We start from the raw sequence: 144,179 nt of genomic DNA, 5'->3' as shown, positions 1-144,179 counted from the left end.
TTTGCATTCTCACTGATGGTAAGAGCAGACATCACAGTAAGCAAGCCCCAGAAGTACCAGGGGGAAAAGCCAGAAGATGGATGTCAAAAATTTTCACTGATTTCATGTGCTAAACGAAGTTATACACATCACAAATCACAATCACTTTCTACACGTGACTCTGAGATATAAGAGAACTGGATTCCAATCAGTATTCATCAGTTCCCAGCTCTAATCTGTGTATTATTATTCAGTGACCTTTGGCAAATAGCTTAAATTTTCTGAGATGATTTCCAGATCTAAAAAAAGGACTGTCTCATGCTTAAAAATCACTCAACAAAATCAAGCTCAAACTCAAGAGTGATAGTTAAGTGCTCGAAATTCCCAGTCCTGCCAACTGACTGGTAGAATGTTCAAATATAACGTTACAGTTGCCAAAAAGTGGAATAACGTTAGCTTATATTTCTAGGAAATGTCAGATGAGGCAATTTGGAAGATCCACCTGCTGTGCCTAAGCCTGAATCTAAAACAATAAATGGTCCGTTTTTCTCTGGAAGTTGAGTTCTACTGAGTTAATCGTGTTACAAGACGAACGCCTGAAAGTAAATACGATGAATCACTCCTCCTACCATGTTTTCCTCTCCATGGTGCTAGCAGCGGCTCCCTGCTCTCTCTCCAACAGTGCTCTAGCGAGGAGCCAAACGTCTGAAGCAAAGTGTGATCAACAGATGCTCGTTTCCATAATTGGCACTTTTCCAATAGCCAACCCCAAATTTAATTAGCCACTTATCTGAAGCAGAAAAGGATTTCTAGAGCATTCTAGTAATCTGCGCTTGTTCTCCCCACCTGTACATGCCCTAGCCCCATGTGCCTCACCACCCAGGAGTCTTTGAAGCATGCATATCCAGCACAGGATGTGTGCTGATGCCTACTGTAAGTAAACAATTCTCTAAAAGTGTTCATGAGATTTTTCTACGAGGGAGGAAGAATAATATTCTATTGAATGGAAGACCACATATGGCATATGGGAAGGACACTGGAAATGAAGCCATACAAGTAACTCAATACTAGCAGGTCAGCATGTTACCTGGGTTCAGTCACAACTCTTCCATGGCGACCTGCCTGGCACTAGACTCCATCCAACCTACAGGCAGATCCCAAATGTCCCGGTGGCTGCATTCATTTAATACTGCCTGAAAAATACCCTTACTCCGTCCTTCACTCTGCTGACCTTGTGTTCTGTGAATTCTGTCATAGCTTCAAATCTCTTGGAACAAAAGGAACTGTCTACACTTAGTTCTCTTGGCAACTATCTGCTCTAAGATTGGGTTTCCAGGAACTCATATGATCACATGACTCCATGATCCCCTCAGGGGGTCCTGTTGGCTCAGGGGTCCCATGTCAAGCTAAACAGAAGATAGGTGTGCCCATGAGGCAACGGCAGATGGTGTGGGAGGTTAGGCAGAGCACTGCCTGCTGGGGCTGGCTGTAGTCCTCTTGGCTGCCCAGCATCCTTTGCCCTGTCTGCTGAGAGCAAAACTCCTCCCGGTGGTGGTGAACCCATCCATGTGGTTCAGTCAGCTGACCCTCTCCCCCCACCCCACCCAGTGCACCCCTGTTCCTCCAGGATCACAGTGATTGGGAGAAAGTTGGACCTGTGAGCCACACCAAGCCAGACACCTCTCTGAAATGTGGGTTCTCAGAAAAGGCTTTCTCTTGAGTCAGCTTAAAGAATGTGAGTCTTGCTCACCGCTTGGAGAGAATCTGTCTACCAGGTGGAGGCCCTCCCATTCCACACCCTTCGAGCCCTGGATCCAGCCCTGCCTGGAGCCAAGCAAGATTAGCAAGATTTCACTTCCGTGAGCTAATCTAATCAAGTCCCTCTTGCTTAAGCTTCACAGGATGTGGTTCTTTCCCTGGAAGCTAATGAACACCTAAGCTCATCCCCTTCTCAGCTGCTACTTAACTTATTTAGATGATTATCTTCCTTTCTTTCTTGGCCTTTGCCTAAAATTCTCCGTATTCTCCCCTCCAGCCCTTTAAACTCAGGTCAAAATCTAACTCTTAAAGGGACCTTGCCTGTATCGCCCATAGCTTCCAAAGACTTAGAGTCTTCATTGTATGCGTGTGTGGATAGCTTCCATCCCATAATCATATCCTAAGTGCTATTCCACAAGACCTATTCTTGCTGTAACACTGCTTTTTTACCAAGAAGTTTTAATTATTGGGGAAAATAAGAAGGATTCTTATTTTAAATGTCCTACCTATTAAAAAATGGGCTCCCATGGGGCGCCTGGGTGGCTCAGTTGGTTAAGTGTCTGACTTTGGCTCAGGTCATGATCTCATGGCTCATGAGTTCAAGCCCAGCGTCGGGCTCTATGCTGACAGCTCAGAGCCTGGAGCCTGCTTTAGATTCTGTGTCTCTCTCTCCTTCTCTCTCTCTGCCCCTCCCCCACTAGTGCTCTCTCTCTCACTCTCTCTCTCTCAAAACTAAATGAACTTAAAAACAAAATAAAAATGGGCTCCCATGGGAAAATACAGTGTGTATGTATGTGTCTTTTAATAAATGCTAATATTTGAAAGCTTATTATATGCCAGGAAATGTGCTGAGTACCTTACACACAGTTTTTCATTAATTCTTACAACCTTACGTGCCAGGTACTTTTATCACCCATTTGAAAGAAGTGGTATTAAGGCTTCAAGAGGTTAAATAATCTGCTCAAGGTCACACAGCTGGTATGCTGAAGCAGCTGTACAGACTGAATTCAAAGGCCCTTCTTACCATCCCTTACCCCCACCCACACACTAGGGACCAGGCATTTGCCCTCTTGGAAATGCCCCAGTGAGGCTTCCTTTGCAGTTGCTCTGCACACGTGACTCAGAACCAGCAGGTCAGTGTTTCCTCTGGGTTAATGCACACCTCTTCCACTCCGACTTACCCAGCACTGGACTCCCTCCAGCCTCCAGCCCAGATCCCAGTGGCTGCCTTCATCTAATACTGACTGAGCAGCATTAAATGTTTCATTTTATTAATAGTAGTAATATCCATTTTTAGACTTCAATGAAATACCATTGGTTATTTTGCTTCCTGGCCCACAGCAATTCTAAAGGAATAAAAACTTAGAAGAGACTGTGAGGGGGAAGCTGACCCCAGGAGATGGTGACAGATGACTGGTAGAGTTAGAAGGAGCCTGGAAAACAAAGGAAGACACAGGCACTCTAGATGTGCCCAGAGTCTGCCCTTGCCATGGCTCTTCATTGGCTGAGGCACAGACAGCCCTCAGCGTAAGGAGCTCTCCTTCTGTGGACCCATCACCATGAGGTGGGGGCACCGTAGGCAGCACAAAGCCCTGTGGAGTCGGCAGATATAAATCTACTAAAAAGCTTACATAGATTAAGCACGTGTACTTTTAACAAATATGCAATCATCCAGCTGTCTTTACAAATATGTAAATTCATCTTGGCTCTTCCGTAGGCCGTGGCGGTGAGGCCAGGAATCACCTCTAATAAAGCTAACTTCATCATGTGTCACATTAGTTCTTGACAGCCAAATGTCTTTATTACATAGATGATGAATTCTATTTCTTTCTGTGATGAATGAGTCGCACATCCTTATTTTAAGCACAAGTCCAATTTGTAACTGTTTTGTTTTGAATATCATTCCAGAGAAATCATTCTCTGAAATGTAAATATTTTTACTCAAAGAAGGGCATCTCAGGCCCTTCCTCAGCACCCCATACTTTTATTTACCTGCAAATCCAAGTAGACTAGAATAGGAATGAGAAGAGCAGGGAGACCATCTTAGAAATAGGTACACGGAGTGGAGCAGGCGATGAAAAATGAAAGTGCAAGAGAGAGAAAATCTATATCAAAAGTAAGCATATCAAAAGAATCAGCTAAAAATTAAAAATTTCTATCTTGGGAAAAAAAGAAATCTACCCCGACACACCCGCTCCACCAACCCCACCTCTACTCCACAGGTGTGACAGAGAGATTTGGATGCGTGTATATCAAACTTTGCAGAACTCTAGTAGCCAGCCTCCAAGGTGACCCTGAGAAGTCTGGTCTGGTGTCGTCCCCTTCCACAGTGAATAGGCCTGCCTTGTGTAACCAATAGGACCTTGTATGAAATGTGACTTCCGAGGTTAGATCATAAAAGACATTGAGGCTTCCACACGGATCTGAGGGAGGCCAGCTGTCATGTGTAAAGACACACAAGCAGCCCTATGGAGAAGTCCACATGGTGAAGAACTGAGGCTTCCTGCCAACATCCAGCACCAACTTACCAATCATGACAATGAGCCACTTTGGAAGTGTATCGTCCGGCCCCAGACAAGCCTACAGATGTCTTCGGCCATGGCCAACACCTTGACTACAACCTCACGAAAGGCCCTGAAAGACCCCAGAACGACCAGAACTAAGCTTGTCCCAAATTCTTGGCCCACAGATAATGAGATAATAAATGTTTATCATTGTTTTAAGCCCTTGGATTTTAGGGTAATTTGTTATGTAGCAATAGATAACCAGGGCAAGAACTACTTAACTCTGTACTATATACTCACATAACTTTGATTTAAAAAAATTTTTTTTAACATTTATTCATTTTTTTTGAGACAGAGAGAGACAGAGCATGAATGGGGGAGGGTCAGAGAGAGAGGGAGACACAGAATCTGAAACAGGCTCCAGGCTCTGAGCTGTCAGCAAAGAGCCCGACGCGGGGCTCGAACTCACGGACCGCAAGATCATGACCTGAGCCGAAGTCGGACGCCCAACCGACTGAGCCACCCAGGCGCCCCGCATAACTTTGATTTTAAAAATCCAAATCTGTTGTATGATAATATTTTCTGGAATCCTCAACCAATATCAGAATTGAAGTTCATGGACAAAATGATGGGTTGTAAATTCAGCTGGTGTATACAAGAACCAAAGCTATTTAGGCCTGGAACATCAGTACTTATATCTCAAGAAAACAATAAAGTAAGGACACTTTCATTCAATCCTTAGTTCTATATTTAATGTTTGGTTTAGCTTCGGCCTAGCCAAGAATGCATCTGTAAGAGGGAGTATGAGTATTGGGTGGGTGGAGGGAGCGGTGGAGGGTAGGACATGTCCATACCTATATGTCCCTGATTGGAGGGAAAAAATCAGGGTTTAAAAGTATTAAAGGAGTATGTTCACTAAATTAAAACATAGGTAGAAAAACTTAACCTGAAGTCCGTCTGCTAATAGAACCACAGTTCATATTGTTTACTTCCTTCCCATCTTTTTGCCTACCCTGGCTTTCTTGCTTTGTACAGCACCAGGGGTCCTAGACTATGAGAAAGGATAAATCAGTGTTCAACCCTAACCTTAGCAGTCCGTGCAAAAACTTTGCTTGACTACATTTTTTCTTTTAAGATTCATTCTCAAAGGTACAGAAATGAGTTCTCGAAATGTATGTGTGTATGAATATGTATAAGGTGCACTTTAATAAAATACTTAACAAGCATTTTCGGTACTTCCTGTGTACCCCACACCAGAGCAGCTGTTTCCGGGAATCCTGAAGAGGACAGTTTCTGCCCTCAGAGTCTAAATCTTACTTTATACCACTACACAGCTAATATCAGAACTCACTTGTTTCATTGTGAGCAAGTGGCCGTGTTGTTCTAATCGTGTGCTATAGTGAATAATTTTCCAAAAATGTAGATTCTCCATTATTCTATAATGCATAGAGATCTTGAATAGGATCTCTGTGTATATATATTTAAAAATCCTGATTTCTAGCTTTCACCTTACTGCTGGAGGCAGGAAATACCAAGCTGGTTTAAATATAATCAGGTCAGATGCTTCTGTCTTCAGTTACTAATGAGAAACACTCTATTAGTTGAGGGCCTACTTTGTGCCTTTCATTTTACATAGATTATCTTTCTTCTTTACCACAGCCTCAGAAGATAATATTAACCCCATTTTACAGATAGGGAAAATATGGTTCGAAAGGTTAAATAACTTCAGGGGCACCTGGCTGGCTCAGTCAGTAGAGAATGTGACTCTTGATCTCAGGGTCATGAGTTCAAGCCCCACATTGGCTGTAGAGCTTACTTAAAATATATATATATGTATATATACTCATATTTAATATATAATAAATTTAATATATAATAAAATATATTATATATTAATTATATTATAATTAATTTATAATTACAATGTTTATAATTACATTATAATTAATGTATATTAATATATTTTCTTATATATTAAATTTATTATATATTTAATATGTATTTAAATATTAAACATTAAATATATATATATATATATATATATATATATATATATATTTGGAGGCATTAAATAACTTTCCTGAAATCAGCAGCCTGTAAATCCTAAAGCCTGGATTGGAAGCTCTCATGGCTTCTCATAGCACCACCTGACCTATTAAACAGGGCTTTTATTTTCTATCTTATCCCTAGGCCTCCTATTATTTGCACCAACATAGCTTTTTTTTTTAAAGTTTATTTATTTATATTGAGAGAGAGTGGGGGGGGAGGGGCAGAGAGAGAGGGAGAGAGAGAGAATCCCAAGCAGGTTCCACACTGTCAGTGCAGAACCTGATTCAGGACTGGAACTCACAAACCATGAGATCATGACCTGACCCATAGTCCAATGCTTAACCTGTGCAGGCGCCCCTGCACCAACATAGATTTACAGGTCTTTGTCATCCCACAAGAAAACTGAAATATCACATGAGGAGCCATGAGTTGAGGTCTGTTGGGGATATAGAGGGTTGGGGATACAGAGGAGATGGACGGTCATGAGCACCGTACTGCAGCCTTTTCCACACAGATGCGAGTGGAAGCCAAACACCTTGCCCAGAACTTTACCTATTAAAAATTCATAAGTTCTTGAAATAAAAAGGGAAAGGTTTTAGTGACTTAAAATATTCACAAACAGAGCAGATAGAGTAACTTAATTTTATTACTTAATCTCTTTCATCTTATCTGGTTGCTTATTTTCTGGGCCAACAATTTCTATCTGTTTACCATTAGGAACTATTCATTCCTTGGTGTTCAGTACCTTACCCTTCCTTCCTTGTGGCTGGAATGAGGGGCTTAAATATTCCCACTCTCAAATAGGGCCATTAACTCTTCAGATGCCACTGAGACCTACAGAGCACCCATGGGCCAGACAGTCTTCTTGGAGATTTGAGGTGCTTTCTTTCTTTCTTTTTTTTTTTTTTTAATTTTTTTTAATGTTTAATTATTTTTGAGGAAGAGACAGGGTGTGAGACGGGAGGGACAGAGAGAGAGAGAGACAGACTCCGAACCAGGCTCCAGGCTTTGAGGTATCAAGCACAGAGCCCGACACGGGGCTCGAGTCCACAAACCATGAGATCATGACCTGAGCTGAAGTCCGACACTTAATTGACTGAGCCACCCAGGCACTCTGAGGTGCTTTATTTCTTGAAAGCAACTTCCTGTCTGGCAGATATTGAGATAAGGGTTCGAGCTTGGTGTCCTTCCTTCACACAAAACTTCTCCAGCCAGTGACTTGTTTCATCAGTGGTTTTTGAGCACCTCCTAATCACTAGGCTAGCACTTCTCGGTGTAGCTAGTCATTGGCTGCTACTCTCCTGGTTTGGCTGTAGGTCCAGGGAGTAAATGAAGACGGTAACTAATGCTTGTCTTGATAGCTAACGCTCGTACAGTGCTCAAGGTGGGCCAGGCACCGTTCAAAGTGCTTTACTTATGTTAACCCATTTAACCCAACCCCAACCCTCCTTTTACAGATGAAGAAACTGAGGCACAGAGAGATTAAGAAGCTTGTCCAAGTTCACACAGCTTTTAGAGCCAAGATCTGAACCCAGGCAGCTGGGCTCCAAGGCTACATCCTTGAACACTGTGCTACACTGGCTCTCACATGATTAGGTTAGTGGTAGGCCAGGAGTGTTGTTTTTCAAAAAGCAGACGTCTTCCCCAAATTCCTGCCTATTGTGGCAAAAATCACTTGGGTAACTACATTATATACCTCTCCTAGTCCTGAGCAGACAAATGGTTAAAATGAGCTGCTTTGTATTCTGTAATTCTGAGCAGTTCTGTATGTTGAGTGCCTCCATTACTTAGCTGACTCTGCCATTCAGGAGAATCACACGAAGCTGAAGTGGCAATAATTCAAAATTGACAAGCTTGGAGAGACTTGAAAAGTCAGGCCTGTTATTAGCATTAAATGGAATCAAGTATTTAGTAGACTTAGTAGAAAGTATTACAAGAATAAATCTCAATAAATCAGCAGATTCCAGGAATATTTGGGGACTAAGAATTTTTAAAGTATTCTATATATAAGAAGTGAATGGCTATTCCTGGAAATGAATCCCTTAAGTTGACAGAATAGTTTTAGGTTTCTTAAAATGTTTATTTTTAGAAAGGCTCAACTAGAGTAAAAATCATTTAGACCTTAAAAAGACTTTTCAACACTACGTAGTTCTGAAGATACAACACAGACTCGTTATACACTGAGAAAAATAAATAAATATTAGCTTTCTAATTATCATATAATGAAAGAAGTGTTAACACTGTTATATAAAAGTAAAAAATAATTGCAATTGTGTATCAGCTCAATATGATCCTTATGAAATATTTTTAAGTCTTGATATAAGTAAATTTTATGAATTCCTACCTGTGAGGAATTGGTAGATAGAACTGGTGTCTGTTAGACTGAGACTAGGATATTACAAGGCTATTTTGATGAAATAAGCATTAAAAATAGTGTACATTCCTTTCTTGTTCAATTCAATGTGTCAATGACCCCTCAAGAATGGGGAACACCCAAGGCTTCTCCAGTTTGAAGATGTCACGTAAAATTGGCATTTCCTTCATCTCTTAGAAACCGCCCAAACAAAAACAAAGGAAACAAGAGACAGGAATAAAAATCTCATCGTCAATAAAAAATGTAGAAGAGGTGAGGCTCCTAACCACAAAATAGGTTGAAAGGGATACCAAAAGCAATGGAGTTTAAGCAAAGGCAATTGAAGGGAACTGAGGGAGGGCACCCAAGGCTTCACATCTCATGAGATGCATATACTGAGGTGAAAAATGAAGTGTTTGTAAAGCATTGTCGGTAAAACAATGAGGATGAGGTGGTATTATAAGTTGAACTGTGTCCCCTCGAAAGATGTGTTGAAGTCCTAACCCCTCTGACTGTGACCTTGTTTGGAAATAGTGTTTGCAGATGGACTCAACATAACATGAGGTCATCCTGGATTGAGGTGGGCCCTAATCAAATGACTAGAGTCTTTTATAAGAAGATAGAAATGTGGACAGGGTGATACAGAGAGGAGAACACCATGTGAAGATGAGAGACTGAAGTGATGCATTTACCAGACAAGAAACACCAGGAGCTAGGATGGAGGCGTGGAACAGATTCTCCCTCAGAGCCTCTAAAGAAACCAATACCTTGAGTTTGCACTGCTGGCCTCCAGAGCTGTGAGAGAATATATTTCTGTTTGAAGCCACCTAGTCTGTGGTACTTTATTCTGGCAGTCCTAGCTATCTAGAATGGGTCTCCCTGGTTTTGAATAGCAGAGAAGGTGGGACTACACTGGAATCCCACAAATAAGCCATATTCACAGGAAGTCATATGTTCATGAGGAGAAAAAAGAGACTACCTTGAAAAGCTCTGTAGCTGCTTCTGTTCATTGGCTGAGGAGAAAAGGCTAAAATGTCTCACGTGCAAAATCCTGGGCCAAAAAGAAAAATTTGGGGGAGCCTGGGTGGCTTAGTTGGTTAAATGTCTGACTCTTGATTTCAGCTCAGGTCATGGTCTCACGGTTCATGAGTTCAAGCCCCGAATCAGGCTCACTGCTGTAAACATAGAGCCCACTTCAGAATCTCTGTCCCTCTCTCTCTGTGTCCCTCCCTCCACTCATGCTCTCTCTCTCTCAAAAAATGAATAAACATTTATATAAAAAAACAAAAAACTTTCCTGGAATAAAAGGCAACTTGAATTTACAGACTGAAATGGCACACCCTATCCCACAAAAATCTTGACTTGGAATGGTTGTAGAAGATTTACTTGACTTTGAAGATAAAAGGTCATTTTTTTAAATTTGTCTTTTATTTTTTTTAATGTTTATTTACTTATTAGAGAGAGAGAGAGGCAGAGAGAGAAGGAAACAGAGAATTCCAATCAGGTTCTGTACTGTCAACACAGAGCCCGAAGAAGGGCTTGAACTCACGAATCATGAGATCATGACCTGAGCGGAAATCAGTAATCAGACACTTAACCGACTGAGTCACCCAGGAGCCCCTAAAAGGTTACTTTAAAATAGAGATGCTTTCATTAGCCAAGGTGGAAGGAGGGGGGGGAGGGAAGAATCAAGTCACTTATAAAGGTGAAAAATCAGATTAGCCTCAGATTTCCCCATGATGACATTCACTGTTAGGATAGCAGTATCTCCCAGAAAGAAAATACGTACTCCAAACTGTCATTCACTTCTAAAGGCAATCAACAATTTTGAACATGCAAACACTCAGGGAATATTGTTCCCATGAGGTCCATCTGAAGAAACTCTCAAAGGACAAATTTCAGTCAACCAAGACATAAATGGAAAACCTACAGCAAAGAGCTGCCCGTGAGCATTGCATCTATTTAATAGTTGTACTTGAACTAAAACAAAATGGAGAATTGCAGTTACAGAACCGAGTTCTAATGCTGTGAACTCTGACAAAGTGGAAACTGAATAAGAAAGTTGAGAGGGGAATGGGGAAAAGGTAGGAAGTAGTTAAAGAGTACTGATTTCTCTATTTTTTTAATACCTGGGGCTAAAAGTTTTCTTTACACCGAGAAATCAATTAATGAGTATATAAGCATAATTAAGTTACCAAAAAATACAACACAATCTTTTTTTATAATAATAGGATATACGTAATAGATACTATAGTTAAAATTAGGTGATAAAAGAAAGGGAAGGGAGATAAAGAGAAAATAAATTAATCTCATCATTTTTGCTAGTAGAGAATTAATAGACATCATCTAAAGAAATGGAAGATTAAGAATAGTACCAACTAGGGGCACCTGGATGGCTGTCAAGTCTCAAACTTCAGCTCAGGTCATGATGTCACAGTTCGTGGGTTCAAGCCCCAGGTTGTCCTGTGCTGACAGTGTGGAGCCTGCTTGGGATTGTCTCTCTCTCTTTCTCTCTGCCCCTCCCCCACTCATGCTTTTTCTCTGTCTCTCAAAATAGACTTAAAAAAAAAAAAAAAAAGAATAGTATCACCTATCCTTGCTGCTCCTGTGGAAGCATGGAGGGCGAATGCATGTCGATGCTCTCCAGGTTTGTGGCTTTGTGCTCCGATCTCTCACTTTCCAGCAACTCCACATGGACTAGGACACGGAAGGATTTCTTCTTGAAAGGTTTCACTTCTTGAAGTGAAAGGTACAAAGATGCAGATTTGTCTACAGCCTTCAGATGTTTACTTGAAGAGATTCTTCAACAGCAGTTTAATGTTGGGTTTCCTTATCTGCTTGAAGATTCACAAATTCTCTGTACTCAAACTGGTATCTTTGATTTAAGTAACTAGAAAGAAGTCCCAGTAATCTGGCTAGGATGTGCCCAAGGGAGAGACACACAAATAGGACATGTCACAGGAACTATCTGAAATAGGTGATTGCTGGGCTGCCAGGGTGGCTCAGTCGGTTAAGCAGCCAACTTCAGCTCAGGTCATGTTCTCACAGTTTGTGAGTTTGAGCCCTGTATTGGGATCTGTGCTGGCAACTCAGAGCCTGGAGCCTGCTTTGGATTCTGTGTCTCCCTTTCTCTCTGTCTCTCTCTCTCAAAAATAAATAAACATTGAAATAGGTGATTGCTGTTACGGTGATCCAATAAATGCTCTCTGGTAAAATTCGATTCTTGACACAAGGGACACTTAAAAATGGAAAGCCTTGAAGAACTTGTATTCTCTTTTTTTGTTGTTTTAAAAGTAATCTCTGGGGACACGTTGGTGGCTCAGTCGGTTAAGTGTCCGATTCTTGACTTCAGTTCAGGTCATGATCTCAGGGTTCGTGAGTTTGAGCCCCAAATCAGGCTCTGTGCTGACAACACGGAACCTGCTTGGGATTCTACCTCCCTCTCTCTCTGCTCCTCCCCTGCTGTCTATCTCTTTCTCAAAATCAATGACAATAAACTTAAAAAAAAAAAAGTGAAAGTAATCTTTACACCCGATGTGTGGCTCAAACTCATGGCCCGGAGATCAAGAGTCACATGCTCTACTAACTGAGCCTGCCAGGAGCCCCAGAACTTGTATTCTCTTGATAAGTTTCTGTGTTATCAGATGTAGGATGTTTCATTCCTACTGTTCTTCAACAATTTTGAGAGATCTGAAAGTTTGGAATGATAGAACACCATATTCATTTTGATATTTCTTGCAAGATTTATAATGGTGTCTGATGCAACAGAATTTATTTATTTATTTATTTTTCCACAGCATCAGCAGCTAACAGAATTTGGATGTATTTAGAAGTATTTCTATTGATAAGAGAATAAAACTCACTTCCAAAAAAAAAAAGAAAGAAAAAAAAGAAAAGAACAGAAAAGAATAGTATCGAATATTCTTTTTAAACTTTGTTTATGAGGTGCCTTGGTGACTCAGTCAGTTAAGTGTCCGACTTCAGCTCAGGTCATAATCTCACAATTCGTGAGTTCAAGCCCTGCATCAAGGTCTGTGCTGACAGCTCAGAGCCTGGAGCCTGCTTCGGATTCTGTGTCTCCCTGTCTCTCTGCCCCTCCCCCACTCATAGTCTGTCTCTCTCCCTCTCAAAAATAAATAAACATTGAAAGTAATTTTTTTAAGTTTATTTATTTTAAGTAATCTCTACACCCAACGTGGGGTTCAAACTAACGACCCCAAGATCAAGAGTCACATGTGCTTTTGACTGAGCCAGCCAGTCAAAGTCAACTACCCTTAAGAGACAACTCTTGGATCAAAAATGAGAATATCTAAACTATAGCAGCAATGAAGCACTACAAGATTTTAGGGATAAAACTAAAACAGTAGTTCCAGAGAATCTCATAGCCTTAGATAATACTTATGTCCACATAAAAAGGAAAGAAAAAAACTTTAAGTTCTAATAACTCAAATGGTTAGGTTTATTTATTCTTGTTTGTTTCTTTTCTAAGGAAAATAAAATAAAGCAATAAAGATAAAGGTAGAGACTAATTAATTAAAAAAAGGAGAAAATCGGGGTGCCTGGGTGGCTTGGTCGGTTAAGCGTCCGACTTCGGCTCAGGTCATGATCTCACGGTCAGTGGGTTCGAGCCCCGCGTCGGGCTCTGTGCTGACAGCTCAGAGCCTGGAGCCTGTTTCGGATTCTGTGTCTCCCTCTCTCTCTGCCCCTCCCCTGTTCATGCTCTGTCTCTCTCTGTCTCAAAAATAAATAAACGTTAAAAAAAAAATTTAAAAAAAAACCAGAAAAATAGAAATAAATCCCAAGAGCTGGTGCTTTAAAAACAAAAAGGCAAATAAAATCTTATCTAACAAATCAAGGAGAAAAAAAGACAAATCCTGAATATAGATAATAAATGAAACATAAGGAAAAATAGACACAGAAAAAATTAAAACATTCATGAAAGTTGACTTTTATCAATCTTTCAAAGAAATTTGAAAAATCTTAATAATACAAATATTTAAGGAAGTGTAATTTAATGAAACTTCCCCAAAAGAGACAAAATCTAAGCAGGTCAACTATAGAGAAGAAACAGAAAAAGTGGTCCCATAGCTCTCCCACACCAAAAGAACATGACCCAGATGATTTCACTGGGAGACTTCAGCTAAACCAATGGCTCTCAACTTTGGCCGTACATTGCAATCACCTCAGAATCTTTGGAAACATCTAGGAGTCCAGACTGTGCCCCCAACCAATTAAATTGGCATCTCTGGGAGGTAGTGGTAGATTTTAAGCTCCCCAGGTGATTCCAATATGCAGCCGAGGTTGAGAACTACAATGTTAAATTGTTCAAGACATTTGCGATGTTATTTAAACTGTTCCTTTGTGTAGGGGAGCCTGGGTGGCTCAGTTTGTTAAGCAGCCAACTTCAGCTCAGGTCATGATCTCACAGTTTGTGGGTTCGGGCCCTGTGTAGGGCTCTGTGCTGACAGTGCGCAGAGCCTGGAGCCTGCTTTGGATGTTGTGTCTCCCTCTCTCTCTGCCCCTCCCCAACTCGTGTCTCTCTCAAAAAATAAACATTAAAAAATATATTTAAAAGATAATAAACTGCTCTTTTGTGTAGAAAATAAAGGAAATTATTAATAATCTACAAAATAAATTCTTACTTTGTAATATTATTAACGGTATTGCTTTGTATGTTAACTTATAAAATTTTTTTAATGTATTGGGCTCTGTGCTGACAGCTCAGAGCCTGAAGCCTGCTTCAGATTCTGCATCTCCTTCTCTCTCTGCCCCTTCCCCACTCACACACGTTGTCTCTCTCTCAAAAATAAATAAATATTAAATTTTTTAAAATTTTTATTTGTTTTTAAGAAAGAGAGAGTGTGCGCTAGTGGGGAAAGGGCAGAGAGAGAGGGAGACACAGAATCCGATGCAGGCTCTAGGCTCTGAGCTGTCAGCCCAGAGCCTGACGTGAGGCTCAGACTCACAAACCTCGAGATCATAACCTGACTGGAAGTCAGATGCTTAGCTGACTGAGTCATAAGGCAAATGTTAACTTATAATAGTTATAATTAAATATACTTAATAATTATAATGTTATTAATAGTATTACTTTGTAACAATATCAATGACTACAACGCTGACACCAATATGATAAAGACAGCACCAAAAAATAAAACTACAGACCAATAGCACTAATGATTATTAATGCCAAAAAGCCTATATTGACTGTCAGCAAACAGAATCCAACAGCATGTTAAAATAGTAATACACCAAGTAGGTTTCCTTCTAGGAACAGTGGTTTACTTTAATGTTGGAAAATCTATTAATGTAATTCACCATAATAGATCTAGAAAGAAAAATCATATATTTAGTTATCTCTGTAGATGCTATTAAAGGATTTGATAAAAATACAATATCACCTTTTGATTAAAAACTCTCACTAAGAGGTGCCTGGGTGGCTCAGTTGGTTAAACGTCCGACTCTTCATTTCAGGTTAGGTCATGATCTCATGGTTACATGGGATCTAGCCCCGCATCAGTCTCTCTGGGGAGCCTGCTTGAGATTCTCTCTCCCTTTCTCTCTGCCCCTCCCCTGCTCATGCTCTCTTTCTCTCTCAAAGTAAATAAACATTTAAAAAAAAAAAAAAAACAACCTCTCACCCCATCAATAGATGGATACTTCCTGAATATAACACAAATGATCTCTCACCCAAACCCAAAGCTGCATATTGGGGACATGCTGTCTCTTCTCCCCGCTCAGGATCTTTATTCTTGCCATGCTCTCATTAAACACTTTGTTCCCAGATCTTCCCAAGGCTGGTCCCTTGTCTATGTTTGGGTCTCAGTTCAAATAGTACCTCCTCTGAAAGACTCTCGTGACCATTCAGTGGAAGCATTTCACTCTTCCAAAATAGCCATTTGTTCATTTCCTTATTCACTGTCTTCCTCATTAGATTATAAACTCTAGATAAGCGGGATCTGGCCTGCTTTGGCACTCAATAGAGGAGGGCAAAAGAGAGAGAGAGAGGGAAAAAAAAATTCCTTCTGGGATACTATATCCAAAGCATAGTCTACAATGAGCAACACAAAGGCCTATTTATGAAAAATAAAATACCTGTGGTTGGTGAGTTTTTTTTTTTTAATTTAAAATCAGACAATGCAATATCTGCAACTTAAAGCATTTCTTTATTATGCATTAACTCTCCATCACTCAAGGGTGCCTTCTTTGACCAGTCCACCTGCTTTGAAGCATATGATTTTCACCAGCTACTTTTCTTCTTCTTGGAAGTAGACATGACAGGAGTTTTAATTTGATTTAGGAAAGAGTCTGCCTTACTCATACCATTTTCATCTGGTTTCTCTTTTCCACCCTCCATAGCCTTCCAGACCCAGTCAGTGGATACCTCGACTATCCCAACTGACTGACCTTTCTCTGTTTACTGACCTTGGTGGTCAGTATGTGCCAAACTGAAACAAAACTTTGGAGGGGAAACAAACTGGAATGGTCCTGGCTTAACTTGGCCTTTTCTGGGACAAAGATGTCCATACACTGGACCTATAACTGGAAAGAGGACAGCTAGCTAGTGAAATGTGTGTTGACACCAATATTATTGATGTACCGGGTCTTCTAGAAGCTGACATAACTGTAACTTTTCTCAATCTTTAAAAAAAAAAAATTGCTGAGGCTGATTTTGTTTCAAGATTATAAGAGATGCCAAAAATCTTGAATCCTGGGTAGTGCTTGCCTCTGGCTCCATACCCAATACCCCTCAGCACTGGACTAGACGGCTTCTATAGCTTCCTTTGACTCCTAAGTTCTGACTCTATGAGCTTTATGAATTCTTTGGTGTTGTTTTTTAGGGCTTTTGATCATCTTTAAAGAGAAAAATATGCCTATCAAATTAGCATAATAATATTCAGTACTGGAAAAAAATGCAGAGAGGTTGGCACTCCCATACTACTGCGGGGCATACATTGGTTTAATACTCTTTGAAAGCAATTTGGTATTGTCAGTGGTCTTTTTCTTTTAAGTTAATATTCTAACAGAAAATAATGACATCGTAATCTTGAAAGTGGAACATCTAGTACAATCACAAATTGCTTTGAAGACTTTATGACATGGGGAAATACATTTTCATGCTAAGAGAAAATTGAAAGAGAATAGCCATATCTAAGCTAGTAGTTGGGTCGAGGAATTACAAACTATTCTCCTCTCCCCTCCCAGTTGTGTTTGCATTTTCCAGATTTTTCATACAGAACATGGCTCACTTTCATAATTTTAAAAGCTTAATGAAAGACTACAGAAGGTAAAATTCCAAGAGGAAAACTTTAAAAGAATGAAGAAAATTAAGAAAAAAATTCAAGTGGGTGACTTTGAATAAGCTAAATAAGCCAGGATCTCTTATGAGCAGGTTGAGCTTGATCAAGAGCCAATGTTGGTGATAAGATAGGCTATTGAAAGAGAAGGAGTTTGGTGAGGCTATGACTTGGATTGAGAAATAATCAAACAGGGGAGCCTGGCTCAACTGGTTAGGAATCCAACTCTTGGTTTCAGCTCAGATCATGATCTCATGGTTTGTGAGTTCAAGCCCCACGTCGGGCTCTGCACTGCTTGGCATTCTTTCTCCACGCCCCCCCCCACCCCTCCCCAGCTGTGTGCACGCTCTCTCTCTTTCAAACTAACTAAATAAATAAACTTTGGGGGGAAAAAAAAGAAAGAATCAAACATAATATGGCACAAACCCAAGAAGAATAGTTTAGAGAGTCCTAGGAGTCAAGGCCAATAGGAAGTAAAAAACAAAACATTGAACAGAATATATGAACATAGTGATCCCCTAAATAACAAGTGGAATGGGAAGACTAATGTAAAAATTCTGTGTAGGCAATAGTATGTATATTTGGGACAACCAATAGACCACAAAATATATACAGTGCAGTTTAAGCACTAGGTTATAAACAATTGGAAATTAATATTTAGAGCATAATTGTTGCTAGTTTTGCCTCTAATTAGATTTTATATGATAATACCACTTCTGTGGTTGGTGAGCGTGAGAAGGGATTGAACATCATGTTTCGTACTCACTTTCACTCTGTGGGAGCTGAGTATAGTCAGGAGACCAATAGTGAGCACAAGCAATAACATTCCTAGAAAGTATAATTTCCAAATGTGACAAAGGAACATTGTCAACTTGGTAAGTGTCTAGGAAGGAACTTACCTCTGGGATTTTAGATTCAGACATTTTCCCTCTGTACTTCTTCTCACCAATTTAAAATTTGTATTTCAGTTACAAAAACCTATAAGTTGAGTACCTTTATGAAAATATGACAGTACTTGTAAGAGCTGTTTAGAAACTACAAATCAAAGTAACAGAGAAAGGTCTGGCTTTAGACAACTGGATGTAACCAGAGACAAAGCTAAACCAAAATAAATATCTCATTAGCTGAACACACCAGCATATTTCCTTATAGTCAGTACAGTGTCCTACAACATGCTAAGTGAATGATTCTTGCCTAATCTCACTGGTTGATCCATTGGGTTTTTCTCTCCATCCTCTAATTACGAGCATCCCTTTGGATCAGCTTTGCTCCCCTGTCCTAGTCTTTCTCCTGGGGACAACTTATCCACGTTCTGTCAGTGCACTGAACCAATATGGATGGAGCATCAACGATGAGCCAGGAACTGTACAAGACACCAGGACACTCCAAGACCACATTGTCCATGAGCCAGAGGAAAACACTTGATCAAGAATTATATAATTTGATGAGCAGTTAGTGCAAATTACAATGGGAGAAAAAAGAAGGGTGTGACTGATATCTATGAAGTCTCAAAGGAGGAGATATTAGTAAAAGATGGCCAAAATGTTCAAAGATGGACATGACGATTTCAGCCTAAGGGAATAATAAGCGGAAAGGCATGGAATTATGACACAGCACAGCACTTCTGGAAAAGGACAAAAAGTCTGGTATGGAGGAACTTAGAGGGGCTTGGGTGGGTGTAAGGAAGTGAAGCGGGAGATAAAGTGAGCGTTGTGGAGGATTCTTCTAGGCCCTGGTAATAAATTCAGACCTTATTCGTTGTGTATTGAAAGCCATTAAAAGGGGTTAAGCAAGAAAGAAACAAGGTGGTATTTGTATCTTAAACGATCCCTTGGGTAGCAGTTTGGACGATCCCCTAAGAGAAGACCTAAGCAAGTAAAAGGCATTTTCATAATCCAGAAGAGAAGTCTTGGGAGCCTGAACTAAGAGAATGGCAGTGGGAGATGGAAAGTAAGAATGGATTCAAGAAGCAGAAATGATCAGGTCTATGGGCAAAGGGATGGAGGGAGTAAAAAGAAGGAACAATCTAAGACAAGTTCAAAGTTTTTAGCATAGTCAGCAAGTCGGATGTTGATATCATTAAATGAGACAAAAAATAAGAGCCGTATATGAAAGAGATGAAACAAAGCGAAGGAAGACAAATGATACCTATTTTGACATGATGAGTTGGAAGGGTCCATTGGAATATCTGAAGGCAGATGTCCTGTGAGCAGTTGAATATAAGAGTGTGGAGCTTAGAAATAAATGTGGGGGTTAAAGCCGTTAGCAAGTGACAGCTTCAGCGTTGAAAGGAAATGAAATCACCCAGGAACTATAGAATGGAAAGTACCTACTTTCATCTAGATACTCACATTTTCTCCAATACTTTAGTCTCAGAAAGTCTGTGTCCTCTGTCTTCATTTACTTACCAGACTTCTCCATATGGACATCCTACCATCCCCTCCAACATGAAATGAATCTAATGATGTTGTAGGTCAAAATTAGTTGAATATTAGAATCACACGTGATTCAGTCTTAATAGTTGGCATTTCACAACTGCATTATTATAGCAGCGTCTTAGCTTCCTCACCTTCCAGTTCACCTTCTTATAATTCATCTTAGCAAATATTTCTCACCCCCTTCTTCACACATTATTCCCCTGCTCAAAACCATTCAGGGATGTCCTATTAACTATTACAGTCAATCTCAGCCTCATACCCAATTCTATCACTTCTCAACATTATTCTCCACCTGATAGGGCTGGGCTCCTCCGTGTCCTGTGAACTAACCCACAGTGTTCAATCAATTCTTGATTCTTATTGTACCCCTAATTTTTAATTTCCCCCTGTAAACTTATCCAATTCCTGTTGAGCATTTAAAGCAGTATTTGTCAACTTTTTTACCATGATTCCCTTTATTAAAGCTAACTCAAAACCCATTCTCAACCCTTTTCATCCTTGTCCTCTTCCACTTGAGAGGCTGGAGAGAGTCAATGCCTTTTTTCTGAGCATCCTTTCAAACCAGGAGAGGCCATGTGACCCAATTCTGGCCAATTGTGTTGCTCTCTTTTTCTTCCTGCCTTAAAAATGGACACAGATATCTTGAGCTGCAGTAGCCATTGTGGTATCATCAATCAACACGTCAGCGCACTAAGGATTACAAGGGTGAAACACAGATTCCTGGGTCCTCGATTATTTCTCTGGGCTATGCCAGGCCAGGACTCCCTACTGCTGGACTTAAACTGTGTGAGAAAATAAGCCCCTCCTTGTTTAGGCTACCGTTGCCTGTCTTGTTTGTTTTTTATTTGTTGTTGCAGAAGATACTACAAATTGATAAACACGGCCTGCTCACATTATATATTTTTCACACAGTAACATACTCTAGTAGCCAATAAATGTATGCGAGTCTTCTATGCACAACAATTAACATTCACTTGATAGTTCAAACATATATCTAACAAAAAGCCAGCTAAGATACGTAGACACACATATATTCCGCCCATTATGGGTTTTTTTGCAGCAGCTACTCTCTGAAGTTCACAGAATCTAGGAGAGCCAACTATTAAACCCTTAATTTGTGTTAAAGAGAGAGTTTCAGTTCTTTAACTGCAATATGTTTAAATTATTCTATAAGCATTTAGTTCTTCTAAGGGACTGAAAAGGGACTTCTAAATTCTCGTATTTTTATATTTTAACCTTTTGCTTTCCCTCTAAAAAGAAAGATCGGCAATCCCTCAGAGTAGGGTACTGAAGTATCTTCTGTCCTGATTTGCTAGACATCCATTCCATGCCATGAAAGACATCCTTGAAGATGGCCCCCAGTGTTCCCCACCTCTCGATATTAACAGTGTTTAATCTGATCCCAGAGCATGGGCTGGATTAGTTGCCAGGTCACTGGGCAGCTCTATGTTTACCATTTTGAGGAACTGTTAAACTAGTTTTCTAAAGTGGCCTCAAGGAATTAGAATCCAGGTAAACTACTTTTGACTTATGGAAAAAAATGAAAATTATTTAACCTGAGTTTTCCATCATTTGTAGGATGGGATGATTCCAAAAATAAAGACTAACATTTATTGAGCACTTACATGCACCAGCACTGTTCTAGATAATGTCTAAGATTTCAGTAATGTAATCCCCTGTGATAAGGTTGTCAGATAAAATAAAGGACACTCAGTTAAATTTAAATTTCAGATAAAAAAAGAATAATTATGTCCTATGCAATCTTTGCCCAAGGTCTCATAGTAGTATATGCTATTATGTATCTGAATGGGGAACTAGGCCATCTGACTTTGGAACAACTGCTCTTAATTTCAAGTAATGTCAAGCAGTTCTTATAAGATAAATAACGTACTAAAAGGATTTTCTACCCACAGTAGTAAATTTTCAATAAATGTTAGTTCCCTTCCAGGTCTCTTCCTTCCCTCTCTTCCTTCTTCCCTTACTACTTCTCAACCCTATTAAAAATTAAATCAACCTCTTGGGTGCCTACAGGCACTTTGGGTGCCCATACCTCTTTCATAGTAATATTCTGCAGGTGAGTGTCATTGTTGAATGATTACAATTTCTGAATTGAGACTTTAATGAAAAGTTATCTAAATATTAATTTACTACACCGGGTTATGGTGTGGATACCAACACCCTTGGGGAAAGCTTTAAGAAATAAACAATTAGTCTTGGGGTGCCTGGGTGGCTCAGTCAGTTGAGCAGCTGACTTCAGCTCAGGTCATGATCTCATGGTCTGTGGGTTCCAGCCCCGCATCGGGCTCTGTGCTGACAGCTCAGAGCCTGGAACCTGCTTCAGATTCTGTGTCTCCCTCTCTCTCTGCCCCTCCCCCACTTGTACTCTCTCAAAAATGAATAAACGTTAAAAGAAATTTTGTTTAAAGAAACGATTACTCTATAAATGGAGGTCAGGAAAGTGAAAGTTCCTGTTCTCTCTAAATTGACACTTCTAATTTTCTTCTTCAAAAATAAGTAATTAATGATCAAGAACAGCAAGTCTGATTGAAATATTAAGTTCATTAATTATATACTATATTATGAATCCAATTGTTTAGATATGTCAATGGCAATTCTATTTTCCAGGAATGGTTATCAAATACATTGGTCTCTAGAATTCTTCCAACAAGATTTGCAGCCATTTTTAAAAAAGTAGACCTTTAGATTTCTGCAGTAAGCAATGTGCCTTTAATCAATCATTAAACACAAGAAAGTCTTTTGTTCCTTCTATATTTCAATGCTGTATAGAACAGTCATATCCCTATGAGTAAGTAGTCCACATTTGTTTGCTCTCTGGATTTATTCGAATGTTTGTAACTCAGTATACAGTCATTCTTAGAAAATTAATATGGTTCAGAAGAAGAAACGCCGGTAGCTCTTCATTATTATCCTAAGATAACAAAGAAAATGTCAGTACATAAAGCTGGTTCCCGTATCATAGTAGTCATTTTGGTTACTGTGTTTCTTGGCCTAACTGCTCTCTTTTTTCAGCTGAAAATTATGTTGGCTGTGAGCCATGCCACGGCACCTCCACCCTGAGGAGTGACTCAGATAATTAAACAAAAGCATTTAAACTGACTTCTTCAGGATTTTTTTCAGGCTTCCCACTTGACATTTTTTCTTCTTAGTCAAAGAACTATTCATTTTGTGTAGTTGAGGGGGAAAAACTACCACCATTCATAAATCAATAATGCCTGTTCTCAATCATCATCTTTAAAAAGGCGCAATTAGGGGCGCCTGGGTGACTCAGTCCATTAAGTGTACAACTCTTGAGGCTTTCAGGTCATGATCTCAAGGTTCATGAGATCAAGCCCAGCGTCAGGCTCTGCACTGACATTGTGGAGCCTGCTTGGGATACTTTCTCTCCCTCTCTCTCTGCACCTTTCTCTCTCCCTCTTTCTCAAAAAAATAAACATTTTTGTAAAAGATACAACCAACAAGTAGATGGTTCCTCATCACCTTGAGAAAGTCTTTGTTCACTAAATATTTTTTTACATACAATATAAGTTTTAAAACTTTTTATTATCGGGACTCCTGAGTGGCTCAGTCGGTTAAGCATCTGACTTCGGCTCAGGGCATGATCTCACGGTTCATGAGTTCAAGGCCTGCGTGAGGCTTTGCTGACAGCTCAGAGTCTGGAGCCTGCTCTGGATTCTGCCTCCTGCTCTCTCTGCCCCTCCCCTGCTTGCACTCTCTCTCTCTCTCTCTCAAAATAAATAAACATTAAAAAAAACCTTTTTATTATGGATACTTTCAAACATACAATGAATGCCCATGTACATATTCACTCAACTCGAACAATTGTATAGATTTTCATGTGTAATCCTACTCCCGGATTAATTGAATGCAAATCCAAGTTGTATAATTTCATCTTTAAATATTTCAATGATGCTAGCATAAATTTTGGATTGTACTTCTACTTTAAATTTTTTTAATTATTAAACTAGAGCAGGAAAAGGAGACTGGAACTAACTTCTATTGAGTGCTTACCATGCCAGGTATTATGCTAGAGACTTTCTCCTAAGTTACAACTTTTAGTGATAAAACCCTACAGGGTGAACATTACCATTCCCATTTTTAGAAAAGATAGATGAAGAGATAAACTTTCCAATGTCACTTAGCTATTGAGTAGCAGGGCTAGGATGCAAACCTAAGTCTATCTTACTCAAAGCCCTGTGCTCTTTCCCCAAATCAACACTGTCAGGCAGGGAACTAAAATACCTGTGAAAAGATAGAAAATGTCTTATATGACACTTTGAGGAAAGAGGGATCTCCTCTACCGTCAGTCTTCCCTCTGTGCTATGAATGGCATTCACATCATACACAGGATGTTTCCAGATCCTAAGTCCTCTAGTGTTACTAATATTGTAATTCAGAATCCAAAAGTCACACAGTTTCCTAACTCACTGATTTGAGGCTCAGCAAGGCAAAAATTATTAGGCATACCCATAGGCAACATATTTAGGTTTTATTAGGATGGGATATGCAGAAAGAAAAAGTAGAGAAAAGAAAAGTCTAGATATCGCCAAACTTATGAACGGAGAAAAATGAACATGTCTAAGTATACAGAAAAAATAGCCCTGCCAACCTTACTAATTTGGAAGATTAGGCCCAGGATGTAATTTAGTTTTGTCATGCTAGTCTAAAATCTCCATTCAATGACATATCCAACAAATAATAAAAGAAGAGTACCTATTAACGTTTATTTAAATATTTTCTCCAAGACGCCTCTAGCATATTATTACATTAACTGCGGGAAAAAAGGAATACAAATTTAATGTTTTGTTCTATATTTCACGTTTGTGTAGATGACAAAAATAGGACTTAAGATTCCTCAAGTAGGGTGCCTGGGTGGCTCAGTTGGTTAAGCATCCTACTTCCACTCAGGTCACCGTTCATTTAGTTTGACCCCTGCATCGGGTGGGTTCGAGCCCTGCTTCTGGCTCCACAATGACAGCGTGGAGCCTGTATGGTATTCTCTCTCTCTCCCTCTCTCTCTCTACCCCTCGCTCACTTGTACCTCCCTCTCTCAAAAGTTAATTAACTGATTGATTAAAATAAAATATTAAAAGAAGTTTCCTCAAGTAGTTTTCTAAATACTAGATTATGTGAAATGCATTCACTATCTTAAGTATTAGTCATGAATTGAAAAGAATAAGAAATGCAATCCAATCATGTAAAAAGTTTAACTCATAAAGATAAGCAACCACAAAAAGCTGAAACTTCTCATTTAATAGCACTAGTGTTCACTCTGAGATAACTACCTGTCCTTACTCTCAAACCTGATGATTACAGCTCAGACCTTTAAAGCTTAAAAAAATAAGCCATAATGCAATGTGTTCATTTCAGTTACGGGCTCCAGGTTCCTACGGGCTCAAGGTTCCCACGGGCTCAGTGTTCCTAAGAAACAGCTCATGGCTTAGGAAAAAACTCAAGTGTATCGAATAGAAATATGATTGTCAATAGCTACCAGCACCCCAGGTTTTTCCTCTTAAATCCATAAATGAGTTACCAGTTATTAACCTCAAAAATCTTGTTTTAAAAGCTGATTGTAATCACTACTGGGGGACAGCCGGGTGGTTCAGTCAGTTAAGCAACTGGCTCTGGTTTCGGCTCAGGTCATAATCTCAGTTTGTGAGTTTGAGCCCCATGTTGGACTCTGTGCTGACAGTGTGGAGCCTGCTTGGGATTCTCTCTCTCTCCCTCTTTCTCTACCCCCAACTTGCGCTGTCTCTGTCTCTCTCAAAATAAATAAATAAACCTTAAAAAAAAAAAAAGAATCACTATTGGTTACCTAGAGCCAAATATATATACAAAGATACTGACATAATCCCTTATTACCAAATCACTACATATTTACTTAGTCTGAAGTATGTAACTACTGCTTTTTAAAACATAACTACTGGTTTTAATACCCCTGTGTTTCTGCTAAATATTTGTTGAAAGAACAAAAATGAATCCCAAATACTAATTTTCTTTAAATTCCTAAAAAAAAAAAAAAATTGTTTTCAATTAACTGATAGCAAGCAAGGAGATTTTTTAAAAATAATTCAACGTTAAGCCCTCAAAGTCAAAGCCTCAGAAAAAGGAAAGTTATGGTTCATAGCCACTGACTCATTTCCTTAGATGATTCAACCTCCTGGCTTTAACACAGCCCTGCCTTCCTCTCCCCCTTCAAATTTTAATTCTGTACGAGGGCGGGGTGGGGGGGATAAAGCGCTGATACTATAAAGCTAGCTTTCCTGTACTACCACATCATAATCTTTTAAACAAACTGTCTTTCTATAAGCTTTTATACACTTTTGATGTTGCAGTCCTATCATATAATCCAATTAACAGTGGATCAAACTTACACATGCTACATGGATTTTCTGAAAGTTACTGAAAACATCCAGGGGTTTTTCTTCCACCTCTTAAAAATGAACAGTTAACTTGTCACTGCTACAAAGATGATTTCATTAAAATGTGTATTTCCCTGCTACCCGACGCAAACCTTTGAAAGTAAGTCTGTGCTTCACCTTGTTTTTCCGTGTATTCTTTAAATATTTATATACCTCAAATGTTGAGTTCTTTGCGAATAAATTCATGAATTTACCTAATACAAAGTCCAAATTGACAGAGACAAATTAAAATAATTAAACACAGATACATCAAAGGCATGTCTGTACAAGCCCGTAATTCCTGGCCAAATGCACAACAGAAACAGAATACATTTGGCTCCTCCTCCCCAAGTAAAAGCAAGACAACATCCAGGCAACTATAAGGGGTTCAGAAGTCACGTGTCCTGATGCTGCTGTTGAAAAACAGTAACTTGAAAACCATCCCCTAGTTAAGGACATAGAGAGATACAGTTCAAACTAACCTGATGTCACCTCTTCTAACATAGGATAGGAGAGAGGAAGGCCTCTTCCTCCTCACCATCTGTGCCCCACCCCATTCCCAATGCCTTTCTTATCAGCCATGCCCTCAGGTTCTAGCATCTAGTAAGGAAGAATGTTTAGGAGTTATTTAAAATTGCCAATTCTCAGGGTGCCTGGGTGGCACAGTTGGTTGGGTGTCCCTTCGGCTCAGGTCATGATCTCTCAGTCTGTGAGTTCAAGCCCCACATCAGGCTCTGTGCTGACAGCTCAGAGCCTGGAGCCTGCTTCAGATTCTGTCTCCCTCTCTCTCTACCCCTCCCCCACTCACACGCTGTCTCTCTCTCTCTCAAAAATAAAATAAAAACATTAAAAAAAATTTTTTTTAATTGCCAACTCTCTCTCACTCATTGGACAGAAGCACCTTCTTCATACATTCAAATAAGCCTTGGTCCCTCCAAAATATTGCTTTGTCTCCGGGATCAGACACAAGTATTCCTGATAAACTGGACTGATGACAGACAGATTATTGGATCACAGCCACCATGACTTACTGAATTCAGTGTTAAAAAATTATAATTTATTACAGTTTGTTAGAATCCTCCTTTCCTAAAGGCTATTGCTTTGGATTCAACAAGACTTGGGTTTGAATACAGGCTCTCCCATGGAATGGCTGTGGTATCTTAAAGAAATTACTGGGGTGCCTGGGTGACTCGGTTACGCGTCCAACTTTGGCTCAGGTCATGATCTCACGATTCATGGGTTGGAGCCCCTCATCAGGCTCTGTGGTGACAGCTCAGACCCTGGAACCTGCTTCAGCTTCTCTGTCTCCCTCTCTCTCTGCCCCTCCCCCACTCATGGTCTGTCTCTCTCAAAAATAAATAAAAAGAAAGAACGAAAAAAAATTACTTACATTTGTGCTTTAAGTTTCCTATCTGTAAAATAGAAGAGAATACCACCTATTTTGCTAGTCTGTTGTGAATATTACATTTAAAGCCAGTAGCACACTGGCAGGCACACATAAATTATTTAATAATGTGTACCGTTATTTAATTCTATACTCCATTTTGTCATCCTATAGATTTTTTCCCTCTAACCCTAAATCATGGAAGAAAATATCCTAAAATTCAAAACTGATGGTGACAGAAAGTATTAAACTTCGGTTTGCAAATCTTAAGAGAAGTTCATAGTAAATTGGAAACTCTATATTTTACCTAAATAGGGGTTAAGTTAATCAGCATGATGCTTACATATTAGAAATTCTTGGAGCGCCTAGGTGGCTCCATCGGCTGAGCATCCAACCTCGGCTCAGGTCATCATCTTGCAGTTCATGGGTTCAAACCCTGGTTCAGGCTCTCTGCTGTCAGCACAGAGCCTGCTTCAGATCCTCTGTCCCCCTCTCTCTGCCCCACCCCAGTTCATGCTCTTTCGAAAATAAATATACATTTTTCAAAAAAGAAAATCTTTTAAATTTCGCTCCATGACTATATGAGTAATAATACAAAGGAATTTTGAGTTTCAGTTATATCACTAACTTCTATGAGTTCTTGGACAGGCCATGGCCACCATGGCTTACTTTCTACATTTGAGAGATAGGGATGGCACCATCTACATCCGTAGTTGCCGTGGGACTAGAATTACTTGGGCATGTTCGTTGTAGGCATTTTCAGGAGGAGAACCCTACCTATGGAAAAAGAGCAGCTCAAAGGAATTGAGATTAACATTTTTCAAATGGCTTCTTTTTACAATTTTTCCTTACCTCTAGGAAACTGGTGGTAGGAAGCACATATTCCTCATTTCCTATTCCACCCTCAACAATCAATATGTACAACGCTTACCTGAAATAATGTCTTGAAAATTAAATGACCCTTCTATATTTAAGTGTATACCAAAGTGTATATTAATGTGTAAAATATCTAATTAATTATTTATTAATTTATTTATATAAACTTTTGCACCTATCTCCCTCTGACTATCACATCCTTAACATCTATTATCAACCCTTAATCCCCAGCTTTTTTGGAACACTTCTGTTAGCAACTTCTCTACTGCCTCCTGTCTCTTTCATTGCAAACTAGTTTCTGGCCACTTCATTCAAATATCCCTAAGGAAGGTCCTGATGGCTTTCTAATGTCAGTTCTAAAGAATTCATTTTGAACTTCAACCTTCTTGATCTCCCTGTAGGATATGAAGTCACTGATATTCTCTCCCATTTCTTCTGGGTCTTCTTTGTTAATACCCTCTTCTTCCACCCACCCCTTAAACATCAGCGTTCCTCCGGGAAGTCTTCCATATCCTCTCCTCTTCATTCTTCTCACTCCCAGGAAATCTCACTACCATCTGTGGTTTCAAGAACCCATTTACAAGCTACCACGTAAACCTCTATCTGTAGACTAGATGTCTCCTGACCTCTCTACTGCATATCTCCATGTAGATGTCCATGCCATAGGCACCCAAAACTTGCTGACAAAACTGGGCCTCCTGCTTTTAAACTTGCTCTTTTCCCTCTAATTTTTGTCTTTATAAATGTTAATTTTCATTAACAGTCACTCATGTAGACTTTTTCCCTTGTTCCCTTTCATTCAATTGGCCAAAACTTGGTGATTCTGCCTAAAATAGGGTTTCCTAAACTATAGTTCTTGGAATGAATCTTTGTTCCACAGCATAGTTTTTTAAAAAAATTATTAGGGTTCTGTGATCAAATGAGCTTGGGAAATGCTGGGTTAAAGCAAGACTTCTAAGACCCTTCAATATACTGCTAACGTGACTTGTGACTCTCAAATGCAGATATAATATGAAGCATTTCCCAAAGAGTTTGGAAGCCTTTTTCCAAAGGATTATCTTTGGTGATCAGTGTTCTACAGAATATACTTTGCAAAATGTAATTCAAATATTTCTCAAATATATTCTCTCCTCTCCACCCGTATACCCATTGCTTCAACTAGGGAAATCTCTCTCAACTAGTCGACAATAGGTTTCCTGCCTAGGACCTTTATTCATCCTTTACGGTAGTTGGTAAGCACCCTAAAATGTAAGTCTCATGCAATTTTGTGCTTAAAAATCCCACAAGGTTTTCTCAGGACCCAAATTATAAAATCCAAAATTCCTATAAAAAACGAAGGCACTTCATAATCCAGCCCCTGACCATTTTTCCATCTTCATCTAATACAAGTCCATCCTATGCTCCAGGCATAAGAAGCTGTCAGTTCGTGATGGTGCTATGCTAACACCTGACTTTTGCATATAACTGTTCTGCTGACTAAAATGTCATCACCTTCTCTCTGAATAATTCTTATTCATCCTTTAAAATTCACCTCAGACAGACCTCTTCTTCTGCAGCTTTCCATTCCTCTACCTCCCATTCCCTAGCCAGAGAAAGGTGTCTCACTGGTGTACGCTCAATGCACCATGTGTTATAGGACATCTTTGTAATTATCTATGGATGCATCCCTATTTTCAACGAAACTATGACCGTCTTAAAGATTAATGACATTTATTTATTCTTGTTTATTGGGCCTACTGCAGTGCCTAGAACATAGTAAATACATTCTTGGTGAATAAATGGATAAATATATATATACATTACCTTTTAACTATTTCAATACTATTTCTGAAAACTCATTTAAATGTTATAGTATGTGTTTTATCCCTGAAACTTTAGTTTGGGATCTAGAAAGGTATTGGCAAATTTCTATAAAGGGCCAGATAGTAAATGTTTTGTGCTTTGTGGGCCGTATGGTCTTGTGTTGTGTGAAAGAGCAGACTTGGACAATACACAAATAAATGACCATGGTTATGTTCCAATAAAACTTTATTTACAAAAACAGGCAGTGGGCCAGATTTGGCTCATAGACCATATTTTGGGAATCCCTGGCCTAGAAGGTTCATCATATTGCAGTGATCTTAACTGGTACTCTCTAGTACAGTTTCCGAAATTGTAGGCATGGTGTTAGAAATAACCACCCTCTAAGAATGAACTGTTCAATATGATGGCCACCTGCCATATATAACTATTGAGCTCTGGAATGCGGCTAGTCTGAAATTAGATGTGCTTCGAGTATAAAATATACACTTACATCTTGAAGATTTTGCATGAAATAAGGAATGTATCTTATTATTTTATACTAGTGACATTGAAATAATATACTTGATATGTTGGGTTAAATAAAACATTATTTTTTTTAATATTTATTTATTTTTGAGAGAGACAGAGACAGAACATGAGTGGGTTAGGGGCAGAGAGAGAGGGAGACAAAGACTCTGAAGCAGGCTCCAGGCTCCGAGCTGTCAGCACAGAGCCCGACGCGAGGCTCCAAGTCACAAGCTGGGAGATCATGACCTGTGCTCAAGTCTGACACTCAACTGACTGAGCCACCCAGCCGCCCCTAAATAAAACATTATTATTTTACCTGTTTATATTTATATATATTACCTGTTTATATTTACCTTTTTTAATTTTATCAAATGTTTATTTATTTATCTTGAGAAAGAGAGTGAGCATGAACTGGAGGGGCAGAAAGGGAGAGAGAATCCCAAGCAGGGTCCATGTTTTCAGCACAGAGCCCGATGTAGGGCTAGATCCCATGAATTGTGAGATCATGACTTGCACCAAACTCAAGAGACAGACATTTAACCGACTGAGCCAGCCAGGCGTCCCTCTTTTTACTTTTTAGAGTGTGATGCTAAAGCATTTTAAATTACATTGGCAGCTTGCATTATATTTATATTGTACAAAAATGCTCTAAGACAGAATAATTACAAAACAGAGTATGCCTAACAGACTTAATATCAAGATTGCAAATGAAGCATTTTACCCAATTATTAAAGTGTCTCTGTTCAAAGGTGCTCTATATCTTGGTTTCTTTCTATCAATGATGTCATCATTATCTTTTGCATAGAAATTAAGGATCAAAATCATTAATTATTTCTCCCTCCACAATGTATGTCTACCAATTTATTTCATCTCACTTGTTTCTCATCTTCTGTATCCTATACTTTGTCTGCATTTTCTCTTGAATTATTAAGTCTCTTGAAAGGATTTGTTTCTACCAGTTTCTATTCATGACCCTGATTGAGGATTCTACACAAAGCTACTAGATTTAATAGTCCTAAACATTGTGAGTCTCTCCTACTATGGGAATATTTTAAAACTTTAGTGGCTCACATCACACACACAAAAATGTCCAAACTACTTGCTCTAGCTCTTGAGGCCTTCTAAAAACCGCGTTTTCAACTTCTATTTTGAACCATATCTCCTCCTCTACCACTCAAGTCAAACAAAGGATTGCAGATAGCATTTAGGCCACCCAGTTAAATTTCAATTTCAGATAAACAATAATATTTTATATATAATTTTAGGATATTGCATGGAATATACTTGTACTAAAGATCGTGAAATTGAACTTTCACTGGGCACCTTTTACTTTTTTATTGGAGTTGAACACAATGTTCTATTAGTTTCAGGTGTACAACATAGTGATTTTACGACTCTATATGCTATGTTATACTCACCACAACCATAGCTACCATCTGTCGCCATGCAATGCTATTATAATACCATTGACTATGTTCCCTATATTGCACCTTTTATCCCCATGACCTAGTCGTTCCAAAACTGGAAGCCTGTGCCTCCCACTCTCCTTCACCCAAGGCACTCTGTATTTTTAATTGCTAAATCTGGCAACCCTAGCCAGACAAGTCTATTCTCCATCTCCTAAATACTATATGATATACCACCAATGCACTTTTACTTACACATTTTAAGTGAGATAGTGCAAATAATGCACTTCGAACAGTGCCTAGCACACAGTGAGCATACAATCAATAATGCTGTAATTCCCCTTTGTGGGTCCAACTCAGTTCCCACTGGCCTTCCCTAGCCCATTCCAGCCCACAATATAATACTTCTTTGCACTGTCTAGTATTTGATAGAGCACTTGATAACTGACTGAACATTTCGAGCGTATGTCTTCCCTAGCCTTAAATTTCTACCTCAAATAGAAATTACTGACAAAACAGGATTTTTCAGTATGGCATCTTGCATTTTAGCAAAATTATCAGATTTTACTCTTAAGTCCTGGCTTAAACACCAAAGTACATTATTAAAGCACTCTAGGTAACCTTAGGCTCCAGGTTCTTGCTGATAGGAGGATATAATGTTCTTTAAGTAAATCTCACATACAAAAAGTGAGCTACAATAGGATCTAAAAAGCAAGAAATTCACTTATTAAACAATACCTAAATGTCTGTAGTCGTGAATTTATTAGGTAGAAACACAATGTAAATCGTACACTCTAAATTTTCTAAAACCTTTTTCTTAAATCAAAAGGAGCCTCTGTATAAACAAGCATGCAAATAATCAACTCGGCGAAAACTAACTTCTATTTTTTCATGACGATCTGTAAAATTTGCAATCTACCAAGTAGTCACATGTGATTTTTACAGAAAAAAGTAATTCTCAAACAGAGTCCAATACTACATTCTCCATTATACAGAAGGCTCAAATTATTTAGGGACTCAAAACTGGGTGATGGACAAACATGAAATTATATTACTCAGACTAACCTTTTCATAAGCAACACACACACACAAAATATTAAGCACATTGTTAACCACTGGTTCACCTCAGCCATACTCATAGTATAGCACAGACTGCTGGAGTCCAAAGTCTGGCTCTGCCACTTATTAACATATACCTTCCTAAGCCTCAGTTTTCTCAACTATAAAATGGGAGCCTTTTCTCCCAAGTTTTGGTGAGGATGAATAGAATATGCATGAAATGCTTAGAACAATGTCTGGCACATGGCAAACATTCAAAAGATGCTAACTCTTAATATTTTTAGAATGTTTCCCAATTTGGTATCTTTAGGCCTAGCGCCAACCTAGGACTTATTTACAAAACTGACTTAGAAATAAAGATATAGAGAAAAAGCACTTTAGTTTGCCAAATTAGAACAAACATCAAAGATCTAAATCCCTGCTTCTGTAACTCCTTTAATTGTCCCCCCCCCCCCCCCCCCCATAATGCTATGACCTTCTCAGGACAGTCTATTTAGTTATAATGGGAAAGAGTTTTTATGGTCATGAATATCCAGTTTCACATAGATCTTTCTATGAACTACAAGTGCTTTTATTTTTTAAAGCCCATTTGTAAATGTCCTCCATAAAATTTACTCCCATAACTCCTGTTAAATTATTGTTTAGTTTCTCTTTTAAGACAGTTACAGATTCTTACATTCTACCACCTAAGCAGTATAGAACAACTCTCTAGGCAAGAAATAATTCATGTGTGAATTTCCTAGTTTATATCACTTGGAGGAATTAACACCAGAAGAAACCAAATATCCTGTGACATGTTAGTTTCCAAGTCAACAAAACACTTCCTCTTACAAAGTTTCATAATATAAAATACTGGACTCAGGACTTGATTACAGTAATACCAACTGAATAAAAGTCCGTTCTATGATGTTATCTGAACCTATTCCAAACTAATCTAGGTTATCTGGAGGAAAGGGCCCTTCAACAGGGAAACACATTTAACTTATATCCAAAAACCAGTACAACTACCATAAAAATAAGGGAAACAATTTTAATGAAATGATTCACAAGATCTTAAAGAATGTTAAAATTGAACTTGAAAAACTACTGATTCCACACATTTAAATTTCAGAGAAAAAAACCTCCAGGTTAGACTACTCAATCACAAGTCTCAAGGATCACTAAATGTTCAAGTGTGGTAAATTGTATGTGCTGTTCCTTAAAGTTTTGATAAGACTCATTCATTCATTAACCATGGTCTTTTACTTTGGATTGTTGGATTTCCTATATATTTTGGTAATATTTTAAAAACTGGGGTTGACTTGGGGTCAACCAACTTTTTTAATAAGGGCCAGATAGTAAATATTTCAGGCTTTTCAGGCTAACTACTGTCACCTAGTCACCCTTGTTCTTTCAGTCTGTAAAAATCCTTTAAAAATGTAAAAACCATTCCTTTACTCCCTATAAAACAGGTCACAGCCACATTTGCCCTAGGCTCAGTTCCCCACCCCTGCTCTATATACCATACAGTATTATCTTTCTGTTACTATGTCAATTCCACTGATATTTTTCAAGTATTTGCTCAAATGTCACTTTCTCAATAAGGCCTCTGAAGACATTCCTACCTGTCCTCCTATATATATAACATACTATGTAATACATAGCACATCACCTTACATAGCTTAATTCATTATTTGATCTTTGTTATTTCCCCCCACCCCACCCCACCCCCACCAGCATAAATTACATGAAAGCAGATATTGTATTTTTTTCACTGATGGATCTCCTGTACCTAGACCAGTAGCAGGTAGATCAGTAGGCTCTCAATAAATAAATCTACTCTTGCAACTATAAAACAAATACTACGGAGGAGATATATATCCAAATGAAATAATTTAACTAGTAGAAAAGTTTTCAAGGACAAGATTGACAAATACTTTGCTTTTAAAATTGTTTCAAGTAGTCATAAAACATTTTAGAGGAAAAAAAATATTCAAAATTAAAGCATTTTCTTACTGTCCACAAAATGGTTTTTCTTACAGACTAATTCCCAGGAAGGTTACCATTACTTTAGCTTACTTATAACATATTTCAGTTGTCATTCCTAAACCTCTCTACAGACTTGTTCTGCCTCTTTGATCTCACTTGTATGTATTCCTTGCCCACTGAACTCACTAATCTAGTTTGGCAAGTTTAAAGTTTAGCAAATCAGGGAAAAGTTACTTTACCTCTTCTACAGTTCTATGTCCCACCATTCTCTTTTTTTCATAAACTTCCTAATATTGCAATCTTTCCTACTTTGTCTTCAGCATTCAATATAAACAAAACAAAAAATTAATTCTATTGAAGGTTATACTCCAAATACATTATGCTCAGTGATTAGGCAGACTTAAAAGTTTCTAATTGTTGTATGTGGTTTTACAATTTTTCCCTACAAGCAACAAGATTTGTCTTACCATACCCTGATAGATACTTGGCAAGATACTGACGGTTAACTGGGAATTTAGTAAGCTCCACCACCATTCAGATTATGGCTACTATGTTTCTTTTCTTTTCTTTTTTTTTTAACATTTATTTTTTGGAGACAGTGAGCGGGGAAGGGGCAGAGAGAGAGTCACAGAATCCAAAACAGGGTCCAAGCTCTGACCTGTCAGCACAGAGGCGGACACAGGGCTTGAACTCACAAACTGCAAGATCATGACCTGAGCCAAAGTCAGATGCTTAACCGACTGAGCCACCCATGTCCCCCATGGCTACTATATTTCTAAACATATGAAAACCATAAAAACCCACTAAAGAGAAAAATATTTTCTACTTCTAGCACTGATAAATTGATACTTGGCAGCCATTAGTAAATCACAGTAGTAAATATATTAACATTAATGTGGGGAGTAAATCACACTAGAGAATACACTAAGACATTCTAAAATCAAGCTACAAAAATTGCTGATATAAGAGAGAATGCTTATAGAAAAGGAAATGTGTTTTAAAAAAATCCTTTATCCAACAAGTTATTCTTCATCTACTCTTACTTTCTAAATGGCTACAATTCAGGCATTCTTAGGAGACAAGCAACTTTGGGTTTAGAAGACAAACTTTAAAATCTAAAAGTCATTTGTCAAGGGTTAGGACAACTCTGTAGGCCAATTCTTTAGAGATACAATTCTCTACTCCTAAAAACACTAAGGTTGTGATTGTGGAAAAATTGTAGAATAGAAACTGCTTAGCAGCTTAATTTTTCAAAATTATTTTCAAGTGCTTTTGTGTCCTAAATAATCACAAAATCAGAGTAAGTTTGGTGGAATTAAATCAGTACAAAACTTTTTTATACACTCAGCATTGTAAGAACCAAACTGAATCTTTTTTGTTCTTATAACAGCTAGGTGACTCCCAAATTGAGTCATTTATACCATATTTCCCTGGAGAACAACATGGCCCAACACACCACATGTCCCACTTAATCTAGTCCAAACGAGTAACATAACGTGAGAAACTGCACTGTGTAATTCCTTTATTTTCTGCATATTAGTGCTTTACCAACACTACAACCATAAAGAACACAATTCCAAGTACTGTACTTTTTAGTTTGGGGAGATCACAGTCTACAGACTCATTTACTTATATTAGACAAGATTAACCTCATTCAAAAACTTACTGCAGTTTATAAATTCACATAAATACAGAAATTGATGCAATTAAACAAAAACTTCAGGATCTTTTTTAAATTCTAGATTGTAACTTTTTTCTGCAGGCTACAATTACCTGCCCCGTGATTACCAATAGTTATGGTTCAATTTAACTACATCAATTATCCACCTTTTATATCCTTCAAGAAAATGTAAATGAAAATTACAAGTTCTTACCAAAAAGTTTAGGGTTTTCCAAATTTCAAATATTTGCTTCCCCCCTCCCCCCTTCAGTTAGACAGTTCAAATAAACTAAAAATAACCACCACATCTCACCTGCAACATTCAATAGCAATCACTTGATGTATAAAATTTTAACTATGCTCCCAGGTATTTTAAAACACACAAAAAAAATGGCTGCCTATCAATCTGTCTGTCACAAGTTAGAAATACTACATTTAAGAATTAAGATGAGGGTTTCAAGTTTCCTCCAGTTTAGGCATTTATACCTTTGTGCTTGTCTTGTCTAAGGATGTTACTATAGCATTGATATTTGTATAACCCATGTTTATATACCTTAAAATGCAATCACTTAAAACACTTAAGAATTAAATTTATGGTGGAGCTTTGGGAATTTTAAAAGCAACTAAAATGTTCTCGGATGTGTCTGTCGGCTTGATTTCTAGAGATCTTTCTAAAGCAAAACTGAGAACTCTGTACCTTAGTTGCATTTTGAATTCAAAAATCCCTCTGCACCATCAGGAGCCTACAACATAGCACCTTTTCTCATCTGCTTTAAGTAAAATGTTTGTCAAGAGTTTTACTTTGAATAGTTAACTTTTTGTAGCCTTATGCTTCTCATACATCTTTGGTAAAAGCTCCGTTATACAATATGGCCAAAGCACGAAGGACCAATACTGTCCAACTATGTACCATGATATCCCGCTCCATTTTAGTTTTCAGACACCCTCATGAACAAAACCCACTCTATCTTCTCCTGTATACTGCCTTTGCAGTCTACATTTCTTAAATTCCCTATGTTTAATTCCTTGAGGATCTCTAAAATTAATCCTTAAGGCTATATGAGAACCAGATGCTGCTCACAATTCTGTATGAAGCATTAACATTTGGTTCAAAGTATCAATCATAGTGGTCTCAATAACCTAGTTACCGGTCCTAACAAGCTAAGCAAGTAATCTTGCTAAGACCTGGATATCACCAGTGAGCACAATGCTTACCCTTGAAGAAAAATAAGTTTACATTCATTGTCATCTGTAGGTTCGTTTTCTTCATCCTACTTCCCCTTTGTCATTCCTCAAGTCTACACATAATTCATTCATCACATTTCCTTCCTTAAAGGAGATAGTGTATTAATGAACCAACAGGATATCTGACTTACTCTTTGTATGAGTTAATCCTACAAACAGAGGATTAAATACCTTTTTTCATAAAACATCTTTTCCAGTGTTCTAATTAATGGAGATGTGGATCACTCATCTATAAAAAAAGACTTCTATCTTCAGCTTAATCACTTGCTCTAACGTGAAAACAGGAATGTGTTTTTCCAACTAGGTAGAAGGTGTATTTAATTTGAATTGTTAGATGCTTTATTAATGGACAAAGTAAACATTCTAATAATTTTTTTAACTATTGGTCTTAGATATTCGAAACGTGGTAAAGTATATATTCCAGTTTTGCCCCAAAGTCACGTAAGATATCTACAGAGATCTCATGTGTGTGTGGCATACACCATTATTGCTCCACTTTCTGGAAAAAGTCTACTTTTAAAGTTAAAAAAGAGGGAAAACAGCAAAGTTGCTAACTTTGCAGTGAAAAAAAACCTGTGTTCTTGACGGGTTACACTTTCGTATCTTTATGCAGTGTAAGTTGGCTATGTAATAAGGAACTTGAGCTTTATCCCTACTCATGCATGATGTATGTTTCAGAACTTAATAGCTGACATTTCAAAAAACTTCTTACATTACCTGTTTAACATACTGATGTGCAACTGGAACATATTACAATGATATTACTCATGATTTGCCACTGTAGGCTAAGTTTACTACACTGGTCTTAGATATAAAAGGTCACATTTGAAATTACTAAGTTAAAGGTAAAACTCAGAAGGGAGGGGTAAAGGCCTTAAATATAAAAGACAAACGGCAGTTTGATTAAGCAATAATTTTCAGTTTACTAGATGAAACAGACTTGCAACATAGTCTGCATGAATGCAAAATAAGCCATCTACAGCAAGTGATAAGGAAACTGGGCAAAAAGGAAAAAAGCATACATTGCAAAAAAGATTCTCTCGAAATAAAAAATCAAACCATTATTATAAAGGACTTTACCAAAAACTGCTATATTTCCCCCATCCCATTTGCTGGAAGTCATTAAGAGCATCTAGCACTTTGTGTTCATGGCAAATGTCAGATCAGAGCTTCCTAACGCAAAGCAAAAAAAAAACAAAAAAAAGAACAAAAAAAAAAACAAAAAAAAGAAACAAAAAAAGGAAACCCCTAACCCCCCCCCTCCCCAACCGTAGAACAGTAACTCCAGAGTTCAAATTCAAAAGAAGAGAAAGTGGCAATTGAAAGAGGTGATGGTGGCGATAATCCTATGAATGGGTTTTTGATTTCTCTCCTTCCGGGGGATAGGTGGAGAATGCTCATTAGGATTTGTAGTTAGAGGTTAACCATGTGAGCCCCTCATAGAGTCCATCCCCTGAGGTGGCACAGGAGGGCTGCACATACCAGTTCCTGTCCCGAATCCGGGTCAGGCCCAGTTTCTCCTGGATCTCGTGGGGTTTCATGGCATCAGGCAGGTCCTGTTTGTTGGCGAAGATGAGGATTATGGCGTCCCTCATCTCCCGGTCATTGATAATGCGGTGCAGCTCCTGGCGGGCCTCGTCGATGCGGTCGCGGTCGGCGCAGTCCACTACGAAGATCAGACCCTGGGTCCCGGTGTAGTAATGCCGCCAGAGCGGCCGGATCTTGTCCTGGCCGCCCACATCCCATACGTTGAACTTGACGTTTTTGTAAGTCACCGTCTCCACGTTGAAACCCACTGTGGGGATGGTGGTCACCGACTGGCCCAGCTTCAACTTGTACAGGATTGTTGTCTTGCCGGCCGCGTCCAGGCCCAACATGAGGATCCGCATTTCCTTGTTCCCGAAGATCTTGGATAGCACCTTCCCCATCGCGTCGGAGGAGCCGGGGCCGGGGGCATTCAGGTGTCCCGGGTCCCCTCAGCCAACAACGCCGCAGCCGCCGCGAAACCGAAACGAAGCCTCCCGGCCGCGAGGGCGCCCGTGCGGCCTGCGTGGGAGTCGCCTCCTCCTCGGGGCAGAGGCCCGGGCTCGCGACTCACTCGGGCATCACCGACCGCACAACTTGATTCCTCCAGACGCCGCTGCCGCCGGGGCCCTGAGTCTGCGCCGGGAGAGCCGCCGCCCTGCTGAGGCGCGGCCCGGCCCGGAACTGCCCTTCCCCCCGCGAGCGCCGCGCGAGCGCCGCCGCGGTTCCCGCTCCTCCGCCGTCTCCTCACTCCGCCGCGGGAGACCGAGGCCCTCCGGCCCGCCCGCCGGTCCACCAGCACCGGGCTCACCGACCCAGGCCACCCGAGAGTCAGCGCGGCTCCGGCGCCTCGTCAGGTCATTGATCCTCGCGGGAACTTGGTGCGCCGCCTGCAGAGACACAGAGAGGAAGAAGGGAGTTACTGGCGGAGCACCAGAGGGGAGCGGAGGCCGAGGTGGCCCGCTTTCCCAGCTCAGTCCAGGAGGTTACCTCCAGCCGCCGCCCTGAGCGCGGGCTCCCTCTGGCCTCCACCTCCTCCTCCTCCCAGCTCTGCCGCTGCCGCCGCCGCCGCCGCCGCCGGAAAAGGCGCCGAAGAAACCGCCTCACTTCCCCTCCCGATCACGCAGGCGCAACAAGGCCGACCGTTCAACGAGAGCGACCTCTGTAAGGAGAGCGGCCCGCGCGCCAAGCGTCAGGGGCGCCACGCGCGGAGGGGGCGGGGCTACGGCGGCTCGGAGGCCTCGTGGGTGCGGCCAGACCCTAGACCCGCGAAACTCGGACTTTGACCCGCGCCCACCTGTCGCTACAATAGCGGCCCCAGTACCTTCTGCGTTTCTCTTCCGCGTGCTCTCTTCATCCATCCCCCTCGAACCAGAGGAGCAAATCCACTGGGGAGCTCTACAGGGTGGGGCCGCGGGCAGCCCGCTCCCGCGGTCAAGGCCTCCCCACGCTTGCTACTTCCAGACCTGTTCTCAGACGTCGGTGCCCGCCGTGTGCACCGCGAGTTCCCTCCGTCCCGCCCCAGCCGTCGCGCGTCCTCAGTCTCCCAGGAAAGCCCTACAACAGCCTGCTGTTACAGTCCTGCTGTTTCTGCGTCTCCCCCAACTCCTCCTTGGCCTCCCTTATCCCTCGTGTTCTGTTCATTTCTTGAAAGACAAGTGGGAGGCCCGTGTTTTGTGTGGAATCTGCTAGACAGCGCGGCGCTTTTACTAGGCTTGGGTTACCAATGAAACCCTTCTTGTGAGTGTTTGAGCCCTGTCTTTTATATATCTCTTCAGGACCCGTCCACGTTACTTAAAAGTAACAGTGTTACCAAGAGTTCCCGTGCCTTGGCGCATTTTCAGCTTTTTAAGGTGAAAACTTTTCCTGTTCAAGTATTTACGTCCTTTTAGTGTGATAAGCGGTAACTTCTCACCCACACTCTCTTGACTTTAAGAAGCCTAGTGATAATAATCTTAGCATACCGTTTAGAATCAGAAAGACTAACTAGATCTAGGCCTGGATCTAGGCATTTAACCTTGCTAAGTTTGTTATCTCATGTGTAAACCAAGTGTAATGCCGACCTTGCTCTTTGTACTCTGTTGGAGGGTAAATAACAAAATGTTTGTGGAAGACTTCAGGAAACCTTTTTTGTATCAAATGGTTAGAGATAAAGTTAGAGTTAAAGCTAGGCGAAAGCTTAAAATAAATGAACCAAGGGGAGGAAAAACAGGAAATAGCTTTTTTTAAAAAGGAAGATGCTATAACAGCGTAGGATAACATACTTATTTCACAATATAAGAAAACTTGATAATGGTAGATTGGTTGAATAACTTTATAAGCTCCAGCTAAAATAAACTTACTGGAGTTACTAATATTCTGACAATGGTCTAATTTACTTCCCATCTGCCTTAATAAGCGCTGTCATAAAACTGAAAGAAGGATTTTGGAGTGAGAAGATTAGAGTTCAAAGGGTTGCCTTGCGTTTTATAGCTGTGAATCCTCAACCTTCATAAACTTCATTTGCTTTATAAAATCAGACAAAGAATGATCGCTAACAAAAACAGTCACCATTTATTGAGTGTTAGTTATGGCAAACACTGTACTAAATACTGTACTTTAAATATATATTTTTAATCTGCACAGCAACCGTGTGAAGTAACTTTGAATATTATTAGTATTCTACCTATGAGGAAGCTCAGGGACAAAGAGGATAAATTGTTTTTTGGAGGTCATAGCTGAGATTAAATCATGAATCTACAGGACCCTCTCTTAACCCCCACATTATGCTGTCTCCCTGACTACCTCACATAATTCTTTAGAATCTCAATTACAGTATTTTTAAAGTACTTTATAAAGTGCTACAGTACTGTTATATTTGATATGTATATAGTTACATATATATTGTTATATATTTATATTTATATGTGGCAAATAGAGGGATTGTATTTTGTTGCATTCCAACATAATAGTTTTTGACAGCAGATTCCAGTTTTTCCAAGTTGATGGGAGATTGATCTGCTGGGCTTGGATTTATTTTTCAATGGAAGGAGTGTTGTAATGAAAAACAGAAGCAGCTTGAAGACTTAGCATCTACCTGGCACTGGCACTGTGTTAGGGCTAAAAAGTTTATTTTTGAAAGCCATCTTCCATTTATATTCCACCAGAATGCAAGCTTCATTGAGGCAGAGACCTTATTTTGTCAACATAATGTCCCCAGGGATATCATCATTTGAATGAATGAATGTCATTTATACCACACAAATAAGACCAAACAAAGAAGGAAAGGGATATACTATTTTTGTCTGGGGTTAGAGTATTGGATATCTAGAGTGGGTCATCATACAATAAATTATTTTAAGTAATAATCGTAAACAATATAATGGCCAGAAAATACAGTGAACATTTTAACTTTGTATATACAATCATGGCAGTTGAAAAGTAAGTGAATTTCAATAAAACAAAAATATCTGTAAAAAGTAACAATTTAGGCAATTATTAAATCATACCATTGATGAAACATTTTCTTGATTTCTTCTTGAAAGAGCAATTCAAAAATAGTAAATTTAAAAAATATTATTTCCATTCTTTGAAATATTTTACACATAAACTAAAATATGCATTTATGAAACAAAGTATTACATTTCTCAATATGTACCTTGTTTCACTCTTTTAAGTTTTAAACACAAATGAATGCTCCAACACTACAGAAAAATTGATCTTTGCTTTTTAACTCAAAGCCTATAAGTGAAAAGATTTCTCCAGTTTACCTAGAAACAAGGCTCCCCTTTCAGAAAACACCATAATTTCTGATTTGTTGAACAACCACATACGTTGTCTTATGATATTCCTGACTAACATACCATGTTATACGAAAAAGATTTACTTATAAAAATGGCTTAGGTTTTTGCTTTTCAAATAAGATGAACGAGTCTGTAACAATAGCGCCCATGCTATTTACCCTATTTCTGAATTCCTAAAGCTCTTAATCATTCATTCTGTATGACTAAGTCATATATTTCTTTTTATCCCGTGCAGTGCTAATGACAATTCTGATCATACAGTGAGAATGGTCAGACTACATACCTGTTTCAGGAAGATAGCATCCCTTGTTTATGGCTTCATTTTGAGCCCTTAGTCTAGACGTACCCATCATTGAGCTCTATCTAGTTTAAAGAAGACTAGAGCCCCAGGAATACTATTTGCGGTAGAAATAAAGAATAAATAAGCTATTATAAAGCATATCTTTAGAAAAATTTCTAATCCTTTCCAACCAAAACACTGAGGCAGGAGAATTAGCCCTCCCTTGGTATTATACATATCTGTTTATAAGCTCTCTAAGAGAGGTTTCATGTCCTTTTCATTTTTGAACCCTAAGTCCCTACCATAGTACTGGGCATATAGTAAAATAAAGTCTCAAATATTTAAAAAAATTTTTTAACATTCATTTTTGAGAGACAGAGCACAAGTGAGGGAGGGGCAGAGAAAGAGGGAGACACAGAATCTGAAGCAGGATCCAGGCTCTGAGCTGTCAGCACAGAGCCCAATGCGGGGCTTAAACTCACAAACCATAAGATCGTGACCTGAATCGAAGTCGGACGCCCAACCAAGCCACCCAGGCACCCCAAGTCTCAAATATTTTTTGATGATAACGTAGTGAAGATCAAGACTCTCAAAAATAAAACTAAAAAATCCAATTAAGACAATGAAAACAATTTTAATTTGTAAGTATTCTTGGTAACTTTAATGGATACAAATATTTAAAAATATTTGAAGAGACACTGGGAACCAAAATAATAGTTCACTTGTTTGTCCTCTTTCTGTGTTCGCTAAGAAATCACTTTCTAGTTCTTCCTCTTTAACCAGAAAAAAAGTTATATTCCAATCAAAACCTTGAGCTATGCCTGAGTACGAAGACTTCATCTCATTTTTAGCAATATTAAAAGTGAAAATGATAAAGCTAAAAACACATTGAATTATAGTTGATATTTTAGCAAATTGCTTAATAGTCACTGCTTCAGACCACAAAAAGAAACACTGAGGCAACATGTTCTAGTGGCACAAGTGAATAGAAAAGGCTGAATGACATCCTTAAATTACTCCCAACACTCCTTGATTAGGTTTAACCTGGGTAAGTTATTCATCCTCACTGATCACCATTTTGTTCTATTTCTGCAATGGAGACATCTCTTAATTGATTAGGGCAGTATTTATTTTTTCCCTTTAGAGTTGAAAGAGCTGAGCCACTGAGAAGGGTAAGCTACTTTCTTAAGATGAATAAAATGGTACAGAGGAGATTCAAATTAAGATTTTTTTTGATCCAAGTCTGGTGTTCTTTTTTCTACTGTACCAAATAATTGTGTGAACTCAGTAAGCTGGACTAGATCAATAGTTTTCAGCCCTGGCTGCATATTAAAATCACCTGGAGCATTTTAAAACTGCATAAATGCTTGGGTCCCACCCCACATCAATGAAGCCAAAATATCTATGCTGGAAGTTCTACCCACCAGTATTTTTTTTAAGGCCTCCTTGAGTGATTCTAATGTATCGCCAAAATTGGAAATGACTGAACTAATTGCTAACTTCCCTTCACATTAAAAAGTCTATGAATCCTGAACTCTACTTATTTTGTTATTCCTCATCCCCAAGATACATACCTCCACCCACAATTTTTTGCATAGTATAGTGCAGTAATACTTTAATCACTGGTATAACTTACCAAGATATTAGACCTGTCAGAAAAAGGCATAAATATTTCTGAGATTCTTGTTAAAAAAGTATTCTGAAAATATGCTAACATTATAGCCAAAGTTATTGAATTATTAATGGAACCACTCTCAACTAGTCAGCGCCAATGAAAAGAAAGTAAGATGGAATACTTGGCAACCATAGGATGATCAAATTCATAAGCTCTAGATTAACTTGTCTGTGGATACTTGCCATTTGGCTGCTCAGTATGCAAATACCTCTCCTATTTGATTTAATCCCAAACTAGGTAGAAGGGAAGAAGAAGGCGGGCAAATAGATGCATTCCTTTTTCTATCTCCCTGGTAGCTAGGGTTTGGGTAAGTGGGCTCAACCACTTAATTAATCAATGTCCTACTACAGACTTTGAATTTTGAGAGATTCAGAATTACAGAGTTGCTGTGACAAGAGCCCAGAGTGACTGAGTCCAATAAGATGGTGGCAGAAGTGCCAATGGCAACAAGTGTTATAGTAAAAGCACCAGAAAACTTTTCTGTGGCATAGTCTCAACAGGGCCTTTTCTCTGTCTCTACAATCTTCCTGACAATTCTTTGGTCTCCTAATATACTTCCAATAAAATTATTTTCAGTTCAAGTTAACCATGGTCAGTTTGTAAATAAGAATGCTGAATGGCAAATATTTTAATTTAAAGAATGAAAAATAAAATCTTTGACTAGGATATTTGGGTAGCTCAGCTGATTAAGCGTCTGACTTGATTTTGGCTCAGGTCATGATCTTACAGTTTGTGGGATCGAGCCCCAGGTCAGGATCTGAGCTGATACCGTGGAGTCTGCTTGGGATTCACTCTCTCCCTCCCTCTCTGCCCCTCCCCCGCTTGTGCTTGTGCTTTATCTCTCAAAACAAATAAACATGAAAAAAATAATAAACAAATGAGTAAAAAATTTTTAACATTGTGCAAACTAGAGATCTGATTATGCTAGTAATTTTAGCATTATGTGGCCATTTGGAGATGGAGTCAGACGAGTAGAATTCTAGAATCATCATTTCCAACCAGTTAAAGTTGTGTTTTTTTTCATGGAAGTACATGACTATCATTTTTATATCAACCCTTTGAATTAAGATTGTTGGAGTGGGAAACATTTCATTTCCTGGAGATAATCATAACATTTCCTGTTAAGAAGAAGCATATAGAGGAGCCTGGGTAGCTCAGCTGTTAAAGCGTCTGACTCTTGATTTTGGCTTAGATGATGATCTCACAGTTGTGAGATCCAGCCCCACGTGGAGCCCCACATCTCTGCCCACACCTCTGCACTGGAAATGGAACCTGCTTGAGATTCTCTCTCTCCTTCTCCCCCTGCTCCTCCCTCATTTGCGCCCACCCCCCTCTCTCTCTGGCGGAAAAAAAAGAAGCATATCATGTCAGAAATATGGTTTTAGGTATCAGGAAAGTATTTTTAAGCTAAAACAAGATTATTATTTCTGTCTAAACTGACAAAGAGTGCAATATTGATTTTCTGAAAAAGTTTTGTTTTGTTTTTTTTTTTAAGAACAGAGCAGCTAAGTCATTCAGATTGCTTAACTGAATCCTCCAAGCTTTGTAATTAAGTAATAAAACAACAGTTTGTGTGTAGTGTTTACAGTAAGAGTTGTCGGGCTCTGTACTATCAGTTACTCAGATGTGTTGTTATTATACAATAACATACTGTATGGCTGTGTGTTGGTATGGATAGTGTGCTCTTCAGGAAGATATTCAAGGGACACCAAATAGCTGAGGGCTAAAACTAACCTTGTTCTATCTTTATGGTGGTTCCAGCTTTAAATTTCTTAATTTATAGGCTTTGTTTTTTGCTTTATCTTGTTTTGTTTCTGTTTTGTTAGTTTTCTCCTGTTGTTAGAGATATATGAAGGAAACGGCATGTAAGTAAAATACTGACCTCTGATTGATGAATGAGTCACAATGGTACTAAACAAATAGATTTACTGATTTAAAACATCATGCAATATTAGCTCTTTATATTAGTTTTTTTTTTCCTTTAGCATAGTATTCTGCATTTGATCTGCCTTACTTCCTGACTTGCTGGTAAGGGATTCAGCTTCTCAAGGAGATCTTTCTAATGGCCAAGTTGGTGGTGAAAGCAAAGATGAAAGAACTTTCCATGTTACAGGACCCAGAGAAAAAATTAATCGTCCAAATCTCAAGAAAAGGTGGTAAGCCACTAAATTTAAAACTGTTTATGGATTAGAAACCAAATAAATAAGATGATTTTAAATGCCACACAGTGCCGCTTCAGAGAGAGAACAAATGAATGAATATAAAAATGAGTGAGAAAGAAGAAGAAAGGAAGAAGAAAAAGAAGGGAGGAATAAAGGAGAAAAGGAGATAATTGTGTTGAAAAAGGGAGCTTGGCAATCTTGTAAACTGATACCTTAACCTAATCCAAACCTAGCTCTGGGTTAGAAAGGAAAGATTCCTTAGAAAAACATAACCAGGTAGACTAAGATGAGATTTCCTCCTCCATAACCTTCTTTTATTTTGCTTCGTGTACACGTCATAGGCATACCAAGAACAAACAAGGGAGCAGTTTTTGCTGTTGAGTACCTTTGGACTTTCAGTATACAACTGTCCGTAGTAGGTCCTATTCTAAGATACAGTTTTGAGCATAGTGTCCAAAATTTACGTGTGGAAATGGTTGTAAAATCCTAGGTAAATGTTGCACTAAAACCAATTTAACAATGATTTATCTGGGCAAAATTTATGGGTTTGTTTCCTTTCTGTGTTAAGAAAGATTTATGTTTCAATAGGCTTAGAAAGACACCTACTGGATTGTGTGTCCACAGTAATAGATAATATAAACCTACTAAGCCAAAATCTGGCTTCAGGGTAACATTACAATTTCACAGACTGGAGTCTAGAGTGCTATGACCCTCTCTGGTGAACTAGGACAACAGTGCTCATGGTCTCTTCACTGTGGAAGGAAGGTCAGCTACCCAGTGTGCCACCTTCCCAAACTAACTAGATTATTGCTGGAAAAGGAAAGTTCTAGAATTCTTGAAGCAGTTTCTGATATTGGGACTTCATTTTTTTCTTTTATTTCTTTTTATTAAAAAAATTTTTTTTAATGTTTATTCATTCCTGAGACAGGGAGACAGAGCGCAAGCAGGGGAGGGACACAGAGAGAGAGGGAGACACAGAATCCGAAACAGGCTCCTGGCTCTGAGCTGTCAGCACAGAGCCCAATGCGGGGCTCGAACCCATGAACTGTGAGATCATGACCTGAGCCAAAGTCGGACGCTCAACCGAGTGAGCCACCCAGGCACCCCGGGACTTCATTTTTAAATGTAAACACAGGTCTTTCCGCTGCTTATATCTTTTTGACATTATAAGTCATGAATTCAACGTGCTTACCCAGTAATAACCTTGGTTATATAAGGTTAACCTGAGACTTTATAACAATTTGATATGGACACATCCTTAACAGTATATCAAAGATTCTAGGAGTAGAACAAGTTTCCTGATGCATATGGGTGGAATAGAGGCATAAGCCTATGCCTGGTGCATAGGATGTCTTTGGAAACAGCCACCTGCCCCCCTTCCACAGGAATATAGGAGTAGATTCCTGACAGTCCTGGTTTTTCCATGAGACTCTTCAACACATACATTTCTGGTCATACCAGTTGGACCACAGGTAGATTCATTATTCTAATTGGCCAATCAGATTCTCATTCCTGAGAATTTAAAATCAGATGTGAAGAAGGGCCATATTAGTCTGTCTCTTCCCAGTGGATCCATATCCTACTAACTAGGGACTGGGTCACGGCCATATTCAGCTTTGAGTATTGGGTGGCAGACAGAAGTTAGTCTTCAGGGACAAAGAAGAAAAAACCAGATGTACAGAAAGGAGCAGAGACAAAACAGATTATTTCCTAGGTTCCAGTGCACAGTTCCAGGCCCTTCTTGGTGTCTGTCTGCATACCAACCTTTGAGTTTTATGAGACATCCTGTATCTTTGTATAAAATTACCTTTCCTCTTGCTAAAGGGAGCTCCAGTAGGATGCTGCTACTTACAAATAAAAGTACGAACTTTACAAAATATGACAATGTAGTGCATAAGCAAAAAAATTTTTAAAAGTAAAGTAAATGTATCAAAGTTGCAGACTTTCATGCCTTATGAAGAATTATATACGATATACAAATATCTAATGCATAGTAACTGCCATCACTGTTGCATAATAAAACCACATTAGAATTAGGGTGGGAACAAGTAGCCTACTGGTAAATCTAATTCATTATATAAAAAGCTCTAAACAAGTCTGTAACCTGGTCTTTTGACCTCTCCCTGAATTGCTTTATAGAGCTCTTCGAATAATTTTTTTAAGTTTTTATTTATTTTTATTTTTGAGACAGCATGAGCAGGGGAGGTGCAGAGAGAGAGGAAGACAGAGGATCTGAAGGGGTCTCTGCGTGGACAGCAGAGATCCCAATGTGGGCCTTGAACTCACGAACCATTAGATCATGACCTGAGCTGAAGACAGAAAATGCTTAACTGAGTCACCCAGGTGCCCCCAGAGCTCTTAGAATAATTTAATGTATTCTGATACATTATAGCAATAGTTATCTTAATGTGGGAGGAGAAAAGGACATCACAGAATCACTGGAGGAGTTTTTCCATTAGCATCACTTGCCCTAAACAGAAGGCAATTGTAACAATTAATACAATAGACTTCTGCTTCTGGGAAGATGGGGTAGACATACTTTTTCCAGTTCCACTCTCTAAGTACAGCAAAAATCCCTGGACATTACATATTCAACAAGCATAAGAAAACTCTGAAAGACGGAGAGAAGAAAGCAGACTGCAGCTGGACTAGAGACCAAGCAGTGACATGGTAGTGAGTTCCCTGGGTTTGCTTTTTCCTCATATATCCCAGACTTGGAGCTTAAGAAGTCAGAAATGCCAAAAACAAAACAAAAAACTCTAACCAAAGAATGCTCTCTTTAGCCAAAGGATTAGGAAGGGGGCAACCTAGCAAGACAGAAAACTTTTGGAAAATAACCACTGTACTCCAGCCAAACAACAAAGAAAAGACTGTGGCCCTACCTTCACCCATGGTAGCAAAGGCCAGGTGAGTAGCTTAGATTTCCACCTTTGCTGGAATTTCTTTTTCTTTTTTTCTTTCTTTCTTTTTTTTTTTGAGAGAGAGACAGAGAGGGTGCACACTGTCAGCACAGAGCCCGACACTAGGCTCGAACTCACAAACTGTGAGATCATGCCCTGAGCCAAAGTCAAGAGTCAGAAGCTTAACTGACTGAGCCACCCAGGCACTGCTACCCTTGCTGGACTCTTCATGAGGTGCACCACCACTAGGTGGAGTAGAGAATAGGGGCTTTTATCCCCACCAGGGGGTAACAAGCCCCATGCAAACACTTGGTGTTAGTGGAGACCACGTGGAAAACTAGACTTCCACCTCCATTGACAGGAGGCACCCCTTTCTGTCTGCTGGGGTAGAATCAGAAAAGTCCTAGTGGAGAGTCAGTATTTTCATAGTAATAAGGCCACCCCTTCTTCCCAACACCTCACTCATCCCCAACACCCCTCACCACTTGTGGTGTAGTGTTAATGAAAAAAGATGTGGGAGCAGTAATGAGGTATTCGTATCCCTTCCAACCAGGGAGGTATCACTGGAAGCCTGGTGGGAAGCCAGTACTCCCACCCCTACCCAGCAGTAACAAGGAGCCTCCCATTAGGGTGTCAACAAAGTCGGAGTGAAGAACCTGGACTTCTGAACCAGGACTACCTAACCTGGTGGCAATTAGATGGTGCTCCACTTTTCCTGTTGGAGAGGTGTGAGAGGAAGCCAGCTAAAACAGAAAGTTAAATAAGGTCCAGATTGTTATAATATTCAAAATATTCAGATCTCAACCAAAATTCACTTATCATACCAAGATCTCAGACTGAGTGAGAAAGGACAATCAATAAATGCCAACACTACAACGATAAAGATGTTAGAGTTATCTGACAGAGATTTTACGGCAGCCATCATAACATTGCTTCAGTGAGCAATTGTGAACACAGTTGAATCAACTGAAAAAATAGTCTCAGCAAAGAAATAGGAAGTCTCAGCAAATATTTAGAAGATACAAGGAAAAACAAATGGAAATTTCAGAACTGAAAAAATATAATAACAAACAGTTCAGTTGATGGGCTCAACAGCAGAATGATAGGGACAGAGGGAAAAGTTTGTGGACTGGAAGATACAGCCACTGAAATTACCCAATCTGAACAACAGAGAGAACATAGAGTAAAAAACATCAAGAAGAGCCTCAGAGACCTGTGGGACTATAACAAAACTGCTAATGTTCATATCACTGGAGCCCCAGGAGAGGAGAGAGAGAGTAGGGCTTAAAAAGTTCCCTAAGATGTAATATCTAAACACTTCCCCAATTCAGCAAAAACCATAAACCTACAGATTTAGGAAGTTGAAAGAACTTCCAAATAGGATAAATCTGATACACCAAAGCACATTATAATCAAACTTCTAAAACCTGAAGACAAAAAAATCTTGAAAGCAACCAGAGAAAAAAAGCACCTTACCCACAAGGGAAAAAAAAAATTTTAAACAATAGTGAATTTCTTACCAGAAAATATAGAGGCCAGGGGGAAGCAACATAACATTTTTTAAGTGATGAAAGAAAAAAACTGTCAACCCAGAACCCTATATCCAGTAAAATATTGTTAGGGAAATCAAAACATTCTCAGATGAAGGAAAACTAAGAGAATTTCACCAGCAGACCTAGCCTTAAAAAAACGTCCAACAGAAGTTAGAAGTTCTCTAAATGGAAAGAAAAGGAATTTTTTTAAAGGAATCTTGGAACATCAGGAAGGAATAAAGAACATAGTAAGCAAAAATATAGGTAAGTGCAATAGATTTTCCTTCTTCAGTTTTCTAAATTACATTTGGTGATTGCATCAAAAATTTATACCACTATCTGATATGGTTCTAAATGTATATAGAGGAAATGTATTAAAGGCAATTACAATATAAACAGAAGGAACATAAATATGTGCAGCAAAAACTGATAGAACTGGAAGGAGAAATAGATAAATCTACACTTACAGTTGGAGACTTCAGTGCCTCTCTCTTAACAATTTATAGAACAAACTAGACAGAAAATCAGCAAGGCTATAGAACTGAACAGTGGCATCAACTAATAGGATATAATCAACATTTGTAGAATATTTCACCTAACACAGATTCTTACCCAAGGAACATACACCAAAATAGACCATATCCTGGGCAATAAAACAAATCTCAGAAAATTTTAAGGAATGAAATAATACTGAGTATATTCTCCAACTACAATGGAATCAAACTGGAAAATTGGAAAGGTAACAGGAAAGTCTCTAAATGGAAACTAAATAACACACTTCCAAGTAACCTATGGGTCAAAGAGTAAGTCTCAAGGGAAAGAAAAATACATTGAAATGAATGAAAATGCAACATATCAAATTTTGTGGGACCAGCTTCTGCAGTGCTGAGAGGGAAATTTATAGCAATAGAATGCACACATGAGAATGAGAGGAAAAGTCACAAATCAGTAATCTAAGTTCCCATCTTAGAAAACTAGAAAAAGAAGAACAAAATAAATCCAAAGTAACCAAAGGAGGAAATATTAAAAAACAGAAGTTAATAAAATTGAGAACGGAAAAACAATAGAGAACATCAATGAAACAAAAAAGCTGGTTCATTGGAAAAATCAATTAAGGTGACAACCTCTATCTAGCAAGACTGACAAAAAAAAGACACAAATTACTAATATCAGAAATGAAACATGAGATATCAATAGACCCTGCAGATAACAATATGATAATAATAGAATGCTACGAACAACTCTGCACATGTACATTTGACAAATTAAAGACCAATTCTTAAAAAGTTCAAACTACCTCAACACACCTAATGTGAAATAGATAATTTGAGTAGCCCTATAATTATTAAGGAAATTGAATAATTTTAAAACTCTACAAAAGAAATCTGGTGGCTCAGATGATTTCACTAGAGAATGCTACCAAACATTTGAAGACTTTTAGGAAATAGAAGAGGAGGACAACATCCCAATTCATTTTATAAAAGTAGTATTAGCCTGATATGAAAAACAAATAATTACAAAGCTGCAGGCCAATATTACTCATTTATAAAAATGCAAAAAATCTTTTTTAATTTATTTTGGGAGAAAGAAAGTGTGAGTTGGGAAGGGGCAGAGAGAGAGGAAGAGGGAGAGAATCCCAAGTAGGCTACATACTATCAGTGTGGAGCCCGATGCAGGGCTCAAACCCATCAACCGTGAGATCATGACCTGAGCCAAAATCAGACGTTTAACTGACTGAGCTGCCCAGGGGCCCCAAGATGCAAAATGATTAAACAATGTTAACAGATAAAATTCAGCAATATACAGTAAAACCTTGGTTTGTGAGTATAGTTTCTTCTAGAAACATGCTTGTAATCCAAGGCACTTATATATCAAAGCAAATTTTCCCGTAAGAAATAATGGAAACTCAGATTATTTGTTCTACAACCCCAAAATATTCATATAAAAATGATTACAGTACTGTAATATAATACAAAATAATAAAGGAAACACAAAATATAAAGAAAAATAAATTAGCCTTCACTTACTTTTGAAAACCTTCATGGCTGGTGTGAGGGAGACAGAGAGGAGGGTTATTGTGTAGGACAACTTTCACTATCACTAATGGAATCACTGCTATCTATTGGCTCAATGGAATCTTTTCTGCATGGGGGCCATTGTATGTGTTTGCTCGGATGTTGACTGTAGTACAGTATTAATAAACTCTTGTCATATACTGTATTTAGTGTAGCTGGCAATAAGGCAGAAAAGGAAAGGTTCTATATTTAAAGGCAGCCTGACCTAGAATGAAGCCAAGCATTCCTAAGCTTACTCTTGTATGGAAAAGCAAAGGACCGTCCATAGGTGCTTTGAAGTGACAAAAATACACTAGTGCTAGTTGTGGGCACTTTCCAGTGTTCTGAAAAATCACTCATTTCTCCCAAACACCTTGGCCTGAGACCGAGCATCTGAGCATAGGAGAGACGATCACCCACAATCCCACAGCGAGTGAGAGAGAAAGAGAGAGAAGAACCATTGGCTTAGTTGTGATCATGTGATGTTTGGCATCACATACTACTCATATTGTAAGACATCGCTCATTTATCAAGTTAGAATTTATTAGAAATGTTTTCTCATCTTGTGGAACACTCGCAGAACAAGTTACTCGCAATCCAAGGTTTTACTCTCTATATATATTTTTTAAATCCTACTCCAGGGTTACCTGGGTGGCTCAGTTGGTTAAACATCCAACTCTTGATTTCGGCTCAGGTCATCCTCTCAGGGCTCTGAGATCGAGTCCCGCATTGGGTTCTGCTCTGGGTGTGAAACCTGCTTGAGTCTCTCTCTCCCTTTTCCTTTGCCTCTTCCTCTCTCTCTCTCTCTTTCTCTAAAAAAAAAAATCATACATCAATCATGCACCATACACCATGACCAAGTGGAATTTGTTTCAGAGATGTAAGGTTGTCTCAGTATTTGAAAAATCAATGTACTCCACCATATTAGCAGGCTAAAGAAGAAAGCACACAATCATATTTATCAATGCAGAAAAGACATTTGACAAAATTCAGCACCTATTTATGTTTTTTTATTTGTTTATTATTAGAGAGAGAGAGAAGGGGAGGGGCACAGAAAGAGAGAGAGAGGGAGAGAGAGAGAGAGAGAGAGAGAGAGAGAGAATTCCAAGCAGGCTCCACACCGTCAGCACAGAGCCCAATGTGGGGCTCAAACTCACAAACCATGAGATCATGACCTGAGCTGAAATCAAGAGTCGGACATTTAACCGACTGAGCCACCCAGGTGCCCCAGGACCTATTTATGGTGAATGCTCTAAAAAAAAAAAAAAAGGAACTAACTTTCCCAAGTTGCTTTTTTAAATTTTAATTTACAAAAAAACACTACAACTAGCCTTATATTCAGTGATGAAAGACTGAATGCTGTCTTCCTAAGATCAGGAACAAGACAAAGATATCTACCCTCACTCCTCTTATTCAGGATTGTGCTGGAAGTTCTAGCCAGTGTGTTAAGGCAAGAAAAGGAAATAAAAGTCATATAGAATGGAAAGGAAGAGATAGAACTGCCTCTATTTGTAAAAGACATGATTGCTTACATAGAAAAGTCCTAAGAAACCTACAAAAACAAAACAAAACAAAAAACCCTTCTACAACTAATTAGTGAGTTCAGAAGACTGCAGGATTACAAGATAAACACAAAAATGCATTGTATTTCTATATGGTAGTAATGAACGTATGGACAGTGAAATTAAAAATACAATAATGTTTATAATTAATCAAAAAATTGAAATATTTAAGAATAAATCTAACAAAACATGAACAGGATGTGTATGCTAAAAACTGGAAAACACTGGCTAAATAAATCTAAGAATATCTAAATATGTGGAAAGATGTATTGCATTCATGGATTGGAAGATTCAACATGGTAAATTTTCTCCAGTCAATTTTTCTCCAGTCAATTTTCTCCAGTTTAATGCAATTCCTACAAAATCCCAGCAAGACTTTTTGTCATTATAGACAAAATTACTGTACAATATATATGGAAAAGCAAAGGAACTAGAAAAGCCAAACAATTAAAAAAAAATGCGGGAGAAATCAGTCTATTCAATTTCAAGACTTGTTATTATATAGTTACAGTAAAAGACTCTGATCGTGATGGAGGGATAGACATATAGATTAATGGAGCACAATGGAGAATCTAGATACAGACTCACACAAATATGCCCAACTGATTTGTGTATATGTATATATACACATACATATGTATACACATACATACACTGTTTTAAAATATGTAAAACATACAATTTGCCATTTTAACCATTTTTAAGTATACAATTCAGAAGCACTGATTATGTTCACAATGTTGTACAACAAGTACCATCTATTTCCAAAACTTTTCCATCACCCTAAACATAAACTCTATTTCCATTAAGCAATAATATCCTGCTCCCCTCAACTTCTACTTTCTGTCTCTGTGTATTTGCTTGTTCTAGGTACTTCATATAGGTGGAGTCATACACTATTTGTCCTTTTGTGTCTAGCTTATTTCACTTAGCACAATGTTTTTTCAAGGCGCATCTGTGGCATAGCATGTGTCAGAACTTCATTTCTTTTTGTGGCTGAATAATATTCCATTCCACATTTAGTCCACCCCTTCTTCAGCTGATGGACACTTGGGTTGTTTCTACCTTGTGGCTATTGTAAATAACACTGTAATAAACATTGGAAATAAGTAAGTGAGTCTCAGTTTTTTATTCTTTCAGGCATTTACCTAGGAGTGGCATTTGTGGACCATGAAGTAGTTGTATACTTAACTTTTTGAGGAATTGCCAACCTGGTTTTTCCAGAAGCTGCACCATTTTATATTTCCACCACCAATGTACAAGAGTTCCAATTTCTCCAAATTCTTGTCAACACTTGTTATTATCTGGTTTTGTTTGGTTTTTTAAATTATAGCAATTCCTAGTAGGTGTGAAGTGGTATCTTATTTTTTAAATTTTATTTATTTTTATTTTAGAGAGAGAGCATGAGTGGGGAAGTGGTAGAGGGTGGGAGAGAGAGAGAGAGAGAGAGAGAGAGAGAGAGAATCGTAAGCGGACTCTGCACTCTGAGGTGGGGCTCTGTCTCACAACAGTGAGATCAAAACCTGAACCAAAATCAAGAGTGGGACACCTAACCGACTGAGCCACCCAGGCAGTCCTCGTTGTGGTTTTGATTCCATTTCCTTAGTGGGGAATGATATAGAATTCATGGGTAGAGTTCATGAATGAATGCACAAAGGGAATTACTATTTTTTTAATTTTTTTAAAGTTTATTTAATTTTGAGAAAGAGCAGGGGAGGGGTAGAGAGAGAGGAAGAGAGAGAATCCCAGGCAGGCTCCATACCATCAGCTTGAACCCCGAAACTGTGAGATCATGACCTGAGCCAAAACCAAGAGTCAGACACTTAACCAACTGAGGGCCCCAGGGACTTACTATTTTAATAAAATTATCATAAAAGGGTAAATCTCTCTTACAGTTTATATTATTATTATGTTAATGCATAAAAGCATTACTATTAGTTTTGATAATGATAAATCATACCTCAGCATTTGTATATATTTGCCTTGGTTATACAAATACACTTTTGGTAATATATAATATTGTTTATCCATACATCATGGTGACTCTAGATTGTCTCCATTAAGAGAATATTGCAACTAATGTGTAATGGTTTTGTCTTTATTTCTTGCCACATGCCAGACTTTGCCCTCCTTGGAAAATAAGGTATGCCGTACAATGAATTACAGCTCTTTCATTTAGTGAGGGGGTTCATTTGAACAGACACAAGCAGCCTGTTCCTTCAGTACACACAGAGAAAAGCTTAAAAGCTCCCCCCTCCAAAATAAAAGTGAAAGTAGGTTGCTATTTGAACTTGGGAAGGTCTCAGTGTTCTTCCCCCCATTCATGACAAGGGGAGGAAGTCTAGGGGAAGATATTTCCCTCCTCACCAACTCCACATAGGAAAAACCTCAGGATTTTTATATTAGCCATACTCGGGGCCAGCAGTCATGCAAGATTAGATACTTTTCCAGTCATTCCTCTCAGAAATTATGCCCTTTCTCAGGGTCCAAGGTGAATAGACATAAACCAATTCACATTATTTGTTTCATATCAAGCAGATTCATTGTTTCCCTGTTTACACTTTTATTCTCAAAATTAACCTTTATCCCCAATATTAACCAACAGTTAAGACTTCAGGGCACCTTGCATGTGCTCGATAATTAGTTGTTGGATGAGAGTGATTTAAGCAGAGTGTTATCTTGATCGTCTCTCACCTTAGTCAGTGAAAGCAGTATGCAACTTAAAGTACTTGTTTTCCTACCAAAAGCCAGGCTGTTCTGATATATTAACCTGGGAAAATAATTAGCCTTGAGAATAGAAAGTCACAAAAAAGTAAATCAATTTGCCAGTTATTCTGGCTGACCGTGACATTAGCCTAAGTCAACCGAGGCCCCAAAAAAGGAAGCACTCTTCCAAACGCTATCTGATGAAAACATTCTAATACTTTCAAGATGAATAAATTAAATACAGCAGAAAGCTTTTGCCACGCTGGCGTAAAGAATCAATATCTGCGATCAAGTGTTAAATATCAGGATTTGAAGTTTTGGTGTGGGCATGTGATTTATTCCACCAGATCAGAATCAATGTAATAAATAGCCAGGCTCGGATGGAGTTCTACTAAGCTCTAAAACGTTAAAACATTTCCGCAGAACCGTTGGATGAAAGTCAAAACGTATTCAAATTGAAGAAAATAGCACTCCCAAATTTAACTTTTATATTTATCGGTCCAGCGGAGTGACAGCGTGAATAATTTTGCCCACTACTAGGATTTGTTCTTAAGTTTTAAAACCTGCCACAAGAAAAGAGTTTCTGGATATATGAGATATCATTAACCATATTAAAGGCTCTTCCTCCATGTAGGGTGTGCCCAAGAAGTAAACGTTTATTATGTCAAAGTGTTCGTTCTCGTTAATGCATTGTTCGTTTATTAAATGTAATAGAATCAAGGTTAGCCCACAGGGGCTTGTCTCTGAAATGCAAATAACCTAAACTGAGGAAAATCCTGCCGCCTGCAAGTGATCCTCCTGTGGTCAGCAGCGGCGAACCGGCAGCCTGTCAAAGGGCAGGGACAGGTGAGCTTTTGGGGGGATGATGCAGCCCAGTACCGGACCGCCAGATCCTGGGACCCAGGTGGTAGTGAGCACTTTGTCCGCCTCGCCCCCTGGCGGCCGCCCTCGCTTCCCCTGCGGGCCCAGCCTCTCGCTCTCTGGGTAACCCCGCCTCTCGCCTCCTCTCCCCCTCTCCCCCTTCGCCTCCAGCGTTCCCAACCACTTCAGGTCCCTGACCGCCCCCTTCTCCTCCCAGGGCAGTCTCGCCTCTCTCTTCCCTCTGGAGGCCCCACCTTTCCATGAAGTGGCCTCGCCCCTCCCTCCCCTGGTGGCCCACCTTCGTTCCCGGAGGCCCCGCCTTCCCCCTCCCAGGTTCCTCTCCCGTTCAGCAGCCCGGGAGTAAACTTGAGCGATCCTGGCTGGCAATCGTACCCAAGGTGCACCAGTTTTTTTTCTCTGTGACCTCTGAGCCTGCTTTTCTTCTGCCACAGGGAGCCTCCTCCTCGGGTGTTCTCTCGGGCCTAGCAACTGAGGCCTCTTTGGCCCTGGCCAGCCTCAGCCTTGTCGGGTATTCTTGCCTGATGGCTGCTGAGGACGTAAGCTCGGACCTCGCTTGCCCTAAAGCCCTTTCTCCCGACCTGGGCAGAAAGCCTCTTCGTCTGACTCCACGCTCTTCGTCGTTTAGTGTCCCAGAAGGATTAATGTATAAAAGTTTTGAGCTCCATGGAGTGGATTTTTGTGGACGTATGGAGACAAACCATTTGGGATGAGTGCTAATGTTTAATAAGCACCTAAAAATTAACTCATTCAGGTTATGTTTTGAAGAAGCAAAACCTCAAACAGCCAGACAAGACCTAGTTTGTTGAACTATTTACAAGTAAACAACCTAGGGGTGCCTGCCTGACTCAGATGGACGAACCTGTGACTCTTGATCTCTGGGTGCTGAGTTGGAGCCCCACATCGGGTGCAGAGATTACTTAAATAAATAAAAGTTAACTTTAAAAAAACGTGCACATAGGTTAAAACAACAAGGCACAACCTAGATAATAAATGGTGGCCAGGATGTGGAGAAAAGGGAACCCATGTGCACTGTTGGTGGAAATGTAAACTGGTTCAACCATTATGGAAAACAGTATAGAAGTCCCTCAAGAAATGAAAAATAGAGCTACCATGTGATCCAGCAATCCCACTTCTGGGTGTATATCCAAAGGAAGCCATTATCTGGAAGAGACACTTGTACTTCTGTGTTTACTGCAGCATTATTTACAATACTGAAGGTATGCAAACAACCTAAGTATCCATCAACGGATTAATGGATTAAAGAAAATGCTTATCTATATATACATAATGATGGAATATTATTCAGTCTTTAAAAACAAAGAAATCTTGGGGCGCTTGGGTGGCTCAGTCGGTTAAGTGTCTGACTTTTGCTCTGGTCGTGAACTCACGGTTTGTGCGTTCGAGTCCCACGTCCGGCTCTGTGCTGACAGCTCAGAGCCTGGAGCCTGCTTCAGATTCTGTGTCTCCCTCTCTCTCTCTGCCCTTCCCCAACTTGCACTCTGTCTGTCTCTCTCAAAAATAAATAAGCATTAAAAAAGAGACAGGGGGAAGGAAATCTTGTCATTTGTGACATGGATAAAACTGGAGGGCATATGCTAAGTGAAATAAGTTAGGCAGAAAAAGAAAAATACTGCATGGTATCACTTAAATGTGGAATTTTTTTTTTTTAATGTCAAGCTCATAAAAACAAGAGTAGAAAAGTGGTTGAGCAGGGGTTGGGGAGGGAGGAAATAGGGAGAAGTTGGTAAAAGGGTACAAACTTTCAGTTATAAGATGAAAAAAGTCTGAGGATCTAATGTATAATATGGTGACTATAACACTTTAACACTGTATTGCATAATTGAAATTTGCTAAGAGAGTAGAACTTAAATGTTCTTACCAAAGGGGGAAGAAAGGAAATATGTGAGGTAATGGTTGTATTAACTTGATGGAAGGAATCCTTTTAATATATATAATATATATATTCATGTTGTGTGCTTTAAATAGCTTACAATTCTATTTGTAAATTACATCTCAATAAAGCTGGAAGAAAAAGTTACAAAACCTTAAAAAAAAAAGTAAACACCAATTCAGGCTTGTGAATACTTGACTTAACACTGGATGTTATACATATTACTAATCTATAAAACAATGCAGGTAAAATGTATAGAATGATTGAAAACTGGTTAGTGTAATTGACCGTCATTAGATTTAAATCATTATAAGCTATGCATCAAATTGAGAGTCTTATACTGCCACTAAAAGTATATTGACAAATGAGAAAAACAGAACATAAAAGTTTTATTTACAACATAATTATAATAAAAGTGGATATGAATATAGAGGTTGTAGGAGGGCACAGGACTCAAACTAGAAAACCAGACCCTTCTTACAGGAGGTTGAGGCTGATTTGTCCAATCAGGGTAAGCTGCAGATGCCTATAGCTCTTTTTGTTCCTGTCCTTTCTAAGTTCTGGTTAGTTAGGGTTGTCATCTGTAAGCTTCCCTATATCCATTAGAGTATTGAGTATGCTACAATAATAGGAGATTGCCCCCCTCAAATACAGTAATTTAAATGAGACAGAAGCTTAATTCTCATGTAACAGTCCAGAGGTAGAAGTGACCAAGGCTGGCAGGGTGGCTCAGCTCCATTAGGTCGTTAATGGACCCTGGTTTCTTTCCTCTTGATGCTCTGCTATATACCCTAGGATACTTTCTTTATTTGCATAAAGCTGGGGCACTGCTGTGGGTTTGCACTGGCGCCATCTAGCTCTGGGGAAGGGCAAAATAGCAGAAGTAGAGGACAAAAGATTTATTTGTAAGCAAATGATGCAGAGGCTGCAACTATCACTTGCACACATATTCCATTGGTGAGAACTTGAACACGTTTGGTTGTGGGAGAAACTGGGAAATGTGGTTTCTGATGTGGAGAACAGAGGCAAAAAAAAGTGTAGATAAAATTAAATTTCCTTACAACTTGCAGCCCACTGACAAATACTTAAGACAGACTGAGTATGACATTCCTCTAGGAACACCCAACTGTCTTAATGTTAATACTTTACTAGTGGCAAAGAGGAACCTTAGCTTGACAGAAGCTAGGCCTCCAGGATCCTGTAAGTCTTAACATAATGAAAATCCTTTTGGAAACTTTCTTTGTCTCTACTGCCCCAACAAACTTAAAAGTATATAACTGGTTGTTCCTCACAATCCCAGTGCAGCTCTTTCGGCCCACAGGTTCTGTACCCATGCTTTAATAAAACCACCTTTTTTTGCACCAAAAATGTCTCAACAATTGTTTCTTGACCTTTCACTCTTGGACCTTACATCAAATCCCATCAGTCTCTAAGTGGGGTTTCATCTACCCAACTAAATATTAGTAAAAGGTGAGAACAGACAGGGATATTCTGCCACATTTCCCCCATTTCCTTTAAATCAGTTCCTTCTTCAGAGGAGTTCCTTCACTTTGGTTTACACATAACCCTTATTGCTGGCAATCGAAGTACCTTAACTGATAGCTCATTCTTCAGGTCTCAGTTTAAATGACACTTTCTCAAGGAGGCTTACCTGACTACTTTCTCTAAAGTATGTCCCTTCCCCATTCTTGCCATCATTGCTTTTCTGTCAGCACTTTGTTTCCTGAATGATACTTATCACAGCGTATACACTGGGATAAGTACCCAAGTGTGTGTGTGTGTGTGTGTGTGTGTGTGTGTATGTGTTGCTGTTTTTTGTTTGTTTCCCCCAAGTGTCTGTTTTCATCACATCTCATCTCTATCATCTAGCACAGTACCTGTCATTGGATAGGCAAGAAAAAAATATCTGCTGTTAAATGAATGAAACAGTGGTCAAGGATGACTGAAAGAGTTCTGAAATGACCAAATAAATATTTTGGCAAAGAGTGAGAATACAGGAAATTGGCCAGGCAAGTTTGGAGGTAGGAATCAGAAGATGGTCAGTTTTACTTGCACAAGTTGAATTTGAAGTGTTGAATGATTTCAAGATGACATCCAGTAGGCCACTAAAAATACAGATCTGAAGCTCTGGAAAGAGCATCATATTGGAGCTATAGATTTGAGAGCCTTGACAATTGGTGAGATCATTCATGAAGAGCATAGCAAGAAAATAAAGATTTAGAAGGGAGCTACAAGGAACAGCAACATTTATAGAGTTGGCAGAGGAGAGACTGCCAAAGCTTTGGAGGACCTGTCAGAGGCTGTCAACAAGAACCAGGGAAAAGAACATTTCAAGGAGGAGGTAGTGGTCATAAATGACACAAACTGGGGGTGGGGGTGATAAATTATGTGGACAGAGGTCTTACAGGGTCCCTTAGATCTGCCAGTTGGGAGCTTAGGCATGGGAGCATCAGAATAGTTTTCGTGTATCGGTGGACTGTGGACTAAAGATGGAATGTTAGGAAGTGAATGTAGTAATTGTATAACATGCTTTCAAAAAAGTGCAGCCATGAAAACAACACCGATTCCATTTGGAAAGAGAGGCAAGGCCAAAGGAGAGCTTTTAAGATGAAAGAAAGCTCAGTATCTCAAGTAAAAGAGAGAGAGATAGGATGGGTGTGGAAATGACTGATGGAGGCATTTTTACCTACTGGATTTGAGATAGGAAGCGACAACAAAGTTGTCCTTCCTTGAAGATGTATTAGAGGAGGGAGTGGCAAGAAGTTGACCAAGTCTTTCTGATGGCCTTTAATTTATCTATGAAGGAGGGAGCAGTTAGGTGATGCAACGGAGGGGGAAGTCGGGACTACCTTCCAGAAGAAAACAGGAATGGGGAAGATCGTGACCGGACAGAGAAGTCTGGTGGTTGGAGATCTACTATGGTTGGAAATCCTTTTTTCCTTCTTCTCCTTACCCCTTCCTAACCTAGACCTGTTCCGAAAAACCCTCCAGGCTGCCAAATCCTAATCCTTGCGCCCATCCACCCAGATACGATTTTTCTCCAACAATAAGGGGAAACGAACATGCGGGGACGACAAAAGCAGATCGTTCCCTTAGGCTTCCTGCATTTCAGTAGTGAAAAGTGAGCGGGCCCCGGCACTTTTGCGGACCCCCAACCCCTTGCTACTACAGGTTACACTTCCTCTTAAAGCTGTACGGAGAAAGGACCTGCTTGCTGTGGACAATGAGACATTTAGGGACAGATGGTTCCCTGGTAAGTAACTTCCTCGAAAAGGTGCAGTATGTATTAAAGCCTGGCTTAAGTACAGGAACACAGCGTTCGGAGCAACACGCCCAGCGCCTAAGCCCGAACAGGGAAAGCGGCTTCACGCGCTCGGAGCCTCGTAAAGCAGGACAGCCACCCATCCCAGAAGACGTCACACGACCTCAGCCTCCGGACCGCCTCGCACTGGGCGTATCCATTCCCGCAGCCCCGCCCCTGCTCCGCCTCCAGATAACGTCATCCTACCACAGCCTCTAGTACTTCTTTGCAGGCTCTCTGAGCGCCGGGCGCGGTGGCGCGCGCCTGTAGTCCCAGCTACTCGGGAGGCTGAGGCAGGAGGATCGCTTGAGCCCAGGAGTTCTGGGCTGTAGTGCGCTATGCCGATCGGGTGTCCGCACTAAGTTCGGCATCAATATGGTGACCTCCCGGGAGCGGGGGACCACCAGGTTGCCTAAGGAGGGGTGAACCGGCCCAGGTCGGAAACGGAGCAGGTCAAAACTCCCGTGCTGATCAGTAGTGGGATCGCGCCTGTGAATAGCCACTGCACTCCAGCCTGGGCAACATAGCGAGACCCCGTCTCTTTTGTTTGGCTCTCTGGATTTGAGAAGCCTGTGTCTCCTAAATAAACGGCAGAAGCTTCCCCCCATCTTTTATGTGCTCAGGAGCCGACTAATAGGCGCATTAAAAATAAGTGAAATGTAAGTGGCCTATATTACTGACTCTCCCCACTATTTTACGTTTGTCCCCTATTTTGTGTCTCCTTACGGTTAAAACTCACCCGATGACACAGGATATTTGGCGTTTAGTAGCCACCTCATTGCTGACCCCTATCGGACTATCGCCAAAACTTCTCTGCTAAAGACTGTTAATCACCCTCGCCGCCAACAGGGGCTGCTCGTTCACTCACAGCCTGTTGGAGAAAATGGCTGCCGGGCCACAGCACAAAAAACGCGCCTCTGACCCCAGATTGCCCAAGTTCTCCTGGCGGCGGTCCAGCTTGCTGCTCTGTTACCACCGTTTCCCCGGACCTTTCCTCCCCACGTCCTGCCAGGAAAGGTTACCTTCTTTCACCACTGTTAGGTCAAAGTTTTTGCTTTCAAATATTGCAGACGGAAGATCTGACAGATCAGCAGCCTTTCACCCGAATCCTTACATTCAACTGTTTATGGATAGGGCTGAGCTTCCGACGGGGTACCCTGCTACTCCTTCCTTGGGTGGTGGGGACAACTTAGGAGGCGCCCAGGCGCCCTTGTGAGAGCAGAGGTAAGGGGCCAGCGTGGCCGAATGCCGTCACCCGGTCTCCCCTCGATTCTTGGATTGCCAAAAGCCAACGTTAGAGATGGAAGGAAGCGCCGGTAACTTCGAGCCCCCCGCGCGCGGCTGCATGCGAACTCAGTGTTGCGGAGAGCAAAACCTCAGCGGCCGCCACCGAGCTGCCTCGAGCAAGGCTGGTGTCCCTATCTCATTTTAAAAAGGAAATACATGAGCAAAGTTTGAAGGAATAGAATTTTCAAGTTGTCAGAAGTTCTTGGTTGTGGTTGTAATTTCACCTCTATGAAAGAACTGTCTTTTAAAGGATTCCCTTTTAAATTCAGACATTTTAGGGGCTGCGGAAGTTGATCAAATATCCACATCAGTCTTACATTAATCTGATAATCTATTGGGAATTTAAAGACTAAGCACTAAACACAGATTTACACCACTTGTAAAATAACAAGGAAAGGGACAGTGTAGTAAGCTTTTCATAAAGCTAATGGTATTCCATTTTTTTGAGGTGATTCTTTTTTTTAAACAAAAATAACTGCTAGAAAAGGCCCTCCTTGAACAAATATCTTCTTCTGGTGCTTCTGGGTCTACCCTCTACAACTTCATGGACTAAGTCCTACTCCAATTCTTCAGGACATTTGAAGACTTTAAAAGTCACCTCCAAATCAATGCACTGTCACTAAATGGAAATATACAGAAATGCATTTTTACTTTTTAAATCTTTACCCCACTCCACCCAGAAAATAGGAGAAAAATACTTTGAACATTTTCTTACCCCCCCCACCCCCCTACCCCCCTACCCCCCCCAATGGATCCCTAAATTTAGCCCAGAATGACTTAACTGTGACTATAAGGACTGCATTTGAGTTGCCACCTCTGCTGGCTTTGGAGTTTCTATTCCCCTTCAGTCTTTTCCACAACCTCTAGGAGAACTTCTCAACTTTCTGTAACTGAAGTGTGGTAGGCAGAATAATGAATGACCTCTCCCCCCCCCCCCCACAAGATGTCTACATCCTCGTATTGGAACCTACGATATATTACTTTACATGGTAAAAGGTATGAGTAAATTAAGGATCTTGAGATGGGGAGATTATCCTGGAATATCCCAGGGGGCCCAGTGTAATTACAAGAATCCTTATGAAGAAGGGAGGCAAGATGATCAGAGTCAGAGAAGAAGATAAATACAGCCTGGAAGTAGAGATTGGAGTCCTGCAAAGCCACCAACCAACAACTGTGGACAGCTTCTGGAAGCTGGAAAAAGCAAGGAAACCAATTCTCTCCTAGAGCCTCCAGAAAGAATGCAGCCCTGCTGACCCATCCCGGACTTCTGACCTTCAGAACTGTATGATAAATGTGTGTTGCTTAACCCACTGAATTTGTGGTACTTTGCTACGGTAGCAATAGAAAACACATGAAAATACATGAGAGGGGTCAAGGTTAGTCTGTACCTGAAAAAAACCCCTATGAGGTCAGGAAGAACTCATTACAGTAACTGTCTTCTGTAATATACTTGTGCTTTTTTTTCTTTAAGAACTTTTCATGTTGAACCAGTTTTTAGGGTTGATACCTTTTCTCATGGTTTGTATTTCTTTAAACTATAAGAATTTAGAACTCATCCATCCATTCATCTAGCCATCTACCCATTCAAAAAATTGTTTAAGTAAGTGCTGAATATTTACCAGATCATATATTTATACTAGATAAGCAGAAACAGTATAGACAAATTATTGTCCTTGTAGAGCTTCTGTCTCGTTGAGGGTGAGGAGGAGACCATCTTTTAAAAATGATCCATGTAAGGTGAGTTTTAGCATTCTTGTTATGCTCTGCTGAGTATATTTAATTCATTAGCCTGCTTGCATGCCTGAAATCGCCAATACGAAAAACTCTGTCCTGGGTTAAGGCATGGTTTTCAGTTACAAGTACACTTGTACACTTGTACAAAACATGTACAAAAACACCATAGAGAATGTCTATTTCAGCCACCCTCCTGATACTTGGTTATACTTTACTACAATTTCCTAGAATATCCATGAAAGAAGTTCAGTATATCATGATGTTGACCACATTTTTTTTTTAAAAAAGAGTTTGTGTTAATGGTGTAATATTTTTGATATACACTAACTTAAAAGTTGTATGTATTCACAACTATTCTATTAGTCTTAACCTTTATGGTTTATACTTTAGGTGTTTACTTTGAAGGGCCTCATCCATTTCAAGAGCATATAAATTGTCATATTAATGTTTATAACTCTGTTATCTTTAGAATACACATGTCATTGATTTAAAAATACCACTGTCTCTCCAAAACAATGCCTTTCTTGTTCTTTACTTTTTTGGGGGTTCACATTCTTGGTGCAAAGTGCTGACAGCAGATGAAGTATTACAGATATAATTATCAAAAAATTGTTGTCCATTTTGACCTGCCTGGTGGCTCCCTAAAGGATCACCTCGAAAGTTTTCCTTTGTTTTAACTACATAGGGGCTTTTCCAGGGCCAGAAAGGCTTCACAAGCAGTATTTGTTGAAAGCATTTAAAGGCAAATGTATTAGCTCCTGCCAGCCATGGCAAGAGTTAATAGGGCAAAAAATAGATCAAAAAGGCTAAGAAGAAAGAAGCTGAGGAAGAAGGCACTTGGAGGAATATAGACTGACAACTCTGGTATATTCCAGGGAGTCCAGAAGGTCAAATACATGCCCAAGGCAGAATGCATGCTCAGAAGAGACCTCTCACTAAGCTCTCACTTTGGGCTGGACTTCAGGCTCAGAACAAGAAGGAAATGAAGGCTAACGCAGAGTTATAAACTGACATGCTAAATGTTGAAGTACCCCAATATAGTCCATTCTGCAAAATCAGAGAGAATTCTTTTGTTTGTCTGTTTGGTTGGTTGGTTCAAACATTTAAGGAAATCTCTGTCAAACCATTATTGGCACATTATTCTAATGGAACAGAACTTCAGTGGCCACAAACAACAAGGAATAAATAAAGACTTACCAAAATTAGTTCAAAAGAGAGGATTCTGGGAAAATAGTAGAGTAGGAAGCACCAGGAATCTGTCTCTCCACCTAGACAACAACTGAAGGATGGCAGACAACAACTGGCAGAGTCTGTCTAGGGTACCTATTTCAGAACTGAGTGGCTGCAACTTCCAGAAAAAGTCTTGGATGGTAAACTGTGGTTAATTTTTGTCAATTTCAGCACCTAGCCCCACAGCAGGCAGATGTATACATATTCCTGGAGCAGCTTGCATAGCGTTTGGCAGCCAGAATGCACAAAAGGACCCAGTTTTCCAAATATTGAGCATCTATGCTCTGACTGACCATTGCAGTTTCTGGTCACAGAGGTGCAGGAAAAGAGGTAGGTGGCCATTGTTGTTGCATCTCCCACCATTGTTGGAAGCCCCTGCTAACTTCCAGGGGATTGCAAGGGTCAGCACCCTTTTTCTCCTCTCTTATATTTTTCCTTTTTCTTTTCCCCCTTTGGGGAGCCAGATGACAAAGACTATGACATTCAAAAGCAACTGCATATATGGGGAACATTAGAAATTTCTGCTTCAAGGCGTGCCTGGGTGGCTTAGTTGGTTAAATGTCTGACTCTTGATTTTGGCTCAGGTCATGATCTCACGGTTCTGAGTTTGAGCCCCATGTTAGGCTGTATGCTGGCAGGTAGAGCCTTCTTGGGATTCTCTCTCTCTTTCTCTCTCTCTGCACCTCCGCCACTCGTGCATGTTTGTGCTCTCTCAAAATAAATAAATAAACTTTGTTTTTTTTTTTTAAAGAAATTTCTTGGATAGAACTAGAGGGTATTATGCTAAGTGAAATTGGTCAGAGAAAGACACATATCATATGACTTCACTCACACGAGGACTTTAAGAGACAAAACAGATGAGCATAGGGAAGAGGAGCAAAAATAACATAAAAACAGGGAGAGGGACAAAACATAAGAGACTCTTAAATATGGAGAACAAACAGAAGGTTGGTTACTTGGAGGGGTTGTGGGAGGGGGGATGGGCTAAATTGGTCAGGGGCATTAAGGAATCACTCCTGAAATCATTGTTGCACTATATGCTAACTAACTTGGATGTAAATTAAAAAAAAAAATAAATTAAATTAAATTAAATTAGCTTACTGGAGGGGTTGTGGGAGGGGGGATGGGCTAAATGGGTCAGGAGCATTAAGGCATCTACTCCTGAAATCATTGTTGCACTATATGCTAACTAACTTGGATGTAAATTAAAAAAAAATAAATTAAAATAAATTAAATTAGCTTTAATTCTAAAAAAATTTTTTTAGTTAAAAAATTTTTTTAAATACAAAAGAAATTTCTGCTTTAAAGGACTTGAATAGACATTTATCCAAAGAAGATATTCAGATGGCCAATAAGCATATGAAAAGCTGCTCAACATCATTGATCACTGGGGAAATAAAAATTAATATTACAAGATATCACTTCACACCCATTAGAATGGCAAATACATAAATATTAGAATGGCAAATATAAAAAATTTGAAAAAAAACACAGAAAATAAGAAGTATTAGTAAGAATGTAGAGAAATTGGAATACTTGTGCACTGTTGGTAGAAATGTGAGACAGTATTGCCATTGTGGAAAACAGTATGATGGTTCTTCAAAAAACTAAAAATAGAACTACCATCTGATCTAGCAATTCTACTTCTGGGTACGTACTGAAAAGGATTTAAAACAGGTCTTGAAGAGATATTTGCACACCCATGTTCATAGCAACATTATTCACAATAGCTAACATGTTGTAGCAACTCAAGTGTCCACTGATAGATGAACGGATAAGCAAAATGTGGTATATACATGCAATGGAATATTATTCATCCATAAAACGGAAGGAAATTGTAGGGGCGCCTGGGTGGTTCAATCAGTTGAGCGTCCTACTTCAGCTCAGGTCATGATCTCGCATTTCATGAGTTCGAGCCCACATCGGGCTTTGTGCTGGCAGCTCAGAGCGTGGAGCCTGCTTCAGATTCTGTGTCTCCCTCTCTCTCTGCCCCTCCTCCATTCGTGCGCGCGCGAGAGATGTGTGTCTCTCTCTCTCTTAAAAATAATAAACATTGGGGCGCATGGGTGGCTCAGTCGGTTGAGTGTCCGACCTCGGCTCAGGTCATGATCTCACAGTCCGTGAGTTCGAGCCCCACGTTGCACTCTGGGCTGACAGTTCAGAGCCTGGAACCTGCTTTGAATTCTGTGTCTCCCTCTCTGCCCCTGCCCTGCTTGTGCTCTTTCTCTCTCTCAAAAATAAATAAACATTAAAAAAAGTTTCCAAACGACTCTCTTTAAAAAAAATTAAAAAATAAAAAAATAAACATTAAAAAAATGTTTTTAAAGGAGGGAAATTCTAGCATGCTACAGCATGGATGAACCTTGAGAACATTATGCTAAGTGAAATAAGCCCATCACAGAAAGACAAATGTATGATTTCAGTTATATGAGGTATTTAAAGTAGTCAAAGTTGTAGAGCTGTTAGCTAGCAGGTTTCTAGGGGCTGGGAGCAGTGGAAATTGGGAGTTGTTGTTTAATGGGTATAGAGTTTCAGATTTACAAGACAAAGAGAGCTATGAAGATGAATAGTGGTGATGGTTTACAACATTATATATTTGGGGCACCTGGGTGGCTCAGTAGGTTAAGCTATGATCTCACAGCTTTTGGGTTTGAGCCCTATGTCAGGCTCTGGTTGACAGCGCAGAGCCTGGAGCCTGCTTCAGATTCTGTGTCTCCTTCTCTCTCTGCCCCTCCCCACTCACACTCTGTCTCTCAAAAATAAATAAAGACATTTAAAAAATGTATTTTAAAAAAAAGTTTAGATGGTAAATTTTCTTTAGAGTGTATTTAAACACAATAAAAAGTGGAAAAAATTAGTTCAGTAAAAAAAAAAAAACTGAAGTGTTTGGTTTACTATACAAACAAACAACAACTACAACAAACAATATAAATGTTTGACCAAATATCTAGGCATGGTGGCCCAGCCAAGCTAACACATAAAATTAACTATCACAAGTCCACCCCTTGTCAACTAGATATTCATTTATGTCTTCCTAAACCATACTTATTTTTAAGTTTATTTATTTATTTTGAGGGGAGAGGCAGAGAGAGAGGGAGAGAGAGAATCCCAAGCAAGTTCCACTCTGTCAGCGCAGAGCCCAAAAAGGGGTTCGATCTCACAAACTGTGGATTATGACCTGAGTCAAGATCAAGAGCCAGATGCTTAGGGACACCCAGGTGACTCAGTAAGTTAAGTGTCCACATCAACTCAGGTCATGATCTTGCAGTCTATGAGTTTTAGCCCCGTGTCAGGTTTTCATTGGGCTCTGTGCTGACAGCTTGGAGCCTGGCGCCTGGGGCCTGCTTTGGATTCTCTCTCTCTCTCTCTCTGCCCCTCCCTGCTCATGCTCTGTCTCTCTTGCTCTCAAAAATAAATGAAACATAAAAAAATTTTTTTAAATAAAAGAGATGCTTAACCACCTGAGCTACCTAGGTGCCCCCATAATAAATTTCTACTGTATTGCTGACATACTCTTCCTTACCTCCACTGTGGAGTAGCAGATTTCCCCTTGGTAGTCAGGAACAATCACCCCAGTAAGCACCATAACTCCTTCTTTGCCATTGATTCAGAGGTACGAGGAGCCCAAAGTGGAAAAGGCAGCTGTCTAAACTCCCAGTTCAATGGAATCATTATTGTACCTCAAAACCAGCAGGTTTTTGGGTCCCTCGGTAAATGGACCCGAGTAGCATACGCAAATGAGGGATATGTTGTCTCCAAAATTCAAAAGGCCCACTGGGCATTGTACCTCTTTTTTGTTGTACCATGTGCAACATACTAGTTCAACCAGCATAATGTCATCAGTGTAACGAACCAGTGTGTTATCTTGTGGAAGGGAAAGGAGATCAAAACCCTGTGAACCTAAATTATGATATAGGGCTGGAGAGTTGATACCCCTAAAGCAGAAGAGTGATTGCTGCCTTCCCAGGTGAAAGCAAATTGCTCTAGGTGGTCTTTATTAACAAAGGTGGAAAAAAAGACGTTGCCAGATCAATAGCTGCCTACCAGGTACTAGGGGATGTGTTGATTTGCTCAAGCAATGAGACTATGGTGTAACAACTCCAGTTGAAGTCATTATCTGGTTGAGTTTATAGTAATCCACTGTCATTCTCCAAGATCCATTGGTCTTCTGCAAAGACCAAATGGGTGAGTTCAATGGAATGTGGGGAATCACCACCACTGCATCTTTCAAGTCCTTGATGGTGGCACTAATCTTTGCAACCCTTCCAGGAATGTGGTATTGTGTTTGGTTTATTATTTCCCTAGGTAGAAGCAGTTTTAGTGGTTTCCACTTGAGCTTTCCCACCATAATAGCCCTCACTCCACAGGCCAGAGAAGCTGTGTAGGTATTCTGATAGTTGCTGAGTATGTCTATTCCAATCATACATTCTAGTATTGGGGAATAACCACAAGGTAGATTTGGAGATCCACTGGGGCCACTGTGAGGCAGACCTGAGCTAAAATTTGATTTATCACCTGCCCTCCATAAGCCCCTACTTTGATTGGTGGACCAAGGTGACATTTTGGGTGTCTCAGAATTAGGGTCAGGTCAGAGTCAGTGTCCAGCAATCCCCAAAAGGGATTTTTTTTTAAAAATTATGATTCAGGGGTGCCTGGGTGGCTTAGTTGGTTGAATCCGACTTCCGCTCAGCTCATGATCTCACTGTTCATGAGTTTGAGTCCCTCATCTGGCTCACTGCTGTCAGCGCAGAACCTGCTTTGAATACTCTGTCCCCCCCCCCGCCCCAGTCCCCCCCATCTCTGTACCTCCCCACTCATACTCTCTCAAAAATAAAATAAAAACACTCAGTTTTATGATTTACTGACCATTTCTTTTTATCCCAAAGCATAGTTACCCTGTTAAACATTCATAGGTCCCCTTGGGGAAGACTAAGAGAGAGATTAACAATATAAACTTTTGGAAGTTTACTAGGGTCCTTCCTTAAGGGGACCTGGACTCCCTTTCTTTCAAGGGGTGCTGGGCCTGTAAACTTGATCAAGTCTGGAAATTGATTGAAGGGCTATGACTTTTTATGATTCAGGCTAGATTTTGGTTCACTTGAGCTAGAACTCTTATATGGATCAAGTGAGAATTTAGTAGGCTTCCCATATATTTTTCTGCTAGGAACACCATGATCAAACAGCCAGCATAACAGGTCTCCAGTCAGACAAATCTGATTGCTGTTTTGACTTTGCTGCCCACTATGGTAATTACACCCAGTTTGCCTTTGGTGATGGAATGCTGCCATTTGGACCCTGACAATTCACCATCCAGTTATTCCCATTGCATTTAGGATTCCCAGGCTAGTAGCAACAGTTTCCCACAGTAGGTTCTGGCCTACAGAGAAATGTGATCGCGGAGCTCTTCAAGGATGCTGAGGCTCCCCTCACAAATTTATTTCTCACTGTTGTGGTGAAAAGTGTCCACTGGAAACTTCCAAAGTGGGTGGGTAGGTCTTAAGTGACAAATGCACCCTAATTTTATAGAACTAGATAGCAGAGATGGTTGCACAACATTGTAAATATTTTCAGAACTACTGAATTGTGCACTTTAAAATGATGAATTAAAATGGTGAATTTTATGTTAGTGAATTTACCTCAAATTTAAAAAAATCTCAAAGACTACGTATAGAATATTTCCATGAATTGAGTAGAAAATAAGATTAAATATCTTATTTTAAGTGAAACTACATTGGTTCCTAGTGATCACCACTTCATCTTCTAGAGATCAATGAACTTTCAAGTATGGGCCAGAGGCCCCTTTCATCTCGGCAGCGAAAAATGCAGATACCTTGAGTCAAAGTTAATGAATAACTCTGGGTGTGGTGCCTAGGAATTAGCTTTAATTATCTCCACAGTAATTACTGAATGCACACTAAAGTTCGAGAATCATGATTCTAGGTGCTCATAAGTCACCCATTAATAATCTTCTCTAAATTTTTGGTTGGGCCAAATGTTAATAGCACCTGTTTGTGGTTTCAAATAGTCACTTTTATCTGCCCTTTGAAAATCAGATGATTTACCCACCTCCTGTTTCCTCTTTTCCCCCCAACAAGTCCTCAAGTATTCCTGGTTCAGAATTTTCTCAAAGAAATTCAAAAACTAGAATGATAGAATTCAATAGTAATTGATGCAGTTCTCTGGTCATTTTTACTCTTATCTTGATCTACTTCTCTCCCTTAAGTATTTTCTTGCATGCTCTTTCTGATGCCCACTTTCCTTGACAGACAAAGCAGAAGAAATGAATGAATGAGTTGATAGGCAGACGTTCCCTGTATTACTTAGTGTTCCTGCTCCTATCTTATCGGTCTAGTGCCCTAAGGAGGGAGTTTTGCTGAGTGCTTCAGTTTTTGTTTTTAAAGAAACACCTGAGTGTCGTCCCTTTCACTGTGGAGTTTTACTCGTATGTTTTAATGTAAGATATCTAGGCGATCTTTTGGGGATGCCTTCAGAGCCAACATAATAACTTTAGTATTGTTTATGTCTAGCCGGACCTCTCATTTTTGCAGTTTGGAGCACAAACTTGGCTCCCACTCTTTCCTAAACTCTCCAAATGGTTTATTTCACATTTTGAGTTCTTCAGCATGGTTTACTGTGCCCTACGATGCAGTAATGCCCTGTACCGTATGTCTTACGGCAGCACCCCTTGGCATCTACAATTCCCGGTTTCTTCTGAAACGGCATCGGCGCCCTTCGAATTTACAGTCGCCTTCTGCTGTTGGAAATTGTGACGACTTGCAGCCGGCAGGCTGGAGAATCCTCCCTAGGCTCAGCATCCTTGCCGGACGCGGTGGCGCGCGTCTGTAGTCCCAGCTACTCGGGAGGCTGAGGCAGGAGGATCGCTTGAGCCCAGGAGTTCTGGGCTGTAGTGCGCTATGCCGATCGGGTGCCCGCACTAAGTTCGGCATCAATATGGTGACCTCCCGGTAGCGGGGGACCACCAGGTTGCCTAAGGAGGGGTGAACCGGCCCAGGTCGGAAACGGAGCAGGTCAAAACTCCCGTGCTGATCAGTAGTGGGATCGCGCCTGTGAATAGCCACTGCACTCCAGCCTGGGCAACATAGCGAGACCCTGTCTCTTTTGCGTTCTTTCCTTGTATCTATCGTAACACAACGAGAAGTGGCATACTTGCATTCTTGCCCGGCAGTTTTCCTACTACCCCACGAGTCCCCCATGGTGGGGCAATCTTCTATTATTTTGTATCTCATTTCAAAACATTATGTAGCAAAACACCTGAATATTCAGGTTGCCAAGCGTTTACGGAGTTCCTATTGTATACCAGGTACTATGCTGAGGCAAGGGGATGCCAAGACCGAGGTTAGACGAGAATCCCACAAGACATCGCAAAACGCTCTTCAGAGAGCGTCCATCAAAATAGGAACTCTTTTTTGAACGTTTCTTCGCCTTTATTGTTGAGGGTAATTGTAGGTAATTGTAGGGTAGTTCGTTTCGTTATATTTCAAAATTCTACTCGTCCAGTTAACCGAATGGAAAGGGCTCATTGCTCTTGCATACCGAACCCTACTGCCCATTTGGGGGAAATCCTCCCAGTACTCTCATCATAAATTGTTATGACCAGCAGAGGTCGCTAGGGAGGTCAGCTTGAGCCCTGAAACACAAGAGGGAAAGGTGACCGGACTAGTCCGTCAGCTTTCTAGGAAGGAATGCAGTTTCAAGACACTAGTTCGGATCTATGTCTAATTGTTTTGGTATAACGAAAAGGTAGTTGACGGCGACTTGATATTCCAATTCTTCAGAAAAGCGACGCAAACACGTTCGCTTCAAGGAATATTGGGTCTTCTGCGCGGCCGTAGATTTCGGCCAAGTGCGCCTGCGCATAAGAGTAGCGGCGTTGAGTCAGGTAGTCAGTGGAGAAAACTGCGGTAGCGACACTCGGACCTCGCCATGAAGACTCGCTTCAGCACCATTGACCTCCGCGCGGTACTCGCGGAGCTGAATGCCAGGTACTGAGCGATAGGTGACTACGCTCTTGCGGGGAATGCAGAAGGCAGAGGCCGGTGCCCCGTGGTGGAAAAAAAGACCAGCCTGATGTTTCCACTTAATCCCCCAGTGCTCCTCTGCGGACCTGGCTAGGCCTGGGTGGGCGAGCGCGTGACATCTTTCCCGCGGCCCTCGGGATATCTGGGGACCCCAGCGTCCGCATGCCCCACACCCCGCACTCCCGGGCTGCTTGTCTCGCCGGATCTTGTGTCAGGCTTTGGCGGGGCCCTCGCCGAGCTCTCGCCTTGTTGGCCTGAGTTGCCCCGGTCTGGCAGCGAACGTTTATTAAGACACGAGACACCAAGTAGACGCCGGGGTGCCCAGCAGTCTTTTGCCTCAGGGGTTTCCAGACCGGAGGCCTGGTTTCTTTGACACTCCTCCTCATTCCTAGGAGACGGAATATTGGCGTTTTAGCTGAAAGTAACGTTCTGATCTGGTTTCTGTTATGCAGCTGTGTGAGTTTTGTCATTTTTTTTTTTCCAGAGTTTTGTTACCTTTTTTTTCTTTTGTAATAAAGGGGGTTAGATATTTCCTTAGAAATATCGGGTCATTTCAAGGACGCAGGGCATTGCATGGTGTTCCTAGGACTGCTCTTTTTGTCTTAACTTTTGTTCTTAAGAAGTTACACTTCTTTTGGGCTCAATGCCTGGTGGCCTTCACTCTGCTCCCTGGTTGACTCCATATCCTTTGAGTTGAAGATCCCCTCTTTGAAGGCCCTGCTTCCTCCTGCGGCTTTAATTTGAGTGAAGTTTTGTATTTCAAATGTTGTTACGTGTTTCCTTTCTCTTGCAGCTTACTAGGAATGAGAGTAAACAATGTTTATGATGTGGATAATAAGACCTATCTTATTCGTCTTCAAAAGTAAGAGCATTTTACAGGCTTGTTTGATTTTTGGTAATTAAATATGAGATTATTGATTTTTTTTAACCTGCACTTTTAGTCTGTTTTATTGAGTTAGCGTTGACAAATGCCTTAAAGAAAAACTTAACTTTTTTCTTCCACAGACCAGACTTTAAAGCTACACTTTTACTTGAATCTGGCATACGAATTCACACAACAGAATTTGAGTGGCCTAAGAATATGATGCCATCTAGTTTTGCCATGAAGGTAAACTTTAAGTTATACTTGAAGCTAAATTTTAAGGCCCTGAGATTGGTCACTAACAATTTAAGTTTTAAAATGTTTGGTTTTCCTTCACTATTATGAATAAAATATAGATAAAATAGTTGATAGATACTGGGATGAATAAAGTAGACATTTATTGACTTCTCCCTGTTACCCTTCACACCCCAGTATGCTCTAGATCTTTCAGTTCCCACAGTCATTATTCTAGTTTAAACTTGTATAACGTTCCCATAAAGTCCTTTGAATTACAGTATACTTCTTGCTATCAAAACAGTTCTTTGTTAGACCAGAGTTAATTTTTCTCAAGCATCATTTTCATTAGTTTCTTACCTTTTATGATTCCCAAATTTCTGAATTCATATCCTATCTTCTAGTATTCTTGGTTTTCTGTGATATGCCCCCCCCCCCTTAACCTTTTCCTAGTTTTCTGCAGCTCACTTTTGAGCTGCCAATCTGTATTTTATTGAAATACTCAATGACATTAGTATGTTACCAATCATATCTTTTTACTTTTCACTTCTCTCTTTGCTTTTGTCTTGTTTTGTTTTTTCTATTAAAACAGAGAGTCTGCATTTGTGGACGTTACCTGTCCGTTTATTGGCATAACAAAGATATTGAAAGTTTATGTGGTACAGAAGAAAGACATTAGAATCAAATATACCTAACTCTGAATTAATGATTTTGCCGCTAAATAATTTTATAACCCAGAAAAGTAACTTAACCTCTTGAAACTTAGTTTCTTTAAATGTAGAATGCGGATAATAACTCCCTCATGGGGTTATTGGTGAGGATTATTTGAAGTAACATGTAAAGCATCTAACACAATGCCTGACACATATTAGGGCTCCATATGTATTAATTTCCTTCTTCCTCTCCTCCTCACTTTCCTTCAGAAATTTATTTGTTTTGGCATTGTGTTATTTCATTAGAGGCTTTACAGAGAAGAATCTTATCCCCAGCAACTTAGAATCTGTTTTGGATTACAAGTTAGGTAAGTGTTTCCCAAATCACAAGGCCTGTCACAAAATTATCAAACTCTTAAAAAGTTTAATTTATAGTAACCCCAAATGGTTCTATGGGAATTGTCCATAATAATGGTGACACTTGGTATTTGTATAGCATTTTTCAAAATAAATTAATAACGTATATTTTGAGCTGTTTAATGTGTCAGTGGATATGAAGAACGGTTATTTTAGCTTTACAGATGATAAGATACATGATACTGGGATTGTGTAAAAATCCCCAAATCAGGCTATACCAATAGGAGGCCAAACACTCTTAAAAAAAAAAAAAGTTAGAATTTTGTGAGTTAGGTGTACATGTTAATCTAAATGTATATAGAGAGATACCCTCCAATGGAGCAGACACAGTGTTAAGCACATGATAAATAATTTAAAATAAAGAGCTGCTACCTTTGTATAGCACAGTCATGCTCAGTTGTGGCAAATCACAGTGATTGTTCTTCATTCTCACATTTGGGGATGCCAGTGATAGCTTTGTGGCACTGTTGTTTTCACCAAGCTGCTAATAGGGAAATAAATAAAACAAACATTATGTATGTACTGTATGCCCATCTATACTCATGATAAGTAATCTTCCCTTTTCTCCATTCCATGGTGTGGATTTCTGTTCCTTTCAAGGATGCCTTTTATCTCCATTTTAACTTTGTTTTTCTTGAATAAAAATACTACTGGGGGCCTCTGGGAGGATTGTGATTTTCCCCTGGGAGTTTAAAAATAGCCCTATATGTAGGTCACTGTTTAAATCAAAACCATTATAGACCACTCTTAGAACTATTGAATATAGGAGGGAGAGATTGTTAGAAGTTTGAAAAGGATTATTATATCTGCCTGAATGTATAAGTACATAAAATGAGAATTTTCATCAATTTGAACTATTAGGTCTGGAGAAGTCTTCTTGGTTATGAAAGAGTTGGCATTGGTTCTAAAAATGATTGTATATATTTTTAAAGGTGAATTTATATTAGCTTCTCTGTAAAATTTATCTTGAATTTGAGTCTTGAAAGCATTCTTTCTTACTGGTCTTGAGTAAGCAACCTTCCAAATTAAAGAATTAGAAACAGTGGTAAGAATTTTTAGGCACTACAGAGTAGTCTTGTTTCTGGTTCATGTTATACTTAAATATTTGTACTAAAGGATGGTACATATAATCTAAAGCAATAGGTGTTGACCAAGTAATTTATATTTGGGTTTAAAACGTTAATTATATTTTAATTGCTAATAAGAAAAGAACATCATGACTAGCGATAGGAAGAATGGGGTTTGATAAGGAATAAGAGTTATTATATTTGGATTTGAGCTAAGTTGGTCAAAAGCTTTGGAGACAGTACCAGAAAGATTCTGTCTGGGCTATATTAATACATTTGTGGGAATAGAAGGTAATTGGATGTACGTTGAAGACTAACTTACAGAATACCAATAAGCTCATGGTTCAGAATTTGTATTTGAAATGGAAGTTTGGTGGAAACCACTAATTAATATTGAACACAAAGGAAATTTGGGATCCTTAAAAGATGAGACTGGAAAGAGGCCTTATGAAAAAAGGTTATGGCTTTGAGTGAGGTCATCAGGGTAAGAAAAGAGATTTAGCAGTGATATAAACAACGGAGTACATTTCTCTATAGGGCAAAGTACAAAATACTGTTTCAGAGTTAGCAGTCAGAGTCCTGACAGAAAGTGTTTTTCCTTTGATTATCATCTGCAGGCTTTTGTTTACTATTTTTTAAATGTTATTCTTGATGGAAATGAAAAGAGGAAGCTTATTTACAAGCCAATACCAAATGGTTAGGAATTCACTTCTACTATATGAATGCCCTTTTCTTCTGTTTCCCACTAGTGCCGAAAACACTTGAAGAGTCGGCGATTAGTCAGTGCAAAACAACTTGGTGTGGATAGAATTGTAGATTTTCAATTTGGAAGTGATGAAGCTGCTTATCACTTAATCATTGAGCTCTATGATAGGGTAAGTTAAATTTGGGTGGTGAGATGAAGGATAATTCATTGTTGTATTGTTAATTATCTGTGTAATAATATACTGTAAAATATGGGCAGGGAACAGCAGCTGTAGCCCATCTGAAATTGATTTTTGTGTGTGGTCTCAGGTAGTGAGTGGTCAATTGAAATTTGTGTGATACCCTCTTTAAAAAATTTTTCTAAAAACTTTATTGTTTTCAAATGATTGTGGATTCACAGGAAGTTGCAGAGATAGAGATGTCCGTTTCCTTTAGTTGTTACATTTTGCGTTATTATAGTACAATATCAAAGTCAGGAAATTGATGCTGGTACAATGTATGCATCTAGTTCTGTTCATTTTACCACCTTTGTAGATTCATGTAATCACTACTGCAATCAAGATACAGAATTTTTCCATTACCACAGAGATCTTCCTGGTGATACCCCTTTATGGTCATACCCACCCACTCCTCTTCCTCCCACCATCCCTCCCTCCTGACAACTACCAATCTGTTCTGTCCCTATAATTTTGTCATTATAAATTGGGTCTTCAACAAAGAAGTCAGGTTCAGAACCTTGGTAGAAGGACATACCAGATACTCTTAAATGGGAGTTGGTAAACTACAGCCTGTGGCCCCTTTTTATAAAGCTTGTGAGCTTAAGAATGGTAATGTTTTAAAAAGGGCTCTTAAAAAACAAAAAAGAATATGCAACTGAGACCATATGTGGCCACAAATGCTAAAATGTTTACTGTCTTGCCTTTTACAGAGTTTGCTTTGTAAAAAAGTTTGCTGGCCTCTGCTCTTATAGACTCATGTTGTATGAGCCAATAGTGTGTAGACAAATACCAAAATATATCAGAGGGCCAAGGTAGGATATATAAAACTCATTTTAATCTAGAAGCAAGTGCTTCCATGAAAATAGAGTGCTAACCTGTGTTCTAGGGTGATCAGAATAAATTACACAGGACTGAATAAACTGGAGAGAATCTAATTGTGGTTAGTTATTTTCTAGAATATTTTTGGTGTTATGATGAGTATTTTATGGTGATGTATGATAGAGCCCTTTACCTTTCTCTTCATCCTTAGTAGTCTGTACTTCTGCAAATTGGAGTGATATATAATTAAATGGTCGTTTGCTCTCATTGATCCTTTAGAATTTAGAAACAAATGAGATTTTTTACTGAGATTTTTTTTTTTTTTTTTTTTTTTTACAACTAATGGCAATGTGTATGTTTACATAGGTTCGATAAGAATTTGTAATTCTTTTTACCAAGATATAATAAGGCAAATTGTGCAAACTAGGTCAAACTTAGGGTTTCATATTTGTGAATAAGTCTCACTTAACTAGGTATGACAAAGGTTATATTTTATATGTAGAAGCAGTGTCCACAAAACATCCTCAGAAACTGATCTTTTACCTATTCTGTGACATATATGATCCTAGCCTATTGGTGGTAAAGAATTTGAATAGATTTGAATAACTGTAGATCTGAATAACTTTAAAGAGGAATTTACCTGAATTTATAGGTCTACCACTGACACAATCAGTAGTGATTTTTGTTTGGTTTCAAATACTAATTTTTAAGTCTCTGGGATAATAGAAAACTTTTGAAAATAAAATCCCAGGTTTCTTATGAATTCTCCAGGCAGCAGTGATTATTATGGCTTTAGTAATTGCTTCATACCTTGTGACTCTAGATTTGCTGACTATATCTGAGGAGATATATTTGTGTTACTTAACATTTCTTGCTGGACCTATGTAAATCAGGCCAAGGTGCAATGAGAGTAGCTTGTGTTTATGTATATTTGTCATCAAAATAATTTTAGATGTTATGATGAGAAAGGACTGTAAAAAAGTATCTAAAATTTGAAAAGAGACAAAAAGGACCAAACTGTCATTTAAGTATCCTGCTGGGTGTTGTCTAGTAGGCACTTATGGGGGTTAGTTTTTCCTCTAGAGTTGTGTATCTTGAATTTGCTATTTACTATTGATTAGGGTTTTTTGTTTTGTTTTGTTTTTTTACAGTTCTTTAAGTGTAGACTTTAACTTGTAGAAAACTGATAGCAATGCAAATGATTCTTGCCTGATAGCAATGAAAGTTATTTGATCCAGTAGAGATTCAAATTGTATCTGTCTAGAGAAAAGATATCCTCAGTGGTTACAGTCTTACTGCCTTGAATTGACAATCTTACACAATTATTCTCATTGTAAATAGTTCATTTATTTCATTTCTCTTACAACCAGTTTTACCATCTAGTGGTTTTATTATTCATTAGTTAAATAAATTTTGACAGTTACAATAAGTTTATTGTCCTCTGGCAACTGTTATTTCTACTGAAATCTGTTAGCTCCTTTGAAGGTAATCTGGCCTTTTTATCTGGATGCTTTAAAATTTTTTCTCTTTGTCTTTGGTTTTCAGTATTTTTGCTGTGCTGTGCCTAGTTGAGTTCTTATTTGTAATTATCTTTTGGGGGTTCATAGAGTTTCTAGAATCCGAGTTGATGTTTTTCATCAGTTTTGGGAAATTCAGCCCGATTTTCTTTGATCTGTCTTCCAATTCACTAATTTTATTGCTACCAGACAAGAATCACTTGGAATTGCTATTTTTATTGTCTGTTGTTTCTTTTGATTTTAATTACACTGTCTTGTCTCCTCACATGCCTGGTTATTTCATTTTGTGCCAGGAACTGAGTAGAAAAAACAGTAGTTGTAGTCTGAGATCCAGAATGACTTGTCTTTCTCTAGAGAAGATAATTGCTTTTGACAAGTGGCTAAGGGTACAGCTAATTCCAGATTACCTTACTCCAATCAAGAATTGAATTGATTAGAAGTTGGGCCTGGAAAATCTGGTATATTTCTGGTTCACACCTTGCCTTAAGAAGCAGCCTTTATGAGTCACTATTCAGAACTGGATTTCTCAGGATATCTGCCCCCGCCACTGCCCCAGTCATCTTTCACTTGGGCTCTGAACTCCAGTTTTTATTCTCCTTAGTTGTTCCGTGAGTCTATCAAAATTTATGCTCAGCTTCTCAGCCTATCAGTTGTTTCTTAACTGTTAGACAAACGATCCTAGGGGAAAAGTAGCCCCCCCATGTGTGACTCATCTTTCTGAGTTTTCTTCTCCTAGGTTTTGGTCCTGTGAAGGTTTACTGTCTTGCTTGCATTTTTGATTTCTTAAAATACAAGCTTTGTGTATTTTGTCCAGTTTTTCTGTTTCTCAGTAGGACATTGGTTGGAATTATCTAGACTACCATTTAAATTAGATATGTTTATACAAGTAGTTCATGAATACGTTCTCAGTATATAGAGAAGTACATAAAATTAAAATGGAAAGTCTTACCCTTCCTAGCCCAAACCATTTCCTCATTCCAAGGTAACCACTGTTATGTATGGTGTCTTATTTATGATCTCCTTCCCCTCTTCCCACCGCTGTCAAAACAAACAAACAAACAAACAAAAAACCCAAACACCTTTTTTTTTTTCATCTGTGGGGGGAAAAAAAATCTCTAGAATGTCACTGAAGGCATGCTTAGGTTTCGGTCAATATGCTTACATTCTAAATTTAAACTTATGTACCAGGCACGGACCTTTCCATTTTTTTTTTTTTTTCCTTTTTCAATTTAAACTTAGACCTTAATGATATGTAAAAATTCTTTGCATACAATGATTTTGTGTAATCTTTGCTATTATTAAAAAAAATCTAGGGGCACCTGGGTGGCTCAGTTGGTTAAGCATAGGACTCTTGGTTTCGGCTCACAGGTCATGATCTTACGGTTTCATGAGTTCATGCCCTGCGTCTGGCTCTGCACTGGCAGTGTGGAGGCTGCTTGGGATTCTCTCTCTCTCTCTCTCTCTCTCTCTCTCTCTCTGCCCCTCCCCTGCTCATGCTCCCTCCCTCTCTCAGAAGAAATAAATAAACTTAAAAAAATTGTTTTTAATTAAAAAAATCTAAACAACCTTTTCATTTTGTAATAATTTAGGATTTATAGAAAAGTTGTAAAGATAATATGAAAAGTTCTTGTATATCCTTCATTTTTCTTAACGTTAACCTCTTACATAATCACAGTACATGTGTTAAAACTAAGAAGTTAACACTGACACATTACTGTTAATTAAACTGCAGACTTTTTCTTAGATTTCACCAGTTTTTGTAGTACATACCCTTTTTGTGTTCTGGAATCCAATCCAGGATACCCCATTGCATTTACGGCCTTTCTATTTTGAGGGATTTGAGCTATTAGTATGCATACTGCCTAGGTTTCAGAGGTCCAGTTATTGATGAGTTGGAAATACAGATTAAGGATTTTATACATGAAAGTATGTGCTTGGGAATTTTCAGCAGTTATTGTGATACTTAAGAGAGGTAGGTTGGTTGACTCTTACAGTAGATCTTGAAGATTGCTCTTCCCTCTCTTTATACCAGCGTTTGATCTCCTAGGCTTCATGTCTGGAATTTTGATGTATGGTTTATCTAGAGTTGATCAGACCTTGGTTAAAGAGGTGATTGCTGCTCAAATTCATTTAACAAAGTCAGTTTATTAATTTGCAATAAAATTCCAATAAGAAAGATGCTGGAGAAAGTAAGTTAAGGTCAGAAAGTAGTTTATTGAGTACATCAGAGTCAAGCACAGTATTTCCCAAAGTATGTTTCTTAGATACTACTTCCCCTAGATAATAGGTGTACCTAGAAAAATAGGTCCCATAGCCATTAAAATTTGAGGGCCTTTGAGAATAAAGGGGGAAAAAATTTTTTTTTTTAACTCTAGGACTTATCAGTGCCTTTAATGCAATAATGTGATGTGTATATCCCCTAGAGAAGGATATGTTACACAGAATTGCCAACTTTATTTGCTCAGAGTTCTTTTTTTATGGAGGTGGGGGGGAACCATCTTACAGAATAGTTTTGGGAAACCCTGGTTTAAGGCGAAAAACGCTTTCAGGAAAGTAACTGCCTTGCTGGAATCTGCCAGATATTCTTGATAACTGCACACTTTGATTCAACAAACATTTATTGAGCACCTTCTCTGTGCCAGGCTCTATGGCTGGGTCTGTTTTGCAAGTCACGTTAAATTACATCTTCTTCAGTCAGACACTATGTGGACTTCTTTCCAAGCCCTCACCCAAACTTTGCTTTTTCAGTTAACTTTTTCTTTTCTTTTCTGAGAGAGAGACTGCAAGTCAGGGAGAGGGATGGGGTGCGGGAGGAGAGAGAGAAAGAGAGAATCCCAGGTAGGCTCCATGCTTAGCACAGAGTCCAAGGTGGAGCTCGAACTTGCAGACCAGTGAGATCATGACCTGAGCTGGAACCAAGAGTCAGACGCTTAACTGACTGAGTCACCCAGACACCCCTAATCTTAACTTTTTAATAGATACTTTCATTTTTCCATATATTTGCTTTCCACTTCCTAGGATACAGATTTTTTTTCTGTGTCTTGCTATTTTTTACTTAAGATTATAAACATTTTCCTACTTTTTCAAAACAGTCTTCATAAGTTAACAGCTTTTAAATAGTTTGTTAGGTTGATTTATCATAATTCAGTAATTTCCTCAATTTTTACATTTAGGCTGTTTCCATTTTTTTCTATTGGAAATAAACTGCAGTGAATATCTTTAAGCATATAGCTTTTGGTTTTATGGAGTTCTTACATTAGGCTACATTACAAGTGTGGAACCACGTGGGTATAAAGTGTAACTATCTGTATTGATTTTGCCACATAACTATTGCTATCCAAAGACAAATTGCAGATGAAAGTATAAATATCTCTTTATTTGGTTTCTGAAATATCTGTCTGTTCTGAATTGTTTTTAATAAGCCACGGTATTTGTAGACCTACCTCCTGCAAGGACAACAGTAAGTTTAGCTGGTGATCATCAAGGTGTTAACTGACTGCAGGTTTCTCCTGCTCTCCGAAAGTAGAGCGTTCATATGGAAACTTTTGTAAGCTGAAATGGCATAAAGCAAAGAAGCAATTGTCACCAATTTATATAGAAAAACTTTTGAACATCCCCAGAAAATACCTTCTCTTAGGCTTTTCTGATACTTTAAGGACATATCTTACTAATAGATGCACAAAATAAGTAGAGGTAAAGCACAGATGCTCACAGTTCAAACCTATGATGGCTTGATGCTGAAATGCTGAGTTAAGTTCCCAGGGAATGGGGTTTGACTCACTGCTTGAGTTGCCTGCTGACTCTATAACAGGTCACTGCCAAACAAACTAAGTGCTTTTTTTGTTTTTTTCCTTATTTTCATAAAAGTGAAAATTAATTTCAGATTTCTTTTGGTCAGTGAAGACCGGTATTAATGTAGGTCTTTTGTAAAAGCAAGGCGGTGTAAAGCAAAGTTGTGAAAAGTAGGTGATAACTGTTGTACTTCCATTAGTGACTCCAGTAGAACGATCAGACAGTGAGTTTAAAGTTGCTTTATATTCCTTCATTATGTTTCAAACTTGGGGTCCTTTATTTGTTTATCTTATTTCAGTCTATGGTGGACAAGTGCAAGGAGCACTGTTTAGATGTGACTCAAGTGCTTTTTGTTTGTAACTTCATTGTAGCTTTGATTCAGGTTTTTAAGAGACCCCATTTTCTTTCTCACTTTTTAAGAAGTTTCAAGAATGATTGGGAAAAGCAATAAATTATATTTTATTTTATTACAGGGAAACATTGTTCTTACAGATTATGAGTACCTAATTTTGAATATACTAAGATTTCGAACTGATGAGTCAGATGATGTTAAATTTGCTGTTCGTGAACGCTACCCAGTTGATCATGCTAGAGCTGCTGAACCTTTGCTTACTTTGGAAAGGTAACATGTTTTGTTTCTAAACTCATTTCATGTTGTATTAAAAGGTAAAATAGATCATATGTCAGAATATTAAAGAACTGTCACATAAAATATTTTGTTCATTTGCATAAAATAACTAAATTGGGACTGCTTGAACTATTTAAATGTGCATGTAAGCAATTAAACCTCATTTGCAAGTAGCAGCTGTGTGTCTTTTTAATCTAAGTCTGGTGTTACTTCAGGTGTTGATGATTTCTTGGTAAAGTGAGGGAACTTACTAGCTATTCTGTGGGAAGACAGATGGCTATCTTGCACAGAGTACAAATGGAAATGGTTTAGCTAAGAAAAGGGAGTACCGTAGGATAAGGTGCTGATTTTAGGTACTCTTCTGGCTGGAAGGTTTTGCTAATAGCTGTAGCAGAGGTTCTCAAAGTTTAGCATGCGTCACATTCACCTGGAGGGCTTGATAAAACATATCCTGCCCCTGCTTCCAGTTTCTGATTCAGTGGATCTGGTGTAGAGCCCAGGAATTTTCAGTTCTTACAAGTTCTCAGGTGATGTTTGTGCTGCTGATCTAGGGATCAGAGTGGCCAAACAGCATCCTTAAGAACTCTTACTAAATGCATAATTAGGTAAAGCCATTCCAGGTATTAAGATCTATCACCAAGCTCTACAAACATTTACCTGTTATATAGGAACATCTCTTTCTTAACACATATGGGCACATTTTCAATAAACAATATGACTAAGTTGAAAAGTATTGATTTTTCTTAGAAGACTTGGTTTCAGGTCCTAGTCTGCTGCTCAGGAACCTACTACCCTTGGGTAAATTACTTTTATGACCCATTTTCTTACCTACAAAGTGAACTAATTCTTCTTGTATGTTAGAGTATTGTGATGATTAGGCAATTTGATGGAAATGAAAGTATTGTAAATATGAATATTGCTGTAAGTTTTATTAAATAAAAGATAATGAGAGGCGTGTCAATTTTGTTTTCACAGACTGACTGAAATAATAGCCAGTGCACCTAAAGGTGAACTACTGAAGAGAGTTCTTAATCCATTACTTCGTGAGTAAGCCTAAATAGAGCAATGAAATGTTTGCAAGAAAATGTAGTTTTCAGGAATATATTTAAATCTTTTATAACTCGAGAGTATTACAACAACTTGATAATGTAGAAGGGAGCTTAAAATTATCTTTTGAATAAATAAGAATTTATTTTTAAGGAAAGAGGAATTTGTTATACCACATGAAGTTTGACCTTTATGTGTTAGCTTTTATTTAAAAGCAATACAGCTAAATAAACTGATAGTATGTTATCTAGCATTTTAGTGCTAGTGTACTATTCTGAGAAATTGTGTTTTTTTTTCTTTTCATTGTGAATCTTTGATTTAATAACCACTTGAGTTTTTGTTTTTGTTTTTAATTGGTGTGTCTCAGGGTACCCCAGAATCTGTCAGGTACTTTCAATCAGGATAAAGATAATCCAATAAACTTATACTTGAAAAATCATTACTCATCCCTATACTGATGAGTCTGGAGAGGACTTGGGCAGGCAGGTATCCTCAGTTACTGGGCATTAGGGAGTCACTTGTCCTCTCTTCTGAAATTAGAATGCATTAATAAGTTACCTTTACAGCTTTCCAACTGTTAGTATAGCATACATAAAATTGTTAAGTTTGGATTTTTAAAATTAATTTATTAATATGGGGTATTGTATTAACCAGTTTTTGGATACTAAAGCATTCTTTCATTCCTGATTTGAAATCCTTTATATGTGGCTCAATTCCATTAAATTCTTATAAAATTTATGCACTGACTTCTGCAGTTGTAGTCTCAAATTTTTGTAAGTACTTGAATTATCATTTCTAATTACATTTCAAAATAAGTAAAGTAAGAAAATAAAATCATAAAAAGCAAAATAAATTGTTATTTTCATTGACTTCTGAGTAGATATTTATATTGGGATGTAAATTTCTTACTATATTTTGAATATTATATAGGGGAATACTAAAAATAATATCTACTGCTTTTATAGCCTATGGATCAGCTCTCATTGAACACTGTCTTATAGAAAATGGATTCTCTGGCAATGTCAAAGTGGATGAAAAATTTGAAAGTAAAGGTATGCCTGCATGCTACAATTTTTGCCCATTTTCATGTATTTCCTTTTTAAAAAACTATGAAAATTCTTTCTGGGAAAGTAATAAAAGTGAGCAGGTAGTAAATCTGTAAAAACTATAAAATATTTGATCTATTAATTTTTTTTATGTTTGTTTGTTTGTTTATTTTGAGAGAGAAATAATGCGAGCAGGGGAGGGGCAGAGAGGGACATGGGGCTTGATCCATGAACTGTGAGATCATGACTTGAGTCAGACGCTTAACCAACTGAGCCACCCAGGCGCCCCAGGTCTATGAATGTTCTATCCATGTGGTATTTCTGGCTTCCTGCTCTAATGTGGCACTTTATCCCTGGTAACTCACAGTTCAGTCTCTTGACCTACCTTAGTACTTTTCAACTTTACAATATTCTCCTTCCCTGAATAATTGAAGTGGTTACCATACTTGAGGTAGGATCTGGTATAACACTTGATGTACTTGAGTTATTCACCTTCTGACTAGGAAGTTGGAGTGCTTTTAGTAATAGCTTTATTCATGCATTTTAATTCTATAAGAACTGTAGTGTGTCTATGTGATGAATTAGGCTTTTGTAACTACTTAAGGGAATCTAACTAAATTGCCAGATTAGGACAGTAAAAAATTAGAGGAAATATAAGGGAAAAGGAAGACTTGGCTTTTGACAAATTTATTTGCAGATTCTCATGTAAAATTACAAAAATATATTCTTCGTGTTTATATTTTGGGATTACGTATCAGTTAAGATTTGGGGATATTAATTTTTATGCTGTAAATGTTTTTATGTTTAAAAATACAAATTAATGTTTTAGTGAGTGATTTTGTGTTTGACATACTAATTCAGTGCAATCCTGATCAAAATGCCAACAGGTGGTATTGTTTTTGCATTTGCAGTGTTCTGGTTTTTTAAATAAATACTGTGGAATAAAAGCATGTGAAAATGTTCAGGAAAACTCTGGAAAATAATAGTAGTGATGGAGAATAACCCTTTTACAGATAAAGGTATATTAAGAACCTAATAGTTTTTGAAAAAGTACAAAATGAAAAATTCAGAAACAGGCCCACGTATATATGGGAATTTAGTATATAAACAAAGTATCTTTAACATCATGAGGGTAAAGATGGATTCAGTAAAAAACTATTGGGATCACAAGCTGGCCAAAACATATTCTTATTTACATATACTGATTATAAACACGAAGTAACTATATTTAATTTTCTTGAACACTTTTATTATTTCCTAAGCACTTTTCTGTTTTCAGTATGGTTTTGTAATAGTTAATTGACACTTGATTGGCATTCCTTTTTTCCATTTTGTTCTGTTAGACCTTGAAAAAGTACTTGTTTGTCTGCAGAAAGCAGAAGACTATATGAAAACAACATCCAACTTCAGTGGAAAGGTAGTACTACATATTATTATTGTATATTGTACTATTGTATATTGTGGTTTTATTTCTTTAGATTTTCAGAATTCACAGTTAATTAGGTATCACTACATGTAAGCTTTTTGTTAATTTGGAAATTCAACATCTGTAATATGCTTATTCTAGGGTTTTTTGGTTTTTTTTTTTTCTAATTGCTGTTGGGTTATAATTTTTCTTTTGTTCCTTTTTTTTTTTAAGTTTATTTATTTTGAGAGAGGGAGAGAATGCACATGCAAGAGCATGCAAACAAGGGGAGGGTCAGAGAGAGAGAGAGAGGAGGAAAGAGAATCCCAAGCAGACTTTTGCCCTGTCTGCACAGAGCCTGACATGGGGCTTGATCTCATGAACCCTGAGGTCATGACCTGAGCTGAAATCAAGAGTGACATGCTTAGCTGACTGAGCCTCCCAGGCGCCCTTCTCTTCTTTTTATAGAAAGTACTAGGTCAGGTCACAATTGGCATACCAGGAAAGTTGAGGAATTTGAAAATAATTCCTCTTAGGTTGATTTTATTTAGAGAAATACTTTTTAATTGCTAGCACTTAATTAAAAAATTAGCAATTTACATCACTCTAATAGGTAAACATCCTCTGAATCATCTCATATCTTGTTTTTGTTCCCTATTCAAAGTATAACTTTATACTAGAAGTTCAGAGGAAGTTCTGATTAATTCCAGCTAAATTCAGTGCAGATACACCTGCCCAGTTTTTAAAATGAATTAAAATTTCTTACCAACAAAGTAAACCTAAGACTTTTTCTCCTGAAAGTAAAGTGCTATTGACTTTTTAAAGTTGCAGAATATCTAAAATTAGGAAGAAAAAAGCAAAATGTACACGGATAATCCCATCATTTTATCAAATCACTAGTTTTAATTTTCTTTATTCCTTATTTTTCTTGTCCATATGAAAAAAAGTATTATTTAATAATACTTATTGAGCCTAGAAACATCATTTTGAGAATTAATACAATCAATAGACAAATGCAGCAGATTATTTAAAACTAGAATAATTTTGTAAGTTTAATAAAATCGGGATCAGTCATGGAAGATACATCTTAACTATGAAGAGAAATGAATTTTAATATTGGATTTTTGTAGGGGTACATCATTCAGAAAAGAGAAATAAAACCAAGCTTGGAAGTAGATAAACCAACTGAAGACATACTCACGTAAGCATATAGGCATGAGTCAGTTTACTTTGGATATGTATTAATGTTCTTGAATGATATAATAAATATGTTTTGCAGGTATGAGGAATTTCATCCTTTCTTGTTTTCTCAACATTCACAATGTCCATATATAGAATTTGAATCGTTTGACAAGGTGGGTTTTCCAATTCTGTTTTTTTGACCAGTTAGTATGATATGAGTTATTAAATTAATAGCAACTTGATTTGATTGATAAATTAAAAATATTTTTGGTTTACAATCACTGTATCTGAGCATTAAAGATCATTGCAGTCACAAATAAAAACTGTTGGAAATTTTTATTGTCACTTTATTTCAAGATGAAGGACCAAAGGTTTGAACTTAATTTGATTTTTGGCCCTTTGAGCTATATAATACATTTCCTGGGAATCTGTTCAAGTTCTTTGGGTAGTGTTATGAAACAAAATGGACTCTAAAATTCTGTGTATCTAAGTTGAAGTAGAGACCCTGTTTTTTGTTTTTTTTTAACCAGTTACTGTCTTTTTCTGTTTTTTAAATAAGGCCGTGGATGAATTTTATTCCAAGATAGAAGGTCAGAAAATAGACTTAAAAGCTTTACAACAGGTATGGTATTGTTAAAAACATTAAACTAACTAGGCTTGGTGTGATTTGCTGTGTAGACGATGCTTTCATATAGGAATTGGTGACGTTTCAGTGGTAGTATGGGAATGCCCTGATCCCTTGGCTCACTGATAATGGTCCAGGGGAGATCTCATTGTTGAAAAGCATTCCCTCGTTTGTTCCATCTGTACGTAAGATATTCTCTAAAATGGAAAATACAATGGGAAGGTGAGTCCTGTTATTTATTCCCTAGTATAATATGGGTTATTACAGCAACCCAAAGCTTTTCAACCTTTGCTGTTAAGGGAACATTGTTCCAAGGAGATTTTTAAGTAGGCCAAAAGAAAGGGAAACGTTCTTTCTGTACAAATAAGTGTATTTTTCATTAAACTGGGTTTTATTCTAAGTGGGCTTTCAAACTTCACAGGAAGTTTTAATATGCTCTGTTTCTCGGTACATTTGACCATGATTTTGGAGCATTGCCACAGAGTTGTTTTAGAAATTAGCCACAGTCACTCTTGATTTGAAGAGGATTTAATTTTTCAAAAATATTAATAAATTCTTGAAGTACGTGTGCAAAAGTTTGGAATTATATGAATCTCTGTGCCCTCCCCTCTGTTTAAAAAATTAACAGCACAATTTCAAAGCTGGTGGATTGAGTGAATTAAATAGTGTGCCTGCCACACGGTGGCAGCACTTTAGCTAGTAAACATATTTAGCAGTAACATTGGATTGCATGTTTTTATGTGCATCAGAATATTCATGAATTATTTTAGTAATTACTGTGTGTTCTTTTAATAGTCACCATTCTTATGATTCAAATCTTTTAAATACTACATCCCATGATTCAAACCTTCATTAACTGATGATTCTGTTACTAGTGTTAGAAAATTTGCCTCAAATCAATAACCTTGAAATGCAAATGATAAATGCTAAAATGCTACATAGAAGGTAAATTAACTACTGTGAGACTTTGTGGCATTAATTTAAGAAAAAGAGTACTCTGTAGAAATAATACTGAGAAAATTAAAAGCAGCAATAACTTAAAAAGAAGCTCTTTTGGTAATTTGTGTTCTTTAAGAATGCATTTCCCTAAAACTTTACAGTCATGTGATAAAAAGAAAATGTCTTGTAGTCAGAATACATTCCTATATAGGGAATGGGAAGTAGGTAGTGAGGAGAGGTAATTTGGGAGCTTTGGGGTAGGGTAGACCTGGGTGTTGGACTGCAGGAACGTCAGACAGCATTATGGGGTTGAAGTGGAGGAGGGAGAGTTTCAGGATGTAAGAGAGGAAAGGTGCAGAAGGCAGAAGAAAACTAATTTTTAAAAAATATGTTTTGCCCACAAAAGGAAAAACAAGCATTGAAGAAATTAGATAACGTCCGGAAGGATCATGAAAACAGATTAGAAGCTCTTCAACAGGCTCAGGTATTCTGTTTAGCTTTTTCCCAGATTTCAAAAATGGTAACTTTAAATAAAACATTGTATGTTAACTAAGTGGAATTAAAATAAAAACTAAAAACATAACTTTAACATGGTATTACAGTAACTGTTTTTGTTTCTTAAGGAAATAGACAAACTTAAAGGAGAGCTCATAGAAATGAACCTACAGATAGTTGACAGAGCTATTCAGGTTGTCCGAAGTGCTTTAGCCAACCAGATAGATTGGACAGAAATTGGGTTAATTGTGAAAGAAGCCCAAGCTCAAGGAGACCCTGTTGCAAGTGCAATTAAAGAATTAAAACTACAAACAAACCATGTTACAATGCTACTAAGGTGAGTTTGATTCTTAGTTAAGCAGTTAATGCTTGTTTTTATTTTGCTGTTTAATTGTTCACTGTATTCATTTAAAATTTTTTCTCTTGTATTTGGAAGTTTATCCTTGAAGATACAGAAAAAACATTATTTACATTAAAATAATGCAACTATTTAAATACTGCAAATAACTTTATAATTTCATTGAGGAAAAAAATTGAAAATAAAAAAGTGATGTCATTGACATTAGTGAAATACTATTGAATATTTTTAATAGAAATCCATACTTGTTATCAGAGGAGGAAGATGACGATGTTGATGGTGACATCACTGTTGAAAAAAATGAAACCGAAGCACCAAAAGGAAAAAAGAAAAAGCAAAAGAATAAACAGCTGCAGAAGCCTCAAAAAAATAGGCCATTACTTGTTGATGTTGATCTCAGCTTGTCAGCATATGCCAATGCCAAAAAGTAAGTGTTAAGTATGAATTGTAAGTAAAATATCTGCAATAAATCAGGATAATAAGGATAATATATGTATATATATTACGTATGTATGTGCTTTGGGGTGAAAACACTTTTTAACATCTTACTTTGTGCATTATGCAACTTTGTTTTCAAAACATACAAAACAAAGTTGCATAATGCGCAAAATTTGTTCCATATGATTTGAATGTGTAAAATTAGAAGTAACATAAATAGAAAGCTAAAGAATAGCTTAATTTTACTTAAAATTTTAATAGCTTAATTTTACTTAAAATTAAGAGAAATGCATTTTTCTAGATACTATGATCACAAGAGGTATGCTGCTAAGAAAACACAAAAGACCGTGGAAGCTGCTGAGAAGGTACTTACTATTTCTTAGAGTGAATGTGAATTGTTTTTTCTCTGCTTTAAATGAGTGGCTTTAATTATTTCGTTTAAATGAGGTTTTCTAATTCAGAAATAACTTTCAAACTTAATTTTGCTGTAATTATATGTATTTCCAGTGTTTATTTTCTTCCCCAAACCTGCTCCTTCCCCAGTCTTCCCCATGCTATAAATAGCACCTTCCTTTTTCCCTTTGCTTGAGTTAAAAGTATTGGAGTCATCCTAGGCTTTTCTCTCATAAATTATATCCAGTCCATCAGCAAATCCTTGTAGGTCTTTTGTAGAGTATAACCAGAATCTGACCACTTCTCAATAATCCCGGCCCCCGTCATTTCTGTTCACATAGACTGTAACAGTAGCCTCTTCTTGGGTCTCTGCCTTCTACCCTTCCCCCCCTACAGTCTGTTCTTCAAACAGTAGCCATAGTGAATAAAAAATGAAGTTATTTCTCTTTGTTCAAAATCCATTTGCTTCCCATCTTATCAAGACACGTCAAAGCCCTTCTCCTGCCCTGTAAGGTCCTACCTGATCCACTCCCCTCCAATTTAATCACCTGCATTCCTCTTGCTACACTCTTTTCAGCGACACTGGGATCTTAGGTGTTCCTGTAACAGTGATGCATGCTGCCTTCTCGGGGCATTTGTGTTTGTTGCTCTTTCTACAGAGAATGTTTTTCCCTTAAAGTTTCCATGGTTTGATCCTTACATTCATTGGCATGTCTACTAAAATGAGACATCAGAGAGGTCTTTCTTTAAAAAAATTTTTGATGTTTAAAAAAATTTTTTTAATGTTTATGTATTTTTGAGAGAGAGAGAGAGAGAGAGAGAGAGAGAGAGAGAGGGAGCGAGCTTGAGTGGGAGAGGGGCAGAGGGAGAGGGAGACACAGAATCTAAAGCAGGCTTCAGGCTCTGAGCTATCAGCACAGAGCCTGATGCAGGCTCGAATGCACAAATGGTGAGAGCATGACCTGAGCTGAAGTCAGACACTTAACCGACTGAGCCACCCAGGTGCCCCTTTTTTTGATGTTATTATTTATTTTTGAGACAGAGAAAGTACGAGCTGGGGAGGGGCAGAGAGAGTAGGAGACAGGAACCAAAGCCGGTTCAGAGCTGATAGCAGAGAGCCCAATGTGGGGCTTGGACTCACGAGCCGCAGGATTGTGACTTGCACCAAAGTCAGACACTTAGCCAACTGAGCCACCCAGATGCCCCAGACAGGCCTTTTTGACCATATTTACTAAAAGTAGTACTACTTAGTAAGCTTAGTTGGTTAAGGGGCCAACTCTTGATTCCGCTTAGGTCATGATTTCATGGTTCATGAGTTTGAGCCCTGCATCAGGCTCTGCACTGGCAGCATGGAACCTGCTTGGGATTCTCTCTCTCCCTCTCTCTGCCCCTCCCCTGCTGGTGTCCTCTCTCTCTCTCTCTCTCTCTCTCTCTCTCTCTCTCAAATAAACATTAAAAAAGAATAGTAGTACCCTCAACCACTCCCTCTTATTCTGCTTTATTTTTCTTCTTAAAAAACACCCCTCCCAACATATGTTGATCTGTCTTTCCTCTAGAATGTAGATTGTATGAAAGTAAGATCTTTGTTTTGTTCATTGCTTTGTCCCAGCCCCTAGAATATTGCCTTGAACATAGTAACATTAATATCTGTTAAATGAGGGGTGCCTGGGAGTCTCAGTTGATTAATCATCCGACTTTGGTCCAACTTCGTGTCAGTTCATGATCTCATAGTTGGTGAGTTTGAGCCTGGCATGGGGCTCTCTGCTGTCAGCACAGAGCCTGCTTTAGATCCTCTGTCCACCACCACCTCCCCCGCCAACCCCTCCTTCACTTGCTCACGCACGCTCTCTCTCAAAAATAAATAAACATTAAAAATATGTGTATCTGTTAAATGAGTAGCCCTCATGACTTGTCTTCTATCTCTCTCTCCAACCTCATTTCTTGACATTTTACTGTGTAATCACTACTTTCTTGGTGAAGTTGGCCTTTTCTTTTTGCTTATAGTGCTCTTCCTATTCTTTGCCCTGATAATTCCATTTACCCTTCAGACTTCAGCCTAAATGCCATTTCCTTAGAAATACCTTCTTTGACCATAAGCATTTATAAGTTAGGTTCTCTTGTTATATTCTCATAGCATCCTTAGAAGCACTTAACATGTTTATTTGAATGATTATGTGTTTGATATTCATGTCTTCTCCTCGACCCTCTAGTAGGGTGAGAGTGAGAACTTCCTTTTATTCACTATTGTGTCCCAGCATCTAGCCCAGAATCTATCATATGATAGATACTCAGTATCTGTTAACAAATGAAACTTTTTAAAATTTGTAGGTCTTGAGCAAATATTTGTATACATTAACCTTTGACTTAAATTATTTTAATATTTAAGGCACAAATCTTTATTTTGTGTGTATATGGTGTATGTATGTAAATAGTTGCCATTTTGTGACGCTTGAAAATAATTTCTTGTCTTATTTACTTAGTGTTATTTAAATACATTGTCAACAAATTATTTAAAAACTTTTTTCTTATAAATAGGCATTTAAATCAGCAGAAAAAAAAACAAAGCAAACGTTAAAAGAAGTCCAAACAGTTACCTCTATTCAGAAAGCAAGAAAAGTATACTGGTAAGTGTTCTGCCTTTTAAAAATATAGTTTTTTTGTTTTTTAATTAAAATTATACATGTACATTGTTTAGAAAAATCAAGCAGTTCTACAAAGCTTGTTGCAAAAACCAGTAGCCTTGCAGTATTTTACCCCTAGTCCTGTTGCCTCTTCTCTTAAGGAAACTATTTTTAGCTCTTTTAGCTAATTGTTTTGGTATTTACCTCCTTTCCTCTTAGTAATGTGCTTATATTGCTGCTTCTTGGTATTTCTGTGTTATACTCTGTCAATGACTTCCCACTATGGAAGATGAAGATTTTATTCTTTCCATTTGGTGCTCCGTTACACAGATACACACCAGCCAGCCTCCCAGTAAAGGGACATAATTTTGTCAAGGTAGATATCCAGCATTAATATACAGTAATATTTTATTGTAGTCACAGCTGAGTCATAAAACACTGTTTCTTTTCCTTCCCTGCTCAGCTTTTTGTCTTCGTGAAGGTGGTAGTTGTCTTGTTTCATTTACCTTCCTCTTCCAGGTGTGTTCAGACACATTGGAATTCTATCCGTATCTTGCAGAAGTCTCTCCTGAGATTTTGACCTACTTTGTTCTAAATTGGTTACCCTGAAGATCTTAAGATTTCATTTTATTTTATTCTGGAAGTTCTCTTTACCTTTCTCTGTGTTGGATTCTCTGTCCTGAATCTCCTACTTCTTTTCTTAGTTGATGGAATGTGTACTCTAGAAGCTACATAAGAAGGCGTGTATAGGATGTAAAGCTTTTGAAATTTTTGATATGTAAAAAAAAATTGTTTTATTTAATTGTGCGGCTGATAGAATTCTGATTTGAAAGGTTTAAAGTCATTGTTCATTGCATTAGCTTTCAAATTTGATCTTCAGAAGTCTGATGTCATTTTGATAGTTTATATTTTATTGAAAATTTGTTTTTGCCTTTCTGTAAACTTGTAGATCTTAATTTTTTTCCTCTCAGTTTTCCAAATTTTCACAATGATGTAGGTTGGCGAGGATGTTTTAATCTATTAGGCTGAATACTCTGAGTCTCTTAATTTGGAATTTTTCAGTTCTGATAAATTTTCTTGAAATATTTCTTACGGATTTTTTTTTTTTTTTTGGTTTGTTTTCTTCTGGAAGTCTTATTTATTAAATATGGAACTCCTTGGGGGCGCCTGGGTGGCTCAGTCGAATTAAGCATCCAAATTTGGCTCACAGTGTGATCTCGCGGTTTGTGAGTTCGAGCCCTTCGCCGGGCTCTGTGCTGATAGCTCAGAGCCTGGAGCCTGCTTCAGATTCTGTCTCCCTCTCTCTCTACCCCAACTCCACTTGGCTCTCACTGTCTCTCTCTCAAAAATAAATAAACATAAAAAAAAATTTTTAATATGGGTTCTTGGATATGGTCCTCCAATTTTTTTGCATTTTCTATTTTTCAACTTTTAATCCTTTTGTTCTATATTCTGAGAGATTTCCTTTATCTTTCAGTCCTTCCACTGAATTTTTAAGTGTTTTTGTTTTTTTGTTACTTTTTAAAAACTTTTGCTCAAGTTCTTTATAATCAGAGTAGTTTTGATGTATTTTTATTTAAAAGTATTCTTTTCTTGCTGGTTTTGGTTTGTTTTTTATGTTTATTTATTTTTGAGAGAGAGAGTGAAAGAGTGCAAGCAGGGGAGGGGCAGAGAGAGAGAGGGAGGCACAGAATCCGAAGCAGGCTGCAGGCTCTGAGCTGTCAGCACAGAGCCTGATGCAGGGCTCGAACCCATGAACCGCGAGATCATGACCTCACCTGAAGTCGGACGCTAAACCAGCTGAGCCACCAGGCACCCCTTGGTTTTTTGTTTGTTTGTTTTAGTATTCTTTTATTTGTTGGGTTTGTCTTCAGCTTTTGTTAAGGACGTTTATTACTGTCTTGTGATCCTTAATTGTCTGTTCGTATTGTCTGTTCACATTTTATAGTAGAGCATGAAAATGCCGATTGGAAGTTCTCTGTGGGAGGTTAGGCTTATAAAATGATGTATGGGGGCTATTTTGTGTGGAATTCTCACTGTGTTTAGCTTTTTTCCTTCTCAGCTGGTCTCATTTTTCAGGAAAGGTGTTCTTTGTTTTTTGTTTTTCCCCTGCTTGGAAAGTGAAGAGCTGGTTGTCAGCATTTTGGAAGCCCAATGGGAATAATAGGTTGCAGAGGCTTAGTACCCAGTAATTCATACATTTACTAAATTGCTGTTTTACATATGTTTCTCCTACTTACAACTGTGCCACATTTCCCGTAATTTGAAGATCCTTTTCATACATTTTATAGAACATTAACTTCTGGCTTTCTGTTAGGATGTGGAAGGAGCAGCTACTACCATGTTCACAGCTGGAACTTTTTTCCTTTTTTTAACCCCAGCTTAACCTATTTCTAGCAGTACCTTGTGCTGTTTTTAAGTTTTTTATGGGTTACACAGTGTAGATTGATTTGTTTCTTGGCTTTTTCCATTGTCAGCCTGGGATTCAGCTTCTTGAGCCTGATCACTTGTCCCTTGGTTTTTCCATTTTTAAAAATTCTGTTGCTCTTCTCTCTCTTTCCTTTCTTTTTCTCACATCTCTATTGACGAATAGGATTGACTTGTAATTTTCATGTCTCAGAAGTTCTTGGGACACCTGGGTGGCTTAGTCAGTTAATAAGCATCCAACTCTTGATTTGGGCTCGGGTCATGATCTCATGGTTGTGAGACCCAGCTCTGCGTCAGGCTCTGCACTGGTAGCATGGAGCCTGCTTGGGATTCTGTCTGTCCCTGTCTTTCTGCCCCTCCCCTGCTTATGCTCTTCTTGCACACGAGTGTGTTCTCTCTCAGAAATAAATAAACTTAAAAAAAAGGACCAGTTTTAACTGTTGATCTCCTCTATTATATCTGTGCTCTCTGTTTTATTATTTTTCTCTTTCTGTTTTTCTTTGAGATTCATTTGTATATCCCTTTATGATTTCTTGAGATGGAAATTTGGTATATTGCTTTTTTTCTCCCAGCTTCTCTTCTTTTCTGATAAGTATTTAAGGCAGTAAATTTCCCTTTAAATCTGGCTTTAACTGTATCTAAAAAGTTTTGTTATATACTATTTTCATTATCTTTCATGTCAAAATGTGTTCTAATTTACATTGTGATTTCTTCACCCATGCCTTATTTAAAAGTAATGTTTATTAATTTCCAAACCTATGAAGATTTTTGGTTATATTTTTGTCATTGCTTTCTAGCTTAATTTGCATAATGTTCAGAGATAGCATTCTGAATTATCTCAACCCTTTGACATATGTTGTCGAAACTTGCTTCATGGTCCAGCATATTTATGGTCCACTTTATTTACAAATGTTTCATATATAGTTTAAAAGAGTGTTTGTTGTATAGTTGTTGAGTGCATCTCTCTAAATATTAATTAGATCACATCCATCAATCATGTTTTTCAAATCTTTAGCATCTTTACTAATTTTTTTAAAAAGTGTTTATTTATTTTGAGAGAGAGAGTGTGAGAGCTGAGAGAGGGAAAGAGAATCCCAAGCAGGCTTCATGATGTCAGCACAGAGCCGAAAATCAAGAGTTAGACATTTAACTAACTGAGCCATCCAGCCGCCCCCACTAATTCTTTTTTAAGTGATTGTTTTCTTAATTACTGAGAGTTTTGTTAAAAATCACATAATTGTGGGGCGCCTCGTGGCTCAATTGGTTAAGTGTCCAGCTTTGGCTCAGGTCATGATCTCACGGTTCATGAGTTTACGACCTATTTGAACTGTGCTAATAGCTCAGAGCCTGGAGCCTGCTTCATATTCTGTGTCTCCCACTCTTTCTGCCCCTCCCCCGCTCATACTTGGTCTCTCTCTCTCTCTCAAAAAAAAAAATTTAAAAAAAAATTTTTTTAAATAAATAAGGGCACCTGGGTGGCTCAGTCAGTTAAATGTCCGACTTCAGCTCAGGTCATGATGTCATGGTTCCTGAGTTCCAGCCCCGTGTAGGGCTCTGTGCTGACAGCTCAGAGCCTGGAGCTTGCCTCGGATTCTGTGTCTCCCTCTCTCTCTGCCCCTCCCCTACTCATGCTGTCTCTCTCCCTCTCTCAAAAAAAAATAAACATTTAAAAAATTATTTTTTAATAAATAAAAGATCACATACTTGTGCACTTGTGTCATTCTCCTTTTATTTCGGCCATTTTTTGCTTTATATATATGAGGCAGTATAAATACAAAGCTGTATGTCTTCCTGCAGAATTGAGCCTTTTATTAACTGTAATCAGATGTTCCTTTAACTTCTAACTTCTTTTTCCCTTCTCTGTGAGATATTAAAACTACATCAACTTTCTTTTGGTTAGTGCTTGCATGATAAATCTTTTTCCATCATTCTATTTCAATCTTTTTATATCCTTATATTTTAATATTTTAAAGGAGTGTATATATCATTTTCCAGTCTGACAGTCTTTACATTTAATCTGGAGAATTGACTACATTTAATGCAATTTCTGATATATTTGGGTTTAAATCTATGCATTTTATTATTTGCTGTCTTTTTCTTGTTTTTTTTTTTTTGAGATTATTTATTTTGAGAGAGAGAGAGAGAGAGAGAGAGAGGTGGGGGGAGGGGCAGAGAGAGAGAGAGGGAGAGAGAATCCCAAGCAGGCTCCTTGCAGTAAGCATGTAACCAATGCAGGGCTCAAACTCCTGAACCATGAGATCATGACCTGAGCTGAAACCAAGAGTCTGACCCTTAATCGACTAAGCCACCCAGGCGCCTCTACTGTTTGCTTTCTATTTCGTTCTTTATTCTTTGTCTTTTTGCCTCCTCCTGATTTTTTTTTTTCCTGTTATGTTCCTTTACTAAAATAATTAGAAATACATCCTTATGTTTCTCGTTGTCTTTGTACTTGTGCATTTATGTTGTTTTAGAAACCTCTCTACCATCAATAGAAGAATTGTTAAATAAGTATAGTACATCCATTCAACAATGAAGATGACTTTTTTAAGATTTTAAGTAATGTTGGGGCGCCTGGGTGGCTGAGTCGGTTGAGCATCCGACTTCGGCTCAGGTCATGATCTTACAGTTTGTGGGTTCAAGCCCTGCATCAGGCTCTGTGCTGACAGCTTACTTAGAGCCTGCAGCCTGCTTCGGATTCTGTGTCTCCTCTCTCTCTCTCTGCCCCTCCCCGGCTCATGCTCTGTCTCTCGAAAATAAATAAATGTTAAAAAAAATAATTTTAAGAAAATTAAAAAAAAAAGATTTTAAGTAATGTCTATACCCGGTGTGGAACTCGAACCCACAACCCCGAGATCAAGAGTCGCATGCTTCATCAACTGAGCCAGCTAGGTGCTCCAAGAAAACATTTTTAAGTGAAAAAAAGAAAGCAGTTTGCAGAATAGTGTGTGTTGTGTTTAAAAGAAAAGGTTTAGAATAAGCATTTTTTAAAGCTTTTATATGTATAAAGAAACCCTGGAGAGGGATATACAGAAAGCTAGTAACAGTGGACTTCTGTTTGATATTGGTAATGAGAACTGAAAGGGGATGCAGGATCTTAAACTATACCTTTTTTGTCTGATTTAAAACATTTCTGAACCATGTATATGTATTAATAAAAAATCAGATGAGAAAACAGGAACACAATACTTGTGCTATTATATATTTTGGGTGTTAAAAGGGAGTTTAATGCCAGTGCTTAATCTTTTTTTTTTTTTTTTTCTCCAACGTTTTTATTTATTTTTGGGACAGAGAGAGACAGAGCATGAACGGGGGAGGGGCAGAGAGAGAGGGAGACACAGAATCGGAAACAGACTCCAGGCTCTGAGCCATCAGCCCAGAGCCCGATGCGGGGCTCAAACCCACGGACCGCGAGATCGTGACCTGGCTGAAGTCGGATGCTTAACCGACTGCGCCACCCAGGCGCCCTTAATCTATCATTTTTAATCAGAAGTTTTTAAATTGTAGATTAAGTCAAAGAAATAGTCATATGTAATATAGAAAACATTTCTGTTCATCTCTATTTTGTCGTTTTCTAAATGTTATACAAATATATACTCTTTACTTTTTATCATGATGGTATATATTAATCATGAAAACCAAATTACTTTTTCTTTTGAGAAAAGTTAGTTTTATAGAGCAAAAATTACCTTTAGAAGTATAAAAGTATAAAGAATACCATATATGTAAGTATTCAGTTGATTCAGGACAGAGTGAGAAAACTTCTTTCTTACTTGTGGCCTCAAAAGTTAGCCAGTGCCCCACTGAAAGAAAACTAAACCTAGGGACCATGTGACATTGTATGTTGTTGCTTTGTGTAATTCATTGTTATGTTATCCTTGAGTTTAAGAAGGGACTATATGAGAGGGAGATAAGGAGAGAACATATTTGCAAACATAGAATTTAATTACTTCTAAGACTCATAAGAATATCCTTGGCCAATTTGTATGATAAGATTTCAATAAAATTCAGTTTGATGCTTTAATAAATTAAACCATCAAGTTGTCTTAACCTACAAGATAGGATAGCGTCTTGGAATTTTGTTTGCAAAAAGGATGTGAATTCAGGTGACTATAAAGCAAAAGAATGTTAACTTTTTTTCTTTCAATTTGGTAGGTTTGAGAAATTTCTGTGGTTCGTTAGCTCAGAGAACTATTTAATTATAGGTGGAAGAGATCAGCAACAGAATGAAATGATTGTGAAAAGATACTTGACAACAGGTAGGTAAGATTTAAAAAAAATTTTTTTTAGGTAAGATAAAAATTTTAAAGAATTTTGTCATATAATTGGATCAATTATTTCAATATTAGATGTAGATTTTCATCTTCTGTGACAGGTTTAATTGGTAGAAGGAGTTTATCTTGATGGTTTATGGTTTGTTGAATATGCATTTTGACACTTAATCTTCACTTTAAGTGAATATTCCTAAAGTAGTAATGGTGAGCTAATCTTGCAGTGTTGGACTTTTGATTCTCTTCTACATTATAACAAAATAGCTTTCAGTCCTCCAAAGTTAGTGTGGATCAAATTTTTAAAGACTTGTTTTTTTAGTGCGGAAGTTTGTAACTTTTTTTTCCATATTTAGAAAAAGAACTTAAGCCCTGTGGCCACCTCGCTGTGGCTGAACCTTCAGTGTTGGTATCAGAAACCAATAATCAGAACTAATCTGATATCCACTGCAGATCCCAGACCAGAAAAGAAAGCAGCAGGGATCATGGTATTCCATGGTGCTTAGGGCATGGTCTCTCTCTTCTGTAGCTTTGTTCTCTGTGAGCTCAGCTTGTATTGGGGCAGTATGAGTTTTTCTCTTCTTTGAGTTTCAAATCCCAGATGAACTGTTGGGGCAAGCAATGGCTGCTCATTTTATTTGTTAGGAACTTTCCTTTTTCCTTAACAAAAGAGGAAAGATCTCACTCCTGCATTTGTTTGTTCATTTGTTTATTCATTGGTAGCACACACATAGAATACAACTCACAGTTCTCACTGTGGCTTACAAGCCTCCTGGCTTCTTTCCTTCTTCATTTCTTACCATTCTTCCCTTAGTCTGACCTCTTGACTGCTCATCATACATGTCAAATATCCATGGTCCTTAGGACCTTTACATTTGCTGGATGACTCATCTCTCACCCTCCAGCAAGCTGGCCTAGACTTGCTTACATGGTAACTCAGCAAGTTTCTGAGAGAAAGGGAGGAAGCACATAAGGCCTATTAAGACCTAGGTTGAGAACTGGCACTTGGTCACAGCTGCTATATTCTGGCTAAGGCAGATCACAGGGCAGGTCCAGATTCGAGACATTGGGAAGTGACTCCACTTGATGGGAGAAGCTTCAGGGTCACAGAGCAAAGAGGTGTGGCTAACAAGGGAGAGAGGAACTGACCATTTTAATAATCTGCCATATTACCATTTCTGTTTCCTATAAGGAGGACTATGAGAGATCTCCTAGGGGTGGGAAATGGACTTTATATGCCTTCTTATCCCCTTTGGATTTTGAACCCATTAAAACCATTAAAAAGAAAAAAAAAAAAAAGGAACAGGACTTAAAGTATTATTTCTCATTTGTCTTTAAGGGGACATTTATGTACATGCTGATCTTCATGGAGCTACTAGCTGTGTAATTAAGAATCCAACAGGTAATATATTTCTCTTTATTATTCAAAACTTTATTTATTCTCTTTATTATTCCAGACTTTAATTCAAAACTTATTATATGACAAAATTTGTTAATAGAGTTAAAGGACACTTTATTATGATAAAAGGGTCAATTCATCAACATATTTATAACTATTATAAATATACGCGCACCCAACAACAGAGCCCTAGAATACCTTTGAAGTAAAGTCTGACAGAATCAAAGAGAGAAATAGTTCAGCAATAATATTTCAGGACTTTAATACCTAACTTTAAGTCATGGATATAATAATTAGATACAAGATTGACTAGGAAATAGAAGATATGAACAAATAATTTAACTAGACCTAATATAAATCTCTGATATCCTCACCTAACAACAGTAGGCTAATTCTCAAGTGCACCTAGTATGTTCTCCAGGCTAAACCATATGATAGTCTAGAAGACAAGTCTTAATAAATTTAAAACTACTAAAATCATACAAAGTAAGTTTTCTGACCATAATGGAGTGAAATTAGAAATCACTACTAGAGGAAAATTTGGAAAATTCACAAATGTGTGGAAATTAAACAGCACAGTCATAAATAACCAGTGTCAAAGAGAAAATCATAGGGGGGTGTTAGAAAATACTTTGAGATGAGTGAAATGAAACACAGCATATCAAAATGATAGGAGATGCAATTAAAGCAGTGCTTAGAAGTTTATAGCTGTAATGTTTATAAAAAGAGGAAACATTTCAAATCATTAACAAAACTGTAACATTAAGATCTAGAAAAAGAAAAGCATAGAACCTATAGTAAGGAACAGAAGGAATTAAAAAGATTAGAGTGGAAACAAATGCAACAGAATAGAAGAACAATAGAGAAGATCAGTGAAACCAAACTTGTTTTTTTAAAAAAGGTCAACACAATTAATAAAACTTTTACTGGACTGACCAAAAAAATAAGAGAAGATTCAAATTCCTAAAATTGGGAACACAAGAGGGGAAATTACTACCAACTTTGCAGAAATCAAGAAGATTAAAAGAAAAAGTGCCCTAGCTGCTTCTTATAAAACACCATTTTAGCAATACTTGTGTAGTATTCTGGGTGGCAAATGTGCAGTAAGACAGCAGAATGAAGTCCTGTCATAAATGGCTTCTTTAAATGAAGAATGAACTTTTCACTGTGATAAACATTAGTCACATCTCTAGTCTGTGTCTGGAGCATTTATTAAATAACTTTAGAAGTTACATTTGCTGGGGCGCCTGGGTGGCTCAGTCGGTTAAGCGTCCGACTTCGGCTCAGGTCATGATCTCACAGTCCGTGAGTTCGAGCCCCGCGTCGGGCTCTGTGCTGACAGCTCAGAACCTGGAGCCTGTTTCAGATTCTGTGTCTCCCTCTCTCTCTGCCCCTCCCCTGTTCATGCTCTGTCTCTCTCTGTCTCAAAAATAAATAAACGTTAAAAAAATAAAAAAATTAAAAAGAAAAAAAAAGTTACATTTGCTGAGGGGGAAAAGGATTGTGAGGCATGCTACCTACAGTTGTAGGGCAACAAATTAGATAACTTGGATGAGATGGACACATTCCTAGAAAGATATAAACTAGCTAAACTGACTCAAGGAGAAATAGAAAATCAAACAAACCTATAACAAGTAAAGAGATTGAAATAGTAATTTAAAAAAATTAAGAAAAACAAAAACAAAAAACAACCCTGCTCAGGCCCAGGTAGCTTCACTGGCAAATTCTACTAAACTTAAAGAAGACTGAACACCAGTGCTTCACAAACTCTTCCAAAAAATAGAAGAGATGGGAAAACTTCCTCACTCATTCTCTAAGCCCAGTATTACCCTCATCACAAAATCAAAGATGTCACAAGAATCGAAAACTACAGGCCAGTGTTGCTTATGAACACACACACAATTTCTCAACAAAATATTAAAAAACTGAATCCAGCAGCATATTAAAAGGATTGTACATTGTGACAAAGGGGTTTATCCTAGGAATGGTTGATTTAATGTATGAAAATTAATCAATGTATTGATAGGTGAAGGACAAAAACCACGTGATCATCTCAATGATGCAGAAAAGGCTGTTGGCAATAATCCAACACATATTTGTGAAACACTCAACAAACTAGGAATATGAGGGAACTCCTGAACTTGGTGAGGGATTTTTATGGAAAACCCAGAGCTAACATCATACTTGATGGTGAAAGACTGAAAAATTTCCCCTTAACATCCAGAACAAGACAAACTTGTCTGTTGTTGTCCCTTTTTTTTTATTTTAATTTTTAAAAATAATCTTTTGATGCTTATTATTTATTTTTGAGAGAGAGAGAGAGACAGCAAAAGTGGGGGAGGGGCAGAGAGAGCGAGACACAGAATCTGAAGCAGGCTCCAGGCTCTGAGCTGTCAGCACAGAGCCCGATGCGGGGCTCGAACTCAAGAACCATGAGATCTTGACCTGAGCTGAAGTCAAACACTTAACCTCCTGAGCCACCAGGTGCTCCTATCCTTGTTATTTCTATTCAACCTTGTATGGATGTTCTAAGTAGACAGGCAATAAAAAGAAATAAAAAATATCCACATTAGTAAAGACCAAGTAAAACTATTTCCATTTGCAGATGACATGATCTTATATGTTTAAAACCTCAAGGAATTCCCCCAAAATTATTAGTTAATAATTTTACAAATGTTCAGGATACATTTGTATGATATATAAAAGTCAGTTGTATTTCTATGCACTCACAATGAACGGTACTAAAGTAAACTAATAAAACATCCATTTATAATAGCATTAAAAAAATATGAATAAATTCACCAAAAAGAAGTTGCAAGATATACACCCCAAATATAAAAAACATCATTGAAAGAAATTAAAGAAGACTTAAGTGGAAAGACTTTCAGTGTTTATGGATTGGAAGTCTTAATATTTTTCTGATGGCAGTACTTCCCATATTAGTCTCCAGATTTGATGTAATCTGTCAAAATTCCAGCTTCCTTTTTTTTTTTTTTAACAAAGATTGATGAGTTGATCCTAAAATTCACATGAAAATGCAAAGGACCCAGGTCAGCCAAATCATGTTTAAAATGAAGAACAAAATTGGAGGACTCACACCTCTTGATTTCAAAACATCCTGTAAAGCAACAGTAATAAAGACAGCAAGGTGTATGAGGAAGGACCGATAAATCATTGAAGCGAATTGAGAGTTCTCATTTATAGTCTGTAGACTTCGCACAAGGGTATGAAAGCCATTCAATGGGGATAGATAGAATACTGTTTTCAAAAAGTGGTGCTTGGACTAATATCCATGTACAAAAGAATAAAGTTAGACCCCTGCTTCACACCATTTATTAAAATTAAATGCATCAAAGACGTAAGCTTAAAAGCTAATACTATAAAACTGTTACAGTAAGGCATAAATCTCATAATGAATCAGGAAGTCATTTCTTAGAGAAGACATCAAAAGCATAAGTAACCAAAGAAAAACAGATTAATTAGACAAATCAAAATTAAAAACCTTAATTCAAAGACGCTATTAAGAAAATGAAAAGATGGTGGGGGGGGGAGGGGGGTGGTGCCTGGGTGGCTCAGTTGGTTAAGTGCCAGACTTCAGCTCAGGCCATTATCTCATGGTTCGTGGGTTTGGGCCCCACACTGGGCTTTGTGCTGACAGATCAGAGCCTGGAGGCTGCTTCAGATTCTGTGTCTCCCTCTCTCTCTACCCTTCCCCCACTCACACTCTGTCTCTCTCTCGCTGGCGCTCTCTCTCTCTCTTGAAAATAAATAAACATTTAAAAAAAAAAAAAAGAAGATGAAAAGACAACCCACAGAGTAAGAGAAAATACTGGCAAGTCATTTATCTGTCTGCTAAGGAACCAGTATCCAAAGAACTCTTAAGACTCAACAACAGAAAGGGAAAAAAGTTTTTAAATGACAAACGATTCAAATAGATATTTTCCCAAATATACACGAATGGCCAGTGAGCACATAAGATCCTCAGTATCATTCATCATTAGGGAAATGCAAATCAAGACCACAAAGAGGTACCACTTCACACCCAGGCGAATAGTCGTAATAAAAAAAAAATAGACAAAACGTGTGGGAAGGATGTAGAGATTGGAACCCTTATATGCTGCTGATGGGAATGGAAAATGATGTAGCCACTATGGAATAGAGTTGGCAGTTCCTCAAAAAATTGACCATAGGGGACACCTGGGTGACTCAGTTTGTTAAGCTTCTGACTTCAGCTCAGGTCATGATCTCACGGTCAGTGAGTTCAAGCACTGCATCAGGCTCTGTGCTGACAGCTCGGAGCCTGGAGCCTGCTTTGGATTCTGTGTCTCCCTCTCTCTCTGCTCCTCCCCCACTCATGCTGTGTCTCTCAAAAATGAATAAACGTTAAAAAAAAAAATTGTTTTTAATTAACCATAAAATGTGTCACCCAGCAGTTCGACTCCTAGTTATATAGACAAACTGACCACACTAAACTTGTTTGCAGATATTCCTAACAGCATTATTTATAATAGCCAAGAAATAGAAACAACCCATATGTTCATCAGTTGATAATAAACAAGTTGTATATCCATTCAATGGAATATTCTTCAGTCTTAAAAAGAGATGAAGTACTGATAATTGCTGTAACAGGGATGAGCCTTGAAAACATTATGCTAGGTGAAAGAAGCCAGATATATATGATTCCATTGATATGAAATTCCAAAATTGGCAAATCCATAAACACAAAGTGTGTTAATGATTGTCAGGGGCTGGGAAAATGGAGAATGACTATTTATGGATATAGGATTTCTTTGAGGGATAATGAAAATGTTCTGGAATTAGTGGTAATGGTTATGTAGCTTTATGAATATACTAAAGACCATTGGATTATATACTTTAAAAGGGTGAATTTTATGGTACATGAATTACATCCCAATTAAAAAGTATCTGAAATCTAATTGTAGGGATATATTATTAATATGCTCTTCATTTTGACAATTTAGGTGATTTATAGTAATTCTGGAAGAATTCAAACTTTGACTAGGCTTTTCTAGGTGATTCCTTCTGGAATGAAGTTAGAGTTATTGACATAAATGAGAAGGCATTTCTTCTCTGATTTGTTTTATTTACTTAGACTTTTTAAAAACCTGCTTTGTAAATATATATTTGTAATTGTTATTTTTTTATCTGGCATAAAATATGCCAGTATAGTTAACATACAGTGTTCTGTAAGTTTCAGGTATACAATAGTGATTCACCAATTCTGTGTATTACTCAGTGCTCATTAAGATAAATGTGTATTAATCCCCTTCACCTATTTCACCCATCCCCCCACCCAGCTCCCCTCTGGTAACCATCTGTTTGTTCTCTTTAGTTAAGAGTCTGTTTTTTGATGGACTCTTTTTTTTTTCTTTTGTTCATTTGTTTCTTAAATTCCACATACGAGTAAAATTATATTGTATTTGTCTTTCTCTGACTTATTTTGCTTAGCACTGTACTCTATAGATCGATCCATCTGTGTTGCAAATGGCAAGATTTTATTCTTGTTTATGACTGAATAATATTTCAGTGTGTGTGTGTGTGTGTGTGTGTGTGTGTGTACACAACATCTTTGTTCATTGATTGATGGATGCTGGGGTTGCTTCCATAATTTGGCTGTTGTAAATAATATTGAGATAAACATAGGGGTGCATATATCCTTTTGAATTAGTGTTTTCGTATTCTTTGGGTAAATACACAGTAGTACAATTATTGGATCATATGGTAGTTGTATTTTTAATTTTTTGAGCAACCTCCATACTTTTTTTCCACAGTGGCTGCACCAGTTTACATTCCCACCGACAGTATACAAGGGTTCCTTTTTTTCCACATCCTTGCCAACACTTGTCACTTCTTGTGTTTTTGATTTTAGCCATTCTGACAGGTGTGAGGTGATAGTCCATTGTGGTTTTTGATTTGCATTTCCCTGAATGTGAGTGATGTTGTAAATATATTGTTAATAAAAATCATAACTTCATGTAATATTGAAATTAAAATGTGGTATCAGTATTTAAGATGTAAGAGGATCAAATCCATCATGTTGCATGTGATTTTCAGGTCTTGCTGTATAGAAACTCTGTACTTGGGTACTGAAGCATTGTGGTGTTTATATCACAGGAGAACCCATTCCACCTCGGACCTTGACTGAAGCCGGCACAATGGCACTTTGCTACAGTGCTGCCTGGGATGCACGAGTTATCACTAGTGCTTGGTGGGTGTACCATCATCAGGTAATAAGGGCTGTGGTCCTTTTTCTTAATTTATTAAGAGCTATTGTGTACCAAATTTTGAGGGTATAGAAGTCAACAAGGCAAAGTACCTACTTTGATTGAGGTGACATTTTGGTGGTGGAGAAAAACACATACATAATGTCTGGTAACAAGTGCTGTAACGTTTTTTCTTTAAAGCAGAGTAGGCACTAAAGAGTGATTGGGGCTACCATTTTGAAAGTAGTGTCAGGGAAGGCCTTTCTAGGAAAGTAAGATTTGAGCAGACACCTAAAGGAAGAGAATGATTTATGCAGTTATATAAGATGAAGTGTTCCTCTTCATCTTTGTTGGAATTTTCTGATCTCTCTTTGGCCCTTCCTGAAAAATAGTTATATCCAGTGTTTTTTATTCATTTGGCTTTAGTAATTGTCGTCTTTGTCGTTACTGCTGTTACTTGATACTTCACTCCATATTTGACTTCATTTTCTGTTTCACATTTTCAATAATTGCAATTGATAATGATATATTACAGGGTCTTACAGCTATACAGCAAGATAAAGAGTTCATTACTATTATCCTCCCTTAGGTTCATCTTGTATCTATTTATAGTCATTATTTTCTGCTTATACTATGATACTGTGTTTTCAGGAAATTAATATCATTTCTGGTATTATATTTTCTACCTGTTATAAAAGTGGTTTTAATTCTTTCATTGAACAGGTTTTTTAATGGTGAAATTAGTGTGCTTTTAATCCCTCCAAAAACTATGACAAAGGTACTCTCAGATTTGGGGGTTTCACAGATAACATACAATTTTTAAATACATCATTTTATTTCCTAAAATAAAGGTTATTTTACTACCCCCAAAACAGTATCTTAGGAAAGGACTTTATTTAGTAAATCTAGTTTGTTTTTTAATTTTTTTGTTTATTTTTGAGAGAGAAAGAGAGAGTGCATGCACACACATGTGGGGGAGGGGCAGAGAAAGAGACAGAATCTGAGGCAGGTTCCAGACTCTGAGCTGTCAGCACAGAACCTGATGCAGGATTCAAACTCACAAACCATGAGATCATGACCTGAGCCGAAGTCAAGTGCTTAATCGACTGAGCCACCCAGGCGGGCCCCCAGTATAGTTTTATTTTAGTAAATATAGTTTTATTAAACTTTTCTTATTTTTCCTATTATATCTCAAACCAGAGGAAATGTGTGAACAAGTTCTGCCTCTAATCCATGGCATTTGAAAATTATTGATGTAGTATATCCTTCATTATTTCTTTTCTTTGTTACTGCCAATGGTATTTCTGTCTTTGAAGAGATATCTCAGTATTGAGAATTTTTACTAAATCATAAACTTTTCAGGAGATGGTGCTATTTACTTAAATATGACTTTACTTTCTTGAGTGAAAAATTTAAAAACACGTGTCTTAAGACAACAGTATGATGTGGTATTGTGTTCCTCAGGTGTCTAAAACAGCACCAACTGGAGAATATTTGACAACAGGAAGCTTCATGATACGAGGTAATGATTATGGAGACCGGTTTGAGGACCATTACTTACTAATATTTTCAGAACAGAAATTATTATGATTTCATATATGAAATCTATTATTAAATAAGGAAAATTTTGTGCTGCTGTGGCAGATTTAGCATTTGTTATGTCATCTCCATAGATATTTTTCTTGACGAGGATGTGCTTTCATATAACATGACCTTTTTTTCTAAAAGATTATTCAGGGATTGACTAACCCAAAGATGAGAGCAAGCATTCATATTTTTTCTTTCTTAATTCCTGTTCCTATACATAATGCCAAATTCTGTGTTCCTTCATGACAGAGAAAAGACCAAATAAATGTGACCATTGGTGTCAGATAATTTGTAAGCATAAAATGGAAAAAAACAATTTTTAACATTTATGTTTATTTTATAGGAAAGAAGAATTTCCTTCCTCCCTCGTATCTAATGATGGGGTTTAGTTTCCTCTTTAAGGTATCCTTCAGCTTCTTTGTTAATGTTTTTTTAAATTTTCTTTAGTCTTACCTAAAGTTTCATCAGTGAAAAATAACTATTTCCATAGGTAGATGAGTCTTGTATTTGGAGACATCGGGGTGAAAGAAAAGTCAGAGTGCAGGATGAAGACATGGAAACATTGGCAAGTTGCACACGTGAACTCATATCAGAAGAAATGGAACAACTAGGTAGTTTACAGATTTTAATAAAGTAGCTTATAGTGTTACCTTTTGTCTAGTTTTGCTTCTGAATTCTTAGAAGATCGTATCTACTTTGGGATAATTGAAATTTCAAAAATACAGTTGCTGTCAATTTTACTGAATTTTGTTTTTGGAAATGTTAAACATACTTGTTCTAATGAATTATGAAGTATTTAATTGGACCATAACTACTATATAAACAAATGTAGTAAAACTTCGGTATTTAATGGGTCATATGTAAATGTGTTCAGCAAAGATAGACTCAGGTATTTGTGAATGAGCATTTACTTTTGGATTTAATAATTAGAACTTATACAGAGATGAATTTATAATAAGTAGAATTTCTCATGTGGGACTTTGGCTTGATGTAATAATACATTTGCTTCAAGTAGAGAGCAACTGTGGTTGCTGGAATAAATTTACTCACCTACCTGAAGGAATAGGGAAAGTATGCCCACTGTTTTACTTTTACAGTTATTCTTTTTCCTAGGGTCATTCTTCTTTAGGAGTAATACTGTGGCTTCATTTATGACTACTGTTGTATCACAAGATTTTATTTTTTTTGTTGTTGTTTAACATTTATTCATTTTTGAAAGGCAGAGAGAGACAGAGTGCGAATGGGGGAGGGGCAGAGAGAGAGGGAGACGCAGAAACAGAAGCAGGCTCCAGGCTTCGAGCTATCAGCACAGAGCCCAACACGGGGCTCGAACTCATGGACTGCAAGATCATGACCTGAGCCGAAGTCGGCCACTTAACCGACTGAGCCACCCAGGCGCCCCTATTTACATTATTTTTAACTGAATTCTCACAACCGTTTTTGTCAGATGGTGATGGCATCTCCTTTTATTAGGGAGCCAATTCGGTAATATTATTACTAGACAGTGTTTCTTTTGCAAAGGTATGAATACCTTCTGTGTGCCAATTATATTGCATGTATTGTCTCATTTCACTTCTCATGTGCAAATTACAATAACAGCAGTAGAATTTATGGAATTACTTTTCCTGTCCTCCTCTTTGGAAATACCTAACCAAGACAAGTTAAAGTTTTCGTTATAGAAATGGTTGCATTGTCCAAGATATTTATTGTGGTAAAGTATCTCGGAGAGCATTTATTCCAACCAGTTCATGATACAAGAGAATCCTTTTTTGTCTGAGTACCCTTTGGGGATGTGATCAGGCTTTTTTTTTTTTTTTTGGTGATGTCTTGGAGACACAGAGAGTCAACAGAATATTATTGTTTTTGAAGTTTTCAAGGTAATCCTCTAGGTTTGTTATGGTGATAGCACTCTGACTTTTCTTAATGATGATTCTACAGACGGAGGTGACAGTAGCAGTGACGAAGATAAAGAGGAATCACACGAAACTCCTGTGGAAGTGGAGCTTATGAGTCAGGTTGACCAGGAGGATATCACTATTCACAGTGGTGGAGATGAGCTAAATGATGAAATAATTCAGGAAGAGAGCTCAGAAGATGGAGAATCTGAAGAAGTGGTAAAAGATCAGGAACCTGTTGCTGAAATGATGGATGTAGGCAAAGACACATTAAATTATCCTGACACTACCATTGATTTGTCCCACCTTCAATCTCAAAGGTAATTAAAACCTATTATAGCTGGGAATGATGGAAGAGTTAATCCTTACAAAGATAATAACATGATTGACTTCAGTACTTTTACCCTCCATTGTCCAACAGTCTTATTATCTTTTTACTGTTTGATTGGGGGGTAGATCTCTGTCAAGAAATTTCGAGGACCCAGTGTAGAAAAATACAGTAAATATGAAAATGGCCAAAGTAGGTCAAAATAGAAACAAGTAAATGAATATAAATGCTAATAATGTAAGAGAGGCAGTTCCATTAAAAAAAAATATATAGGTGTTTTAATCTTTAATGTCTTATTGATCACCAGGTAAACAATAACATAGTTCTGAAAGCTCTATCACTGGAGTAATTAGGAACACCTTAGGAGTCTGACCAGAATTGGGTCTTAGGGGGTGTCATAGGGTAACTTACTCTGTGTCTCAGCTTAAGTTTCATTCTCTGTGAAAATGGAATGTTACTCCTTTCATTGGGTTTTGGTGAAGATTATTTGTATATAAAGCATCTGGCAGTGCCTGGGACATAGTAAGTGTTCAATACATGTCTGCTATTTAAGAATATATTTAGAAGTGTGAGATGAGCAATTTGATTATGTTTTTTAAAATTTTGTCAATGTTTGAAAGTTTGTAGGATTGCCAGTAATTAAGCGTATGATATGGGAATGTTTGCAGACTTTAAATGAATGCCTTTTACAACCTAGTAGATGCCTCGTTCTGTTTTCATAGGTCCCTCCAGAAATTGGCTTCAAAAGAAGAATCTTCTAGTATGGTAAGCTGTTTTCAAAGTTCTGTGAAGAACATCATGTTCTTCTCAATGAGTAATTTTGTACTTTTTACTTTCTGAAAAATTAATAGTAGTGATGTTATTGTTTGTATTTGCTTGTGTTTTTTTTTTGTTTTAATTTTAATAGAGTGACAGTAAGTTACAGAGCCGGAGACATTTGTCAGCCAAGGAAAGAAGGTAAACATATTTGTGTTATCTAACTGAAAAGCATATAATTTTTTTTCTTACCGACAGTTCAGTTATGACAGATCACTTGGCTATTCCAAAGACTTCCCTTATTAAAATTACCAAGATTTAGCATAAACCTTGTTTAGTTCTTAATATTCAGCTCTCATAGGTTTTTCTGTTTTAGAGCCCTGATCTGTCACTACAATCAGTTATATAGGTAAAGTAACGTGAGTGAGACTCTTTGTTACGTAAATATATGCAATAGCGATTGCAGTGCATTAAATTGACTGGTTCTAGGATAATACTGACAGGAATACTTGAAAATAACTAGGAAAGTTTTATTTAATAAAAAGACTTTTTTTCTTTCTTTTTTTTTTTTTAACATAGCAGGCCTCAGAAGGCAAATAGAAAGGGGGAAGCAGAAGGAAAGAAACAACTATAGGGTAAAAGAAAAAAACCCACTATAGGGCTAAAAAAAAAAGAAAAGAAAAGAAAAAGGCTATATAGCTAGTAAAGCACTCTAGAGACCCTAGGGTGGAGTGGACGATAGGCCTTTTTGTTTTACGAAGGTAGTCATGAAACAGTTTCAGTGATCTCTCTGAGGACATGGCACTATGCTAGATAGTATACAAAGAGGTAAAATATAAAATGTGTGCCTTCGAGAAGTTTTTGAGTCCTGGATCAGGAAAGAGCCATATGGTAGGGATACAGTAGTTCAGGGGTAAGAAACTGCTATGAGTTCAGGTGTTTTGGGAAATACCATCATAAGTATACCTTAAAGATGTGTTAGAACTTATTTAGGTAAATGAAGGTAAGATGGTCAGAGATTCAGAAGAAAATAAGCATGAACAGAACAGGGCACGGAATTGGAAATATTACACATAGTGCTTTGGGGAAATGATAGACTGAGGTGAAAGGAGCAAAAAGTTCATGTTTGTGAACTGGTAGATGGTAAGATTGGCAAAGTGAATTTGGACCAAAAGTGGAGAAGTTATTAGAATGATAAATTAAGGATTTTTGGACTTTCTCCTGAAAGTGATGAGCACTTTTGGGAGACTTTAAATGGGAATGTGATATAGGTAGGAAGACTAGAAGTTCACATAGAGCAGATTACGGGGAAACACTGGAGGAAGGTCTAGGTAGGAAGTGATGAGGACCTGGACTAGACAGTGGCAGTGGGGATAAAAAGATTGCACATGAAAAATAGCATAGTAGTAGAATTTCCCCTTCCTCCTTAATCTGCATATTTTTATCCATTATTTATTCAACTAACCTGGCAACAGATATTTTATTGAATATTTAAGATCGGTCAAGGCCATGCTAACTTAAGACTACAGATCCCAGTGCCTGGTCATTAAGGTGTGGAGGGACTGAATGTGGCTACTGAGTAAGGATAAGTAAAGGGTGTAACGGTGTATTAAGCCTGGCTGACAGAATGATAAATCCATGAACAAAAAATTTTCAACTTTTTCCAGTGTGATGATTTGTGCTTCTTTTATAGTGTAGCCTGGTGGTTATGAAGTTAAGCAGGAGCCATGATCTTTTACATATTGTAAATGTTCTCCTTCCCCTGTACTATTTTAAGGCACTAAAGATTTGAAATTCAAAGAATTAGATGTTCCCATTTCATTTATGTTTAGGGAAATGAAGAAGAAAAAGCTTCCAAGTGACTCAGGGGATTTAGAAGTGATAGAGGTAAAGGACAAAGAAAAAGAAAATGCTCTACACATTGAAACTCATCAGAACACAAGCAAAAGTGTCCCAGCTGTGCAGCCAATGAAGCGAGGACAAAAGGTAATAAAACTTGGGAGTGAACTGTTAAACTTAGTACTCCTTGGCTCACAAATGAAGTTATGAGGCTCTTAATTTTTTTAAAGTTTAAGCGAAACAAAAGATGTAGGCAAAAAAATAATCCTATGTGAGTTTCTTTGAAATTAGTTAAAAAGAGACAAGGTTTGGGGAACATGGAGATCACTGTTCTATGTTCCTTGAAGATCATCTAGATACAAGCTCTCATTTTATGTAGAAGAAGAATTAGAAGATTGTGATTTGCTAGTGACACTCTGCTAGTAACAGCTGGTGCTGGTTGTTAGTGATATTTAGTGATACTTGTTTTTTTCAAATATTAATGAGATTTTGGTTAGAGGTCCTATATTTCTTATTAAAGGTGGATAATGAAGGAAGAGGTAGTAGATACAGAATATACTTTAAAAAATGCCGTAGCAGTGTAAAAAAAGGAAATTGTGAGCTAATATGTATCCATTTATCACGATAAAAATTAAATTCCTTTGAAATCTTAACAAAGGTCATGTTTTATGATTTTCCCTCCATCCATAGTGGTCACAATTTCCTGGATTTTTTTTCCAGTGGACCTCAAAAAAATAAAGGGACATGCTGAGCATATGGAAGAGAAGAATATAATTCTCCTCATATTAATAGGTACATTCAGGGGCACCTGGGTGGCTCAGTTGGTTAAGCCACCGACTCTCAATTTGGCTCAGGTCATGATATCATGGCTTGTGAGTTCGAGCTCACATTGGGTTCTGCGCTATGACAGTGTGGAGCCTGCTTGGGATACTCTCTCCCTCTCTTTCTCTTTGCCTACCGTGCATGCTCTCTCAAAGTAAATAAACTTGTACATTCGACATGACTTTAATCACAATTGAGATTTTAACTTACTTGATAAAATAATTCTAAAGTTCATTTCAAAGAGTAAATATTAGAGAGTTGCTAAGGAAATCTTGAAAAAGAAGATTGAGGAGGGATTTCCTTACTAGGTAGTAAAACATTTCATGTTAAAACTATTAAAACAGTATGGTATTAACATAGAAAAAGCCAAATACAAAAAGTGAAACTGAATAAAATGTAGACATAAGACATTAACTGTAATATTTAAACATTTAGTATGTGATAAAATACTATTACAGATTATTGGGGAAAGTATCAAATACTCAAAATTAGTGGTTAGTCATGTTAAAAAAAAATAATTCCAGGTGACAAAAAGAACCATTTATAAAATGGAAAGACCAATGGCAAATGTGAAAAAAAAAAGTGATAAAAGGAAATTCCACCCATCAAATTAATAGAAAATGTGTATTCAGTCATTCAGTAAATGTTTCAGTGCACACCATGGGAATTCCCATCAAGAGTCCTAACAATGTATTGACCCTTTGACTCAGCAATTCTACCTTTAGGAATTTATCCTAAAAAAATCATGTGCATGCACTAGCATAAGAATATTCATCAGGTTGATATTTGTAATTGCAAAAAACAAACCGAAAATTGAAAAAAATCTTAAATGCCCAACAACATAAAAAACATGGTGCTTTCATACAATGAAATATTCTGCAGATAAAGTTCCAAGGCAAATCCTGAGGATCTTTATTAAAAGACATTGAAGTTTTAGATAATTTTGTGGAAACCTTTCATCTTTACCACATTGAGTTTACCTGTCCTTGAATGTGACTATAGTCTTGTAAGAATATTTTATAGTCTTCAGTAAAGATATATTTTCCCATAGAGTTTTATACATCTTATCTGTTCCTGCTTATAATTTTTCTTACTTTTTGTTAATGGTATGTTTTTAAAACTTTCACTTCCTATCATTACTGGTTTGTGGGGAGATGGTTTTCTTACATTGATTTAGTATTAGGTAATCTTACTGTACATTTTAGTATTCCATTTGTAGGCAGCATTAGTGTCTCCAAATAATGGCTTTTCTTCTAATCCTAACATCTATTCTGTTTTTTGCATTGGCTCAAACATTAGTACAGTGTTGCATAGAAGTAATAATAGTGTGTATCTTTGTTAATTATACATTAAAGGGACTGTTGCTAAGATTTTTATCATTGTGGGATGTTTCCTGGGAGTTGTTGGTTGGTAGATAGCCTTTATGAAGGGTTATTTTTAATATTAAATTTATTGAATGCCTTTTCTGCATTTTTCTTTTACTTCCTTATGCTTTTTCTTCCCTTAGTTAATGTGGTAAATTACTTAAGAAAATCGATTAAATTGGCCTCTGATTTTTCATACTGCCCTTGGGGTTTTGCTATCTAGGTTATACCAGTTTCATAAAATAAGTTTGGAAGGTTTTCCTTTTTCTGCTCTCTAGAACTTTGTATAAAATGGAGATCGTTCCTTGAAATGTGATAGATAGCGTTTGCTTATAATTGGACCTGGTATTTTGGCAGTTTGTGGGTCAGTTTTTAAGTATAGTAAAACTTTGGTTTGTGAGCATTACCGGTTCTGGAAACATGCTTGTTATCCAAAGCACTTTGTAATCAGGAAATTTGATCATGTGACATTCGGTGTCACGTAATACTCATGTTGCAAGACATCGCTCATTTATCAAGTTAAAATTTATTAGAAATGTTTGCTTGTCTTGTGGAACACATGCAGAACAGGTTACTTGCAATGCAAGGTTTTACTTTTACTTTGTACCAGCTACCCTGCTAGGTACTGCACATTCAGTGGTAAACAAGAAAGACCAAATTTCTGCCTTCGTTATACAAAATACCAATTTTGGGAAGAAGTCACGTACACGAAGATCATATTGTTCATCCCCCTCTCTTGGTTTCTGTACTTTACTTTTGACTCTTTACTTTTTTAATTTACATCCAAATTAGTTAGCATATAGTGCGACAATGATTTCAGGAGTAGATTCCTTAGTGCCCCTTATCCATTTAGCCCACCCCCCACCCCAACAACCCGTCCAGTAACCCTCAGTTTGTTCTCTATATTTATGAGCCTCTTCTGTTTTGTCCCCCCTCCTTGTTTTTATATTTGTTTCCCTTCCCATATGTTCATCTGTTTTGTCTCTTAAAGTCCTCAGATGAGTGAAGTCATATGATTTTTGTCTTTCTCTGACTAATTTCACTTAGCATAATACCCTCCAGTTCCATCCACGTAGTTGCAAATGGCAAGACTTCATTCTTTTTGATTGCTGAGTAGTACTCCATTGTGTGTGTGTGTGTGTGTGTGTGTGTGTGTGTGTGTGTGTATACACACACACCACATCTTCTTTATCCATTCATCCATCGATGGACATTTGGGCTCTTTCCATACTTTGGCTATTGTTGATAGTGCTGCTATAAACATGGGGGTGCATGTGTCCCTTTGAAACAGCATACCTGTATCCCTTGGATAAATGCCTACTAGTGCAATTGCTGGGTCGTAGGGTAGTTCTATTTTTAGTTTTTTGAGGAACCTCCATACTGTTTTCCAGAGAGGCTGCACCAGTAACTTGTTCTGTGAGTGTTTCACAAGAGCAGCACACATTTCTAATAAATTTTAGCTAATGATAAACGAGCAATATCTTGGAATACGAGTAGTATGTGATGCTGGATCACAATGGAGCCAATGGTTCTTGAAATTCACTTTGATATACAAGTGCTTAGACATTAAAAAAAAGGAGGGGGGGTGCACCTGGGTGGCTCAGTTGGCCAAGTGGCCTTCTTCGGCTCAGGTCACGATCCCATGGTCTGAGTTCAAGCCCTGTGTCGGGCTCCGTGATGACAGCTCAGACCCTGGAGCCTGCTTTGGATTCTGTGTCTCTCTCTCTGCCCCTCCCTGCTTGCACTCTGTCTCTCTCTCAAAAATAAATAAAACATTAAAACAAAAAATATACAAGTGCTTAGGACTATAAGCATGTATATGGAACAGATTATGCTCTGAAACCAAAGTTGTACTGTATATGCTAATTAAATTGTCTCCAGTGATGATAGGTCCATTCAGTTTTGTTTCTTCAAAGTTGAGTTTCCTAACTTCTGTTTTCCAAACTGTTCTTTTCATTGGGTTTTCCATTTCTTGGTTCAGTTTCATGATAATATTGTTCATTTTACTGTCAGGTTAAAAAGAAATTTTTTTTTAATGCTTTTACTTTTTTTGAGAGAGAGTGCAAGTGGGGAAGGGGCAGAGAGAGAGGGAGACACAGAATCTGAAGCAGGCTCCAGGCTCCAAGCTGTCAGCACAGAGCCACAAACCGTGAGATCATGACCTGAGCTGAAGTCGGACGATCAATAGACTGAGCCATCCAGGTGCCCCTTTCAGGGTTGTTTTTTTGTTTTTGTTTTTGAGGCATAATGTACATATAGTAAAATGCACAAATCTAGACTGTTTAGATCAGTGAATTTTTAAACACACATGTATCTGTGAAGCCACCATCATGTGATAGTTAAATGTTTCCAGTACTCACTCTTCCAGAAAGCCCACACTTGCGCCTAATTAGTATTCCCACCAAAAAAAAAAAAAAAATCTTAATCGCTGTTGTGTATAGCTAAGAGTTGAATGCTGATTTATAGCATTCATGTTGTGTTTGGCTTTAGTAGATAACTACCAGTTTTCTGGAGTACTTCACCAATTTCCTCTCAAGCAGAATATCCGAATTATAATTGTTCTGCATTGTAACATTTGGTATCGTCAGGGGTCTTTTGGTCATTCAAGCATGTATATACCACAGTCTTATTCTGGCTTTAATTTGTATGACCCTGAATACTAATGATATTGAACACTTTTTCATGTTTATTAGACATCTGTCCTCTTTTTGAAGTGCCCAGTTGTAAAAATTAGGTTGTCCAGCTTTGTCATTAATGTATATGAGTTCTTTGAAATTCTGAATATAGGTCTTTTCTTGGATGTATAGGTTAGAAATACTTTTCAGGCTTCCTTTTTTTATTTTTTATTTTAGGCAGAGAGGGAGCTCTTGAGCTGGAGAGAGAGGGGCAGAGGGAGAAACAGAATCCCAAGCAGGCTCCATGCTCATCAAGGGCCCCAACACAGGGCTTGATTCCATGACCCTGGGATCATGACCCAAGCCAAAATTGAGTGTCAGATGCTCAACTCACTGAGCCACCAGGCACCCTCAGTCTTGCTTTTTTTTTCATGTGTTTTTGATGAGCAGCATCTTGTTAATTTTAATGAAATCTGAATCATCAATCTTTTATAGTTTTTTTTGTGTCCTGTTTAAAGAAATCTTTAAAATTTGTAAAGATTTTACAAGATTTATAAGATCTTGTAAAATTTGTATTTGGGCCCCAGCTAAGATTAATAAAGACAAAAATAAAATCTTTGGAGGTGAGGCCTAGATGTCTGTTTTTAAAAATTACTAGACGAAAAAAAAAATTACTAGGTGATTTGGAAGTGTAGCCCAGGTAAAAGGTAAAGATTAAAGCCAGTTTGTTGAGAAAATTCAAAGCCTTAAGTGCCTTGCCTTTATCCAGACTAGCTTTGCTGCCTTGTTTCCTGTTCTTCCTCTATATGTATATCCTGACTCCAACCAAATGCAATAATTTGCTGTTAGTATACTGTCCTGTTTTTACCTTATAATCCCGCTTTTTATATAATCCCTGATACTATAAAATTTACTTAAGACTTTCAAGTTTTACTTTATTTCTTCCCCACAGTTCTTGCTTAAGCTGAAAGAAATTTCTTTCTCTGAAGTATCTTAGGAATAATGTTTGCATTTAGAATATGTTGCATTAATTTATCCTTGCTCTTATATGTATTTTTTTCTACCAGATGGTAAACTCCTTGAGGCTGAGGACTATGGTTTATCCATCTTCTTAGCCTCCATGTTGTTTATTATAATGGTACCTTGCTTGGTAACCATTTCTGACAGAGAATAGGAGCACCTTTTTTTTTTTTTTTAATTTTTTTTTTTTTAATGTTTATTTTTGAGAGAGAGAGAGAGAGAGAGAGAGAGAGAGACAGCTCAAGAAGGGAAGGGCCAGAGAGAGAGGGAGACACAGAATCCGAAGCAGGCTCCAGGCTCCGAGCTGTCAGCACAGAGCCCGATGTGGGGCTCGAACTCACAGACTCCAAGATCATAACCTGAGCCGAAGTCGGACGCTCAACCGACTGAGCCACCCAGGCGCCCCAGGAGCACCTTTTCTTTACAAACATTTGTTGACATTTTTTAACTGAAGTTTTCCAAGTAAAATCTTTTGATTTTGTAGAGTAAAATGAAAAAAATGAAGGAAAAATACAAAGACCAAGATGAAGAAGAACGTGAACTCATCATGAAATTGCTGGGGGTAAGTAACATCTAAAAGTCTTTTCTTCCTTTGTTTTTTAAGGAGCATACAGACCACGGCCTATCATATGGTAGGATTCAATACATTTTTGTTAAAATATAGACAGTATTGGCACAAAAACAGTCACTCGGATCAGTGGAACAGAATGGAGAACCCAGAAATGGATCCACAAACGTATGGCCAACTAATCTTTGACAAAGCAGGAAAGAATATCCAGTGGAATAAAGACAGTCTCTTCAGCAAGTGGTGCTGGGAAAACTGGACAGCGACATGCAGAAGAATGAACCTGGACCACTTTCTTACACCAGACACAAAAATAAACTCAAAATGGATGGAATACCTAAGTGTAAAGCAGGAAGCCATCAATCCTCGAGGAGAAAGCAGGCAAAAACCTCTTTAATCTTGGCTGCAGCAACTTCTTACTCAACATGTCTCCAGAGGCAAGAGAAACAAAAGCAAAAATGAAATACTGGGACCTCATCAAAATAAAAAGCTTTTGCACAGAGAAGGAAACAGTCAGCAAAACTAAAGGCAACCGACGGAATGGGAGAAGATATTTGCAAATGACATATCAGATAAAGGGTTAGGATCCAAAATCTGTAAAGAACTTTTCAAACTCAACACCCAAAAAACAAATAATCCAGTGAAGAAATGGGCAAAAGACATGAATAGACACTTCTCCAAAGAAGACATCCAGATGGCCAACTGACACATGAAAACATGCTCAACATCACTCATCTTAAGGGAAATACAAATCAAAACCACAATGAGATACCACCTTACACCTGTCAGAATGGCTAAAATGAACAACTCAGGCAACAACAGATGTTGGCAAGAATGCGGAGAAAGAGGATTTATTTGGCACTGCTGGTGGGAATGCAAGCTGGTGCAGCCACTCTGGAAAACAGTATGGAGGTTCCTCAAAAAACTAAAAATAGAACTACCCTAGGACCCAGCAATTGCACTACTAGGCATTTATCCATGGGATACAGGTATGGTTTTTCCAAGGGACACATGCACCCCAATGTTTACAGCAGCACTACCAACAATAGCCAAAGTATGGAAAGAGCCCAAATGTCCATCAATGGATGAATGGATAAAGATGTGGTATATATATATACAATGGAGTCTTACCTGACAATCAAAAGAATGAAATCTTGCTATTTGCAACTATGGATGGAACTAAAGGGTATTAGGCTAAGTGAAATTACAGAAAGACATATCATATGATGACTTCAGTCGTATGAGGACTTTAAGATACAAAACATATTAACAGAAGGGAAGCAAAAATAATATAAAAACAGGGAGGGGACAAAACATAATAGACTCAAATCTGGAGAACAGAGGGTTACTGGAGTGGTTGTGGGGGGGGGTGGGCTAAATGGGTAAGGGGCATTAAGGAATCTACTCCTGAAATCATTGTTGCACTGTATGCTAACTTGGGTGTAAATTAAACATATAAATAAAAAACTTTTAAAATATTGACAATATTGAACATACTTACATTATTTTACCTCTATGAATTAAAGTCTGCAGGTTCAAACAAAGAAGAAAAGGGGAAGAAGGGGAAGAAAGGAAAAACAAAGGATGAACCTGTAAAGAAACAGACCCAGAGACCTAGAGGTGGACAAAGGGCTTCAGACAGCATAAAGAAAGAAACTCCCTCCCTTGAGGTTGTAACTCCAGAGTTACAAGACTTGGCTGTAGATGATCCACATGATGACAAGGTAAGGCTACCACACATATGTGGGCTTTTGCTTCATTAATTAGGGTCACTAACCACCTCAGGTTCCCAAAGTATGAGGCTTACAAGTGCTAAAACCAGGACAAGTGGTAACTTTATCCTTAATGGAAAAGTCATTTTAGAAATACAACCTAAAAGACTACATTTCCAGGATGTAAGCATAAAAATGGTCATGTTCATAGGTAAGTAATTTATCACAAGCCTTTAGAAAAGAATTGTATGGAGAGGCTTTGATTCTAGTGGGAACTTCGTTAAAATAAGACAAATAATTGGGATTATCTTGAAGAGGAGTAGGAATAAATTTGCGCTACTCTAGATTTTTCTATGAGAATATATGCTGTATTATCTTACATAATGTTGAAACTGCCAAGTGCTCTGGTTGAAAAACCAGTTAGAAGTTAACTTTTTTCCAGTTAAGATGGTTGCCTGAGATCTTGAAATCTTGAGCAAATGATTATTTTATAAAATTGGAAAAAATTTCACTTAGCCTGTATTTTATTTATTGCAGTTAAAGCTTTGGTTAGAATGGTTTGCTCTCTTCAGTGCAGATAATGCTTACAGGGTTTCTAAATGTGTTACTGTTTTTTTCCTCTGGACAATGTTACTGTTTAGTGATGTTATAACTCAGTTTGATCCTCAGATTTTTTTACACTGTTCTCTTATTTGTAATTCTGTAAACTGTAAACTCATAAATATTGGGGTGTAATGAATCATACATAAAAAATCTATTTGGAGATAATCTAAGCAAAGCAAAACAAAATTAAACTTACCTTTTTCTTTTATATTTACCTATTGTGTGTGTGTGTGTGAGAGAGAGTCTCAAGCAGGCTCCATACAGCACAGAGCCCGATGTGGGGCTCAAGCTCACAGTTGGTGAGATCATGACCTGAGCCAAAATCAAGAGTCAGACGCTTAACCAACTTGAGACACACAGGCGCCCCTAAGCTTACCTTAATAGTGAAAAATTCTTAGAACTGTTGAAAGACTAAAAAATAAAAGTTCTGTTCCCTAGGATTCTCCATTTTCTTTTGGCAAACATCAGATTTAGTTGTAATTTTAAATAGGCATTTTACATTTTACTGTTTTAGCATGTACTCCAAATGAAAGTCCTTAAAAAAAAAAACTTCAGAGAACAATCCTTTTTCTCTTTGAATTGCACTGTTCTCTAAAATATTAGATGCACAGGGGCGCCTGGGTGGCTTAGTCAGTTAAGCGTCCGACTTCATGTCATGATCTCACGGTCCGTGAGTTCGAGCCCCACATTGGGCTCTGTGCTGACAGTTCACAGCCTGGAGCCTGTTTCAGATTCTGTGTCTCCCTCTCTCTCTGCCCCTCCCCTGTTCATGCTCTGTCTCTCAAAAATAAAAATGTTAAAAAAATAAAATCTTAGATGCACAAATGAATTCACTAGAGTTTTGTGACACTGAAGAATACATTCTTGGGGTCCATAACCTGTTGGTTCAATGTGACAATCTTGCTATATTAATATTTTTTTCTCCTCATAGTTTTTAATCATGTGGAATTTCAATTTAAGTTATAGCTGACTTTTAAAATTTTATGTTTGGAGCAGGAAGAGCAAGATCTGGATCAACAGGGTAATGAGGTATGATTTTTGTGTTGGGGTCTCTACAGTGACACACAATGACTACAGTCTAGTTCCCAAAACATTTGACACACAGTTTCTAACTAATTAAAACTTTAGTGTATGTGCTGCCGAAGCAAGCACTAATTAAAACTTTAAAAGCTAAGACAAGATCACAGGCTCTGGAGTCCAACATTCTGGGTTTAAATCCTAACTTTACTACATATAATTGCAACCTTGAGCCATTGTTTTTTGTGCTTCTGTTTCCTCATCTGAAGAGTGGGGATAATTGTCCTTACCAGGAGAGAGTTGTTTTGAAAATACACATGAAGCATTTAGAGAAGTCCATGGCACATAGTAAACACTACTTGAACACCAAGCATCTTGTCTAAGGTTATTCATGTTGCTAAATAAATACGGCTCATCTTATAGGCAGCCCACCAAAGAGCAACTCTAAGAAGGCTAGAAGATTCTTCCTTAAGAACAGGCAAAAGTGTCCAGGGGCGGAGGGGAGTGGGGAATGGGGACAGAGAAATCCCCGTGGTCAGGAACTACTGGTCTAGCCAAAATATCAGTCTCATTTCCATGCAATGGATTTAAATCTGTTTGTGGTCATTATTATACATTATTTTTAATCCATAGTTTTCTGCAATGTACTGTTATCCAACAAGTTTTTTCTTTTTCCCTTGTATGTACTTACAAGTGCCATTTTGAAAATCATGTGAGAATTATGCTATGGAAAAAATTTTTAGTAAAGAATAGAAGTATAAATACCATTTGGTCTTAAGACTGAAGGTCTATCGAGGGAAGGGTGGGGGAAAAAGATCTATCAGAAAAAGATAAAAATGATAAAAATATGAGTTGAAATATTAGAGTTTTCCTTTTTCTAGGACTGGTATGCATTTTATAATTGTTTTTCTTTTCCCTTTTAGGAAAATCTCTTTGACTCTTTGACAGGGCAGCCACATCCTGAAGATGTATTACTATTTGCCATCCCAATTTGTGCCCCTTACTCCACCATGACAAACTATAAGTAAGTCATCTTTAGTTTACTCAAAATAGCTGACATAATGGTTATGAATTGTTTTGAAATTTCTATTTAGTAATACATGTAATTCCTTCTTAAAGATACAAAGTGAAACTTACTCCTGGAGTTCAGAAAAAGGGAAAAGGTATTTAAAATCTTTTTATGAATGATTTTGATCGCTTCTTCTCTGCACAGAAGTAGATTCTTCTATTTTCTATTTACAGCTGCAAAAACAGCCTTGAATAGTTTCATGCATTCCAAAGAAGCAACAGCAAGAGAAAAAGACTTGTTTCGCAGTGTAAAGGTAAAGTATTCCTCCAGAAGTCTGGAGATGGGTGGTGCAATTAAAAATGTTAGCAGTTATACTTTTCTACTTTTGGTTCTTTATTTAGTACATGCCAAGCTGCAGCTCTTGGTTTGGTAGAAAATGCTGTCTTACTAGAAGGAGTAAAACAAGATCATTTCAGTTGGAAATTTTGGAAAGGCCTTTCTTTTGACAGCAGAGGGCACATAATTATCATAAAAGAAACATGACTGCCATATAGCATGTGAAGATATTCAGCAATTCTCTTTTTTTAGGACACGGATTTATCAAGAAATATTCCTGGCAAAGTCAAAGTGTCTGCACCCAATCTTCTGAATGTAAAAAGAAAATAGCTGAAATGAAACCCTAAAATATTTGAGAAGAGCCAATTTTATAGCCTTTTGGAAGTTCAGAGATGAAAACACACCATGTAACAAGACTTCCGCATTTAAAAATGAACTAAACATTGCCTTGCTATATTCGCCAAAAGGACTTACTGTTTTTTTTTCCAGTTTTATAGAGAGGAAACGCGGATAGGATTTCCTAAAATATTTGTGGACAGTTAAATGCTAATTGTATACATCTGTAGTTATTCTCCTACGTTTTCTTAAAATTTGGGAGGTTAATACTAAGTTTTCATTTCATGTTGTACAGAAACTGGAGTGAAGTGGCTCAGTTGCTCGGACACTGACTTGGTCGTCTACCGTGTACAGTGTCAGAGCTCTGTTACAGGCCAATCACAGGTGGTTTTTCGTGTTCTGGTGCGGTGGTGGGGCTTGGGGGCAGTTAAACATTTAGGATTAAGTCTTGGAAGCCTTCTGCCGTTACCTGTACTTGTCAAAAAATATATTAGACCAGATTTAAAATAGACATAATTCAGCCTAAGAAATAACACCTAGAAAAAAATGGTATTGATCATTTCCATTCATTTATACAACTTCACTTTTCATCCTCACTTCCTTGTAATCTCATTCAGTTCTGTACCATTTTATTTTCTACCTCTAGTAATTATCAGCATGTTATAGAGTATCTTAAAACCTAGGATATCATAAGTGCACTTTTAGGCTTACCACTAAAGACTCCTGACACAGCTTTCTTCTTCTGTCTCCTAACAAATGGAGAATAAAGTCCTACGTCATTTCCATTCTTTTATGAGCTAAAAAGCTGTCACTTTTTAAATGATGAGACAATGGCTACCTACAGTCAATATGACCATTTGCCCCAGCCCCTATACCAAAGCATTAAGGTCAAAGCACTAAACAGCTGTTGGTCCTTCCAAAATTTCTTTTACCAGCTTAGTCCTGTTGATAATGTTTTTCCATTTGAAATTAATGTAAAAAAAAAAACTTTGTAATTATACATATAGCCAGTGTTGTAAATACAACAGACTACTCTTGCTATTTAAAAATATATATATATATAAGTTTAAAATAACATCACCATTTTGATAGTGATAAGAATAATTAGTATGTTTCTATAGCTATATATCCTGAAGTTACCAAAAAGGAAATATAATAACCATTCCTTGGGGTAAAAAGCCAAGTATCATTTTCTTTTGCTTTAATAGAAGACAGTTACTGGTGTTAAATACATTTATTGTAAACTTTAGACACAAAAATAGGTTCTCTAGGCCATTCACATGCACATTAAAACCAAAAAGCTGCAAACTACAACAATGCATATAATTATACAAACGATGCCACTCTCTGATGTTTACAGAATTGCTGTCCATGCAAGGTGATCAGAGGCATTATCTATGAAGCCTTAAGATCCAGAAGTGTTGTTACTACCAAACCTCTGATTAACACTGTGAAGTAAGTGTTTTGGAAGGCAGTTCCACGAGCTGGCTAACATTTCTTTAAAGCAAATGACTGCTTCTAAGCTTAGCCTGAAAGTGGACAAGAGAAAAATAAATTTACTGTTTGAAGAATTACCAAAAAAACAAAAGCCCACTTTGTTTAAAGAACTAGTTTTATCAATGGAAACTTGTCATTGCCTTTAAATTATCTGTAAGCCTGGTTTTTCAAGAGCACTAATTTAAAATAATCTGAGTACCAAGTAAAAAGTTACTTACCTTACAAGAGATTTTGGTTGAACTGAAAATATAAGTATTTCATTACTGTGTGCCTGAAAAATAGAAAATGAAGAACATATTAAAAAGTAAGTACTCCACAAGTTTCAGAAATATGATGAAGTGTCCTTTAATACAGGGTAGTATACTTAGTACACTTACAGCTCTGTGATGGACAAGGAGGTTATTGGCACATCCACCAAAAACAATGACTTCTCCTTCATCACTGGCACAAGCTGTGTGCCATAATCTAATTTAAAACAAGAGTTTTAAGTTACCCAGACACCAAGTTGACAATTTACACTACGAACACAATGATGAAATAAAGACTAGAGATCTTCAGTACAGACCAAAACCTAATGTTGAGCAGCAATTATCTTAAGTAGCAAAAGCTAGAAAAATCTATTAATGTCTGTTTTATCTGGATGTTACCATTTTATCTATCTGGTCCAGTCCTAACTTATGCAATGACGGGTTTGAACTGAATGATCTGTTTTCTAGGTCTTTGTTAGCAATAAAAATCTTACAGGAGATGTGTGCTACATGCCCTCTCAATCTTCTTCTTTTCATAGGCAGGGTCAGTTGACATTAAAGAAAAAATCTGAAGGATGCTGTGAATCTGCCTGACCTACTCAAAGTCTCAGGCCTGGTAATTCTATGGGAGAATTCTTCTGCCAGATGAAGCCTTTATGGCATAAGTGTACTGAAATTAGAGACCTGTGGGGAAATGCAGGCTGACCTACCTAAATATGCTTTGAATACCAGTTGTGACTATATCATTTGCTTTGGCAGTTTTTGTAAGAATTCTTCTTGAGATTAACAAAAATAACTCTTCTTTTTGGGTGATTTGATTTAGTATTTGTTATACAGTGCTCCTACCAATCTAATAGAAAGTTCTGGATTTCCCCCCCATATACATTCTTCAAGGTTTTGAAATTCTCTCCAGTTTTTTTTTTAAGTGACAAACCTAGAAGCAGTTCAATTCACTGGAGTAAAGACCTTGATTATAAATTTTAACTACATCAACTTTATGATAAAAACAGCAGAAGTCAACATCCAGCCCTGTTTTTCATGCACCATGACAGAAAAGAAAGCATTTAATACAAGGATAGCATTGGTTTTCTTTTCTTTCAAAAGGTTTGATGTTAGGGGCGCACGGGTGGCTCAGTCTGTTAAGCATCTGACTGTTGATACGGGCTCAGGTCACAATCTCACGGTTCCTGAGACTGGGTCCTGCATCTGCACACTGCCAGCACAGAGCCTGCTTGGAATTCTCTGTCCCTAACCCACTCATGCTCACACGTGTGCACTCTCTCTCTCTCTCAAACATTAAAAAAAAAAAAGGTAGGATGTTAAATCTTAGTGAATGCTAGGGTGTTTATCATAAGAATAGTGGATGTAATGCAGCCACAATTTCCTCAGTCATTACCAGCCTTGTACATCTTTTTTAAGGTTTTAAGTAATCCCTATACCCAACATGGGACTCAGGGTTGTTTGAGATTAAGAGTCACATGCTCTACTGACTGGCAACCAGGTGTCCCTAGTCTGGTACTGAATAATTGAAGTCCATAAAGATGTACAAGAATTACTTTTTAAATACTTCATACCTTGGCTTTTCAGTATAGGGATGATTAAACTGTATCCATTCATTTTTACTGATGCAGTAAGTCCAAGCATCACCTGATTGAAGCAAAGAAAGAAGAGCCATGAAATACGTTATTTTGTCAATGAGACATTCATGTTTAAAGGGCACAGCTTTAGCAAGAAAGGTAATAAACTGTAAGTAGAAAGAGAAAGTAAATACCCTGGTTTTTCCCTGAAGTTAATCAAGTAAGCCCTTTGCATGTCACAACCCTTAGGTGGAGCTTTTAAGGGCTGCACTGGACAGAATAGATGGATGTTATAGTACAAAAACAATTATAGATTTATTATAGGATCAAAAATAATAGCAAACCTCCAACCAACCCTATAACCTTCTGATACATCTAAAATAGACTGAATTATTTTCTTCTATTTATATATTACATATGAATGATAATGATTTCTTATATTTTTAAAGGACTTACTTAGTGGCTGTTTATCAGTGGTAAATCCTCCAAAGAGAAAGAGATGATCTGAAGAAACTGGTGTTAGTGAATGCCAAGATCGGCCAACTGGGCATATGCCTTGTGGAATTCTGAAAATAATAGCTAAGTTACAATATCTGTGTTTAAAAGTAGCTACTGTTTAATATGGAAAAATATTTAAATTTTCTGTGAAAATTTATACAGAATATTTGACAGAAGAGACTTTAGATTTAAAAAGCTTCTTGGTATTTTTTTTTTATTTTTAAAATTTTTTAAATGTTTTATTTATTTTTGAGAGAGAGAGAGAGAGAGAGAGACACAGTACAAGTCGGGGAGGGGCAGAGAGCGAGGGAAACACAGAATCCAGGAAGCAGGCTCCAGGCTCCGAGCCGTCAACACAAAGCCGGACACGGGACTTGAACCCATGAACCATGAGATCATGACCTGACCCGAAGTCACATGCTTAACCGACTGAGCCACGCAGGTGCCCCAAAAGCTTCTTGGTATTAATAGCTGCATGCTTGGTATTAACTATGTTTTTAGAAGGCAGAGTGAACTTTAGACCTTTTCAACAAACATTGAGCACATGTTGTGGAACAGGAAATCAAAAAATAAAATTCCTTATTTAAGGATCTAGACATCATGTTTATTTAAATTCAGTTATTTACCTGCTTAAATTTCTATGCTAACAGAATAAAATTAAAAAATTTTAGAAATTATCTAAAGTGATACATACAATTCATTCCACTCCCACGTATCCAGATTAAGACAGTGAAGATCATTCATTCTAGCATCCTGAAAAAGGATAATTAAGGAATTATCATTTTGAATGACTCATAAGCAAATCATTGAAACTGTTCACAAACTTACTCGATATCTGCCTCCAAACACAAAGCCTTTGTTTCCAACAGTTGCACAGGCATGGGCAGCACGAGGCGAAGGTGCTTTACCCTATAAAAGTCACAAAAGCAATTTTTTAAAATAAACACCAGTCTTCTCTGGAGGTGGGATGAGGGTATGCAAGACGCTTGAGCTTTTAAGCTCAAGTGCAGATGTCTAGTCAACAGCAGTACTAACCCTGGGAGCTGTAATTTTAGATTTTGGAGATATATTACTGAATGCACTAGTTAATGGAATGCTTATTTTTTTTTTAAATAAAAAGGTAGCACATTATAAGACACCTGCGTCAGAGGAAAAAGAAATCTAATTAACTTAACAATCTACTGCCAGGTCATTTATTTAGTTATAAGCAATACCCCTTAACATCTATTAGATAGTAGATGCCAGGTTAGTCCACACATTCATTAAACTTTTCTGAGGTATGGACTTCTTGGAGAATAATGAAAGCAATGGATTTTCTCCAGAAAAACAAGAATGAACTGTCAATTTTACACCACCTCCCAATTCCCTTTCTCCTCTAGGTAGCCTTTAATAATTCATTATTCTTCAGTAACTCACAGTAGTTATAGGCTGACTCCAGATAAATGTTTCAGTGTCTAAAATATGTACATGATCATTCCATCCTCTTGGGTGACTTGAATTCTACAGAAAATGAGTAAGAATCTGAGTTATTTTTCAAATAATATTTGTAAAATTACATATCCTTGTCTGGTTTATGAACAAGGCAAAATGAACAAGACTAGCAGACATAAGATGTATTATTTCAACATACTAAGTAGACCATATACAAATATGAAACTTCACTTACCCAAAAAGATGTTTCATCAAATTCAAAAGTTCCCAATACTTTATCTTCAGGTAAATATCCATAACCTCCAAAAAATATTAACCTGTTTGATAAAAAACCAAGACACTAAAAATTCTAACATCCACAGGTTAGGAAGTTACAAGAAGTTTTTCTTTTGTCATGCTAGGAACTGAGAAGGCATGCTTGAGTATATGAAAATTCTTATTCATAGAATAATGCCTACTGTGCCTAATTATGTCTTAGGTGTTGAGTGCTTTGATGTATTAATTCACATAATCCTCATATGGGCCCTAGAAGTTATGTTCTAGGGTTACAGTGTTTATGGGCTATGGATACTTGAATGGCAAACCACTTTGCACATAAAAACCCAAACCTACGGGGCTGCTAACTCACTTGTTTTTATATACCCAGACACCAAGTTTATCCTTTGATGATGGAGGAATTCCTTGGCAATCAATTCTTTCCCACTGTAGTACTCTGTCTGTAGACCTTGAATCCAGCATGTAGAACTGTCAGAAGCAATGATTTCAGTTAGATTTGGTTATGCAAAAGAAACTCAACCTTGGCATTTAGTTTTGTTGTGATTTATGACTATAGGAATGTCATCTAATTCAGTGCTTCTACAATTGTGACTACAGACTGTTACTGTTCCAAATATACATAAGGAACTTATGCCAGAATATAAATTACCTAAGTCGCTAAGCACCCTGTTGAGCTCATTTTTTTTTACTGATAGCCACATTTTTTTTAAATATATGAAATTTATTGTCAAATTGGTTTTCATACAACACCCAGTGCTCATCCCAACAGGTGCCCTCCTCGATACCCATCACCCACCCTCCCCTTCCTCCCACCCCCCATCAGCCCTCAGTTTGTTCTCAGTTTAACAGCCTCATTTTTTTGATGAAGGAACAGAAGTATATTGTGCCTTACATAGGCACTTTGAGTTCTGCTAATCTAATTTATGGGTTTGAAGACGGTATCACCAAAAGAATTCAACTTAGCAATTTCACCTTCAAATTCAATTTAACACACATGTCTTAAGCGCCTACTTAACTCTGGGAGCAAAGGATAAATCTTAAAAGATTAAGTACTGGTCTGTCTTTCCAAGGTTTCACATCCAGATACTTGAAGAGACCTGGCCATTATATGTATATCTTTTTACTTCTCCCAAGACTCCTAAGCTTCCTTTTGATCAGACTTAAAAATACTCAACTCTAGCCATTTCTGTCTACCCCTAAAGCCACCGCTTCTTTTTTTCCCCAAGCTGCTTCATGTGGTGTTAAGGTTCTTTTTCTCTTCCTTGCCCTAAAACACACACACCTCCACTACAGCCTGTAGCAGTGCCTCACAAAATCTTTTAGGCACAGAACCCTTACTTCACACAAAATCTTAAGCAAAAGCCTAACTGAAGTAGAGCTACACCTGTTAAGATGGAGGGGTAGGGGGGTGATCTGAAGCCTGCCTAACACCATGACCCTCCTCCCACAGGGGTCCCAAGGCATCTCAAAGAAATCCCTAGAGCTCCTAGGAATAGTCTGAAACTTTGTCAGCCATATGCTCCAGTCACACCAAACCACTTAGCATTTCCGTGAACAAAACATTTGCTTATATTTCTGCCTCCTGATACTTGCATCTTGGCTACCTCTCCCAGTTATGATTCTATTCAACCCTCTTGGTTAAAGACTTTACTTATTCTCTTCCTCCATCCTGCCAAACACAATGTCAAGGATTCTTTTTCAGATTTAACAATATTTACTGAGCTATTTTATGAGCCAGGCTCTATGTATCTTCTTTTCATATGCTACTGGAACCATCTACTTATTATGTGTATCCCCTCTAGGATGTGAGCACCTAGAGATGGGAACTGTATCATTCGTCTCTGTGTCTCCAATGTCTAACCAAGTGCTCAGTATATAAGGTGCTACGTTGCTAAATAAATTTATTAAGAGACTCCCTAAATCATATGCATCTTTCTGATTGATATTTGTGTCTTGCTGGCCTGAGAAAACAACTGTTAATCTTTTTCCTATTTGGAAAAAACACAAAGTCTGAACAACAGTACCTTATGGTACCATATTACGGGAATTTTAGTATATAAAATTCTGTATTAATTTATCCTCATAGCCGAGTGGTGGTCTGTTCATTTTACCCTGCTCCTCATCATTGCATCTTGTTTTCATTTGGTTTGCTAATATTTATCTAACACCCCAGGGTTCTAAGAGAACCACAGCTGCAAAGAGAACAAAGAAAACCCACTCAGGAAATTACTGCAAACAAGTTATCAAAGTTGACTTTACAAAAGGCATAGAGAAATACGGACTGGTAGACAAAATACTAAAATGCACATTCATACCGTTATCAAGGACATGCATGTTTTAACCGGGACAGGAATAAGTATGAGCTAACCTTAGAAATTGGAGGTTGTCTGAAAAAGAGTAAAACCCAACAGGGCCACCCAGGCACCCCATGTTTAGTTGAGCTCTTAAACCACAATCCTTAGAAACACTCACCTTATTCGTATTGCCTCTTGAATGGTGTCCTCCAAACAAGTAGAGCACCCTGTCCACACACACCGCACAGCTTCCTGACATCGAAGGAGGAACATCCCCTTCTGTGTTAATTTTTTTCCTGAGGGCAAAAAGACTGAATGTAAATGTTTCCCAAAAGAGAAGAAATGCAAAAGTTACTTGTTTTTCTTCTATCCCCACAATAAAGGGAAAAAATAAAATGGGCTGGCCGGCTAGAGAGCATCTGGGGGTCTCGTCTACATCTAAAATTAATTCAAAGAATGAGTTCCTTCCTCTTTGTTCACCCATTCCACAGGCTGCGCCAGCTGACCCCACACACAGGGACGGTGAGAAGCTCTGGAAGCCCAGGAGCACACACCATTTTATGTTTCTCAAACTAACCTGCTCTTTATTGATATAACCATAAGTGGCTATTTTGTTTTTGGTTTTGAGTCACCCAGGTACCTAAAACATCCCACTCCTGACCGGTTAATTCCACAAGTGTGTTTTATTTAGTCACCTTTTAGCCATTCAAATGAATCTGATTCAAACCTAATGTACTACTACAGGCACGTGGGTAATACTTTCTCTAGGCCAGGCACTCCTGGGAGTGCTTTGCATGCTTTAAATCCTTCTGAATCTAAAAATGAATCTGAATCAAAAAGGCCTAAGATTCACAGTATTAATAGGACTGTTAAAGTCTTCTGCTCACTCTATCACTTTATGCTAAGCTTTAACTTTGGCAGGCTTAGTTTTACAAATTCCTTATGGGGCTCAATTTTTTAAAAATTCGTAGAATTCCCCTATTAAAGGAATACCATTATCAATTTCTCTCTTGAAAAAAAAAAAAACAACAAAACACAGATGAGCCAACAGCTCAGATCAACACTGATTTGCTATGTACAGAAATAATCCTGACTTAGTTTTAGTTGAACTTTTTAAGAAAATTTTTTCAACATTTATTTATTTTTGAGAGACAGAGGGCAAGTGGAGGAGGGGCAGAGAGACTGGGAGACACAGAATCTGAAGCAGGCTTCAGGCTCCGAGCTGTCAGCACAGAGCCCAAAGTGGGACTCAAGCTCACAAACGTGAGATGGTGACCTGAGCCGAAGTGGGGTGCTTCACCGACAGGGCCATCCAGGCACCCCATTTTTAGTTGAACTCTTAAGATTCTGCCAAGAGCCTCTTTGAGGACCACTGTCACAAGACTGGCAAAAGATCCTTTTCAGAATATCCCCAGTTGTATGGAAGGCAAATTTAACTTCTTTCTTTAAACAAAACACACTATTTTAAAGAGATTTGTATAGAAACTTTAATGGCAGAGCTCATTAAAATAAAACCCCACCTTTATTTCTAGCAGATACAATCTAGAAATTATTTTCTCATTTTCCACGTAACAGAAGATCTAACATCTTGAAAAAACATCATATGGAACTTTTATAATATTTTCATTCCAGGATTGGAAGCCTCTATCTACCTCTTTATTTTAGTATTACAATGATACTACATAGAGCTCTGAATACAAGTTTCTTCGAAGGTCATAAAAGCACCAAGTAGGGGTGCCTGGGTGACTCAGTCGGTTAAGTATATTGACTCTTGATTTTGGCTCAGGTCATGATCCCATGGTTCGTAGGTTCCAGGCCTGTGTCAGAACAGAGCCTGCTTGAGATTCTCTCTCTCTCTCTCTCTCTCTCTCTCAAAATAAACAAACTTAAAAAATAAAATCAGCAACTAATTACTGAAGAGTTGCTAATGTATCTAAGCTTAGCAGCTGAACCAAACTAGTACAAGGTTGGTTTTAGAACATAGAGATAACTCTGCGTCTTCAAATAAAATAGTTTTATTAGAATGGGCTTCACAGAGTTTTTATTTGCAACCTTACTTGAATTTTTTAGTCCCCCTCATAATATCCACAGTTACCATCTTCCAGTCTCCATGTTGTAGATCCATAGTTCTTCTCTAGGCAGATAAAAGTCATACAATCCTCTGACTTGATTACTCTAAGAAGAATAAAAAAAAATAGCAAATATAAAAAATAATTGGTATTCTAAAGAAGCACTACTGTATATTTTTTCATATCTACCTTGAGATAGTAATAAGAGTTATGAGATGTTAAATGGGTCTTAACAATATAATACTATCAAATGGACAATCTTCCTTGCTCCAGGCCACATACTCAAAGTAATGCTTAATATAGATAACCCTTAACTCATGTTTTTGATGCAGCAGGTGCAATGATGCAGGAAGTTACGAAATCTCTAGGAAATCTCTAATGGCACTTTATGCTGAACAGACCATTCACCAGGTTTCAGCTGCATGACTTCAGGAGAGGTCAGCTATGCCACCGTTTGCACACTGAAGACTGTTCTACCGTGTGAGTGCCTGACTCACACTAATACGTGTCGTTTTCTAGCCATTTTTTACTCTCATCCATCCATTCTCTACCAAGAAACAGATGGCAGAATTGCCAGTGTGCAATTATTCAGTCAATATGCAAAATTTTCTGTTCGTTGTTCTGCTCCATTTCCCTTCAGATAGTAATTCTTAACAGAATGAGTTTACCATATGCCAGAACTATCTGAACATTATCAACGGATTACTTTCTTTAAAAAAAAAAAAATTTTTTTTAATGTTCATTTTTAAGTGAGAGAGCCAGAGCACAAGTGGGGCAGAGGGAGAGGGAGACACAATCCGAAGCAGGCTCCAGGCTCCAAACTGTCAGCACAGAGGCTGATGCGGGGCTCGAACTCAAGAACCGTGGGATCATGACCTGAGCTGAAGTCGGACGCTTAACAGACTGAACCACCCAGGTGCCCCAATGGATTACTTTCTTTAATCTTCATAACAACCCTAAAAAGTAGTTGAGATTACAAGAAAACAGGTTTTTTAGAGGTAAGTAATTTGCCCAAGATTACTTGGCAAGTAACTGTGGAATCAGCATTCTACCCTCCTTTCCCTGAATTGGCAACTTTAATCACTGCCTGACCTTCCTAGCCTTTGAACCTCCCCACTTTTTGAACAATGTCAACATACGGTGAACAATAGCAGTTCATGGAGAATGGGTGTCAGAGTCTAATAAGCTTGAGTACCATACAGAATTAGTGCACGTGGCCTTGTAGACATTTCTCTTTCTATTCCACCACTTAACAAAAAGAAGGCTGGAAGCATGACAGCAGGCTCACCCGGAATAGCTCAGCCTGGTCAGAAGAGGGAAAGGGACTACTGTGTGGGAAGCTAAGGTTTATTGCCCTCAAAAACAATATCCAAGGGCTTTTCAGAGTTCTACCCAAAATACTGAGGACAGCCGGTTTTGGAACCACTCCACTTCACTGGTCATCACTGGTCATCCTGCCTAAATCCTACACTTCTGGGCCCTCAAACACTCACCATCAGAAACCTTTGTTCCTGACGTGCCTGGGTGGCTCAGTCTGTTAAGCATCCAACTTCGGCTCAGGTCATGATCTCACAGTTCATGGGTTCAAGTACCACATCCGGCTCTCTGCTGTCAGCACAGACCCTTCACAGACCACTTCGGGTCCTCTGCCCCCGCCCCCCTTCTCTGCCCTTACCTTGATCTCTCTCAAAAACAAACATTAAAAAAAAAAATCGTCCTTCCTGACAACCCTTGCTCTCCCCACTCCCCAAAGAAAAGTCCCGTTCCTTCAATGCTGCTGATTTTTACAAACAGAATTATGAATATGTAGTTTAGACCACAGTGTGATTGACTAACAGGTTAACTTTTCTCCAATGGATTGACATTTTAATAAGGGTCACTACATAACTGCCTCTTCCTCCTACCAAGTACGGTCCTCTAACCAGCTATTCACTGGGGGCCGAGGAAAGCATTACAGATTAATTAGGACTGGCAAAATAAAATTAAAAAAAAATGCTTTTGTGGTTAAACTAAATTAGTCAGGACAGCTACAGTGGTTTACTCCATCTGTCTTTTTTGACAGTCATCTCAAAAGTGTTCAGTTATGACCAGGTCAACGTGCAAGAAGCTAAAACCTATGACCAGAGTCATAAAGTCAGTCATCAAGCACACAGGTGTAGTGGACCAGATCTCAAGCAAATGGGGGCAGGGAGATCAATGTTAAGACCAAACGGGACTAAAAAGAGTTAACTTTTGGTAGGAATGTCTCAGAGCAACCCCAGCGAATGAAATGAGCCAGTGCTAGGATATGGATCGTTACTGAGAAGCTCTAATAGCAAAAGGGCAGGAGAACTAGAGAACAAAGTTTAAACAGGAGACACCTGGTAACAAGAAGCCAGTGGTAACAAGAAATGCAACTGGCTCTAAACATTGTTTATGAGCAGGGGTCAGAGAGCTGAACTTGGTAGTTACAATTGTTGCTATTGATTTTTTGGTTGCTGCTGGCGCCTTCTCCATTAGTATTCTTAATAGGGGTTTCCTCTGAAAATTGTCAACTCTTTCTCAGCTGAAAGCATAACAGCCCTGGAATGTTCAAACAGCAGGGTGATGGCCATCTGCACAGGTGTAGCTAGGCCTCCCGAACAGGCGGGAAGGTTGAATAAGGCCATCCCTACGGCCTTCGGGAATTCTAGAGAGTTTTCCTACACCCCGATTACTGCCCAAGCGAGCAACGGTATCCTTGGGCCAAAGGACCCCAGCTGCAGAGAATGAAGTGCTCTAAGCGGGCCGACAAACGGTAAGAGTGACATCACACAACGTCACCTCTCTTACCTCCCACCCGCGCCCCACCTTTTAAAACATAACACGTATCGTAGTCGTGCGCCGCCCAACGTGCCCTCCCCCAAACAACGCTCCAACGTCCACAGCGCCCAGGGCCGCCGCGGGCCCCGTAAGCAGAGGGCTGGAGTGACAGCAGCCCAGGAGCGTCGGCGCGGATTAGGGGACCGGTGAGGAGAAGCCCGCTCGCAAGAAAATGCACCGACGGGCACAGTCGCGACGCGGGGAGGGGGGTCCGGGCGGCCGCTCTGCCCCCCCCTACCCCCGCCGACCCGGACTCGGGGTCCAGCCGAGCGACGCCCGCCGCGGCCGGCCGCCCACTGACCTTGTAGCCGCCCCAGACGAACATGTGGCGCCCGTCGCCGACGGCTACGTGGCCGCTGCGCTCGGCGGGGCAGGCGAGCTCCATGGACTCATAGCTCTCGTAGGCTGGCCCTGGCAAGTCGTCCGCTCGCAGATCCTCGTTGCCATCAGCCATCTTGAGGCTGCACGTTTGTTCACCAACAATCCCCACACCCGCGCGGGGGAAAGAGACAAAAGAAAAGGCAGAAATGCACGGCGGCGACAGGCGAGCAGAAAGGGGCGGCGATAGGGACGGGGTTAAGGCCGCCCGCTGGCCGCCCGCGCCCTCTCAGCCCTCCTCGGCGAGGACAACCCCTCCGCTGCCTGGGCTGCGCTGCGGGGGCGCGGGTCGGGGGGCGCGGGGGCGGCGGGGGCGGCGGCGGGGCCCCGCCGGGAGCAGGGCGGAAAGGGGGTCCGCTTGGGGCCGGGACTAGAATCCAGCCAGCCCGCCCCGCCTCCAGCTCGCCACTCGCCGTCCGCCGCAGCCGGCCCTTGTTTACGCCGCGGCCAGAACCGCCCGTTCCGCTGACGCCTCCTACGGGGCTCCGGAAGCGCGGCGGGCGCTCAGCGCCCCCAGCGCCGGGTCCTCCCGCCGCCGCCGCCGCGGCCGGCCTGGGCCCCGAGATGGTGTGTTGACTGAGCTCCAAACACTCTGAGCCTCCTTTCGCTGCGGGCACTACAAAGATGGGAAGAATAGTAGCCACCTTCTCGCAAAAAAAAAAAATTTTTTTTTTTTTTTTTTTACTGAGAAATCTTCCTTGTGTGATTGAGGAATGTTCTCCAAGGATTCACAGTCTGAAAAGGGGTAGTGACATTGTGACATTGCTCAGTGAGTTAGCGGTCTCAGCTTCAAAAGAGAGTCAATGCCCCGCTTTCCTGTGTCCGGGAGGCGTGGCACCTGGCCCTCCCGCGCGGGTGCGCGCGGGGCTCCCGACTTCGTGCCACCCCGGCGGTGCCCGCACAGCGGTTCCAGGCACCTCTGCTCGCTAAGCTCTTCTGCTTCGGCAGAGATCTTACTTTCCAAGCCCAGTCTGGAAAATTGTGCTCAAAAAGTATTTCAGACCCCATCATCGCCCAGTCCTTAAGGGAGGATGGCAAATTCTGTTCACAAACACAAATACTGCTTTGTTACATTTTGATACATTTCAATTAGGTCAAGAAAAGAATTACTGCAATCTAAACTTAGTCACCTGTAAAATAGGGTTGTACCTGAGTGCATCTTAAATCCCTAATGTAATGGTGCCACTTTACTTGGATGTGTTTGGTGAGAGGAGTGTGCTTTATTGTCCTGTCTCTTCCCCATC

General features: G+C 38.4%; 3 protein-coding genes and 1 long non-coding RNA gene across 6 annotated transcripts; 2 read left to right on the top strand and 2 right to left on the bottom strand.

Annotated features, from left to right (window-relative positions):
* Window positions 1-36,305: 36,305 nt before the first annotated feature.
* ARF6 (ADP ribosylation factor 6) lies at window positions 36,306-40,374 on the bottom strand. Its single transcript, XM_027065673.2, has 2 exons — window positions 40,220-40,374; window positions 36,306-40,119 (listed from the first exon to the last, which is right to left on the bottom strand). The coding sequence occupies exon 2, from the start codon at window positions 39,631-39,633 to the stop codon at window positions 39,106-39,108; it is 528 nt and encodes a 175-aa protein (XP_026921474.1). The 5' UTR covers window positions 39,634-40,119; window positions 40,220-40,374; the 3' UTR covers window positions 36,306-39,105.
* Window positions 40,250-62,415, top strand: LOC128316029 (uncharacterized). 2 transcript variants are annotated; one of them, XR_008299392.1, is made up of 5 exons: window positions 40,250-40,393; window positions 41,008-41,082; window positions 46,952-47,122; window positions 58,597-58,728; window positions 59,200-62,415. It is a non-coding gene; the product is annotated as an uncharacterized LOC128316029 (long non-coding RNA). The 2 variants fall into 2 exon arrangements; XR_008299391.1 differs by having other exon boundaries at window positions 58,597-62,415.
* Window positions 62,416-75,910: 13,495 nt separating this feature from the next.
* NEMF (nuclear export mediator factor) lies at window positions 75,911-139,506 on the top strand. Of its 2 annotated transcripts, none has more exons than XM_053224440.1 (33): window positions 75,911-76,210; window positions 77,040-77,108; window positions 77,252-77,354; window positions 80,229-80,354; window positions 87,004-87,152; window positions 88,134-88,201; window positions 89,171-89,257; window positions 90,595-90,668; window positions 91,787-91,857; window positions 91,936-92,011; window positions 92,398-92,460; window positions 93,809-93,886; window positions 94,026-94,234; window positions 94,491-94,682; window positions 94,995-95,058; window positions 97,622-97,710; window positions 104,287-104,390; window positions 105,739-105,801; window positions 111,934-112,046; window positions 113,487-113,544; window positions 113,953-114,011; window positions 114,100-114,220; window positions 115,548-115,824; window positions 116,555-116,597; window positions 116,740-116,789; window positions 118,421-118,574; window positions 124,733-124,810; window positions 126,340-126,537; window positions 128,122-128,157; window positions 129,069-129,169; window positions 129,265-129,308; window positions 129,388-129,467; window positions 129,743-139,506. In XM_053224440.1, the coding sequence occupies exons 1-33, from the start codon at window positions 76,152-76,154 to the stop codon at window positions 129,818-129,820; spliced, it is 3,234 nt and encodes a 1,077-aa protein (XP_053080415.1). In that variant the 5' UTR covers window positions 75,911-76,151; the 3' UTR covers window positions 129,821-139,506. The 2 variants fall into 2 exon arrangements, with proteins under 2 accessions (XP_053080415.1, XP_026921472.1); XM_027065671.2 differs by having other exon boundaries at window positions 75,918-76,210; window positions 128,125-128,157.
* Window positions 131,046-143,387, bottom strand: KLHDC2 (kelch domain containing 2). Its single transcript, XM_027065672.2, has 13 exons — window positions 142,859-143,387; window positions 139,743-139,822; window positions 137,826-137,943; window positions 135,706-135,821; window positions 135,313-135,394; window positions 135,063-135,146; window positions 134,475-134,555; window positions 134,341-134,399; window positions 133,605-133,714; window positions 133,146-133,218; window positions 131,701-131,788; window positions 131,542-131,594; window positions 131,046-131,355 (listed from the first exon to the last, which is right to left on the bottom strand). The coding sequence occupies exons 1-13, from the start codon at window positions 143,009-143,011 to the stop codon at window positions 131,232-131,234; spliced, it is 1,221 nt and encodes a 406-aa protein (XP_026921473.1). The 5' UTR covers window positions 143,012-143,387; the 3' UTR covers window positions 131,046-131,231.
* Between the last annotated feature and the right edge of the window lie 792 nt (window positions 143,388-144,179).

Source organism: Acinonyx jubatus, chromosome B3 (genome assembly GCF_027475565.1).
Source record: "Acinonyx jubatus isolate Ajub_Pintada_27869175 chromosome B3, VMU_Ajub_asm_v1.0, whole genome shotgun sequence".
NCBI lineage: Eukaryota > Metazoa > Chordata > Mammalia > Carnivora > Felidae > Acinonyx > Acinonyx jubatus.
Note: the sequence above shows the minus strand (reverse complement) of the source record. Positions and strands in the feature narration are given on the sequence as shown.

What these genes read in the sequence shown, in the direction of transcription:
- KLHDC2 (XM_027065672.2), bottom strand. Translation starts at nt 143,011, where the DNA reads ATGGCTGATGGCAACGAGGATCTGCGAGCGGACGACTTGCCAGGGCCA. An exon ending in AACATGGAGACTGGAAGATG is followed by an intron (nt 137,944 to 139,742) that starts GTAACTGTGGAT and finishes TTTTGCCCTCAG; the next exon opens with GAAAAAAATTAACACAGAAG. An exon ending in TGTTTGGAGGCAGATATCGA is followed by an intron (nt 134,400 to 134,474) that starts GTAAGTTTGTGA and finishes ATCCTTTTTCAG; the next exon opens with GATGCTAGAATGAATGATCT.
- ARF6 (XM_027065673.2), bottom strand. Translation starts at nt 39,633, where the DNA reads ATGGGGAAGGTGCTATCCAAGATCTTCGGGAACAAGGAAATGCGGATC.
- NEMF (XM_053224440.1), top strand. Translation starts at nt 76,152, where the DNA reads ATGAAGACTCGCTTCAGCACCATTGACCTCCGCGCGGTACTCGCGGAG. An exon ending in AGAAGAAATGGAACAACTAG is followed by an intron (nt 114,221 to 115,547) that starts GTAGTTTACAGA and finishes ATGATTCTACAG; the next exon opens with ACGGAGGTGACAGTAGCAGT. An exon ending in TTGTCAGCCAAGGAAAGAAG is followed by an intron (nt 116,790 to 118,420) that starts GTAAACATATTT and finishes ATTTATGTTTAG; the next exon opens with GGAAATGAAGAAGAAAAAGC.